At 43.8% G+C, this 144179-nt stretch overlaps 2 protein-coding genes and 1 long non-coding RNA gene across 9 annotated transcripts; 1 reads left to right on the top strand and 2 right to left on the bottom strand.

The window, feature by feature from the left end:
• Positions 1-40303: 40303 nt before the first annotated feature.
• Positions 40304-78354, bottom strand: EMSY (EMSY transcriptional repressor, BRCA2 interacting). Of its 4 annotated transcripts, XM_086481638.1 has the most exons (21): positions 78285-78354; positions 74667-74766; positions 73946-74020; positions 71480-71655; positions 70211-70363; positions 66520-66779; positions 61788-62064; positions 59656-59798; positions 59484-59589; positions 57252-57401; positions 55552-55725; positions 53083-53219; positions 51355-51528; positions 50235-50433; positions 48946-49110; positions 48523-48678; positions 47440-47452; positions 45494-45683; positions 43632-44195; positions 42226-42738; positions 40304-40691 (listed from the first exon to the last, which is right to left on the bottom strand). In XM_086481638.1, the coding sequence occupies exons 1-21, from the start codon at positions 78352-78354 to the stop codon at positions 40497-40499; spliced, it is 3990 nt and encodes a 1329-aa protein (XP_086337764.1). In that variant the 3' UTR covers positions 40304-40496. The 4 variants fall into 4 exon arrangements, with proteins under 4 accessions (XP_086337764.1, XP_086337765.1, XP_086337767.1 ...); XM_086481639.1 differs by lacking the exon at positions 47440-47452 and adding an exon at positions 46693-46752 and having other exon boundaries at positions 42226-42594; positions 45494-45648; positions 48523-48681; ... (1 more) ...; positions 55530-55725; positions 59484-59798; XM_086481641.1 differs by lacking the exon at positions 47440-47452 and adding an exon at positions 46693-46752 and having other exon boundaries at positions 45494-45648; positions 48523-48681; positions 59484-59798.
• Positions 78355-84558: 6204 nt separating this feature from the next.
• Positions 84559-90385, bottom strand: LOC147416167 (uncharacterized). Of its 4 annotated transcripts, XR_015184222.1 has the most exons (4): positions 90330-90385; positions 88956-90238; positions 86383-86497; positions 84559-85558 (listed from the first exon to the last, which is right to left on the bottom strand). It is a non-coding gene; the product is annotated as an uncharacterized LOC147416167 (long non-coding RNA). The 4 variants fall into 4 exon arrangements; XR_015184221.1 differs by having other exon boundaries at positions 88956-90385; XR_015184223.1 differs by having other exon boundaries at positions 84559-85555; positions 88956-90385.
• Positions 90386-90797: 412 nt separating this feature from the next.
• THAP12 (THAP domain containing 12) lies at positions 90798-104035 on the top strand. The gene is made up of 5 exons (XM_086481637.1): positions 90798-90896; positions 97934-98054; positions 99687-99794; positions 100839-100875; positions 101160-104035. The coding sequence occupies exons 1-5, from the start codon at positions 90808-90810 to the stop codon at positions 103106-103108; spliced, it is 2304 nt and encodes a 767-aa protein (XP_086337763.1). The 5' UTR covers positions 90798-90807; the 3' UTR covers positions 103109-104035.
• The last annotated feature ends 40144 nt before the right edge of the window (positions 104036-144179 follow it).

The raw sequence follows: 144179 nt of genomic DNA, 5'->3' as shown, positions 1-144179 counted from the left end.
CTGGAGAGCTGGGAGGACCCAAAGCACTCCTTCAGTAATGTTGGCATGAAGAGCTCATATCTCAGCAAAGAGGACAGGCCAAGGAACATTTTCATCTCTGTGGTAGAGGAGAGAAGTCCCAGACCCAGTTAAGCAGTCTGGCCAAAAGCCTTATGAGATGGGACATAACAGGAAGGAGTTTGGTGCCAGTTTCCCAAGGTTTCATCCCATGCCTTGCTGTCTACAGCTCTATGATACATCTGTGGTGTTCTGCAGGTAATTAGTGCCAATTCTGCAGTAAACTAAAACCAGGGGTGGCTAAACAGTGAGGATTCAGCCAGGAAATGCCTATTCATTGACATTCCAATCCACTTTCAGATTAAAAACTAAAGCAGACAGTGAAACTATTTCTGCTTCAACCCCTCTTACTCTGTGTCACCCCTGGCCATTGCCCTCTTGCTCTAAATTAATAGTAATCTCTGCTACCCAGGACATTTCTGGTTGTTTATGTATTGAAATGTTCTCCCTTTTATCCTTTATGGTGGCTTAATGTCTCATTCCCTCTTGGCTTCACTGCATTTCTGATTCAAACTTTCTTTATATGGGGCCATTCAAATATGAAACAGCTCTGACTGAGGCAGCTGCTGCCTTGTCAGCTTTCATTTCTACAGATGATGACTAACGCTTCAGCTTACGATTTTGGTGAATTTTCGTACTCTGCCCCAGCGCTTGGATCGTTGGTGTGGGATTTGCAGTCTACAAAATTCTCAACATATTGGTCCCATTAGGACTTCATCTGCGAGTGATGCCATCTCTGGAAATGGCTCTCCTCCCAACCACCCAGTTTAATTCGTGTCATTGGCTTCTGTTAACATGCCCTTGGTTTACCCTGAGCAAACGGCTGGGATTGGCATCACACCCTCCAGTCCTTGTGTGGGAACAGGCTACTGTCTGTCCTCTGGGATCTCCCCCAGCCCCACCCTTTCTCCTTTTATATCCTACAGTCATCTCTTGGAGTTGCCAAATGATCATATTTTTCTGTGGTCCAGGAATGTTAGTGACAGCTCCCCAGAAATACTCATCATGGTGTGTGTGAAAGTTGCTGTTAGGAAAAAACCCCTCCTCCTGCCACTGACTTTGCAGACTCTCACACATAGTGAAAGCTTCAAGGCAAGCAAAGACCAAAATTTTCACCCAGAGAGCTCTCAGCGCAAGTATACTCTTTAAAAATCTGAATAGGAGAGATGACGATAATATGGGGGTCACCCAGCCAAGCCCTTCACAAAGCGCCTCTGATTGCTCTGAGAGCTCGCTAAGGGCTTGTGGCACTCACATACAGACTCCTGGCAACATCATCCATTGTATTACCGAGAGATGCAAGGTGGTACTACAGTAGCCTGCTCCAAACACTGAGTAAACATTTGGTAAGAGTTTTCCCTTTCCCAAAATGCATCCCATGCACACCAACTGAAAGGGGGATGTGTCATCACCTCTGCTTTACAGCTGAAGAGCTGAGCAGGTCTAGTGTGGCATAAGGACACCCAAATCCTATAGAAATCAATAAGACCTGAGCAGCTGTGTGCTACTGAGGACTTCAGGCTCTACTTTCAAAACAATTTGGTGACTGTTGTAGAACACGGCTCTTTTTTTCCCCTTGCCACATGATGAAATCCTGAGGTCTGCAGGGTGCAAAGTACCTCCTTCCTAGAGAGACTATAGGCAGAGGAGAGATCTCCAAATGCAGGAGAGCAGAGACCTTCCTCCACTAGGCAGGCTGGAAAAAGGAAACATGTCTTAAGCACATCTAGCCGAGACACGACCCTCCTTCTTCTTCACCGCCAGTCTTTATATCTTTGCTGCTAGATTCAATTCCCCAGTATTTCTGTTCAGAGAACATCTCCCACCTCACGACAGTAAAGAGCTTGGCAGCTTGTGACTTAGGGAAGGGTAATAGAAGCCTTGGATATGTGGAGGACTGAAGTCTCTTCTTCATATCCAGTGGAGCAAAAACGAGATCCTGGGTCACCTACATGAAGAAGGACCTGCGCAAACATGCACACTGTTATCTGTCTCTTATGAAGGATGCATTCAGCTCAGTCTCAGAGCTTCTCTATAGGATCATGTAGCAGAAGGGACCGACCTAAGACTCCTCTTTAGGGCTTTGGCATAAAGCTTAATCAAATCGTTGGCTGCAGAAGATATTAATGTGTTGGTGCCGGCTAGCAGAAATGTAGCATCCTCAGGTCTAGACAGTGGTTGAGTGGCAGTTCTGTCCGCCATGTCCACCATGACAGTGACAGACAATTAGTAATGTATTTAGTCCGGATCTGGCAAAGCATCTTAGGCAAGATCACAAACCACACGGTGGCAGAGCTGGGAACAAAATCTGACCCTTTGAGATTCAGTCCAGTGCTTTAACCGCATGAATACATTCGTTGTGTTACCTGCTCCCCCTTTTCATGAACTGTACTGTACTGTATTTTTCATACCAAATTTGTTCCTGATTACAAGGAAAAAAAAAATACCCCCTTTCAAATGCATATTGCAATGTACAAAAAGCAGATTCATGGTCCTTAAAACCTTTCCTGTTCTAAGACTCTCTAAAATATGTTCTTTGGGTGTTCATTAATTATAAAGATAGTGAGATTGGAATTTTAAGTACAGTAATAAATCCATTCAGTTAAACCATGGTACTGGGGATTTCAACCAAGCAGAGTTTTATGCCATTATATTACAGCAAAAATTTTCTGAGACATAAGGAACAAATCAATACTTCAGGGGCTTCAGCAATAAGGCCATGAATGTGCTGGTCCCTCACACAATGTGTCTCCACTCTCTGCAGAAGAGGTAAGTGGTCCAGAAACACTGCAACCTGGGCACCAACGGATGGCTGCAGAGTTGTTGTTGCTGGCTAGGGACCAACAAATCCCCTAAATTAACCAGGGTTGGCCATGGGAAGTTGACAGGTAGAAAGAAGCTCAAGCAAAACAGGGAGCAACACAGAGATCTGAAGAACCTGAAAGTTATGGCCAGCAAAACTAACATCTCTGTCTTGGTGAGGGTTCAGACACTGGAGTCTGGACTTTACGTGCTGTTCCCTACCCCAAGCCTTTAGGCATTGCACCTTTACAAAGAGCTACAGACTTTGTTACTCAGAATCATAGAATCATTCAGGTTGGAAATGACCTTTGAGATCATCGAGTCCAACCATCAACCCTACTCTACCAAGTACACCCCTAAACCGTATCTCCAAGTGTTTGGTGTTTAATCTAAACTTCTTCTGTCAGTCCTACAGATAGTAACACAACTTTTTGTCACTGCCCTGGTGCCTGCCATCAAGTTCACTGCTGCATTTGCTGCCCCTCCCTGAGCAACAAGCATCATGATAGCCTTTTCTATGACTTCCCACCAGGCCCTCTTCAAATCCCTCCTTCCTCCAAAAGTTAAGCTAACTACAGATAAAGACCAGCAACCAGCAGGCACAGCTGATTCACTTTGTATCTCCCAAGCCTTCACGTCTCTGCAGAAACAGAGACTTTGAAGCACAAAGCGTGCACGCGGCTGCTTCATGCCCTTGCAGGATCTTGTCTTGGGGACTCCCAGCCTACACTGCTACTTGCCCAAACCTATTTGCTGTGGGAACTCAGAGCACCTTTTGCCTTCTCTTGGGAGCAAACCTCCTCACAAGTGCTGTTTCAGATGCTCTCCCTGCTCCCTCTTCTTGCTCTCTGACTCCTGGCATTTTCCGTCTGTGCTATTTCAGCCGCTTTGCTCATGTCTTTCCAGCTGGGTGGGGCTAAGCTATAATAGGGATCTGACTATCTTCCTTCGTCTCTTGGCACACAGCCTTGGGCTATACACAGCTCAGCTAAATCATTCCACGCATTCCTCTCTCTCCCGGGTAAGAGCCTAATTCATTGCAAAGGGTTTTTTTTTTCACCGTGCCCTCCCGAGAGAAAATTCTCTTCTTTGCAGCTGCCTTGACACATAGGTCTTGGGATGAGCTTATCTCAAGCATCTTGTGTGCAGAAAGATTCCATGGCAGCACCAAATAATAAACAGATCTCGAAAGAGTGTGCAATATGAAAGCAGCCAAGAAAATGCTCTGTGTTCCTAGAGAGACATCTCTACCCTGATCTTCCTCCTGCTGTCGTTATCCAGCTGGAAATACATGGTTTGGACCTGCTCAAATAGGGGCATGGGGCACCCTATTTCTGTATTTCTAATGCATAGCTCTTGGCACTATCCATGTGTATTTTGTGCTTGTGTCTTCTCAGACAAAGTGTTTGAATTCACCAGCTTTGCGTTGAGGCCCCAGAATGGTGTTTTACACTGTGGTGGAAAGGGAACCATTCAGGGAGATAAAAGATATGACCGTATTGATAATCCTCCTGTCCTCTGCAGTCAGAGAGAAAGATACGGGACAAGGTAGACTAGAGTTTTGAAAGTGTGTTGATATCCAGTTGTATTCGTGCCAAAAGCCCATCCAAGTCCCTTTTTACTGCCCGTTTTCAACCCCAGGCTGGGTGTCCAACATCCAAGATGACTAAAATTTCCAGGATCCAGCAGCTCACAGCCTGGCTGTTTTGCCCATCTTGGCAAAAGAACCGAGAATAACCCCAATCTGTCTGAGCATTTGGACTGAGAAACGACATCCTTCAGCATCTGGTCTCGCTGTGGGCTTGGGACCCTTCTGAGAGTTACACATCAAGGCCAGGCTGGACGGGGCTTTGGGCAACCTGGTCTAGTGGAAGGTCTCCCCGCCCATGGCAGGGGGGGTTGGAACTAGGCGATCTTTAAGGTCCCTTCCAACCTAAACCATGCTATGATTCTATGATCTCCTTCCTAGAAGATTACTTATTCACTCGCACACCATATTTTTCTTGCGTTCAGAGCGGTAACTGAATGTATTACAGAGCGAACGCACATCATCTCTGTGGTCTACAGAGCCAGCTCACTGGGAATTTAGAAAGGCCAGTACATGTTGTACATGCCTTTATGATCCTCTGTGTTTCAAACTTCAGACCACTGGATAAATATTTGACTTATGCTGTGGGCAGCTTCTGGAATGTGGCTGTGAGCCATGCAAAGACATGAATACTTGCTCAGGGTGAGAGGGCACTGCCTGTCTCCAAAGGGTCTTATAACCGGAGAAATAACTTCTTGAAGAGCCTTGCCGTTGTGCATTGGGTGTGCTGAATGGTCCCCAGAGGATGCCCTGGAGAAAATGGTTTTTCTCTAAAACAGTTATAAATGTGACCGTGCAATCTGGGCTGTGGGTGATGCCCTCGTCAGGAAAACGGCACTGGGCTTTCAAACGAGAAGCTCAAGCCCGGAGGGAATAATTTATATGTTTTCTGATCATCTGCTCTGGGGCTTGTAGAGCACATCCTGTTTGAAGGGTCCATTTTTAGCAAGCAAAGAGCTTGACTTGCATTTGCAGTGCAGGGGATTTAACATGTGCCTCTCTGCTTTGCTAAATCTGAAACACTGAGCACGTCCTCAGTGCTTTGGTGACTTCAGTGAGAAAACACTTCTGGGGGTCTGCTCAAGTGGTGACTAATTAATTACAGACATACCAATCGAGATGCTTATTCCTGTAGTTTGGAGCCAAATATGACTGTCATTTTTCTTGTTGCTGGCTCTATCTCCATTTCTTTTACTAATGGACCAACTGAGAATATCAATTAAGAATTCAAATATTATTGTCTGAGGAACAAGCACAGATTTATCTCACTCTTACATGGAAAACTTAATATTTAATATCATGCAACAAACTTGCTTGCTGATGAAAACAAGGCAGAAAAAAGGGTGAGCTGTTAGGACACTCACCAAGTGCTTGGTTTTCTAGCCATTACTCCAGCAACAGTGTCTGTGTTTGAAAGAACTGGAGCTCCAGGCAGTGCAGGATCTGTATTTATCAGCAGTATTTCTCTTGTCACATCATTTATCACCATCTCATGGTTAAAAATCTTACTTTCATAGGGGCAGAACACTTCAATGAATTAAATAAATTCATCAACGATAGAAAAACACACAGGAATCTGACCACCTAACTAGGCATCAGGTATCATGCCTTAGCACAGAAGCTGTTGACAAATGGGTGATCTGTTATTTGTAGGTCCAGGAGTGAAGTGGCAGCAAAAGAGGAGGTGTTGGCAACTTCTGTCTAATGGCAAAACTTTTTTCTTTGCAACAATTCTGGGGGTTGATACGAGTACTGGAGGAAGCCTGTTACTGGAGTAAAACCTTATACTGCAGCCCTGGCTCAGGGCTGGCATTTATTGTAGTAACAGATCGGAGACCTCCTCATCCAAGCAATACCCAGTACATACACTGAAGTATGGCAGATGGGATGTTTCCAGCTGGTTGCACGTTTTGTGGAGCAGGTCACAGCTCAGACTTTACTTTGCGCTGTCTTTTTTTGATTATGGTTTGTGCCACTGCTGATCTAAGTTGTCAAATAAGTGTATTACTCAGAATATAGGCTGTGGGAATAAACCAAGAAATATTTGTCCCTTTAGTGAACCCAGATTAGTGAAAACATATTGGGAATGGCTGAATAAGCATTCACATGGGACACACATGTTGTTATTTTCCACATATTAGGGTGCTATTTCATCTAGTTAAGGGGCTGAGGGCTCTCTAAGAGGCTACTCATGATGTGTTCTCATATTGCTTACTATAGCCTACAAGAAAGAAGGTAGACGCCTACAACCTGCTGTCGAGGCTGTAGCCTCCTGAGGCAGCAGCATCACAGCAGCAGGAGGAGCAAGAAAATTCATAAACATGGAAGCTGCACTTTGCACCAGCACATCTCCAAAAACCTGACAGAAAAAAAAAAGAAGAAGAAAAAAATCCTTGTCATCCATCCTTTACAGATGTGCCAGCTGAGAACAAACACACAAAGAGATGTCCTGAGGGCACCTAGCTGCACAAAGAGATGTCCTGAGGGCATCTAGCTGCACAGAGCTTGTGCACCCAGCACACGATGGTGAGCACAACCCACGTGGCTACCTTGCTCTGAGGTTCTGCAAACAAATAAGTAAGAACATCCATTTACCCACCAGCCCAGGACTGTGGCCAAAAGGCATAAAATGTTTATATTCCATTAAATGCAAAAGAGATTTTTAAGGCTGGAAGAAGGATGAGGTCAGGATGACCTGAAAGCCTGGAAGATATCAGCATCTTCCCATGGTGTCTTCAGTGTCAAACTTTCTCTGAGTTTTTTTCATTTAGGCTACAGATCATTTTGCACATTCCTTCTGTAAACATGTTCATGCTATGGCCCCCCCTAACCATCCTCAGAGGTACAATGTTCTCAACATCTTGGTGCTTCAGTTATTGCAACTTCCTTTACTCTCATTCTGACAAATACAAAACAAAGATTTCTTGCCACATGTTAAATCATTTTAAATCATCTTAGCCATCTCTCCCAACTCATATACCAACATGGGCTTCTCGTTTTTAGCTCATAATCTGGTTTTCTTTCTTCAGGCCTCTTTTCAAGTTATGCTTGCCCTATCTTTTCTGGTTTGGGTCTAAAAGTTCAGACCCTACCTACAATTGATGTATTTGCTATGTCCTAGACCTCTAAGCAAATCATTATACATGGACCTGGCATTTCCCAAGCCAGAAACAGACGTCGTTCTGTTTCTGGCTACGTCCTTGTTGTGTGTTTTTGCTCTGTACTTCAGTTCCCACACGCTATACAGAAGAATAATCCTTTCTGCTCGCTATTTTTCACCACTTACGTCAGTTATGCCTGTTTAGTCCATGTTTGTAGAGCATCTCACACAGCAAAGCCCCGATCGCAGATGTCTTCAGACACTACCAGGACCTAAACAAAAATGACATTTTGGGGAAAATAAATTCTAGATTATCAAGGAGGAATTCCCAGTGGCATGAGTTATTTGGGTGCAGAAAAGTCTTCAGAAATATTGAAAGTATGTCGGTTACGGTAGATAAACTATAGTAAATAGCGGAGTCCTATTCTTGCTATCATATTGAGCTGGAGCAGAGGACATCAGACTCCTGAAGTCCTTAGCTCTAAATTTTGCTGGAAGAAATCAAGATCAGACAGCAGTCTGGACATGCTGCAGATGTGTAAGTGTTTTTCATACCCTCTTTAACTACGCAACAGGAACAGTTAGTAATTCTGAGCCTGGGGATATTTTGGGAGTATGTGTATTTGTACTTTTTTTTACTTATATAATTTTTTTTTTCCACTCATAATCTGATCATCTTCATGTTCTGGGGGAAAAAAAAAAAAAAGCCCTGGTGCAAACAATTATTGCCCCACACAGTCAAGATTGTTTTCCTTTACTTCATTACAGCACAGACAAGTCGGAAAAGAAGTCTTAGTCATGAATCTAACACTGCATGAAGGGAAATTCCTGGGGAGTGAATGAGCGCAGCAATATCTCAACATCTTTTTTTTTTCTTTTCTGAGCACTGTACAAGTAAACGTCCGCTAAACCTTTCTTAATGATTTGTCATGGCTTTACTCTGAAGTCAGCACTTTACATGCAGCGATTCTCCTCTGCACGGGGTTAGCCTGTTATTGATTTTACCTTTCCACTGTCATGACAAGGTGTATTTTTGCTGGGAGCAGAAAAAGGACAAGATTTCACCACCACCACCACCACCCCACCCTCAGTCAGTATCGGTAGGACACAGTACAAAACCTCCGGATGTAGTGACCACCTTGCAGCCAGACAGGTTCCTGATTCAGGTGGGGGTTGGATTTACCCATGATTAACCCACATTTCTATCAGTTAGCCTGACAGAGAAATTCAGCCAATGTAAGGAGTGTTATCAAGCCTCAACATGTCTTACTCCGTAGGAAGAAAAGCTTTATGTGGTTTAAATAGATCTCAGTAATTTGTCACAGGAAACACGGCAGGAAATATGTTATCAATACTGAACTGCAGATAGTTCAATACCTGATCTTTTGTCTTCATTTTTCTACTTGCAGCTCGACAAATGCAAGGACAGCAAAACAGCTCTTCTGGGGAAACCTGAGGGCATGTTTATTGAAGGCAATATGCAAAATGGGACTTCCTAATTCTCTCTCCATCCCCATTTGAACTGATTGAGGTGGAAACAACAAGGCCAACTACAAGGTTCCGCACCTGGGTCGGGGCAATCCCAAGCACAGATACAGGCTGGGCAATAAGTGGATTGAGCAGCCCTGAGGAGAAGGACTTGGGGGTGTTGGTAGATGAAAAACTGAATATGAGCCAGCAACGTGCACTCACAGCCCAGAAAGCCCATCGCATCCTGGGCTGCCTCCAGAGCAGCCTGGGCAGCAGGTGGAGGGAGGGGATTCGCCCCCTCTGCTCTGCTCTGGTGAGACCCCCCCCCTGCAGGGCTGCATCCAGCTCTGGGGTCCTCAGCACAGGAGAGACATGGACCTGCTCAAGCGGGTCCAGAGGAGGCCACGAAGATGCTCGGGGGGCTGGAGCACCTCCCCTGTGAGGACAGGCTGAGAGTTGGGGGTGTTCACCCTGGAGAAGAGAAGGCTCCGGGGAGACCCTATAGTGGCCTTCCAGTGCTTAAAGGGGGCTTCAGGAGAGGTGGGGAGGGACTCTTGATCAGGGAGTGTGGTGATAGGACGAGGAGTAGGTTTCAAATTGAAAGAGGGGAGATTTAGCTTAGATATTAGGAATAAATTCTTCCCTGTGAGGGTGGTGAGACACTGGCACAGGTTGCCCAGAGCAGCTGTGGCTGCCCCCTCCCTGGCAGTGCTCAAGGCCAGGTTGGATTGGGCTGGGAGCAACCTGGTCTGGTGGGAGGTGTCCCTGCCCATGGTAGGGCGTTTGGGACTAGATGGTCTTTAAGGTCCCTTCCAACCCAAACCACTCTGTGATTCTATGATTCTATGAAATCAGAGTTCAAGTACCACCGGAACCTCTTAGGTGTACGCTACTATGGTTTTGTATTTCACCCTTCTGATTTCTTAAGAACTACCACAAATCAGCTAATAAATAACTCTATCTTACACATTACATACCACTTTCTGAACACTCCAGGGCCTTGATAGTGGAAAAACAGCAGTTGTCACTTGTAAATCATTCCTTGCATTCAAAGAGTGTGGACATCAACCAACTGACCACATTGGCCCGTGGGGGGAAGGTGGACCCATTTTAAAGATGGGAAATAGAGTTATAGGCAAGGCTGGGATCAGCCTGACCAAAAGCATCGTAGGGTTTGAGTCACCCTGGGCTCTCCTTGTCCTTGTAACCAAAGGGGAGACACTCCCGGGGTGCGATTCACCTTCTTGGGAAGCAGATGTCTGAAACAAGTCAAATGAATCGCAGTCTAAAAGTGCCCACTTCTCTCTACTGACTGTAAAGGGAGTCATGAGTGACTCGATCATGTATAGACACCAACACATCATGCATCTAAAGCCATGTGTGAGGAATTACATCTTCTGTGGCTTGCCGAAGACTTGAACAAAAGCCATTTAGCTACGGCAGCAAAGTCTGAAGCTTGTTTCAAAATGAAATTTCTTTAACTAACATAAAACAAAACTAAACTAAACTAAAATAAAATAAAATAAATATGTATATAACTGGTACTCTGGTCTGAGGTCTGACTACTTTATCTGACTCAGACGTGTTATTTGTCATTTTTAAATCTCTGTAGCAACAGGAAGTCAATACATTGTGGACTACAGGATATGTAGCAATTTTCTGCTGCAATAGGATTGCCAGCCACAATGGGGATCTGTGGGGATCAGGCTCATGCTTTGTGTACGAGGCATACAGGCAATGGAAGTGCCTCCACGTTCCACAATATTTTGCACAAAGCATGGAAGCTTGAAACACCACGAGTGGAAAACCTGACCCAAAATATCCTGCAATTTGTCTTTTGTATTACTTTTCCTTCCCACAGTTACTGCTGCACTTCTGAGTTCAAAACAGTGGAGCAGCTGGACTGCTCCTGGCAGGAGAAATGGGAATCTGACAAATCCCTGTGGATTCGAGACTTGGGACAAACAGTATCAACTCCTGAGACTGAACCTAAACCACACCCAGCCCTACCAGTGCTGTGAGCTGTGGGTTTCAGGAGAAAGTCAGTGGTAAGAAAATGACATTGCCATCTGGAGATGGTTCATTGCCCTCCGTTTGGTGGTCTCGGGACTTTTCAACACTGGTCAGGAGCCTACAAGAAAAATTCTGACCCCAGTTGATGCTCATCTGGGGCACCTTGTACTCGCAGAAGACTGCTCAGACCTGTACCAGTTTCCTTAGCTCAGTGACTGCTTTTTCTTTGTCACGGGGATGGCTCCAGCAGACACAGCACGGAGAGCTGCAAGAGATGAGGAAATTCACAGCCTCTCTAGATTGAAATCACCAGGAAGCTTGAAATGGCAGAGTGGTGCCTTCAGCTGAAGAAAGAAAGTGGAAAAGACCCAACAAGGAGATTTTTTTCCTCGCCCTAATATGAGCTCTGCTCTTTGCTGGAGTGGCCCTGTCTGGGTTCACACCAGGATGGGAAGTGATGCTGAAGTCATTTCTTATGCTATGATTTCTGAGGACTTTATACCAAACTCTACATTATGGGCACACAAGAGAGTCAATTAATATAAATCCCTTTCATTACTGTCAGTTACCTTTCCTGGAGGTGTCTTTGCTACAGCTTTCGTGGTCAAATTCCTTGGTAAACCGACATTCCCCTGTAAGGGATCACAACTACCATGCACGTCTTTCACAAGCCTCTGAAGCATTGGCTTTTGCTTCAGTAATTATATACAGTCTTTAGTTCAAAGACTCAGTTTCACTGTGAAATTTTCAGGCAAATGAGTCAAAACTGGGTGCCTACAACCATATTTAGGCTTTCTGAGAAATGTGATCTCATTCAGACATGTGTCAAGAAGTTTTCTGTGTTAATGGAAAGCAGAGGTGCTCAGCAACTTTGAAATATTATCACACTTGAAGCATCTAAATACGGGGTTTAAAGCCTTATTTAAGAACACGTTTTAAAAATGTTGGTTTAGAAAATTCTGTGGTTTAAGTTTTCTTCCCCTTGCATATCTGCAGAATGTAACAGAGCTGGTGCAATGAACTATCAAATACTTGTGATTTTGAGTATTTCATCTACTAAGCAGTTGCATTTCAGTAGGGTTGAGACATTTGTTCAAACTAGGTTTAATGCCATATATATGTTGTCCCATTGCATTTAGGGGATTCTTGTTATAAATTTTTTTTTAAAAAATAACTATTTTAAGTGCCTGAGCAAAGTCCTAGGAATTCCTTCAAGATGCAAAGCATGAAGACCTATGTTTTTACTTTTCTTGTGTAATAAAACTAGAGTAAACAAATATGTACAAATACATACACATCCTTTATGCCAGTTTTCAAAAGCGGAGAACATTATTTTGGTAAGATGTCATTTAACCAAGACATCTGATGAACTTTCACTGAATGACATGAATAGTTTAACATCCTGTCCTGTATTTTTGTTGGGAAATACTCGGAAGAGCAATGGGATCATCCGGGACAAAAAACCCCACACAGAATCTCTCAAACTTTGCCCCTCTCCTAAACATCAACGTATCACACAAGCTTAAGATGCAGGTTTTAAGCTGCAGGCCATGCTTTCTGTATTGGAGAAACAAATTGAGAGAAACATAGCTAACTTACCAGTTTGTTATTGAATTCTCGTTAAAAATGTTTCAGCTGTCATTTATTTCTACCCAATTATTCTCTTATATAGTCTCATTATCAGCAGGAAGTTAGGGAGGAAAAAAGGACTTATCTGATGCATAAATTTAATTATCTCATTTCAGGATCAGCTATACATTTTAACAATCATTTTAAAAAATAACCATGACTTTTATTGCTGGTGTGAGTTTTCAGTGGATACCTGCTGAATTTCTGAGCGTGTGTATTATCTGCAGTAAGATGACATGTTTTCCCAGGCTTAGATATTTTAAGACAAATTAAGACAAGATTTACAATTTACATCACTTTTTCCAAACAACCCGTCCCATGGAAAGTCCCCAGCTGTGAAAGTTTCACAAAAAGAGTGATGAACCGGTATTTGGCAACAAACCCGGCAGACCATTTAACAAAATTAAACTCAAAAGAAAAGAGTGGGGGAGGAATGTGTGGTTTTAAAAAATTAACCAGCTTATATTGTCCCCTCCCTGTAAGCCCACAATCTTGCTGCACAACCAGTTACACATTTAAAAGAAACCTTACTTGGTAACAGAATCGTGTACACAAAAGGATCACACCACACATCAAGGCCATGACGATGCATCCTGGGCCTGATCCAGAGCAGGCTGGAGGTGATGGAAAGACCGTGCTTGCCTTTAAGTCATCCCAAGACACACAGCACGTTGCACAGCATGTCCTCGCTCACAGGGGTTCCCAAGGAGACGGCAGGTCCCGTCTCTACTCTTCTCACCAACATCAAGTTCAGTGACAATTGCTGGTCATCATCTCCAAGGCATCTGGTGGCCTTCCCTGGTGTTATTTGAAAGCTGCTCAGAGCAAACCCAGCCAGAGCTCTGGGGTTGTGCAGCAACCGCAGACATGTGCAGCATGATCTGCTGCGCTTGAATGTGTCATTGGGGCAGATGATGTGTCCTGAGGCTGCCTCCCATCCCTGCCTCTCTAGAAGGACCTGCACCCAGATATTGTCCCAAACCACTGTTGAGCCCGATCCATTGCCAAGAGATGGGAACACGTGGTGTGGCCCCAGTAGGAAGACAGAGTTGGGCTCAAACCAAGTGTTGCACCAATTGTCTTTGCACCAGTAGCTGTACAAATAACATGTTCCTCCAAGGAGTTATAGCAGTGTCAGAACAGCAAGTAACAAAATGAGCTGTAACCAACTGAAACTGAACTATGACAAGAATTCCTAAAAAACAGGAAAAGCAGGCAAAAATCTAGCTGCAAGTTATTTGAGTTTGTGCCACAAATGTGTCTGGCCTGGCTTTGAGCAATCTTTGCCAATTTGAGGTGAAAGTGTGTGTGAGGCAATGGTTTACTTAGGTGACTTGCCCTCTTCTGGCCTCGCAGTGGGAGAGCCGCCCAGGGAAGTGTGGTAAGAAGAAACAATTTTGAGAAAGCAAAGACTTGCACAAGATGATTTCTCTTGGCAGCAACAATTTCTTAGGAAGAAACTACCACTCCCTGCAGACACATCCAGGATGTCCAGCCTCCTCATGGTTTGAAGGGGGATAGCAGAAGACCTCTGCTCAAGGGAGAAGCACACAGCTCAGGACATCACGGTGTCTTCTGTTCAATCTTTTGTAATGCTCTGTAGGCTGCTATGTGTTGTTATTGACCACTGGACAACTCCTAGAGAGCAGCTCTGTTTCTTTATGTTCAGTTTCAGCCAAATTTGGAACAGCAGCTTAAGAAGCTTGACTTCTCAGCAAAACTTGGTGCAAATCCACCCCATGCTGGAGGCTGTAAACATCCTTTAGACGTCTTAAGAGTGAAGAGTTTAAGTGTTCGTTGCCTTCAGACCTGTAACTCTGTGAGCGTCAAAAGCGGTAAATCGGGTGTGATGCTGCAATGTTACACTTTAGCCCTTTTTTTTTTGTGAACAAGGACCCAGCCTCTGCGGGACACAGACGTGAGGCATCTTTAGACCGGTTTGAAAGCGAGCACTGATAAAAGCAATTAAAACGAAAGCTGCTTTGAGGATGCAAATGTCACTAGGTAGGAGTGAAAGCAGAAGACGGCGTCAGGCTAGAGCAGAGGAAATGAAGAAATGGAAGCGTCCTATGCAATGGAGACCTTGCTGCTGGAGGAAACATCTCATCATACCTCCGACTGACATCATTCGTCTCGGAGCAGAGCCGCAGCGGCAGCAGCAGGTCTGGGGGAGTTTTTCCCCTCCAGATCTGCTGACAGGGCGGTCACGCCGACCGAGACCGGCTTAGACTCACACTGAGCGTTACCCGTGCGTGAAGGTGGCAACGGGTTTGCAAGTACGTCTTGCCCTTCTCAGAAACAACTATCACAAATTAGGGGAAGAATGTCTGAAATCCTGTTAAACCTTCTCAGGCCGCAAGTCCCCATAGCTAAATATAGCTGAGATAACTCTGAAGACATCTGGGCTACCAAAAGCCATGTCTGTCACACAATACATGCTGATTTTGCCTCGGAAAATTTGGCCCAACATGAGACTCAGATAACTGAGTTCAGGGGCGATTTGAGCTTCAAAAAACCTCTATCTTGTTTCAATGGCATTGTGCAGAATTTAGTTTAGCAGCTGCCCCAAACAAATCCACAAGAAAAGCAGCTCAGTACGCTTTCATTGTCTTAGAGATAATGACATAAATCCACGGCGTTGATCGCTTTTGCTCATTACAAATCCAGTCTTTGCCAAATCTCTTCTCTGCCGCTCCATCCCTCCTCCCAGGCTACAGGGCAGGGCTGCTCACACACCATACAGCAGCAAACCAGTCCACTGCACTCCAGTGATGGGTGAAGTGACAGTATCGCGTCTTGGGGACAGTGCTTGGCTCAGTTTATGCTCACATTTCTCCATCGCTGCCTGGCTCCATTGACCCACACAAGGAGAGGATGGGAAGGGGCTTGCACCAGCCACAGCCTCGGCTCCCGATGTTGCTGCAACAACCTGTGCAGACCCCAACACCTCTGGACAGGCGCTTCGTGGCCTCAATATGTGCAAGGTGGGGACAACCCCAGGGACTGCCTTGGAGGCTGGTTTTGTGTGCATGCTGATTAACAGCCTGGAAACCACCACAAGGGGCGAAACTACTGAGGAGGTGCTCAGCAGCCTGTCAAGGCAATATCTCAACTGCAGGGCAGCACAAGGGCACCTCGAAACGCTGACAGCAGCTGTGGGGAAAGCTAAGAAATTATGCCAATCCCTTTTGCCCCACAGGACCCAGGCATAGCAGAAACAATGTTGTTTTGGTATGTTTTGGGGCAGAAGATACCAAAATCCAATCCCTGTGGGCCCCCTCAAGCTGACTTCTTGTTCTTACAGACAAATGAACAGAAGCTTATACGGTCAAACCCAAGAATTTACATACAGGCATGGAGCCTGAAGTTACCTTGAGAAAGGAAAAAAAAAAAAAAAAAGGGTTGACCAGCAACGCCTACACATTATTCCCACACACAAGGTAAGATTTGTCTTTCAGATTAAGACTGTGACATTTACAAACCACAATACAGTGTAGGCTTCCTGACAAATAATCATTAAATAGCACTTCCCCAGCTATTCCAGGACAAAAATAAACACTCAAAGAAGAAGAAAAAGAGACTTGTGAGACTTTACAATGGTGACATAGGACTAAAGGGCTGGAGAGAAGAAGCAAATCAATGCACAAGCGTAATTTGGCACACAGACATCTATGTCATTTACTGTGAGATGCATGCAGCATTTATAAGGCAGGAAGCCAATGAAACGGTGCTAGGAAAAGAGACAGGTAGCAACGGTCAAGATTAATCCTTTGAGCAAAGATAATCTATAGCTTTGGTCTGCATTGTGCAATGGGAGGTAATTAGGTATGGCATTGAGCAAATACCCAAAGCCTGGCTTTTAATAGTCACAACGATGCTCTGAGCAGTTCCCAGATAGGCTGGGGTTGCTCTAGGAAGGAAAACTCCAGGGTCACCAAGATTTGGGTAAATTTGTGCTGGGTTCCCGGTGGTGCCAGAGAGGAAGAAATCAATCTGCTTAGTCATTAGTACAGCAGTTCTTTCTATCCACATATCCACGCTGGATCATGGGTGGGAGAGTGTTATATCGACTGCATTTCTTACAGAGTTGATTGGGAGGAGCGATCACCGCACCAATTCTCCTTGATGCTTTGCCACATTTACTCCACAGAAAACTTTCATTCCCATGGAGTGGTACTGGTGTGAATCTGGGGAAAAAGGGAAAGAGCAACCACCAGCCTGGGAACAAAAGCGTAAAGCACCAAGATTGGACATGAACTAATAATATTACATGGTTACTTACCCTTTGAGCAAACTTCACTGGTGTGCAGGGATGGAGGTATGATACATCAGACTGTGTCCTGCTATTGCTTAACAAGAAGCCTGAAACTATTTGTTCCTTATTTATGTCATTGGAGCATAGCCTGGTCTTTCCTGACTGCCCCAATACACTGATTAATGTAATTAACAGTCATATCTTATGATTATTCTAACCCACTTATTCCACTCAGCCTGAGCAAAAGTTCACTTCCCTCTCAGAAAAGGCAAATGATTTTTATTATCATTTTGTCTCAGACTCTAAACGCCCTTCAATTTATATCTGTGAGTCAATCCCCTCCAGCTGTGAACCACTGATTGGCAACTTCCCCGGAAAAGCAGCTTTCATCCTTCTCAGCATTGCTGTGAGAGGGTAAAAACACCGTGCTAAGGGAACGATTCTCTTGCTACTATTTTTCAACACTTTTGTCTTCACTCTGAGTTTTAACGCAGACAAGAGGTACCAGCTCAGGTGTTTTGCCACTAAAGTCCCTGAGCAAGTTCCCTCTGCTGTTGTAAAGCAGGAATGAGCATAAACTTGGTACAAATCCCGTGGAGGTATCATTGCGGGTATTGTGAGTCCTCCTGCGGAATTTATGGGTTTCGGATAAGGAAAAACATTCCCTCTGTCAAGGTGGGATTCAGGAGTGGTGTGAGAGGTGGATGTGGATTAGGCAGAAATGAAAGAATGGGGTTTATAAAATTTAGCCTAGCAGACAGCTAGATTTGGGTCCATATTGACGTTAATCCCGTGAGATATAAATAGTGGAAATCTCACAAGGTCAGAAGTGCAGGCTGCACTCGGTTACATCTGGGCTGGACTGGGAGACAAAGCTCGGGTTTAAGTAAACAGCTTGAATCTATGGAGGGAGTCAGTCAGTGCAACTCTGAGGTCGTTGGTCCTCATCCTGAACTCAGTGACACCCCCTTTTGCTACAAGGACAGATTCAGGGATGCCTTTAGATAGACATTAACTTAGACAGATAGAGGGCTGCCTGCCCATCACAACTCTTATGAAGCCTCAACTACTGGGCTTAGAGCCCCGTATACCTCTTCCTCTACATGTGCAGTTTATGTTAAACCACTGAGCAATTTACAGATGGGCTGAAGTCTCAGGAGGATTTTTTTAAAGCTTTGTTACTTTATTAGTTCTGTTTATCTTTCTGTTCCATGATGACAGCTGAAGTAATCCCAGCCTTTATGAATAAACTCAGAGTTTCACCTGTGTTTAGTTAAAGACCACGAGGTACAATACTTCCCACAAACACAGCCTTGTCAGAGGAGTCATGCATCATGCATTGTGCTGGAAACTATATTATCCAAATTTAGTGTCCGTTTGATGCCCAACGAAGATGGTGGAAACATTAAAAATGCTGGCAGCGACTAAGGAAACAGCTCTTTATTTTTTGTTCTGCCAAGCTCTGAGCTGAAAGTTTGTTAAGAGATCTCCCAGTTCACCTCCTTCCATTATAAAGTATCTGACTCTCAACTTCTTTTTTCTTTTTCTTTTTTCTTTTTTTTTGTTGTTAAAAGAAACTGCAGATGTGACTGGCAAATTTTCTTATGTTTTTGACTGTTTGTTTTTCTTAAGTGTCTGATAATCCATATAAAAGACTGAAACAGAGTGTTACTGGACAAGTTTCAACTTTGCAAAGAGAAGCAATAGCAAAACAAAAAAAAATCTCAATAAATCTCCAGTTAAAATGTTACATCTGAGCAAACTACTGGCATCACTTTCTGCTCCGAGATGAATCTTCATCCATCCCTCAGTAAGCCTTTTAGCCAAAGTCTTTATTGGCCAAGTATAGATTCTCCAGGAAGGTCAAGCCCTTACCCTCCAGTCCTTCTTTTGCTGGCAGCCTGGAGCCTAAATATTTTGGGTCAGATGTTCAGGGCTGTGGATCACTAAGAAATAGGGGATCTGTTTGCCTTTCTCGGAGTTAGTCTGGAAGATATCATTCAAAGCTCTTTTTGCTGCATAATGGATTTTTCATTTTAGTTTTTAACTAAGAGATCTGTTACCTATTTTCTTGCTGCTAGTGAAATAAACCACAAAGAATGTATCTTCCCATAAAAAGAAAAGAGAAAAAAGAAAAGAGAAGAAAAGAGAAGAAAATAAAAGGAAAGAGGAAAGAAAAGAGGAAAGGAAAGGAAAGAGGAAAGAGGAAAGAGGAAAGAGGAAAGGGAAAGGGAAAGGGAAAGGGAAAGGGAAAGGGAAAGGGAAAGGGAAAGGGAAAGGGAAAGGGAAAGGGAAAGGGAAAGGGAAAGGGAAAGGGAAAGGGAAAGGGAAAGGAAAGGAAAAGACTGTAACAGTGGTCCTGCACAGGACTTTTAAGAAAAGAGCACATAAGAACCACAAAATGTCCAAGTCAAGTGAACAACCTTTATCCAGGAGACACTGACAGCAGCAATTTGTGCTCCACAACTTGGGCTTTCATCCAGTTGCTGCTCTATGCAAGTTGTACAGGTGCACCAGGGTAGTATTTCTAATAATCTCCTTGGGGACAAGGATCAGAAGAATTTACATCCTCAATAAAATGGGAAACCAACAGAAGACTGCACTGACTTAATCACCGGGTGCCCAAGCTTGGTCCTCAAAACCATACTTGGAAAACAGTGTGGAAGGAACAGGGATTTTGTCAGAAGGACACTTTCTGTGTGTATCCTGAAATGGCTGGAGTGTGAGATGGGCACCAGGGGAACAGAAAAATGATAGGAACAGGCAGAATTTTTCAGCTCTTCAGGGTGTGCTAGAAAGAGACCCAGCTGCACCCTTCTCCTACTCTTCCCTGTGCTGGTTTCCCCAGGAAGAAAACCTGGGTACATGGATGCGGAGGGAACCAAAGCACAATCCAGCGGGTCTTTTGGTTGAGGTGGTTGGCCTCAAGTTTAGATACTTGGGTAGACAATCAGCTCAGATGAAGTAGGGGATCCTCTGCATTTAATGTAACCTTAGTTCCCTATTAAGTTTCTGAAACAAACTTCAGCTTTTCAAGAACGTCAGAAGAATTTGTCAGAGGTTTTCGTTTTTTCTCCTGAATTTGGGTGCTCAGCTTCCACGTGGGCTGTACGTAACACACCTGAATCTTACTAGGAGCTTTATCTGCTGTTTCTGCTAAGACCAACAGGAACCAGACCCCTGTTCTACCAGAGGGTTACTTGGGTGACACAAGAGGTGCTGTGATATACCCCATTGCATGGCCCTCAGGAAGACAGCTGGGCAGGATCTCGTCATGCCCCGCTGGGCCGTCCATGCGTTGAACCAGCAGGGTGGGAAAGGGCACATACCACTCCCATCCATGCCAGGGCACCTGAGCCAGAAGCAGGAGTTTCCCAAGAGACGGGTGGGCTTACAGCACGTGAGCGCAGACCATGACCTCACCCCACCAAGGCGGGGCCCGAGGCTGCCTGACCACACGCTGCCTTCCTGCCCAAGCACGGCCGCAGGCACCCCTGTGACAGCCTCTCCTCTTGCTGGCCAGACCAAGCACGCAGCACTTACACGTCCTACAACTAACGAGGCCAAAAGGAGAGCTGGGGAAGGGGTCCGAATCCAGTGCTGGGGTAGAAGATTCTGTTGGGAGGAAGAGAAGGAGATCTCCAAGATCCCGGTCCCTCCACACATATTTTGCTGTTTTCTCACTGAAATGGTGTTTCATCTGGATTCCCTTCAGCAGTCCACTACCACGACACAGTTAGACTTTCCCATTTCCCATCCTCCTCACGCGAGAGGCATAGCAAAGCTCTTCAGGCATCGTATGATGAACTTAGGGAAAAAGCATCGGAGGGAGGAATGGTGCTCATCTGCTCTCTGGGGCTCTTCAGCTAGCTTAAACTCACACTTTCCCCAAACGAAAAATAACCTAGGATAAGAAAGGTGACCAGGCAGAGGAATATACATACAAAGCTGTGAAACTTGTAAGAAATCTTAGGCCTTTATCAGTTAGGTTGGATGTCTCTCAAACACAATTATGTGCTATTTACTCATAAAATTGTATTTGAAATCAATATCTGTGTGTTTACTTTGTCTACATAGTAAAAAAAACCTAGAGATGTGAATTTCTTCAGCAAAATTACTACCAATATCACCGTATCTAATTGTGGGTTTTTTTGTTTTGTTTTGTTTTCTATCATTTTGAATGATAATTCTTACATGGCGAGGTTGTAAAACCAAGGTTTTTGCTGTCTCGCGGAGGGAGAGAAACTCTTTCAGGACATGTTTTTGTTAGTAAGGGAACTGTCAACAAGGGCAATTGCCCACTGAGTGCAAAGAAGATACTGAGCAACAAATTAAAATACACTGTGACTTGTTGATGCGATGGTTGATACTGGAAAGAAAAATGGCCTGGTAATACATCAGATCTGGCAAAAGAGGCAAGGAGCCTAAAAAATGGTTGACTATGGGTCCAATTTTTCTTGGCAGAGATGCTACCACTGAAAGTTTGTGGCTTCTGGAGCACCGCACAAGTTTTCCTGTCAGCCTTTTGTTGCTGTTGTTGGCATTGTACATACACACGCAGAGACACCTGCACAAAAAAGCAATGAGACATGTTCTTCACTTTACCCTTGCTAAAAACAGGGTTAATTAGAAACAATCAAAGATGAAAAGCATGTTCTTATGTTCCTACGTGAAAATGTGCCCTGCACCAAAGTTTCTCAAGACTTGGTGCACAAAGACACATCTAGTGATGCATAAAAGATCAGGAATGGTAGCACCTTCATAATATTTTCAGTTTAAAGTCGGATAGAAAGGTGCAGGTTGGTCTTTATGGAGTGTCAAGGGCTTCGAAGGTTTGTGGTCCAAAACAATTGGGACCCTCTTCTCCAGACAATAAGAAATGGGCGAGGACTGTCCAGCTTCTGAAGAAACTATAGAGTATCAAGAAGACTCTAGAAGATAAGCAAATATCTCGTGAAAATTAATATCCAACCCAGCATAGCCTTTCAGGTGTAATCTACTCTAGCAAACTAAACACTGTGAGGGCTCAGCCTCTGTGTATCAGTGTCAGTGCTGCTAAGTTATCCCTGGTACACCTCTGCCCTGGATGAATCAGCTCTCTCCTGAAGTGCCGCCAAGGACAGTCTGGGGGAAAAGCACAAGGTGTTCAGACACCCTGTTTCGGTGACAAATAGCCTTTAGTAGTATGGGCATGGGCTGTCCTGTGCCAGTTGGCCTCGGTGCTGGCGAGCAGTCATGGGCAAGTTCAATTTGCTGTGTAGACATAGCCTTGGAGAATGAATTACTTGGGGCGTGCTCAGGAGACAAAAATAACCGGGGCTGTTGGATGGAACAGTCCTCGTGCAACGTCAACCCAAAAGAAAGGGAGGGTCCAAATTAATTTCCTGAGCCTAACAGAAACAACACTTGTGCCTTCAGGGAAAGGACTCGCAGAAATGCCAACGTGTTTAGCTATCTGGGTTGAATATGGAGGTCATGATCGAAAGATACCGAGTCGTTGCTCGCTGTTTCTTAGATCAAACACAATGGACATGGCAAGGCCTGTCAGCATCCTAATTCTTCCTTCCTTTTGCTGTGCAAACACCCCTTTTTGCCACTTCAGAGATTTGGCCCGGCTGCACAAAGCCAACAAGCGAAGGTGCAGTGCTGACACATCAGATAATTTTGGTTTTGCTGAAAAAACCCTTGCATGAGCACAGAGTGATACAACTCCACATGTCATGAGTGCAACCTGTTCCCAACAAAGCCAGTGAGTCAGTGGTAAAGCCACAAAACAAACTTAAGATTTCAAACCTAACCTGGTGGCCTGGTCTCCAGCAAACAAACAAACGACAAAAAGGCAAAGAACAAACAAACAAACAAACAAAAAAGGAAGGATTCCTGATAACTTCTGCTTGGAAATGTGGCTGCAGTGGCTGTGGATAATTGGTAACAATATAGACACAAAGCAGACACGCTGTCCCAGTATTTGTTGGCAAGAATCGTCCAGCAACTGAATCCAAACTGCTGAAGGGAGGCTGAGATGGGAAGGGAGCCTGAACATGTTGCACAGAGGAATTTCTATCACATGCTACGTTTCACATGTGGTGTTTTTCCCCCCACTTACTCACACAGTAGGTTTGTGACTTTAATCTGTTTATTTTTAGTGGGAAGCATGAGTAGGTAAATATGTGCTCTGAGCTGATATTTTAGGCAGGGAGGTTTAATTACGTGTGTGTGATAATTGCTGTTATGTTTCTGAGTATTATTGATTTTGGACTCGCTCCTGCACACCCCTACAGATCAGAAGAGGAGAATAACTTGTTTGGCTGCTATCACAAACACTCACTGCTACTACTGTACAAACTGATCAGGGTGAAGGTTCCCCCCACACACACACTGGTTCTTTGTTGAAAATGTTGGAGCTGTTGGAACTTGGCGAATAGGTCTTGGGAAAGAAGCCTCTTGTTTGTCTGCAGGATGAGTGGAGGAGAGACTATGGCCATGCACACTGTCCCTGCTCTACACCAGCAAAATGCAGCCACCAGAGACACGGGCTGAGCCACGACTCTTGCTCTGCATTTGCTTCTTTTGCTGCAACAACTTTACGAGGAAACTGGCCACGAGCTTTGCCCACCCTGCTAATTCAGCCTCCAATGAGTCAATGAAGCTGCTCAGGGCTCAGGTCAGTAAGAAACGGAGAATTTCTCCTTCTGCTTAACATGGTAAGTCTGCAATCCTTCGAGTAGTTGTGTGAGCACTTGGCCGTGACCCAGTCACCCCAAATCCCACAAGCAGCATGAGATTCCTCAGTCAGGTGCAGGTATTTCCCAGGACATCCTTGAACAGGAATGTTTGCTGATGAAAACTTTATAACCTGGCAAATTCGTGCTGAACTTGGGAACTTTATGCAGCTCTCTGCTGAATACATATTTCATTCAGATTTCGTGGCTCAAAACCTCTGAGGGTATATACGTAATTTTTTAGAAACAATTCAGTTCAGTTCCAAACTTGATCTACATGGTTTGGGTAACATCATAAAAATAAAGCATAGTGCAAACGATGCTGAAAACCTTAAAGCAGATAGGCAAACAACCCACAAGGTATTGTAAAATGACATGATTTTGATTGAAACCAAGAACAAAAAGGCAGACCAGAGTTTAGTCTGCAAATGACCCAGGCCAATTTGGACCAGCTGAAGACCTGTCTTCAACCAAAGCTTTATCCTGTTCCACTTATTTTCTAGATTGTAAATCAAACTCTAATTAATCACCACTACCCCAAGCAAACAATCTCCTCTAATCACCTTGTCGTGACAATACATCTTTGCAATATTGCAGATGCTCAGGCACATCTTATAAACAGGATGTACGTGAACATCTATTAAAAAATTAACTAGATTACTGCATTTGCTAAATATTATTACAAGTTTCATAACACTATGTGCTTTATGGCCAACATATAAAACAGCAGCTGCTGTTAGAGGAGTTTGTTTTTCCACTCATAATCAAATTTTGGCTTGTGGAAGGGTGTTATTTTTCTACCCTCATTCTTTTTCTGGGAATTGTTGCACCAAGCACAGACAAGGAAAAAAAAATAACCAAAACTGTCTTCCTAACTTTTTTTCATGGGTTTCTTTATTTTTGTCTTTAATCCACCCACCCACTCCCCTGTCGATTGCTGATAGCTCTCCTCTGTTACTTTTGTGCTGCTGGAGGCAGCTCATCGTGGCTGCATTTATATCACTAAACCACGGGGTTTCCCAGACCCTGTGTCCGGGTAGGTGCCACAAACCAATTCCTGACTCTGTACCACGATGTCAATTTTTTTCCTCATGTTCTTGAGCAGATTACAGCAACATAAAGATGGAGTGTGCTTTTTGACACAGATAACTACACCGACAGGTGAGTGCTCCACTTGCCCTGCCAGGAGAAGGGTGTCAACCCACCCTGCATCAGCTATCAAGGAGGAAAATCTAGACCAGAACGTGATTTCCCTGTATCACTGCAGCACCCTGAAGGTCTACTGCTGTATTTCGTCTGTGCTTCTCCTGCCATACAGCCACGACGCTGAACCTTAGCACTGGGCTCCAACCTCTCTTCCCCCTCTAGCCTCACACTACCCATGGGGACCTCCCCCACCAGGACCTGCATTTCAAATGCACTTTTTTAGAAATGAACACATTTTCCTTCCAGATCTCACCTCTCCACCTTCCATTGACTTCCAGACCTTGGACTATTTTTCCTCCTTTCCTGCAGCACATCACTTGCTCTTTTCTTTCGTTCCCAAGTCCACACTTCCCTCTTGGAGACCAAGACCTCACACAGTATGCAATCACACACCTGAAGTTATAAACACAGCTATGCTAACACCTCTCCTTTTCTACCTGCACTGTCCCCCAAACCTTCGTAACGTGAGTTTTTCCTGCCAAGATCAAGATCTAGGCAATTATTTCACAGTGCACTGGCTTATCTCAATCTTCTCATCTCATTTCTTTTTTGTCTCTTCACATTCTTGGCCTTGTGCCTTTGCCCCTTTGCTGTGTTCATCTGTCAAACGTCTTCTTTCCTTCAAAGCGTTGCTTAAAATTCAGCTCTCCAAGCAACACTCCTCTTTTCTAATCACTGGTAACCCCAGATAATCCTTGCAATGAAATATTTTCTCATGTTCTGCCATGTGTTTAACTTGACTACTTTAGATTTCAAAGTCTCCTAGACAGGCAGTATGTCTTATCTGTAATCCATAAAATACTGTTCACATCCATGCTACCCGACAAATTTTATCTAATAAATGGAATTCACTGCAGTGTATTTATGATCAGCTACAAAAGTAAGAGGAGGACCAGCTAAGATGTGAAGTTAACCATTTAAAGCCTAAAACAAAGAACCCAGCAACACGAAGAGATTGATTTTGAAGTGAGGTTTTGCTTTATACTATAAAGAAATTATTATTTGCAGGTACCTTTGAGCAAACAGCTGGGCTTTGCCTCATTATTTCCATCCAGGAGGAATTTACTCTGAAGCACAAGCTCAGGTTGGTGAATAAGCATCACACACATCGCTTTGCACTAATAGCAATTGCTGCGCTAACAGTTAAGGTCTTGACAACCACAGGACCACGCTCGGGACCGTGCTCTGAGCCTGCTTGGTTTATGGGGAGAGTTGTAGCCCATGAAGTCAGGGTACCAGCAGCATGTGTACTGCCCTAAGTCAGGGCAGTAAGGAATGCGATAGAAAAGACAAAAGTAGCTTTTGAAAACTAAGACGGATCCAAGATGACCTTCATCGCTGTTATAGTCACTGAAGTGGTACCTCCTGACCCTCTACGTAGTGGAAGATCGTTTGGGAAGAGAGGGAAAGGCAGCTTATAACAACAGACCCCCATTGAAGCATGCTCCAGCTCTAAAAACCATATCCCTGCAAACATACTCAGCATTTACCCAGCCACCCTCAGCAAAAGGTTTAGCAGAACATGGGGCAGCAGCTGCTGTATCTTGCACACAAAGTCAGCACTTAGATGGTTTTTCCCTGTGAATTTAAGCTACGATGTGCATCTGCGCCCCACATCCCTACATTCCGCCGAGTGATTCTGACTGACCTGCTGCCTTTGCAAGCACAGCCTCGATGCTGAGGCCAGGAGGAAGGAAAATGGATATTATCAGCAGCTAATAAAGCCCAATTGCTGCGAATGCTCCCCAAAGCATCTCAGCATCATCAGTTGCTGAGCCATGCAAACTACAGTGGTTACAGGGGAGAAGCAAGGAGTTGCTGTCATCTGCTTTCAGAAAGCAGCACACTTAACCAACCATTCAAGATAGATACAGATATATATATATATATATGCATTTATATATATAAATATATAAAAGTTGCCAGAAACGCTGCCAACGTGGCTTCTAGCTAATAGAATTGAAAAGTCCATATTCTGTATTTTCCTGCACAATATAATTTAAGGTGAAACAAATAACTTCCTTCTCATCTGAAAAATAAAACTCAGCATGTAATTAAATGGCAACAAGGCTCATGAGAAGTTTTCAACTACTGTAACTCTGCAACCATCAGCGTGGAGTGACTGATGTACACCCTCTTTGAACCCAGCCAAACCCTCTTAACCAAGCCCTGCCAAACACTTTATCTCATATCAGACCTACAAGCACCTTGGACATCATTGCGTAGTAATATTTGTATAGTTGTAGCTATGACTTCTAAGGATTCTTCAGTCTAACTCATCATCTTGGCCTGGAATTAGGTAACAAAGGCTGTACACATAGATAGACAGACAGATAATCTTTATATATGTAAATAAGATATAACATAGCACAATAAGGCTAAAAATGATCACTGTTCATTATCAACAGCACAGGCTTCCTCCAAGAAGCAGACAGCATGGGGAAAGCCCTGCAAAAGGACATCAGTCGTGTTATATTGTTCAGGCATCACCCAGGGACGTTGCAGGAAAGGGTGGAATCGTGCTGGAAGAGGGTGATGATTTGCCAATCCAAAGCTGCCAATTAGGGAGAGAAGTTGCAGGGCCCTGTGGGGAGCTGCTGAGCGAGCACACCAGATGAGCAGAAGCTCAGGATGGCAAACCGGCCTGAGGAAAGACACAGCAGTTGGTTAATTACATGAGGAGGGCTGGAGCCCAGAGGGAAGACTCCAGAAGATGCATTTTTTTTACATTTCTTTTTTATTATTTAGCCTTAAGTTCACACAGTATCCAAGCAACTCCGAATCACAAATGGATTTTACTCTTTACACTACCCTGTGGAGCAGGGAGATGGCCAAACGCTCGGGGAGCCAAAGCGAAGAGCAGAGCAAGTGATTTATTTGCCCGGGGTCGTAGAGATTGTCTAACCCAGATGATGTGATCCCTAGTTCAGCATCTTCACCACAAAGGCATGCTTTCCCCAAAGGAGGGAAGCTGGTCAGCAACCTGCTGGTATTTATTTGAGAAGAAAGGTCTGAGGGTAAGACAAATAATAGAGGCGAGAGCTAAATTTCACACACACACACAAACCGCACGGCTATTAAAATATTCCACTGGAAAAACCACATTATTATATATGCCCACACGCTGGGGCAAAGCTCAGTGCATAGCACCCCTGGGTCAGCTCGTGAATCAGGGTAGAGGGACTGGTCCTGATGAGAGATGAGACATTGATCCACAAAGGCCATCCGTGGGTTTTTCCCATGGGCTGCATGAAAAGGACTTCTGCATCCTTCCTGACCTGGAAACCACAGGTTTCCCAGCTGTGCTTCCCACCATCTAAGCAGCTTGGCGAGGGTAATGCATTTTCCCCAACACAAAAGCCCTCCCTTGTGGTTTTTAGGCTGGCTGCCTAGTACTGACACAAAATTGACCATTGCTAGATGATCTCCTAGTCACTTGGCTCCAGCTTGGTCTTCTTTGCTTCAGCAAAAGGTTTTCATGCTTAGAAGCTCTGCTATGAAAGTCCACCTGAAAAAGTAGAGCATGGGAGATGCATCATCTATGCAAGAGTCAGAATTCATCTTCCTCTGCTGTGGGTGCTCATCTGCGCTTCTCCATAAATAAGAGGATTTAATTTTCCTCTTCCGCCAGCGTTTTACATTACCCTCTGAAATGTAAGCTGGATGCCAACCGTGGAAATTTAATAAGCATCAGGACACGAACCATGTCATCCCCACGACTCACGGCCAGTTTGTGTTGGTTCCCTACAGGACGCCCCATGGTTTTGCTCTGCCCAGGAGTTTTCATTACGGTTTCCACCACCGCTCCTTAGAGACCATTAGGCTATAACAGAAAGTGTATTGGATTAAATATCAGGAAATATTGTCTTTGTTCAGTTCCATTTTTCAAAAAACCCTGTGATGTTCACCAGCAAAGTTAACTTGGTGTATACAGGCAAGAAATTATGATTTCCCTGCTCGTGTTCCCTCCAATCCTCACTTCTCCTATATACACCGCCTTCAGTGGTCAACATAAGCACTTCATTCCATTGCAGGAAATTACCATCTTTCCTCCATCTCATAAGGACAAGTAACTGAGGATTTTCTACAAATATTTTAACCATTAAGCTCAATCCCATCGCAGTTTCTTCAAGCGTGGACTTTGGAGAACAGTCTGTTTAAGATGCTTCTGAGAAGAATAGTAATAGGTTTTCAGTTCCTACGAATATCACTTACAAAAAGTTGCCCTTTAAGAATTCAAAAAAACATATAAAGAATTAAAATGGACTTTTACCAGAACCTTTTTTTTGTTCACTCTTGGACATTACTTCAAATGTCAAGGCACGAACCGCAGAATAAGAAACTAAATGCAGACTGGTAAAAAGCACGATTTCTCCCAGTTGAGTCTGGGAAAGAAGCAAAGAATCTGTATTTATAATGTTATGGTACGTGGTGTGACCAGATTAAAGAATTTGGGGGGTTTCTGGTAGTAATTTGATTTTTTGGAGCTATTTCCTTTGTCAAGTGATCACGAAGGAGGCCAGCCTGCCACCAAGCTCAAACTGCAACATAAAAAAGTGATTAAGTATCATTGTTCTTCACAGGAAACCCTGTTTACAGCGGGATGCGCTTTGTGCTGTTCCCGCTTGGGTTCACTGTGAAACATCTGCATAGGATTGTTTACGCTCCTGCAAAACAAGAGCGAGCTTGCAGCATGGCTGCAGAAGCCTGGCTTCATTCCTAGAGGGCTTCGTGCAGGTGGCATCCGATAAAGACACCTGACCCTTGGGTTTGTCTTTTACGTCAATAAGTGTGTGTTTTTGAGGGGGGAAGGGGTGGAAATCGTATGCTTAATTCAAAACTCACGTACGTTTTCTGCCAGCTCGGTCCTTCAGCATCCACAAAAGAAAAACACAAACATACAACATTATGGGCTCATGTTTCAGCAGTGAAGCATCCAATTAAACATCTTGGTCTTTCTCAAACAGCAGTCTTTCTCCGCTTCCATTATAAATGAGTTCTATTATTCTGACAAAAGAATAATTATTTTTTTTTTAGGAAATAAAAAACTCTCAGTAGCTGAACCTAAAAGCAAATACAAGTTGAAGCTGCGGCACAGAAACTCACAGAAATCCACAGTAGTGCTGGCCTTTAATTTTCTGGTTTAACCCATTCAGGTTACACATGGTCCTGAGCTCCTCGTTGTCCTTGGTGCATCAGAAATCTCAGGGACTCCTTGCCTTTTTATTACCACAAATCACCAGTATCCTACGTAGTTCAGAAGAGACTGGTGCCACCTAAATCGTCGTGGAAAACTAAAATTGGGTGCTAATACAAGACTGTAGGGGAGAGGAAGCAGAGTTTGTTTCACAAGCAGCCTCCATGGTGACTCCTCTCCGGTCAGCAGAAGATGGATCAGCACAAGGCACCAGCATTAAGAGGAAATTTTTAACAAATTGTTCGTGGAAGAACAGGATGAATTCAAAAACACCGTGACAACAAAGCGGGAACAGCCCTACCACAAACTCGGAGGAACAAGACTGTAGCCAAGACACTACGCTCAGCATGGAGTGTGTTGTGACAACACCCAGCTAGGCTGGGTCCCTGCCAAGCCAGCCAGAAGGTATCTACACTAAACTCTCTTCAGTTGGATTATTTATGTTTTGGTATTAAAATCTGACAAATAAACCTAACAATATTTTTGGCAAGACTCCAACAGCAGCAATAGCGAGTGTTGTGTTAACATAAGTTACTGCTTACTACACTGCCACACGCATCACGTCTGGCCAAGGGAAGCAGAAGACAATTCTGCTGGACAAGTCACACCAGACAGCGTGTATTGCAGGAGCGAGACTGCTCCATTTCATTGGGCTTCTCAAAGCGGTTCGGTGGCAACAAGGAGCGCACGCTCTACTACAAAGAGTATGATGAACAGGATGAGTGGAATACAGTAAATGGAGGGCTCAAACCACAAGCACTTGAATTCTGATGAATCAACAAAAGTTAGAGATAGAACAAAGAAATCTTGAGTCTGTAGGAGAAAGAATCACCGTTTTCCACAGGAACAAAATCCAGGCTATGCAGGTGCATCCTGGTGTTCCCACGGCCTGTTACCTTCCGGGGTTCAGGAGTGATCTCAAAAACCAATGAAGGAGCTGTCATTACTTTAAGGGACATCGCCACAGGACGCTGTAGCAAACGGGGTGTCCAGGAGGGATGAATGCTGTTGCAGCTCGGACTCGCTCATTTGCAGAGAACAGTACAGTATCACCAAAGAGCACACAGACAAAAGACCAAGGGGGAGGATGAAGCACATTGCGTTCCTTGCAGGAGACTCCACAGGCCCCTGGGGGTTGGTATCCCTTCTGTCCTCACCAGCGTACCGTAAAATTTTATCACATCCCGGACTCTCTGCACATCCCATGGGATGGCAGTAGCGATTGCACGGTTGATGTCACCACAGCTCTTGACGGCATGATTGACCTGAAGTTTGCAAGCTCATGTGTCCATTTGCCCGCTGAGCTCACCCGTCAGACTACAAAAGAGGTCCTCTTTCTTCCTTCCTGCTTCTCAATGGCGCTATGGGCTTCATCGCCCTGTGGGGAAGCTCGGGCGTCTCTCCAGAGACAAGGCACAGGTGCAACACCCCAACATTTCGCTTTGCGCCACGCACTCAGCGCGACACGTACGCTACTCCCACATGCCCCATCCCACAGCAGGCCTCTCTCGTGTGCGGCAGTCTCCAAGGCATCCAGATCTTCTAGACCTACGGTGAGGAAGCGGCCTTGTGCTTTTCCACAGCTATCCTAACCAACGAAGGAATTTCTGGGTGATTTCCAAGGAGAACTTCACTTAGATTGGACCTGGAAACCTCCATTCATTACGTTACAGCCATCCTGTGAATCTCTATGCTGTAGAGATTACTGTAGCACGACCACAAAGTCCATGAAGAAAAGGACAAAGAAGGGAAAGGAAAACCATGAAGTCCTTTGGCAACCACACAAAGGACATCCTTTCTGCCAGAACCAAGAACAAGGGTGTGATTTGTGATGAAAACAAACCTCGCTCTCATAAGAAGGTTGTCAGCCAGGAAAAGTGATTTTCAGTAGATTTAAGAATGAAGTTGGGGAGTTTCAAATTTATTTTCTAGGGGTGGAAATTGAGGAGGAATGAGGTAATGGGGTGCTTAGTCCACCTCAGCCAGGAACTTGATAACTTTGTTTTGAGCACCTTTGTAAGCTCTGCAAACAAGTGTGCCACCACCAAACCGACTGTCTGGGTGCAAACCAGGGCTAAACACGTCTCACTGAACAGGAGCTGCAGCTCTCAGTATGGGATTTTGGCAGTTCCCCACCAGTTGTCCTGTTGGCATCTGCATGCCATCATTTCCCACATCCCACTCACCTTCTGTAGATACTACACACATCCAAGGCAAGCAAGTTCCCAGATCACTTCTTCTGCTCAGCTCTTGCAAGGGGACTAAAGCTCCAAGGCCAGAGGTGTCCTTGTGCCTTCCTGCACCTTGACTGAGAGAATTTAAATGCTTCAGATTATGTTTACCCTCAAGTTTGCAACCCCCATTTCCCAAACGCAGTTTATTTCAGCTTGAGGTTCCTATTTTATCTCCAAACACGGCCACAATAATCTTCCAAAAAGCACCGGTGCTAACCTTAATCCAACAGTAACTCCGAGCCCCAGGGTACATTGGCTGTGGCTGATCAGACCCGCCAATTCCTCACAGAGTCCATGTGCTACTCTCAGTCTAACTTCACTTGATAAAAAAATATTTGCCATAAAGCCCTACCCTGTGCTCTCTGTACTCAGCCAGCTCTGGTTTGCAGCACCTGTGTTCTTTGTCTCAAGATGCTTTGGCAGACCTTTATCATTATTTTGGCCTCCTCAGTCCCATCTATTGCAGGAGAGCTTGTCCGTCCCTCAGGACAAATTCAGGGGGAGGCGCTGAAGCAGTATCAGCAGCCAAATGAGTGTGTGTGTCCTCAAGGCAAAGCTAGCCAGGCTCCATCCTGGCCAAAATCACTGCTTTACAGGAATGGCAGCCCCCCAGTTCTCAAATTAGTCTTCCTGGGCTTGCGTGTTGCACATTTACATGCTAGATTTGAGCAAAAGCCATAAATTAGAGCTAAAATCTTGCGGTGATCACCCATAGATCTGTCCTATATATTTTCATGCAGAAAGAGGAGTCTGCACAGTGCTCACCGACAGCTATTGCATCCAACCATAGACTGGTGCAGTCGAAAAAAAAACATTTCTGAGCACCTAAATCCTTCTCTAGCCACTTTTTCAATATTAAGAAACACTAGAAAGTGAGACCTTGCTACAGTGCTCTGTCAGTGCCTTGCGTCACCGCCGTCCAAATGCGGCTGCAGGGAGAATGTACGAGTAAGAGTCCGGAGAGGAAAACAAATATCCCTATTTCTGGGAACACTGCTGCTACAAAACTTTGTTCTCACTAAACTTGTGCTACTTCCTACTTCTTGTGGTTTGTTCTCATGCTGTTTTTAACCTCTTCTCAAACTAATATAGTATTTCTATTTCACGTCCAAAACAAACCAAGGAAAAAACAGAAAACACAGCACATACAAAAAACAATTGAACAGAAACCTTTTCATTCCCAAAAGGATTTAAGGACAAAAGGAATTAAGCACAATTTAAGTCAATTCTTTTCTTTTACTTTTTTTTTTTTTCCTAAGGAGTTTACATGTTCCTGTTTTAACTTATTACAAAAAGCAGCGTCGTAGTGCCTCTAAGTAAAGAATATGCTCTATTTTCCTGTTAAATAACAAAACTGTCAAGTCTGGGGAAAAACAAAAAACAAACAGATAAATTTCCAGCTAGACAGTCTGCTTTAAAGGCGATTTTTCTTATCACTACATCCTCATATTAAGAAAAATAGCCAGATGGGATGAGAAATGGATGTGCCCCACATGCTTTGGGAACATGTGAGACCGATTTATGCAGAGAGCAGATATTTTTAAGAGCTATTGAAGCAGCACTTCTTTTTCTCGACCCTTTACCTTGGATTTTTGACTTCAACCGCAGCGGGATCCTGTACCACGTGCGCTCCAAAGACCCTTCACACAGTGTCCTTGCTGGGCTGGCTTGCTCCTTAAGGATGCCCTTTGATTCCTGAGTGCAGACCGCTGGCAGGAGACCGCAGAACTTGCTAAGCATCAGCAGAGAGACAGCAATGTAGGACAGCGCTTCCCACCACCGTGGGCTATTGAAGTAACTTCTGATTATTCCTTATGATAGGACAAGGGGTAATGGCTTTAAACTGAAAGAAGGTAGATTCAGACTAGATATAAGGAAGAAATTCTTCCCTGTGAGGGTGGTGAGACCCTGGCACAGGTTGCCCAGAGCATCTGTGGCTGCCCCCTCCCTGGCAGTGCTCAAGGCCAGGTTGGATGGGGCTGGGAGCAACCTGGTCTGGTGGAAGGTGTCCCTGCCCATGGCAGGGGGTTGGACTGGATGGTCTTTAAGGTGCCTTCCAACCCAAAACCCTTCTGTGATTCTATTCAAATAACCACTGAATAACTTCTACATTTTGATCGAAAAGCAACACAACCAAGTGAAGGTGACCCGGCCACGTTCCCAGCTGCAGCAGTGAGACACGTCCAGTCTTCACTGTGATGACGGAGGGAAACAACTGCAGCTTTTTTTTTTTTTCCCCCAGTGATCACCCTTCTCGGCGGATGCTAACAGGAGAAGTGCTGAAAACTGATGGAAGTAGAAAAGGTCCCCGAGGTGTAACTACAGAGGGAAGAGCATCTTCAACCACCTGTCAGGACAAGGAGAAAGGCGATCACAACTGGAAAAAAAATAAATAAATTAAAAAAATCTCACTTTTGGCTCAGGACCAGTAATGCTTTACGCAGTCCCGGTGTCCAAAAAGATACTCCCCTCCCTCACAGTACCCCAAAAGAGCTGTTTACACTACAGGCTCTGCTTTTACTGCTGATTTCAAAACAAACCTTTGCCATTTCCTGACCAGAAAAGTTGCGCTTTTAATTCTGTGCTAGAGACTTTGAAAGTGCTTTCCACTATAAATAGCTTGCTATGACGTCTCAGTGTGACATTTAGTTCAAACAAAGAAAAAAAATATTGACAGGAAACAAACAAATAAAATAAGATACAAAGAATAAATGAAAATTGAAAAAAAAAAAAACCCACAAGATAATGAGTTCTTGAATCTCTGGGAGAAATTAATTTCTGAATAAATTCATAACTTTGAACAAAGTCCTGTTTTCCAGTCTTTGAGACATGCAGACACCCCATAGAAAGTGCCTGATCGTGACTCTGGAGGAGGCAGCATCTTCTCTGTGTGATACGCAACAGGAAAATCTTATTCCAGCCTCTCTGGGTATAATTTCGAACTATTTCCTGGTATTATTTTCACACTCCCAAAAGCCCACGGCTCTCATCCTTCCAAGCTGCCCTGACAATGGTTATAACTGCATTTATTTCCCAAAGCCCTGAAACCAGGGGATTTTGCATTGCTTGCAGTTGAAACCCTCCCACCGGCGGGGCCTCAAGTCAGAAGCCGAACATCCCGAGACAAGCGTCATGCCTTGGGCCAGGTTATTGCAAACTTAAAGCAGAAGTGATTTCACAAAGCGTTTTGTACCGCTGGTTTTGCAGCCGTTCAGGTTTCTGGGGATAAGGCTGAACAGGGATCTCCTCCAGACGTATAAATACCTAATTGGGGTGTAAAGAAGATGGAGCCAGACTTTTCTCAGTGGTAACCAAGGAAAGGACAAGACGTAATGAACACAAACTCAAAACCAGGAATTACCACTTAAATATTGGGAAAAAGAAAAAAGAACATGCAGGTGGTGGTCAAACATTGGACCATGTTGTTGAGTTCCCACCATGGGAGAACTCCCGAAACCCAACTGGACATGTCCCTGAGCAGCCTTCCCCAGCTGACCCTGCTCTGAGCAGAGGGTTGGACTAGGCAATGCCCTGAGGTTCCTGCCGACCTCACTGACATGCGAGCGCGTGAAGAACCGTTCCCAGCCCTTTCGCTGTCAATCACTAAGTTTCTTGCAAGGAAGGGATGCAAGTGAAAGGGCAACACAAGCACCACCACCGCAACCCACCCGGGATCACCAGTCACCCCCATCTGCCGGTCACAGCTCTAGCTGCCTCAAGGTACCACCAAGTGCTATTTTATCAACAGTTTAAAACCCCAAGATACCAACACAGCTGCCTCGTTTCATTACCTCCATACGAGATACGAGGCCACCGGATTTCAACCTGCAGCCCCTGTGCCTCTTGGAGAGAAAAAGACTCTGAAGGACAGAAAACACCGCACTCCCTGGTAACCCTCATTGATTATCCTTAGCCTTGGTATTGATTTTTTTCAAGTTTCCATTTCTATGCCTCTGTACCAGACTAAAACGCCCCCAATAACAACCTCTTCTTGCACAGGAACCCACAAGTACATCTCAAGGTACCGCTTCCCTAACTTTCTCTTTGATAAGCTATGTTAAGGTCTAAATTTATCATCAGCCACGTGTTGCATTTCTACTGGAGGAAACCAGATCCACAGATTTTCAGGACAGGCTTTGGGTAGGGGAAAAACTCTAAGCCCCAGAGCACGGAAGGAAGCTTTGCACAGGCTGTTAGCAATCATCCTTCGCAGTTTACATCAAACCTAGGGAAAGGAGCAAGTCCTGAGCCCAGCAGAGATACAAAGGCACTAAACATACTATTTTTCCAATTCAGGCAAACCTCTAGTCTGATCTTTCTAGTTCCTTATCTTAAATTATGATCAGAGTCAGTCTCTGGATTGAACATTGCCAAGCTGAAACCACCTGCCTTTGCAGGGTGCCTATGGGGGTGCATAACCACCTTCATCTGTGAAACCCTTAGGACTTCAGGAACTGTTTATACATTAGAGACAAAAACATGTAGCCTTCAGTTTCCCTGACTTTTGGGTTTGTTTTTTTTTTTAAAGGTCTTTGGTGGTTGGGGGTTTTTTTAAGTCTCATGTATTTAGTCATGCATTCTGTTCAGAGGGTCCCCCACGTATAAGATGACACAACTGCAAGTAGCTTCTGTTTTTCTATTTTGCCCTGAAATGTCAAAAGCTCTTTTAGTCAGTGGGAGAAAAGACTGAGGCTGGAAATACTTTTACCTGATGGTTAAATCTATCCAGAAAATGTGTAGTCCTCTGTGATTGCACACATCTTTAAAGCGCACGTAACTCCTCCCTTGTTCCAGTCGTTCCACATTGTTAGCACTCTCTTTTGAAAATCCATGTACTATCGCAGCACCAGAGCACATTTGTCAAAATACTGAATCCAAAGCGGCCCTTCAATGCTGTTACACTTGCTCTCCAGTTCACCCACAGCTTCCTCCCAAGTTTCAAGGCCGTTACTCGCCAATTCCTAGTACCGAAGATCATCATCATCATCACCACCACAGCTCACCTTTCTCTTCCTCCGAGGAGGGACATCAAATTCACTTCAAGAGCAACGATGCAGCTTATTAGGGAGAAGGGATATGCAAATGTTATCTTACACAGTGATGTTTTATTTTTAGCAGCTCAGTGATATTTATAAGGCCGCGAAGAGCAGATACACGGCTGCAGCAGGATGAAGGGAGTACCGCAGGGGCAGGTATGAAAAATCTGCACATCTGCAGAGCAGGACAAAGCAGAGGCAGTGCTGCCTGCGGTCCATGGAAACGGGGAGAAGGCCAAATGTTCCAAGCACGCCTTCTTATGCTTGTTCTCAAAAATCAAGTAACTAGGAAAAAAAAAATAGTACCTTGACCCTAAATTTTAGTTCACCTTGTATATTCCTTATCATTAAAGGGATTTATAGTGTAAAGTGGTGGAACAGACAAATTAAATAGAAGACTCTGAAAAAAATAAGAATTCAGCTCCATTTGGGAAAGCATCGAGAGGAGTTTCAAGAATGAAAGAAGTCCTTTTCCTACATTTCTTACGTGACCCCTAGCCACCCCCACCACGTGTTTCCATTTGCTAATCTCAAAACACGTCCCCCTCATCGCAACGCTAAAAGCCGTCGTGTTCCCGAAAAAGGTTTGCTGTCTTCAAGGAACCGTCAAATAGTTCACTGTGGGTGTTCGTACCTTTGCTGTAAAGTCATCGCTAAAGATGCAAGCAAAAGTCCTACGTGAAATATTGGAATAAATTGGCCCAGAACTCAACAACATACCTCATGCATCGGGAGTGTCAAATTCACCTTATGCCATTTCTTAGTGCCCCTTTTTGGCTGGAGAGCAGACAGTCACCTAACCCTGAAACCATAATTTAAGGCAAAGTTCTTGGGCAAAGCTGCTTAAGAAAAATCTTGCTCTACTTTATATTCTTACAACCTTTCAGCCCTAAATACGCCCAGGACACCCAAAATACTGCAAGACCCCAGGTGACCAAATCCACCCCACGCCAGAAGAACTGCGTGTCACCTGCTCTGGGCCGCCTGTAACCTGTCTGAAGGACAGAAAACACCGCACTCCCTGGTAACCCTCATTGATTATCCTTAGCCTTGGTATTGATTTTTTTCTGTTTGGAAAACCACAGGCTACGCCTTGCGCTGGCACCTGCAAAGCACAACAGACCGTCCAGTCTCACCGGCGGTAAAATCCACATCAAATCACTTTTTCGTCGCTCTGCAGCAACGTGGAACTCTCAGGACTTGGATCCTAACTTGGTCACTCTTGCTGGTCACCTGTATTTCACTAAAGCAAGAGGAAAAGCTCTCAAACAGCTATCAAAACCTGAATGACCTAGCGTGGCACACTAGGGTTATTTATTTTTACTAGAGAAAGAAATATGGTGTGTTTAATTTCAGATATATTATCCTCTTCCATCCTGAGCACTAAGCACAGCAGAAACCAAACCAAAACCTATTCCAACATAAAGGGAACACACAACAATAATTTAGTTTCCTAACTCACTGTTCCAGCACGTTGAATTTATCAGGACAGCTCCTCCGCTGCAATAAACTACATTATTTCGGAACTAATGCTGATGGAAGAGAAAACAGAAGGAAATGAAGTGTATGAAAGTCATAAGGACTTAAATTTACAGTGAGGTTAGATGAAAAGCAGCAGCACCATCTAGGGGTTACTGCGTGTTCTTACATAGGTGGATACTCAGGACAAGATAAATCGGTTTTTAGGTTTTGTATTTTTAGTTCGAGTTACTCTAGTTGGAATTTAATCTTAACTACAATATCAACAGTAAAATCACAGCTTAAAAAAAAGACTGACGCAAAAAGCTGTATTAGACTTTGGATGAAATCTACTTACAGTAGTACTTCAGCACCAAAAAGTGGGCAGTTAGGCTGATAGATGTATATACAATTAAATGATATGTCAAAGTCTTAAAATGCTTAGTTATTTATAATGAAATCTATACAAAACAGTTAAAAACGTGTTTTTATATACATTTGGAAAAAAAAAAAAAAAGTATTGTCTTCATTAGCAGAACGTATTAAAACTGGTTCTCTCATCCCATCTGAACCCAAACCTCTCTGTGGCTTGTAACTATCACAAAACCCCAATGTATTGCTTCAACAAGCCAAGTCGTAAGGCTAATTTCTGAAACCTACCACTGTATACCCACTTAATCTTTTAAACTCCAAAAATGGTCACTTTAAAAACAGCATGTAAGAGTAAAATACAGATTTTTTTTTTTTTTTTTTTAAAAGCCTCAGCTCACTTCTAAATTCGGAGGTCCAACTTTGAAAGATGCTGAACCACTTATCCCCAATTTTGAAAAACTGATTTATAGCAAAATACATCCCCTCCCCCCCCACACCCCGTTTGTATCAGAATTAACACAACTGCCTGTTTCACAGGAATTTTTCAAAGAACTTGGCCTCACTTTGAATCTTATATTTAAATAAATAATCAAAGATTAGGTAGAGTAGATGAGCATTTCACGCGCTTATGGCACAAAGAAACGCCTCGTACACCGTTACCCTACTTCTTGTAAAGCATGAAAACAAAAACCCACTAGCAAATCCACCTTGCTACCAGTCAGTGATGTTGCTTATTTCTAAACATTCACCAACAAGAATTTAAGGAAAAAACAAAACCAAAAACCCCTACATTTTTAGGCTTATGAAAAAGATCTTAATTCTAAGTGAGCACAGGTGCAAGAAAGCTAACCAATTCCAAAATTCCTGGGGCTTTTCCAGCACTGTCAGAGACACTTTTTCTCTCACATGCTATTTAAAAATACAAATATTTATTAAACATTCTCTTTTTTTTTTTTTTTGAATGGTGTTTTGCTCAACAGCTAACAAAAAAGACACAGCAAAATAACGATCCCTTTTCACTGAAAGCTGCTTCAGTATCTGGGCGAGGGCTTCAATAGCACGAGCTGTAGAATTCGCTGCAGATTTGCTTTTTAACAGGAGTACATTCCACTGTCACAGGTTTACTAAATCTCTGTAACTACATCTTTTTTTTTTTTTTTTTCTCTTTTTTTTTTTTTTTGAAACAATTTTTTAAGATGCAGCTTTTGCAATACCGTCTTGTTAAAACACACTGATGCTTCAAGGGTCCAATGAACAACTCTAACAGGCAAAGTGCTCTAAAACATCACAATACAAGGGCATCTTGGATACTCCAAATCCCAAGATATTTTAAAGTGCACTCCAGTGTCCCAGTTCCTTAGGATTGTTCAGCAGAACTTCGAGAGGGGCTGGGCTCGGTGCCATCCTCAGTGCTACTGTCCACATCGTGCTCCATTGCCGTCTCCTCATCGTCGAGGCGCTGACTGGTGAAGTTATTGAGCTCCAGGAGCCCGCTGGGTTCCACTACCACATTGGAGCTGGAGTGACAAGGGATGGAATAGTGAGGGATAGTCTGAAAGAAAGAAGAGATTTAAGTTTTAACAGGCACCGTTGTCACGGGTAAAGGCATCTGCGCAAGCACGGGTACTCGTGGAAAAGGGTTGTTCGGTTTCCCAGAGCAATTTTCCCTACCTAAGGCCCGCCGCGTGTTACATTACATCAGCTAAAGCTTCAAAGCAACCCCCCTTTGCCAGATTAGGTTGAGAAAGACAAAATTTGAATAATCTCGCTCTCAGGGCACCGAGCTTGGCCTTGGTTCTGCCCTAAAGGTCTGTGACAGCATAACCAACCGCTAAACCACCACCGCCCGCCGCCCACCACTCCTCAAACACAAAGCAGAGAGAATATTCTCTTCAGCCTTATCTTGTTATTTCTTTCAGACAAGACATTCAGATACAAGCACTAGGACCAGCTGGGCGTTTTGCACACAATACAAGCTCCAGCCCGGCTCAGAGCTGCAGCAGCACAGAGGCTAAGGGAACAAAACAGATCCAAGCTATTTATTCCTGCTTGTACTTTCGCAGGTTCTAGAAACCAAATCTACAACTTTAGACAAGTGAAATTCTGGGCAGCGTTTTACTTTTGAAACAGCTTGCAGCATGCCACAACGATAACAATACAGATTCTCAAAATAGACACATTCCAAGTAAAATAGAAATCTACCTTTGTCTATTTAGGGAAATGAGGACTAAAAATGAGTACAAAAATGATGATTTCTAGACAAGCGAAGTTGGCTGCAATGAAGATTTTTACAAAGGAGCATGAAAAAATTTGAAAGCTCTGTACACCAATTATTTCCCACGTCAGAAGCATTTTCACTGGAACACAAATTATGATACACAATAAAACCATTTCAATCCACACTATCATTTGTGTGAACATACACCATGCCAACTTGTCTACAGAGATCCGTATTATACCACGGCGAGTCCTTGGAGGACTTAAAATACTTCCTCAGTTGACATTCTGACCATGTATTACATCATAAAACATATTGAAGACAGCAGAATCAATGAAAATATCAATCATCGGTTAGGCAATGACTCAAAGCATTTAGGCTCAAGATCAATAGTCATTTTATCTCTTAAGTGGCAAGACTGGTTATAAGTGAAGTTAACGAACTTTCTTCTGAATCCAGACCTTATTTGCCTAACTTTTCCCGTAAGCAGAACCCCACTACATCATTTTTTGCCCTAATTTTATACTCAGAGGTAACATTAATAGATACTGCAAGATCACAGTTCAACAGTAGGTGTTGAAGGTCGCATTTTTAAGCGTTTCCAATAAAAGTACTTTATAAAATTAGATGAGCTTGGTTTAACAGAAAAAGAAAGGAAGACATCGAGGACACAGTGGATGAGTGATACAGTGCTAGAGAAACTCAGTTTAAGAAGAATTACACGCTTTGTAGTAATCCATTACAAGCACAAGAGCAGAAAAAGTACCGAAAACAAAACTACTCCCAACACTGTTCGGCTGCTACCATCACATTAGACACGAGCTTGCCCTGTGCAACCTCTGCCTTATTTGCTCTGGTCTTCTCTTACCTGGATAACAATTTCTGACGAACTTTCTTCAGCTTTCTTTTGTGATATATTCTGAATGTGTATAAACTGGTTTGTTGTAGGCATTCCTTGTGCATCGAGTTTCCTCTCTGTTAAAGTAGGACCAACAGCAGGAGGACTTGAACCGGATTCTGTACATGTCTGTTGCTGGGGGATGGAAGTTGCCGTCATCCCTACTGCAGTCACCCTCGGCCCCTGGGTACAAGGTGACGACTCTGCTTCGCTAGCGAGTTTACTAGTGGACATGGCCTGGTTGGGGGGATCCACTATCGTCTGTTCTATGTTTGTAACAATCTGAGCTTCCACCATAGACACTCTCAAAGTATCTGCTACCGCTGTCTTCGCGGATGCCTGCATGGGAAATAGGCTGGTAACCGGCAAGGCCAGTTTGGGCACAGAACTGCCACCTGCTACCTTTGAAACAGAAGGAGGCTGACGCCCCTCAAAAGTTATCTTTGTAACAGTGGATCCTTGCGTTATAATTGGATGCTGCACCTGAAAATCAAATTTTTGTTGTGCATGTTACAGCTAGATTATTGTTGGTTTTTTTTTTTTCATTGAAAAGCTAATCAATATTTCCAAGGACAGTATGGCACAAACAACATACTTGCTATTAGGAAGACAGTTGAAACTCAGTGTTTTAACAAAGGAATTAGCAATGATATGGTAACAGTTAATTGAAGCCTGGGGAAAAGCAGCTTTTTAGGCTGCTAGATAAGGGTTGTAGCAGTATAACACCACAGCAGCCCCGTTTTCCTTTGGGATTTACACCCCCATGTGACGTTTGTTAACCCTCTTGTTTTCACATGTATTCCTGAAAGGGCCAAAGAAAAAAAAAAAAAATTTAAAAAATTGTACTTTTCTGGAGTTAAAAATACATATATTTTTTTTTCCATATTCCTCAGTCTTTACATTTTCCCCTCCCAAGGAAAATCAAATTACTCCTGTACATGAAAAGCCATGTAACTTCAGGAAGATGTAAATTACAAAGGAAGACGTGTAATGGAAAGCCTCAGGAGACTGCAGTGTATTCATCTTTATTTCCACAGAAATAAAAAAGTGCTACGGGAACGGAAATTAATAACGTGTCATATCTAAAAATTAAAAGAAAATTATTAGGGACAAATTCCATGCACCAGTGGTGGCAGAAATTCATTAAAACTGTCCAACAAAACACGTTTGTGAGCTCTACGGACTTTTCCCCTATAACATGTGCTTCTCTTTCCTAGTGTCAACCTTCTGATGGGGTAATTAATACCAGCGGAATGAGGAGTTCTCTCTTGCCAGGACAAAACACTGCTACAGCGACAGGGTTGGTGTTTTGATTTTTTTTTTTTTTTTTCCTTGAATAGCGACGTGTATTTTGCATGCTATCAATATTCCGTTACCTGGCTTGCTGGCTGTTTCTCTGAAGAGGCAGGTAGCTGCATTTGACTCTGGGGGGGTTGGGGTTGCACGTAGATTTTTTGTGCCGTTGGTGCCTGTTGCAGTTTGGGCAGCTGCTGCGTGGTTTTTACTGCCAGCACCTGTACTACAGTTTGCTGTGGCTGTGCCACTAAGGTAGGGAGTTGCCTTTCTTTGGCCATCATGTGGTGTGGGGGGTGCTGTGCATCTGGTTTGGTCTGTGCTTGCTCTTGCTGCAGGGGGGTTAGCTTTTGATGCCTTATAGAAAGCTGGGGCATTTGTGGGAGTTTGTGCTGGATTTGATCAGCCTGCAGGTGGATTGTCTGCTTCTGCTTAGTCTGGAAACACTGCAGAGTTTTCACTTGCAGTTGAGTCTGTTCCAGCTGTGGCTGACTCAGTTTTTGCTGTTTTTGTGCCTGCGATTGTGTCAGGGCAGATCTGTAAAACAGGCCGGTCTGAGGATCTAAGGTGTCCATCTCTTCCACTTCTCCTTCCTCGGTTCCAAGTTGTTCACTGTGTTTGGTAAATGCAGTGTGACTGCTCAAGGCCTTAATGAGAAGAAGTTAGAGCAAGTTAGTAAAGAGAAATACGAACTACAGGAATACACAATCTAAAATACTTTTTTACTGCTTCAATCGCACTACTTTAACTTATTTTATCATTACAGACTCACAATTCACGGATGGAAAGAAACCCTTACACGGTGGTTCCACAACACATAAGCAATCAATAGCTGTTTTTATCACATTAAGATGTGGTACGTCTCTATGTGACAACATGAACTGCATAACTAGTCCTCAACGGTGGTTACGTACCCCTCACGTGTGCCAGGCTAAGGTTCAAAGCCCCTGCAGTTGCACGGCAGTTGGATACGAAGCAGCAGGGTTTAGCAGGTGGTTGAACCAGCAGCTCCTCATTAAAGCCAGAGACTCTCTGCACAATAAATTCTTACTCTGCCTCTTGAGAGCCCAGCCATCAGCTCCCCGTATACCTGCAGAGATCCTCTCTGCTCCTTCCTTCCTCAAGGTTTTACTGCGATTTTTGTTGGGCATTGCACTAATATTGTTTGGTTTTCTTGAGGGATTTGACAGAGCAAGAGATCTACGTTACTATGCTTTGTACACCACGGTATAAACACACCAATAAAGCGCCTTAGCAAGATGAAGCAGCCTACTCAAACACCTCTGAAAATACACTCTCTGGAGTGGGTTTATAGCCCTAACACAGTACTGTCCTGGTCCACGGCTGAAGTTCCTAGAAGTTCAGCACCGCAGAGTCGAGCAGGTCTTGAACAAAGGCATCGGAGTGGCTTCAGCAAGATTTCACCACAAGCTACACTGTTTGTTTGGGATCCTCACGGTACCATCTACATAGGGTCTTACTTTTCGATTCAGAGAAGTTTGCCTATCCGCAAACTAAAGCGCCCTCAAATGAAAAAGACCCTGTGTGCTCTGTGTACTGACCAGATTCTGCTTCACCCCCTACTTCCACACCAACATAATCGAAAGAGCACAGGCCCTTGCAGTGCAACATACAGGGAGGAGCAGCTCATTGCTGTTGAACAGATGACACACAGACAGCAAGAACTCATCTAGGAAGCATCATCTTTTTCACAGTGGCTGTTAGTACTTAATAGCCTCCAGTAACCTTGCCAACTGCTTCCCTTTTATCCTGCCACCCTCATCATCAAAACCAGGCAACATTAAAATGAAGTTATTCATTTGCCCTTACACTTAGCATCTTCAGTGGCAGCCACATGACATATTCATTCATAACAAGCCCTGGTCCTACACAATTCATACAACTGCTGCTCTTTACAGACTGTTGGGAAAAGAAAGGGTACAACCTGCTGCATGATATGGGTAATCGCGCCTGTGGAGGATGCGGGGATAGATTTCACCACAACAGAAGTCTGCGTTGCTGTCTGCGACTGAGCCACATGCTGCAGCAGAGTCCTCTGGGGCTGAGATGACTGCTGGTGGGGCTGGGACCGATGACTGACTGAAAGCAAAGAGGTCAGTGGCACTTCTCCAGAACTAACTGCAGTAACCTCAACTATTCTGCTTTGCTTTTAAGCTTCAACTGAAAGCATGTACGAGCAAAATAAAGATCAGAGTATGAACGACATCTTTTACTGTATGCTAGCTTCAACCTTAAAGCGTAGATCTATTCCGAGAAGCCTCTGAAAGCAGCAACTCAGGGGTTCTGCTCTTGTCTCCACTTCCCAAGTCATCACACTTGGTCCAAACCTCCTCCCAGCACACCAACTTTGCCAGCAGAATTTATACTTGATTTTCAGCTGGGTTCTTTATACAGCACCAGCATCACACTGTAGAGCACAAGTTGTTTTGTGGTTTCTGCACTGTTAAAAGAACCTGCACAATTGACTGCAATTAAGAACAGCAAGCCTTGCTCACTGAATTTCTGCCACTGATAAACTTCAAGAAATATTCTCCAGAGCATAAATTTGAAAGATTAGCAATTAGAAAGTGTTTGGGTATTATGAAAGCAAGTGAGGTTGATCAGAATCACAGACCAAAAAAAAAATGGGAGACCTTGTCATGGATTTATGTCACTTCTTAGAACAGATCCAGCATGAGCTATCAAGCTATGGTGATGGCTCTGTACTTAAATAGCAGATTAAGAAATACTCTTCTGCTGAGGAAAAAAAAAAACCCACAAACACAAACCATTCTATATTGCAGTCACTGATAAGACACGAATCTAAATTACTTTATGCCTGTCCATACTAATATGTAAATACTTGCTTTAATTACCTTTTGAGTTACAAAATAATTAATGACTGAAGGAGAACAAGCAAACTTTAAACTCAGTTGTAACATAACTCGAAAAGTTTCTAGTGACCTTCCTGAAAGTTAAAAGAAAGGTCGTATTTTGAATTTCTATGATAATTTTACTGTCCCACTCTAAGAAAGGAGTTGGATTATATCAATACCGGCCCACACGCTGTGCCAGATCCGTCGTGGATATCCCCCAACAGTTCCTGCACAATTGAAAGCTCCATTTAAAAATAAAGTTTCTAACCTATATGGTTGTGTAGATATTCTTCCGAATGTGAACCAATACAGTGTTGTCTTCCTGAGTCTGTAGACAGACAAAAAATGGTGACACTAAGATGTGTGAACCACTCCCTCCACCTCACAAGGAAGGACATGCCGAATCCCAGCTCCCATATAGATTAAAGTGTGCCTGATCCTTTGGTCTAGGCGCATGCAGGGAATTTCACAACAGATTATAGACTGTTTACTGTCTTACTACTGAATTTTTAGCAGAAATATAGCTACATGGATAACTGATGAATGCTGAGAAGCAGAAATTAAAACTAAAAGAAACACTCCATTACCTGCATTCCCTGGCAGTGTTCACAGAAACTGGGGGAAGGGACAAAAGTCTAAGAGCAAAATAACCAGTTTTGGGCTGTAGCAGAAACTGCTGGTAGTCAACCCACAGAGTCTGCATTTCCCTGGCATATTCCTGTATATCAACTCAAGGTTTATAAAAATCCCAGTATTTCAAATAGTAATCGTAGCTCAGGACAATTTTCAACTTTTGTACCTTGTGTGGCTTCTAAGCTGCAGGAAAGGACTTAAGCCTACAAAGAGACAGACTGTAATTTCCCATCCTCCCTACAAAGGGCCCTATTTTACATCAGCTTTTACAGCAAGCCCCAGCAAAAACTGGAACCTTGAATACAAGCTCAGTGCACAGTATCTGTGTCAGTGAAGATAACGGACTGTTAATTGGGGATCACTTTAACACTATTTATTGTACTTTTGAGTTTGTTCTAAAAGAGATCCAAGGGAGCGTGACTCAAACATTCAAAATTGAAACCAGATACAGTAAGTGTTATTTAATAACAACAACATCCCCCTCAGCTCCAATTTCACACAGCTTAAATTTAGACCACACAAGGGATGGAAGCAAGGAGAGGGAGGTACAGAGCAGGCAAATGAAAAATGAAAATATCAGATTAGACGTTTAACACTAAAAACACTGGAATTAGAGATATGTACAATTCAATCTGGTTTTATTCCTCTTTTCCAATGTGGATTTTCAACACGCTTTTGCTTTCATTTCCAAATCAAGTAGGGAGGCCAACAATGCGGACTTAAGAAACCAGAATGGGAACCGGGTGATCTGATCCTCTCCTGTAGGTATGGGAAGTGGCTTACACCTAGTGCTCTGGGGTACTAGGGAACATCAGAGACAAGGGAGTCAAGGACTTACACAAAATGGACAACCAGATAGGAGGAGCTTAGAGTTTAAAAAGTTAAGAGCTAAATCCCAACCACCATTTCAATTTGAATAATTTAATTGTTTAAGAAGTGCAAATTTATGAGTTCAAAGCCTTCTAGCGAATGGAGAAACTGGGATGACATCAGCATGCTAAATGCACACCTGGCTTAAAAAGCCACTTAGTCCTGGTGTGAGCAAGTAACACCTTGAAAATATGGGTTAAACTAACTCAAAGTCTGATTCCTCTCAATATGTACAAAGTATATAGTTCCTCTAACTTCATTTTCTACTTTCTCCTTACTAGACATTTTCCTTAAAGACAAGTGGGACAAGCCTGTCCTCTCCATCAGAGCAGGGAACAGAAAAGCTGTTCCACTAGGATGTCTTGAAGCAATGACCCTTTGTTTCAGTTAGAAACTTTCTCCACTATGCCCCACAGAACCAGATGCAACCTCTGTCCCCCGGCACAGAGTCTCAAGAGTGGAAGACGACACTCATTTCCCCTACAGCAAATTACAGTGAAAACATAAACAAACGAAACCCATTGTAAGAAAACTCCAAAATTAAGTCCCCGGACTTCAACTGCAAACCCACCGCCTCACTACCTTAGTCACTTACCAGTTGTGATATATTCAGCAACTAATTCCGACTCTACTACAGCAATTGAAGGACTTTCTGGAGAATGCCTCTTTTCTTGGGTCATCTGGATTGGGACAGCCATTTGGCTCAAGTCAATGGTAGGCTGCCTTGGCTTCGATTCTAACTTTTCCTTCACTGCTTTAGGAGAAGAGAAAACCATAAAATAAACCTCCAACATATAAACCCCTATAATAACATAAACCTCCAATCTAAATGCAAAAGTTTAATTAAATAGATAGTGAACATGATATAAAAGATTCAAACAAACTGTTACAGGACAAGAAGAAAGGAATCAAACTGATTCAAGATTGGTGCTTTTCAATCACAAAACTTAGTACAAACTGCTGCTTAAGCAATAATAAGCTTTGGAGAGATCCTAAACAACCCCACGTGTATCCACACCTGTTGTCTGCTGAAGTTCCAGCAAAGCTTTTATCGTGGAAGTAGCTGACTGAGATTCACTGGATACATCCTGGTAAATTATTGTAGGGCTTGTGTCCACGGCAATTTCATGTTCTGACCAATCTTGACTTCTTGAAGCAATCACATGGACTACAGGCTGAGAATCTGTTTGCAAAAGAACAAAAGGCACATCAAATCATCACAGAACCATTTTGGGATGGAGGTCTCTTGTCCAAGTTCTTGCTTTAAAGCAGCGGTACAGTTCAAAATTAGACCAGGTCACTCATTATCCATTACCGTTTTGAACACTGACAAGGATGCACACTCTCATTCTGCAACACTTCAGTTTTTATTACAACTAACTCTTGAAGTAGAACACTGCTGATGTTATGAACAGTTTCCAGAAAAAAAAAAAAAAAAAAGAAAAGATCCTGTATCTTAGTTGTTTGTATAAGATTCCGCTGGAACAATCCAAGTTCAGCAGGTTTCTTTGTATGTTGAATTTGCCTTGGATTGAACTCTTTTTCAGAAGGTTTTGGCAGTTCAGGTGATCAATATGTATTCAGCATTCTGAATTAACAGCTCCTAAATTTTGGTAAGTTTGTCGATTTACTTAAATGTCAGTATAGCCCAACAGCTACAGAATTATATAGAAAAGGTGACTGAAAGTCACTTGAGTACATGCGTTTCACTGAGAGACATTGGCTTTTGTCTGATGCAGTGATACACCCTAGGGTCACTCCTGGACAAAGACTGGGTGTTATTTATGCCCTATTATTTATCCTCCTCTATCATACAAAGAGATGCATCTGTATGATAGCTTGAAGCCATGGCAGCATGTCTGACAGGTGTCCTGATGCACATACATGTGCCTATAAAAGGACAAAAATTTGTTGGTCACATAACAGCTTTCAGTCATGTAGTGGAGATGCTTCAACACACTCAGGAAAGAAGGTAGAAGAGGATGGGCTGCCAAAAAAAAAAAACCCAGCAAAAACCTACTGCGCTATCTCTGGCAGACTCCACAAAAAGAGGGAACATGCTGCAGGCCACAGGCAAATCAACAGCGAGTCAGAGCCTAGCAAGAAACCATTATCTCCACTTTTCACATAGGAAATGGGGAGGTATAGCCCATAAAAGGTAAATAAAGGCATAAAGGAAGGGAACAGACACTCACTGCTAACACTGGGTGAAAACCTGTGCTAAAAGGAGATGCAGTGAGTTATATGAAACTAGGTAGCGTAACTGGGAGACAGTCCATTCGTATTTCACGCAACAGCAATACACACCTTGGGAGCTCTGGGAGGACTCTGTAGAAGAAGAGCTGCTATCAGTGTAGGTTTGCGGTTCTTCTTTCACTTCTGGGAGAGAGGAGTTTCCTGTCTCTGCTACCCTTGAGGCCTGCTGTAACGTTTCAGTCACCAACTGCCTGGTTTGTTCACTCACAACTGTTGCTTGAAATGTCACTGGCTTTGGTTTTATGAGAACCTAATTAGAAAGATACATTTTGTGTATAGGAAGAGCACTCAAGAAAACAGATCTGAGAAGCCAGAGTACAGGGTGCCACTCAAACAGATCAATGTACAAGACTTACATGATATTCATAATTTACTGAAAAAGTCTACCTGTAAATTCAGCAGCTCTGATTATTAAACCACAAAGCCCAAGTAAATGGCAATGCACAAGAAAGTACTTCTCACTCAGGAATTTGGAGTACTTAAGACAATAAACCACAAAACAGTCCTTTTTCAGGGCTGGATACAACTATGGTGTGACAAGAGAAAGCTATGCAAGTGAGCTGGGACATGCACTGCACTGATAAGGGCAAGCACCTCTCTGCCGCAGCCCACAATAAATACAGTCTTGAACAATCAAGACATGCAAAATATTCTTGAATATAGAAGTTTAGCTCTTCTAAACACTAAGTGCAACCAGAGAAAAAGCTGAAACTGAAAGCGTCCAGAAATAAGCCAGATTCTCTCTATACGGCCCCACCAACTACACAAGGTTGCAGGGACAACCTGAACATACATCAAGCAGAAAATAACTGCAATAAAACCTCTGATTTCATGGATTAGCTATGCCCAGACTCTGTGACTTTATTTCTCATGATCTAGCCATTAGCTGCAAGACTTAAACAGGCATCTAGAGCCATGACCAGACAGTTTCAGCTATGTAAAAGGCTTCGTAAATCCTTTTAGCTTGCTCTAGGGCCTCGAGAAACATCTAACAAATGCAAACACTGCGCTCAAGAAATCACAATCAAGGCCACCTTATTACACCCCTAAGTCTCACTCCCCACAGACATATATTAATCCTGCAACACATGTGGCAACACAGAGAAAAATTATTTACTTCCCATTAAAATTTAGGGGTACATTTCAAGACAGAAATGGGTCCTCACTGTACCTGCGTTTTCCCTTGCTGACCATAAACAATTTTAGTTGGGATGATTTTGGTGGCTGGCTGGACCGTGGACCCTATTCCTTTTGGCTGTGTAACAATCATTTTTGTGATGGGTCTTGTGGCAGTGATGATAGCAGGTTTTGCTCCTGCTGGCACTGCCTGAATAGTTTTCTCCCCCTGTAGAGAAGTCAAAGTTTACAGGTTAACTTAGTGAAATTCTTCAGAAAGACCCACTTCTCTAAAAAAAAAAAAATAAATAAATAAATACACAGTTACAGGTGAGCGTGTGTACCATGAAATCAACCTGCTGCTGCAACTAGACTTGTGTGACACAAAACCCATTCAAAGACCAAGAATAAAAACGTCTATGGCTTTGAATGGAAAAGCTACCGAAATCCCCTTTTTGCATTACTTCACCTTTCCAGCAGCTCTGAAGGGCTGAACAAAGAGGAGTAACTGAAAGATATTGACAAGTTCTTTAAGTTGCTTCAAAGAATTCACATAAATTCCAACTTTCCTCAAATCCTTTGCAAATGTTTTTTAAAACCTCTTATTTCTATTAACACTAACTTTGGCAAGACACTTGCAAAACTTGAACTGAGATTCTAGAAAGAAATTATCTAAATAGAGATCTTTGTATTACCCTCATGACCAAGACATTAATCACGTATGGATTACTTTAAACTAAAAGTTCACTTAATAAAACACAATAAAATGCAGATTCACAGGAAACATTTGACTTTGGAATAGTGCTGACATATCACTAGGCTCCAGATAGCTTAAGAGCAAAGACATTGAGCTTGCTCTCTTTTAGCTTTGCATAGTAACAAACCAGATGAGGAACACCACCAGTTGCTAGCTCTCCCAGGATTCCTACCAATTCCTATCAAGTGGCTGGAAATCCCAAGAACCGTACTTGTTTCAGAAACACCATCACATTCTGGTGGTTCCTACTGCGTAACACCATGAGATTTCCACTTGTGTGAAAATACAGCTTTAAGTTTTGTAAACCAGGAAAGCTGAAAATCTAAAAAAAAAAAAATAATAATCCTAAAATGTTTACAAAAAACCCTCCCTACTCAGCTCTGCTACTTGTGAAGCCTTTTAACCATTACATGATTAATGCGTTAAATCTCACAGATCTATCTAGGAACATAAAGCACGTTCATTGTTTTTATTCACTAGCACTTATAGGTAAATCCAGCTGAAGCTGGAAACTTGATTTACACCAGGTTATCCAAAAAATAATTCAGCACTATACAATACTCAGGGACAGGATGTCACAGTGTCACACCCCACATAAATTGAGAGGTGGCACCCTTACTGTGAAGGGACAGTTTATTTCTGCCCTTTACATCCAAAAGATAAAGGGTTGGAGATGCGAGTTTGTAACACAGGACCGTGGTTCTCACTAGAGCACAAACAGGGTAAGACTCCAGTAATTTTCTTCTACTTAATCCCTTCAGGATTACAACATCATTCACCATGGAGAAAAGGCAAGCTCAAAAAGTTTTTCTTTAACTTTGAGAACATCCCCAGCTTGTTTAAGCATCTTTCATATCCTGCAAACCAGACTTGCTTTTCAAACATCCCTGACATTAAGGCATGCTGTATCTGTTAAGGAGCTCATGCACAGTTTGCTTTTAACAGGGCCTTTAGCAGAATGAATGCAGCAGCCACCACACAGCCTGTCACTCGGCTACTGATCTGAGCCTTGAAACTCCTACTTACCCCAGCATTCAACAGCGTCGTGACAACATTTTTGCCTGGAAGCCCTTGAATTGTAGTTCCTTTTCCAGTAGTCTTTTGCACAACGATCACATTGGGTTTGGATGTCATTGGAATTGTAGTGATTTTGGTTGTAGTTCCTAAATTTGCGTGGGAGAAGATAGAACGCGCAGTTTACCACAGGTACATTTCCTTCCCCTGTGCAAGTTGGTGAGCTATACAGGAATCACTGTATTTAAATCTGACGGCACAACAACAACAACAAAAAAAAGGCAGCACCTGGCATAGGAATTTATGTCACCCGACTCAACACACAAAGATTAGACGCTCACTCTACAAATCTTTCACCTACAGTAAAAACAGGCACACCCAGGACAGAGTAATTCTCTTCCAGGACAGTCAGCCCCTTCTCACAGATTACAGAGCAGACTAGTAAAGCTTTCTCATATCCAACTTTTCAAAGGCTAGAATTAGGAGGGGGCATAAGCACACTACTAATACTCAACTCAAGGTCCTATTTGCACAGACAAGTATTCTTCTACAGAGAACCCCTGCAGAAGAATCTACGTACCAAGAACGTATCTCCGGTCAAGAGAAATACCAGCTCTTTCTGGCATTGAGCTGTGGTAATACAAGTGATGAGTAGTGGATTGAAAGAAGAAAAGAAAAAAAAAAAAGCTATTGTTTTACAATCAGTTCTTAAAAGTTGAGTTTAGAAGCGTGGGGGTTTGTTGGTTTTCTTGTTTGTTTGTTTGCTTGCTTGTTAGCTGGGGGTTTTTTCCTTGGGTGGTTTTTGCGTGGTGGTTTTTTGGGGTTTTTTTTGAAGAGCTGTGTTGGTCATTTCTGTTCCTTTCCCAGTATTTAATTAGTTTCATCCCCTGTATCAAGTTTTTATTTACTTGCAGTGACAGGTAATTCTGGTCAGTCCTCCAGTCTACAAGAGTACATACACCGATATGCAAGGCATCACTGTTTCCAGACTGCCATTTCAATATCTACCCAGTTTTTATCAACACTTCCACTTTCTCCTTGAAGAAAGTACCACTCAGTCACAGCAGAGCTGCAAACCCAAGGATTCCCCATCGCTACCTTCTACCCATTAGTCACGACTGTAGATATTACACTACCTATTTCAGATTAATAATGCTACTAATTCTGGGAAAGGGAAGACGTGCTGAGACAAGATCATGATTTACTTAATTCTAGTGACTTCAGAGGCATCCCAAGACTGCTCCCTCAGCACAAAAAACAACCAGAAAACCCAAAAACACTACCCCACCAAAAAAAAACCAACCCAAAAAACAAGAACAAAATAAGCAGGCATCCTTTCCAAACTTGTGTTGTTTCACAATAATCCATTATCCTCATCAGGATCAGACAGGGGTTTCCCCATATTAGCTGGTGCTCAGGAGAATAATACTTGCATTTGTGTAGATACTAGTAGATCTAGAAATCTTCTTAACAACTCATCACACCCACAACAGGCTAAAAGTTACTTGTTCCCAAAGAAGCTACCCTATCAGCCCTAAACATCATTTTATAGAAATCAGGATCTGAAAAACTGAGGTACCTCTACCAGACTCCACCCCAGACTGGGCTTCACTGGGTAGCTTGTGCAGCACCTTGCAGTGACAGCAGCTGGCTGGGGCCACGTCAGGTCTTTGCTAAGCACCAACAACGGGACCCCTGAGTTACTTAGAGGTATTACCAGACAGGCTGGAGAGACCCAGCAGATCTTGCTGTACACGTGCACCCAGCTAGGAACCGCAGCAGACCTTCTCTGCGTCCGCACTGTTAAAGGCCAAAACAGACCCTAAGGAACTGTGACTGGTGTGAGCGTGTTTGGTCCTGGTCCTAAAGAGACCCTACGTTTACAGGCTATACCGGCAGGGAGCGTCAAGGCTGGTCAGCAGACTAACACCGATAAGCAGCAGGGTCTGCATGAGGCTGGGAGGAAAAATGGTAGAATACGGGGTAAGGGAAAGACGGGCTGACACTGATAAAAGTACAACAAGATAAGGTGGCGACCGCACAGCTGAATTTAACATCCACAGTTCATTTTTATTCTGGTTCTTTGGACGTGCAAGAGAATAGAAAAGGACAGCATCCAGATTATAAACTGCTTTAAATTGGGGCCAATACAGTTTTCTGACCTTTCTGCCCTCTAACAGAGGACAGTAGAGTAGTTCTCATCCCCAACATTTCTCTTTTCCTCCCAGGCTTCCCTCACATTAGATGTTTCCTTCTCAAACCCAAGAACTACTGCAATCCTTAAGAACACTTTACACCTCCATAACTTCTACTCATTATTTTCTTCTTCATCCTCAGCTATTTTTCTTCTGAACTAGCTTCTCCAATAAAGGTCCTAACAATTATCTGAGCATGGAACCCACAGAAAAGCCCCAACCATTCAGAGCAAGTGTAACGTTACTTTTGAAATAAGTCTTAATATCAGAGTACCCATATGCCTACCAGAAACAATATTACTGCTGATAATCTTCCCTCCCAGAGTAGCCAGTGATTTTGGTACTACGGTGATGATGCTACCACTTGTAGTTTTCACGTAAGTAGCAGCCCCTGGAGTTCCAGCCATCCGAGCCCCTATAGAAGGGCTAACTGTTGGCCGCGTATATGTTGCTTGAGTTCCTGTTTTAAAGAGAGAACAAGAAAGTTCACCGTTAGAACATGATCCTCTAGTAGTATTAGTGGAAAAATAAGTGCATTCAGGAAGAAAAACATTAGCTTTTATTCAAGAGACCCCACACTGCAATTTATTACCACCCTTTACAATTCTCCTAGTCCTTTTTAAACCCACAGAGCAATATTCAAGCATGTACCAACTTTAAATTAACGTAAGAGCCTTCTGAAGTATCTCACCAAATGTTCCATCACTCCCATATTTTAATTCATATCCTTGGGCCTAGATTTTAATTTTCAATAGGGGTTTAGATTCTGCCTGTATGTTTGCCACTTGTTCCCTCAGACACCCACGAGTAAGACAGGTACCTGATGACACTACCAGAACCGATCCCTTCCTCTCCTGAAAGACACCTATACCTTCTCCTGTATGACAAATTGTTTGTAAAGGACACCACCAACGACTGGTCTAAATATCACCCCAAGAGAAAAATATAATTTGCAATGATAATGCAAATTTTATGGATTTAGCATTTGAGACCACAAAAGAAGCCTCCTGACATGGTATAAATGTCAGTCTTTTCAGGCCTACTCCTTCTCAGAATGGAAACAGAACTGAGTTCACAAAAGAAACTTGCTCAAAATAACAATACGAGTCAACAGCTACGTGAACATCATAACTCCATTCTGCTTGTATTGATGCAGATAGTGCCCTACAGACCTTAATTCCTAAGGACCACAGAGCAAAACCGTTTGTTGTCACAAGAAAGCCATGTGTTCAAATCCAAGAGAGCACAATACAAGTTTTACCAATTAAATCAACTGCAAAACTGCTAGATTTTATGTACTTAAAAATGCTTTTGTGAAGTACTTCAAAAGTTAAAAAAAAAGAATATTAACCATTGGTTTATGCTAATATTTCCAACCCATGCTAAAAATTCAGGAAGTTAAAGAGTTTTCTGAAAACTAGGATAAAGCTGCCTTTCAAGTTTTCCTCATGCAAGTTTACAGTCTGAACAGCCTGTATTATTTCTGATCTTTAACCAATAAGAAAACACAAATACAATTAGATCCCCAGAAAAACACGGGGAGTTTAAAATTCAATTTACTGGCCTTTTTACAAATTCACTGCAGGACTATGAGCAAGTCACCTTTAAAAGCCAAATACGTAAAACAGGAATGATGCTGACCCATCTGCTTGAGGTACATAAAAGTTAAATTAACGTAAATTGCCTAATAAAAGGTGCTACGAAAGTGCAAAGTATCAGCAAGAAAACTTCCTTGAAAATAAACCCAGTGGGGAAGGAACAATCATATTTGTGTGTACCAATTCAAAAAGATCATAAGAAGAACAAAAGAGCAATTGGTGCAAAAATCCTAATCGAGAGTAATTATCTGCAGGATTGTGACTGTGCTGTTGTGCTCACTGTTCACAAGAGAGAAGTGCTTTTTTTTTTTTACCCTAATAAACCATGTTTGATCACCTGTATATGTCTGGGTTTACCCTCCCTTCCCTTCTCAGAGCCATAACTTACCAGTGGGAGTAGTGACCAGTTTAGTTGTCATGATAGTCCCATTACTGCTAACCACCATAATAGGTGAATTGCTACTGCTGGGCAAGGTCGCTGTAACTGGTTTGGGAAGGATTTTACTGGGCTGCACCTGTTGAGTGATTATTTTAACACCTAGGAAAGGAGAAAGGTCACTGTTAAAATACAGGCACGAAAAGTTACTTTCTGAAATGTTTTCTCAGACCAAGCCCTAGTGGGCAAGTAGCCTCACAAGGCTTCTACTCTGAGCCCGTGTATTCTTGATCCTGAAAAGAACTTTTTTTTTTCATTTGGGTTGGGTTGGTGGGGTTTTATGTAGATAAGAAGACAGTCATCATCTTTGCCTTTCATGTGCCTGTTTCAATTCCTAGCTACTCCCACTGAGGCATGGGATTCCATTCCGTCATTGATTTGTTGTAGTGATGTTTAACCTTTTCTGGTCCATGATTCAAAAAATAGAATGTTTCCCAGGAACCAACAGGTTGCAACCAATAATGAAAAAAAATGGAACAGTCCTTCATCAATTTAGTCTGTAAATTCTAACGTGTCTTAATTAGCCTGGTTGAATTTCAACCCTCTGAATAAATTAAAAAAAGCTTTCTGCGCAAAGAGCATTAGTGGGTGTGAGGAAACAACTGTGGCTAGGGAAGGTTGCTTTAAGTAAACTGCTCTCTCTCCTCTTGATTTATTGGTTATCTTGAAACCACAAAGGAATTGGAATGAATCGAGCTCCAAGTAGAATCAGCAAGAACAAAGGACCAAAGGATGAGGACACCTTAGTACAGCAAGGATTCTGCTCCCTCTCTCTGGATTTGTGTGGTGGAATGGGACCTCCGAGAGATTCACTTCTCGGCCGCAAACCAGGAGATTCATCTCATCTGTTCAAAAGTATATCCAGGACACTTGCATCTTAGGTTCTGTTCCATGCCAAGGTAAGTTTACTGCATTGTGTTGGTCAAGTGCCATGAAACACCTGGCCTGAATTCATCCCATCGAAATGCAGGTACTTATATCTGTACACAAATATTCCTAGGTGAACAATTTTGATCACTTGGGACATGAAACATCCTCCAGAGATGTTTTCTTCTTTCTACGCTGACTATAAAAGCAGTATGAAGCAAGTGAGCTCCAAACTTAAATAAACAATTAAATTAGGAAAAAGAAACTGAAGCCTTTGCCTCATCCAGACACAAAACTGGATAAAAAAATAAAGCCTCTGAAAATGGATTCACATCTTCCAGAAAGAATAGGTATCAGACGGTATTTCCAAAGAAACTAACTAAAAAAAGCACATTGAGCCTAAACCCACAGTAGAAGGCAAGGACTGAAGCTCTTATTGATGAAATACTGCTCAGTGACTGGAGGATGGAGGCCTCTTATCTGTCTTCATTAGTAGCTATTTTTTCTTAGGCAATGGTCCTATAACCCAAAAGGAAGTTTATCAAACGACAGGAGCAGGGCTGTATTTTTTCATTCTACGGTCTATTTTAATTCTTTGACCTAAAGAGTGGGAATATGAAGTAATGATTTTACTGACATGATTAATATAAAATACGGACATAAAAATACTTTGCACTTTGATAGCACTTCTTCCTTTAGAATTAGGTAACTTTGCAAGCATTACTTCTTACTACATCTTACGGAGCTAAGAAGCGTATTCGATGGCAAAGCCAAGCCAAGACAGAAAGATTAAATGACTTGCCCAAAGTCAACTGAATGAATCAATGTTACAAAAAGAATCCAGTCCAACTTCCAGTCTCAGATCTAATTGTACGTGTTTTACAAGTACCTCAAAAGTAGGTTTTGATTTCTGGATTCAAGAAAAGAATTAAAACATGGATTAACTTCTTTTTCCAGTTGATACAGTTGAACAGCTCTTGGATCTTCAGAAAACTGGTGTCTTCCAGGCTGCCAATCACGTTACTTTTGAAGATATTTACATACCTTTCCATCTCTAAAGATACAACATTAATTCCTAAAGCATGGTCTGTAATACCAGAACCAAACAAGAAGAGTGACAGAATCAAACTCTTCAATTCATGTTAACTGAAAACATTAAGATACCCTTCACCATTTAATGGAAAATCCTGTACTCAAGCAATTAGGCCTTAACGACAGCTCCCCATGCACATTTTGGGACAGAATTCTGCCCTACTTCCTTGAGTTGTGGTTAGATTTCACCCGTCAGCAATACGATCCAAGATTAACTCCAACTACCTGATTCCTGTTTGATCTGAATGGTGGGCTTGATGCCAGGTGGCAACTGAGATTGCTGTGGCTGCTGTTGAGCTACAGAAGACTGCACCAGCTGTTGCTGCTGCTGCTGCTGTTGTTGTTGCGGCTGTTGTTGCTGCTGCTGCTGCTGTTGTTGCGGCTGTTGCTGTTGGGCCTGTTGTATTTGGTGCAGCTGCTGTTTGGGGGACTGCTGATGCTGTTTGGGAAACTGTGCTAAGATCTGAGTTGGATTCCCAACCAAACCTTTCGGGGAAGGTAGTCTGGTAGAGGCAACTTTAATTGCCGATGTAGACACACCTATGAAAGAAGAGTAAATGGTTTAAGACTGAGCAGTGCCACATGAAAGAATAATATTACGATTTCTTAAAATACTTTTGCATTTAAACTGTCTTTCCTACTGAAAAATGCACAGATATACACGAGTAAAAAAAGGTCCCAGATAGCAGAAGTGCTCTGTTCAGAGGCAAGGGAGGTTTATACAGATCTCCAGTGTGGCAGCGGAACAGCAGACAACGGAAAGACCAAAATCCCAGACTACTTCCTGCACCTTTTGTAGTACAAATAATTCACAAATATTTTCAAAGCCCGATCTTTAAGCTTCAAGCAAGCAGAATATTTACAGTGAAAATCATGACTACAGAAATTCAGGGATATAAGAATGACATACATGAAACTCATCGACACTAGAAGGTAGCACGTGTTAGTGAACTCCATGTTACTTTAAAAGAATGAATCAACTAAAGTAATGCAATTTAGAAAACTGTGGAACACAGGTTTTGTGCCGATAGGTGAGGTGATCTTACAAGTAACAAAGTGATTAAACCAAATTTGCAGTAAGATGGAAAGACAAAGTTCCCAAACAAATCTTAATACTCATTTCTGTCATTCCCTTACATAGTTGTCACAATATTTCCAGCAAAATTTGGCTTAATCTATAATTCTAAACTGCACATCCATAAACACCAAAAAAGACAAGCAAAGTCCACGTCACATCAAGGTAGCTCTTAACCAAGTCCCAGCTGTAGCGGAAAACAGAGAGAAAAATCTCCTCTCTTATTTCTCTAGATTTACAGATGGCAGCTATAATGATGGAAATCATAATAAACTACAATTGTGGCAAACTAAATAAGCAACCCTTTCTGCACTGCATCATCTCAGACGGTTTCTCCATTTTCTTGGTCAGCTGTTTTCATTCACAACTTTAACATTCTTCACATTTGGGGCGATGATCAGTTTATGTCACAAGACGTTCCACCAGCATCTTCTCCCATGACACCAATAGTTTTGGAAAAACAAACTGCTGAAGAGATATTCCACCTAATATACTTCAGAATTACAGCCTCTTCCATGACCAAACCCAACTAAAAATCCACAGTTCAAACACTACGAACTTCTCCTGTAGGCCCTTTTGCTCTCTAGATTAGTATCTTCAGGGCCTGATGAACAGAAGCAATATGGAAGGCAAAATACCTCCTCAGCCGTGATTTGGTTGCCCAGCTTTTTGCGGAATGGAACAAGAATGGAAAATACAAACCAGGAGAAATTGCAATGTGACACTTGCCATTGTCAGGCACAGTATTTTTCAAGCCACTGAGGCCCTTTCATTCCTCCACAGCTTCCCCTTCAGATGTTAGCTAGTGGCTGTGGAGCTGAAACAGTCAAGCTAGCATACACAGTTGGAATTAGAAATCAGAAACCTAGGAATTTTAATCCAGGTCTTAAATTTTTAAGGACTTGAAAACTGACATGCTGATAAAATACAAAGATAAAAGGTGTAAACAATTTTTAGCTTTCAGAATTGTCATCAAGATTAGTTACCACAAGAAATATTCTAAAGACCAGGCACGTCAAGCACAAGCTGTATTTATTTGATGCTAACTTTGCACGGGTTTGTAAATCAGGCTTTAAGAAGCAATCACCTTCAAACATTGGAAATATCCATTTTCCGTGCAGCAGATAAGGTTCTTAAAGCCAGTCATCTTGAGGCTATAGCGTTTTAATGCTGCAAGTAAAATCTTTTCAAAATAAAAAAAAGCTATGCCACTCCGTCTCACCAGATTCTCTTTAAAAAGACGATCTGCACATTAATTATTGAAGTAAAGAGGAAGAGAGCTCAACAAGAACTTTTGTGGAATATCCGGGCTCAGTTTCATCAGTGAACTTCTTTCACATTCCCTGGGCTTTACTTGTATGTAAACAGAGAGGGCAACTCCCTTGCGCTATTCACAAAGCAAAATCCAACCCATCAGTGAAGAAGCATCAGTGAAAGAAACATTACGGCCATACCTTGTGCTACGGTTGACATAACCACGGACGGTGTTGATGACACCACAGCAGTCACAGCAATAGTATTTGCAGTACAGGAGGGAGTGGAACAGCTACTGCTGCTGCTGCTGCTGCTGACCAAAGAGGACTGAGAAGCTGTTATAACCACTGGTTGCTTCTGAGTAGTTGAGGCAATGACTGACGTTGGGACAAGTTTCGTAACTGCTGCATAGTTGTGGGACTTTGAAAGGATGTTGGGTACAAAAGTTGAGCTTGGAGAGGTGGTTACTATTATCACCTGAAAGAAGAAAAAGAACAAGAAGAAATTCATTTGTTCTTCGCATTTATTCAAAAGCATAAAATGTCAGTAATATATCTGTCTATGTGTATTTACTTTTAGGGTTACATGTTTACTAAGACCATTTAAGAGTGTCATAATCACATTTGCTGGCAACAAAAAAATTTCAATTAGTTTGAAGAAGTGCCAATAAACATTTCCTTAAAATTAGAAAGGTTTGGGTGGGTTTTTTTTTTTGCCCAAAACGATTACTACCTAATTAAAGTAGAAATATCTCATGTCTGAAGGCAAACAGAGAGGAATGAACTACTTGGCTTCCTTAAACCAGGTCAGGAAACCTGAAGATCATTTTAAACGGAAGTGAAGGGATTTCCAGCAAGTTTTAAACACCATTCTCCCAAACCTTGCACATACATCAAGAAATGGCAATGAGAGAATAGATTTTTTTTTTTCCCCCTCTAACTTAACAAGCAGTTACTGAGTCAGTAATGGGAAATATTTTTGATCCACAAGGCTGTAAACAATCAATATTTCATCAGTGAAAGAAAGGTTTAGGTTCAAAACATTTTCTGCTTTAATTAGTGCTTTCAATAACAAGAAATTCTTCCTTATGTGTCTGAAAACCATTTGTCTGCAGAGAATAAACATTACCCCTAGCATGAGTTACAATTACAATGCCATGAATCTGATCTGACATAGAAAAACATAGAATTCATTATAACACTGGAAGAAGTCTGTTCTTATGCAACTGACCTAGCAAACTAAGCATTTCTTAAGTACTGAATATGGGGACTGTTTACGTAAAGAGATTCCTTTTACTCTGCTTACAGAATGTACTTAAAAACAGTTAAAAGAGAAACACACAGCACAGAAATACAACGTATTTTCATTTACCATGCAAGAATATTGAGAAATCGTTCTAATAACGGAGTTGTCCCAATAAAAATTTCATTTATTAAAACTTTTAAAATTAAAAGTTATTCATGATTTGATGTAACAAAAGTAGATAGGAAAAAAAAAAAAAAGGTATAGAAGGAGCAAAGAAAACCTGGGTCAGCTCAAACCAAAAGTCTTCCACTACTACCCAAGGACTACTGAAACCTTGCCTGATAGGGAAAAGAAATAATATGATAATGGCACCAGAAATAGACTTGAAGGGACAGATCAAGCCGTAAGAGATCAAGTTTATAATTTGGGGTTTTCTTTAAAAAAAAAAAGGCAGCAAATTTCACCACCGTGGCTGCCTCCGCCTCTCCTTTCACCCCAATGCTTAAGTTTTATGATCCCTGCTTCCTAGCTAAGCCTATTTAATACCTTGATCTGAGGAAAACCAAAACCTTACTACTTCCACGAGCTACAGCAGGTTGACCACAACTGACCAATGCCTGAAGGACATGGTTTCCACATCTGCTGCTCTACCACTTTATGGCATTCTCCAGGGAGATCATTTTCTCTGCACCACTCTTATTTTTGCTTTCTGCTTAACCATAATTTAATCAAAACACCCTTCTGCTCCTAGGCTACAAGCATGCAGATGAGCTGAACATGACACAACTTGATTCTAGTACCAGGCTTGCAGGTGGAAAGATCCTGGATGTGCCTCTGGAGTTTTACCGTGTTTCTTAAATGGCCAGTTAACACTAGAAATACTTCCCAAGTGTTTGAATTTTAGGGCTAGCTCCATTCCACCTAGGATAATTCATTTAGGAATACAGTCAAAGGACAACTTGCAGTTCAAAAAGGAAGATTATTCACCCTAAACTTCCTAAATAATCCGTAGTGCAACAGGTCAAGATCAGCATCTCAACTAAGACACGTAGGATGAATCTGGGCATAATCACAACTCCTGAAGACTGCTCTTATTCATTCAAAGACAGAGATAAAACCATTAGTCCAAGATTAAATAAAGTGTTATTAAGTGATAATCACACAAGGAAAAAAGCTTGTAAAGCATTATAGTTCAACAACGATCGCTGTCCTGCAACTATGCACGTCTGGGTCTATTTCTTTTTTCAAAACTAACACAGCAAAACAAAGTATGTACGAAGTATATCCAGAAGACAAAATTGTTGGGTAAAAATTTAGAAGTATTAAAGCTCAAATCACAACTACTATATTCTTGAGGTACTATCTCCTCACGTACACTGAAATGATCAAAAGTAAACTCATCACAGGTACCAAAACTGCATCGCATCTTTTCCAGCAGAAAGGCTGCCCGATTTAAAAAGAACTAGCTGCTTTGTTGTTGTTGTGGATTTTGTTTGTTACCGTAAAAGCTAATTCCTAACATACACTGAAATTAGTGCTGTCAGCTCTGAGAGACATCAAAACCACGTCCCTGAAGAAACAAAGGCATTAACTGCCAGAAGCGTCACTAGCTAGATTCCTTCCGTGTCCTCGACAGAGGACCTTACTATAAGAGAATCCAGAAATTGGAGCTGTGACATTATTACTTGTTACGACAAATCTTCCTCCAACCTACTAAAATGTCAAAACAATTCAGAAAGCTGGCATGCAGAAATGAAGAATTTCATTCATCTCCAACAACTTCACTCATACCCAGCAGCACTTGTTTAAAATAGTACATTTCCAATCTCAGTGTAACAAGTCTGACGTTTAATTTAAAACTAATAAAAGGGATTTCTCCCACCAAAATGATCCAGTGACATATTTTGGCATACCTAAATCCAACGAAAGAGGGCAGTGTGACAAATACAGATACAAATGCTACGATGGCTCCCTCATGAAAGAAGCGATGATATTCCTATCGTTGCAAATTAGCGAGAGTCAAATAATACTACACAAAGCAAGCCCTAAAATTTCCATGTCACAACAAGCACGGGCAGAACTTCAGAAAAGAGTACCAACAGTCCATTCTCTTCCTTTTGGAGATTTAATACACTCCCATCTTTTAACTACCATGATAAATAACACTCTTACTTAACACAACACTACAGACGTTTAAGGTAAAAAAATTCTTCCTGCACAAAAGATGAGCCTAACCAGAGCAACAGGATGGGTGGGTTAAGCTCTACCCTAGCTGTGGATTTGCTGCATTGAATGCAGGACATTTTATTTGACGTTTATGCTCACTCATGAATTTCTATACATGTATTCAGAGATTAAATTTGATTAAGGACACTGTTAAAGAACAGTGAATCAAATGAAAGCATCAAAGAGCTCTGAAGTGGGAAAAGGCCAGAAAGCAAGTTCTTTATTGCACATTACTTCAGTTAATCTTCCTTGGTTTTAAAGTTTCCAAAACTCAGGACATGGGAACTCTGCTGATCCAAAGAGTCATAAAACAATTAAGAAGACTGATAGAACAAATACCGTGTGAAGGTTTGGGCTCAACAGTCAAACTGTCACAGTTGGAAAAAAATGCTTGTTAGTGGCCAGCCTACCATCAGTCTGTTGGTATCAAGGCCAAATTAATTCCACAGACCACACACCCCCTCCCAGCCTGCCTTAATTAATCACCGTACCAAGAATGAACTTGGTCTGAGCCATTAATCTTTTTTTTTAAATCTTAAGAACAAAAAAAGCAGACACATCTGAAACGCTTCCTAAAGCACGGGAAAACAGTCACGCCGTGGACGAGGCACATAAAAATCCGAGTCCGATATAAAAATCTCAACAGGGAAAACCTTTTCCACACGCTGCATTCTGGTGAAAGCTGGGCACGCTCAGCGGAAATAACGCAACTGATTTTGACCACTGCAACACTGTTCATGTGGAATGAGAAACGGCACGCTAGTACTGAAAGGAAAATAAAGCCCCCCAGTCTTTGATCAGCTCCAAGAATAAGCTTTACAGACCCCAAAAACTAGTCTCTAGACAAAAGGCTTGGCAAGGGAAAGCCCACGCCACCTCTCCTGGAATTCTACTACTGCAAAGAATAATTACACATAAGGAAAATAGAAATAAGAAAGATTACCTTTGACCAATAGTTGTTACCATCTGAAGGCTGTTCAGTGGCCTATGTGATCCAGTTCTCAGTGGACTAGTGTCCATATCACAAAACCCAACACCACAAATGGTACTAACTGGCAACCTTGTTGGCAGTCTCACCAGAGAGGCCAAGAATTGAATGAGCATGGAGACTGAATCCCCTCTCATCCCTAGAAGTGGTCCCTTCAGGTCAGGGTTGAGGCACATTGGTGGGGCAGTCTGGGGGAAGCTTGCACTCCCGCTGCCTGTGCTGTACCTGTTCTGTGGATAAAAAGAGGGCTTCAGTCTCCACGGCTGTCAATCCAGGTCCTTTCACACACAGGTGAACTAAATTCATACAAGAGTTTGGTTTTCTCTTTGTTTGTTTTAAATAGGGATTACCTTACCCCAAGTGCAATCCTTACAAAACAGCTAGACAGTTCACAGAAAGGAAGAGTCGAACATCACATCTTATTCATTGATAAAACCAGAATAAAGTAACATTTGGCAGCTTCCCCCACATACCTTCTGTGTTGTCGTGTTTGTTGTCTGTGTTGAGGGCTTAGTGAAGGTTATTTTCACAGGCGACATGTGTGGTGGTAAGGAGTTGGCAATGCTCTGCATTATATTACTCATCTTGGGGCTGCCACTTACAGGCACTGTGATAGTTTTAGTGACAGGAGTCACTGCCTTCGGGACTTCTTTCAGCAGAACAGGGGAAGAACTAGAAGAATTTGTTCGCCGTCTTTTGCGGGGCTTTTCATCATCATCTGAGCAGCTGACACCTGGAAAAGAAGTACTTTTTCTAAATTATATTTTCCCCATCTGTGGCTCTCAGCGCTTTCTAAAACACTACAAACTTGCAGAGTCTTACACCCACTTTCAAGCAAGATAAAAAGAAACAGAGGATAAATTACATCTTACGGTCACAACTAACCTGTATCACACAACAGATGGTCTTAGTCCTTGATATAGACCACACTTACAGTGCCATAAAGCAAAGTAAACCCCCCAAAAACCCAAGCTACTCAGATACTGGGTTATTTCATTCCGCTTAAGAGATTAAAAGAACCTAAGAGTCAGTACAGGGATTTCATTCTGTCTCCACAAGTTTGACTAATGAGACTACACACACCGGGGGTTTGGGATAACATCATGCACATTCCAGTTTAAACCTTTACACTGTTGTTTTTGCTGCTGGTTTTGTTTACAGCAACTGGACCACTGAAGTTTATCCTCCTGAGGACTTCTCTGATTTCAACCTCTGTACATACTTCCACGCCATGCTTATCATTACAGTACCCTTCTCCCTTTCACCTCAACACAGCACCCTGAAATCTTTTTTTTTTTTTCCTTTTTTAAATGACATACTTTAACTGTGAAGGTCAAACCTCACTTTAGGAGCTTCGGCTCTGTTTGGTGCGCTTTGTGCAACAGATATAAAATGGCACCTAACACACCATCGCGAAAAACAACAGAAATCCAGCCTCAAATGTGTACGTTCTCCCTCACAATCAGCTCCTGCACGCATAGAAAAAAAGTATCCCGCAATATTCAGCTAAGCAACGGATAACCCTGTCTGCAGTGTGATCAACAGATCTTAAATCCACGTGAAACTCTCCTAAGTAGGCAAAAGGTTCATAAATTGGTACACATTACAGAAAGACAGTTTAATTACCTTGAAAATCTCTTGCAGCTACTGGGTAGCATCTACATTTACCAAATTAGCCAGTGTTCAACCATTAAAAAAACAGAGATATGCAGAAAACACAGAATCCCCCTACAGAGACCAAGACTGAAGGTGTTGTTCTGTACGCCTGGGGCTCATAGACAAAAAAATGCTGTCACGGTAAAAAGCGGCCTTGCTGGTAACTCAAGAAAACTTGGTTGGCAGTCAACCTCTAATTAGGGTCAAGATCTAATTACGGTCAATCTCTAATTAAAATAACTAAATATTCCGGCATTCGAAAAGCGAAGATGCAGGAATTAACATGGACAAGAAAGTGCCCAGTAGCACAGCGAGGGATTTCTGAAAAAGGGGATTCTCTCTTAGCACAAGTACCAGCTCATTTGCAGGTACACTTCAGAAGGCTGACAGCTGTATCCACACAAAGGATGGGAAACTGAACTAGAGAAGAGCAGCAAAGGCTCTATTTTAAGTTTGCTTTGAACTCCAAAAAACAGTTTCTGTAGCAGTACAGACGAAGCGTGGATCTACGAGTCTGGATTTCAAAGCTCTAATCAACCATTTACTTTACGGCCCTGAACATGCCTACTGGCATGGTGGTTTCCATCTGTAAAGAAGAGATTGGGTGACATGACTTTAAGGTCTGTTGTGAACAGGCTTTTAAGTATTACTGCGAGTGCACTACACAAACTTGTAACTGTGAGGTCACTAATCACATTGAAAATGCGTAGGAATCTCAATCTTTTTGAATCAAAAATCCACATGCAGCTAGGGCGTTAGGACACAGCTGTTATTTTGGTGGGTCACCAAGAAATACTGAAGAAAGGGCTGTATGTTTGCAATCCTCATCCACCAAAAAAAAAAAAATCTCCCGTAACACAGAGGTACAAAAGTAAGATTAAAGTAGCAGAATATTATTTCATGTTAAGTACAGCTCATTTCACCTCCTGATTTCTCTGCTGGGGTTCTTCAAGAACATTATTCCTGTAATTGCGTGTTAGAAACTGCATTGGTACAAGTCTTCCACAGCGTTTAGCTAAAAGGTAATACAGCTCGACTACAACTCACACTTGACAAGCCAGGAAGCAGAGGCACGGAGAGGTTAATGGCTCAATCAGACTGTGACTTGAATGAAGTCACAGAACAGATCAGTGGCGGAGTCACGACTGTAACTCAGGTCTCCCGAGTCTGCTCGTAAGCAGGTTTGTTAAAACTAACGTGACTGATATGACACATTCTGAAAGACACACAATTCCTTAAAAAAAAAAAAAAAAAGGAACAAAATGAAGTACACAAAGTGTGGGAAAAATTAAATCCAGGGATGGATAGAATAAAATTAAAAACCTTTCAACCCTCTATCGTGTGTCTAGACTGGTTTTATACTCATTACCATGTAATAATTTAATAGAGGTCTAAATTAAATTTTTAGGAGGTTAAGAACATTTTCCCCTGAATCTTTAATCTAAAGCTGAGTGATTAGTGCGCTAAATCAGAAAAATGAAAAAAATCTTAACATAATGGGTTCCGTGGGCTGATATAGCCATTTAAAGATGGTGGTTTGCAAGCAACGTTATATTTATGTACAATGTGACATTTCTGACTAGCTAGAAATTTATACAAACATGCACATATAGTATAAACATTAAAATAATTTTTAAAATATTAAAGGTATCCACAGCAAGCATAAAAATAGCATTTATGAACGTCACTATTAATCTTTTTGTCACCTGCATTTTGACAGACACCAAGTAAGGACAGAAGGAAATATTTTTAATTAATAGTTAAATAAAACTACCTTGGATGAGCTGAGCATATGTACGAGGACGTATTCTGCTTTTAGAACAAGCTGATTTACTAGCCAAAGAAAGAAGGGGGGGCTGATGACAAGAAAAAAAGACCGCTTCTAGACGTTATGTCCTGAATTTCCAAATTTAAATACATGAAGGTGGGTATCTGGTTGGATTTCACATGGAGTTTTCACAGTTGCCCAGAAATGCAAGCCTCACTAAGATTCACTTCCATTTTGTGATTTATTTGGCCAGACACAGTTAATGTAAGCACATAAATGCTTGCCAAATTACTGTATTCTAAAAAAGTCTAGGGCAACTGTGAAAGTGGAAAGGACGCGCCTTTTCTAACTCAAGTAAGTAACTGCTAGGAATTATTTAAGCAGAAGGAAGAGGGAAGTCCTCTGCAGAAGCAACCAGAGACACCTTAAAGACAAGTTCTGAACAAGCTGGATTAGAAATCCACTGATATACAGCAACTCCTATATTTTCTTTTCAAAATACTTTTCACTCTCGTTGTCCTTGCCATTACTGCTCCCTGCAGCGTTTTACAAGAAGCGGATTCATCCTGAACACGATTTCTTTGAAAAAGGGAAGCAATAAATTCACTCTTTAGACTAAACAAAGGCATAAAGGCATTAAACGACTTGCCCAAGGTCAGAGTGTTTAACTCGGTCCACGCTTCAGCCACAAGACTGTCCCTTTCTTTCCCTTTTGTTAATCAATTGCTAGTATCACTTACTTTTGACGTAAACAGTACTTCCACTTGGCAAGACGACTACATTGGAGGCTGGACTGGCGGGTCTGGGGGACTTCACTGTTGCTACACTGCCACTTGGAACAGGGGTAGATGTTGGGGTTGAAGTGGTACTTGTGTAGGAATAGCAAACCACCACTGAAGAGGAGAAAAGACACCTTCCGTATAACCGAAGTGCAGAATCCCATTATCCTATCACTATTTTAACAATTGAAATGGAAGCCAAAGACTTATTGGGTCATTATCCACATCTCTGCCTCTGCAATCCAGTTTGACCTAAGCATGGTCATGGAATTAACGGCACAGACACCTAACCTCCCCTCCTCCCGTTCCCAGAAATCTGTGCGGCCGCTTCTAGATTTTTTTAATCTGTATTAATCTAAAGTTTCACTCTACAAGTTGTTATTTTCCATTTTAGCATTAATTCAGTATTTTGATCTCTTTGCTTTTCTGTAAATGACCATATCTAGACTGGTAACTGATAGAAAACAGCTACTGCCTCTCATCAACAGGACACCGGTTGAAGAAACCAAAATATTCCTTCAGTAACAAATAACTGATTTTGCTAATCATCTTTTTCAAAACTTATAAGTAATAGTATAATGATCCAGTATTTGTTATAAAACCAGAATAAAACAGCCTGTTTCAAGAAGTGTTACACATTCTCCAGCTGTATGAAGCATAATTCGAGCCTATTCAGCCAAGCTAGACGGAATGCATACCAGCATTATTTAAAAGGAACTGGGAAAGCAGAAAGCAATCTTTTAACTTGTTAACTTGATATGTTTAATCTGAAGTAAAAAAAAAAAAAAAAAAAGAAAAGAAAAGAAAACCAACAAAATTTTCTTGACTTTCACCAAAACCTACTTACATCTTAAAATAAAGTGTTCTGAAACATCTTTCATCACTTACAGAACTTTACAAAATCTTAAGCCATCGGTCCACGCTTTTATAGTTTAGAGAGCTTAACAAGTTAACCAGTGAATTTCCCCCTCATGTCCTGGCAATTTGTTTTTCATTTCAGTTTGCCTGTGTGCTCAACAACACCAAGCTGTCAGATTTATGCTGCAAAGGCATCTTTAAAAAAAACAAAAAACTCACTTTTTTTTATATTTCTGTGAATACTGTTCAATAAGAAAGATTCAGAGATTTTTAAAAAAAAACCCTAACACTTAAAATCTAAGATAACAACTTATACTGTGACATTATTTTCACATTCTCATAGATCACAGCGGAATCCCGGCTTTCTCTCACCTTCTTTGTTTCCAGTTTCTGCAGGAACTGGAAGAGATGCGTTGTGCTGAACAGCTGCATTGGCGACGGCATTAGCAGTAACAGTAAAAGCTGTTTGTGGAACAAGCCGTGGCATCAGCGGCACCAGGCGACGACCTTCTATAGACCATTCGGAAGAGCTATTTGGTCCAGACATACTGAACAGAAACGCACAGTCTGTAAGTCATCTGACGAGTTCCCAAAATACTCAGTACTCTTATTTAAGTGAAGTTTTTCAACGGCGAAAGTCTAAAAGGCAGTTTCTAAAGACATACTAGAGCAATAATCTTCAACTGTCTTCACTTCATGAAAGCCCTTATATTTTTCCCACCTGATGCAGAAATTCTCCCACGGAAAATTTAAGAGATGCTGCTGCTTTTACTGTTTTGTTTCGCAGAGCCCTTAAAGGGACAGAGGTGTCTGGGTGTCACGCACAAAACCCCCACATCAGATTAGCTACTATTCAGGTAAAGTTGGTACATTCTGCTTCTGGATGAGATAAATACCTAGACATCCAATAGATTTCATAAAAGACTACTGAAATCGACGATGTTACAGAGAAAAACCCTAAGCTTCTAATGCAACCCTGGTTTTACCTGAACAGAAGGGTTTCTCAGACTTACTGAAGTCATTTCAAACAAGGCAACAGAACATTAAATGATTTAAATACACCCTTGAGCATCTTCCTCAGCAGAAACCGGCCTGCTGCTCTAATTTTCTCTTAACCTCAGTACTCGCACACAAACCAGAATGTTTCCAAAAAATGCTGTTCTTATCTAGTAGGAAAAGTGCTTCTGTTTACAACTGTTTTACACGAGTCATTTGTCCAATCAGCAAAACCGAAATGGCAGATTATTTTTCAGTGCTGTTACGTTCTTTAGCAGATCAACCCATTTAATGTTATTAATATATTCTGTAAAACAACTTCTCACGTGAACTACTGCAAGCAAGTTGCAGCAAAAGCTACCACAAATTAGTTTGTAAAATGCAGAGGATCTGCTCTGCTGTTAAATCCTGACACGGTTCAGCGTTCTTCATACATATTCATATCGTGTCAGCAGAGCTACATCAGCTGAGGTAAAAACCACATTTTTTAAATCAAAAATGAAACTAATAATGTTGCATATAGCAAAGCTAGCAAAGTCGGCTTTCCTAATGAGGTAGAGAATTCTCTAAGTCAAATACTCTACTACCAACCATCACTTACAAAGAATTACCAGAGGAAAAATAAAGAGATGCAGCACTTCACAACTGCACCTTGTCTGGATTATAATCTCTCTCTCATCCATTTGAAGTTCAACACCTCAGGACAAACTTTATGCTTGTTCTGTAAAATGCTTGCTTGTTCTGTAAAATGCTAACATCAGAACTAATACTTAAAAAGGAAACTCAATTCAAGAAAAGAATCCTGATTTGACAATTAAATGCTTATTTCTCTTTTGGTTTTTCCCCTTTCTTTAAAGCAGTGTAAGGAAGTTGGTGGTTTTTCTTTGGTAAACAGCGTATTTCTACTAAAATGTTAAATGTCCTTCTGCAGCACTAAAACAGCATGCTAATTCTGGCAAGTCTTGGATCAGACAATTGCTAACCCCCGCTATTTGTATGACTGCCTTTTTTTCTCCCCGTAACACCTAAGCCACAACAGTCAAATTTAAAAACCAAAGGTTGCAACACAGAAAAAGAAAAAAGAAAAAAAAAAAAAGAAACAGACACTTTCAACCCAGCTCCGTTTAAAGCCAGCTCTGAATAGTCAGACTCTAAGTAACTATCAAAGATACACAAGCCCTTGCCCTCTTCCTTCTCTCCACCTCTCAAAATCATGTGGACTTTGCAAAAGCAAACGCAAGGAGGATCCAGCCCAGTTGATGCCAGCAGGGCAGCTGCATCAAGCCGAGAACAGTGGACACTGATGTCATCAGTCAGCTTGCTGCAGGGGTTTTTTTTCCACTCTGACCATTTTTTTTTCTCTCTCTGTGCTGATAACACTGTTTTCCACTAATCTCTGCCACCTCTTTCCCTCTCTTTGTCTTTCTATGTAGTTAAGTCCCTCTTAGAACAACCTTTCCGAAAGGATTTAAATAAAATTAAAGGTAAAACAAAAAACACATTCATCCTGTTTCTGGATTTCTGTATTTTCTTCACCCTTTGTTTCTTCTGGTCTATCTTACAGAAAGCTCTTCATGACAAAAGACTGTTTCTTATATTGTTCTTGTACAGTGAACGGGAGGCCTTCAGATCCAACACGAAACGGTACTAAACAACTGTTTTATTTCCCTGATGTAAATCTGATACGTTAATTCCTTCATCCATACACTGTTTTAGCTACTGTTTTAGCTACTATTCTTTAAACCACCATCAGTCTTCAAAGTTCTGTTGTTCAGTTAAGGCATAACGGATTTTTCCAAAGGGAAGCTGTGGAAACCACGTAGAAAATGCCCTGTAACTTACTTGTGTGCAATAGTCGTTAGCCGTTCATCATTTACTGCTCTCCGAACTTCAGCACGATGTCGCTCCGTTGAAATACTATTAAAAAAACCCAGCAATATGTTTTAGTCAGAGGGAGACAGGAACATTTATCTAAAACTTCTAGGTAAAATTAAACTTATGAATAATCTACTCAAGAGACGAAAGGGAACAGGCATTTACATTTAAGAGATTGTCACTTAACTTTTGCTATCACAGCGAGAAAGAATGAATGTGTTACTGCTCAAAAATATTACTGAAGAATAAAAGGAACACGACTGCTCAGAAGGTAACCCTGCAAAACAGCCAGAATCCAACCTCCGAACGAGAGCAACACATTTAAAGCATGTGGTAGAAAAATTTCCACAGAACATGCAGCGTTCTTTCTTCATGTAACCTGGGCCCAAAAACCTTGAAGTCCTACCTTACCGAATTCTCCAAGCTAGCGCATACTCACGAGCTAGCTGTAATCCTTTAACACCCAGTATTTCACAAAACACCCACAAAACAGTAAAGCTTCAACCACAGAAGCACAGTTGTTTTCCTTATTAAAAACTCAAAGCAGGATAGGAATTAAACCTCCGCAAGATGGAGAATTACTTCTCTAAATTAAGGTTGGCTTTGTGATATTAGCGACAGAAAAAGCGGGCGGTATCTTAAAAGGAAACAGGCCATCGGTTCTTATTTTAAAAAAGGTCAGGGTTACCTAAGCACTTTAGAGAGTTCTCCAAGAAGATCCTTCTTCTCTTTCGTAAGGTCTCCCTGTGCACGTAAGGCACTGATGACACCTGCATATGCCTCCAGTTCTGAAGGATTAGAGCAAACAGTATTTCTATTTAATGCTTACAGCAAAGTGGGAAAAAAAAAAAAGCATGTTATTTTCAGTATTACTGGCAGTATTCTATTAATTTTCAAAATCATTAAGAGGAACATGTCTTTCAATTATTTAGTGCTTTCCAAAAAGAGACTGATGATTTAGAACTCTCTCAGTCAATTACTCTGCAGCGCACAGCTTTTCCATGAAACAATTGTATCATCACAGAGGATTATCTAGTTTATGAACCCAACGGAATATTTCAAGCTCTCTCGGAGCTGACAGTTCAGCCAGAAAGCTTGAAGAAACAGTCCCCAAATTTGGAGAGTAGTTCAGAAATCTCTAGAAGCAGCAGAAGAAAATCTTTAACACGTATCACTATTAAAAGTTCCACGGCAAAGCCTGGCTTGAAAAAGAAATACACTATCAAAAGAACAACTGATTTTTTCATAATGCCTTTCTTTATTAATTAGCACAGAAAACATCAGCCCTAGTTTGTTACATACAATCATCATAATCTTTTACGCCCATTTACTTGATACGGACAACTGCTTGAATCTGAAAAGAAAGCAACACACTGAATTAAACCTGCTCAACACAAAAAAAAACAATCCAGCTATTCCCAAGCGTAGAGCCATCATGAAGACTAACTCACAAAAATATAACTCTGATTTAACGTAAGTCTGTAATCCCAGGTGACCCAGGTAAATGTCATGCCATCGTTAAAAAAATAGTTCAAGGCTACTGAAACTTCTGAATTTTGTCCTACTAAGCAGGGTGAAAATACACCTAATGCAAATAAATAATGGAGACTGCTAATTTGCCAAAGAACAACTTCCTATTCTGAGCTCAGCACAGTTCAAGGAAATGCTACTGAAGCTCCTGCTTTAAACCAGAAATACAAATTCTTTTGACACATACATAGGTGCCTTTCATTCGGTACCCCCACTTCAGCAGCCAACCCGAACCAACCCCACAACAGATCCCAGCTAACCAAAAGCCAGAATAAAAGGGGCAGGCCAAAACCTAACACCTCTGAAGTTTGCTGCAAAAGAAAGACTGATGCTACTCTGAAAAGCTTTCAGTTTAGGATTCCAAAGAGCTAATTTACAAATCAAATCAAGGAATGGTGCTGAAAAGAAGTCCTGCTCTCCTCTCCTGTCCTGATAAAGCAGACAAAACACAAAGAGTGGCTTTGGTTAACTACACAGCCTGCACAGGGATGCTGAGTGACCTACCGAAGCATTTACAGCTTCAGTTGTAAAACATTCGCTAATTAATGCAATGGTTATTACTAATATCAACATTTATTTAGACAACCATGTTACAATATTTAAGATACTAATTATTTTCCTCTGTTAACAACATAAAGTAATTCTTAGATACAACCATATAATTATTTAGCACAGATAGATTTTTTTTTTTCCTTTCTGCATTTGTAATAGAGATCCTCTACACTAAGGCTTTAAAAATGCACACTCTGGCCTTTCAGAAGCTACTAAAGATTACAGAGCAGCTATAACTACTCTCCTCACCCTATTGCCTACGTAGCAATCACTAACTGGTGCACTCGCTTTCCGACACAAAACACACCAAAGGGCCAAAACAGGTTTAACAAATAAATATCATTATTTCCAGGGTAAGATGCTACCATCATCCCCTCATTCCGTTATAAACGACGAACGCTGCAGAACACCGCTAGGTCTTGCACACCTCGGGATGCATTTCACCCACGCCGGTGTATCCCACTATTGATGGCCAACCAAATAAGATGTTAGGCTGAGAGCTGGAGAAGCAGGACTCTACAAAGCAGGTGAATATTGCTGGGTATTATCGTTAGACACTGCCCGTGCTCCTTCACTCTCCAGTCTTGCAGTGCATCTCTTGAAACCGAGACCTTCTCTGCCCTAGAAGAAACACGGCTGCTACAGGCTCGGATCCTCTGTCACGCTGGCAGGGCCCCCTTGTGGGGACACAGCTCATGCCAGCAAAAAAAAAAAAGATTTTATATTTTTTTCTTACATATTTTTTTTTTTCCCCCTGTCAGCCTAGGTTATGTCATTGAAGGAGGTGTAGCTGCAGTTCTGTTTGGCTCAGCTGCACCAGCAAGGTTCTGCCAGCACACCGCCATCAGCTGGGCTGGAAGTTTTTTTTCCACGCTCCTAGCCAGCAGGGTTACGTTAACAAAAATTCAGCAGCACAGATCCGGTACAAATCTTTTGGCATCCGGCACTTTTCTCCTAGTTTTCGTACTTCTGGAGCCTCGCTTAAGACCTAGGGCTGTCACCTTAATGGATGGACAGCTCAGCTGCAATGTTGTGTGCCACATCTGCGTCACTGTTTCAACAGAACGCAAACCCCAGATTTCCAAGAAATGAAATAAAAAGGGCAAAGCGAGGGAAAATAAATTCTCAACTCTCAGAAAATAAAGCGGATGGCTTCATAATGTATGAGAACCTTGGCACAGTTACGAAGTACAGCACATCACCTTTTAACATTCCAGTAAAACGAGAACAAGGAAAGCTGTGACTTGACGGTCACAGGAAGTTAGGAGGGAGTCTCAACTTTCTTCCTGACATCATCTCCTAGATTATGCTCCCCAGAAGAAAATCTGAAAAGAAATCTAAGGGTTGTTTTTTTTTTTCTTCCCTTGTAGTATTACACATCATTTGAACGGCAAAAAAACCCACCCCTTAACTAAATAAAACGAAATTCAGCTCCAAGAACTCAAAAACAACTGCAGAAGGTCGGATCAATGGTCTAACAAAGGATTCTCTCTCCTGTGGTAGCTGGAAGTGAACACATGAGGAAAGAGCAAATATTTTTTATTACCTTCCAAAATACAAAAGCACTTCTCCTTCTACACATGTATTTACAAGGAGAGAGCACCAAAAAAAAACCCAATATGTTGGGGCAGGGGTCTTAGATATTGAACTACATTTGAAACAATACGAAGAGCTCCTGTTGTCGTGACAGTTAAGCGAGACCATTGTTTTCACACCTCCCTGATAGTTTGTGTAACTGCAAATCACAAACCATCACAATTTTTTTCTCCTGTTTCAAGGCTTTAGGATAATACCTTCACTACTTGAACTCAGTCCCACAGTGCCAGTTAAATAAGGGTTCCATGGGGGGGGTTGGTACAAAAAGGTGTCTCATACAGAACTGAAAAACAAACCAAGACCCTCCTCTCAGAGCATCCCACTGCACGTTCATAGTCGTAAAATGAACAGCAATGCAACACTGCAACACCAAAGCAGAGATGGACTAGGACATCCACAAGAGATCTGACCAAAAACCCAAACAATTCTGCTCTGTTCATTTCGCTCAGGCAGAGAGCATCTGCCAAACATCATTTTAAGCCAGGGCTGTCAAGCCAATGACACATGCAAAATGCAGGAAATGACTTGTAAGTTGCCTGTAGACATATTAAAGTATTTCATGGAAGCAGCAGGCAGGCAAATCTTAAAAGGGCAAACATACAGACCCACAAATTGTATCTTACTGTACCCAGTTTGCGAAGGATCCTCTTGCATTCATCTCTGCTGAGATCCAGAAGAGTTGGCCACACCACAGGCATCTTTCCCTTGTGTCTGCGCTCCCACAGAGCTCAGCCTCACTGAAAAAGCAACATAAACGCAGTAAATGCAAGTCCATCATCTATCGATTCCCCAAGCCGATTAATGCAAACTCTCCTCAGCCTGCTCACAACTCCACCAACACATTCGCTCCCATCCCCGCTCCAACCTTTGTAATGGCATGCTTTGCCATGCAGGAATTCAGCAGTTTCATAAGGGCACGGACTTCCTATACGCTCTTGCTCAGATCCATCACCCAAGCCTTTTTACCGAGTTTCCTATCTCCTTCTCCAGCCCTTTTCCATGCTGAAACGCTCTCCGAATTGATGTTCAAGTCTCCTCCCTCTCTTTATGCACAGAGCACCTATTATAAGAACTCTTCCAGCTAACCGCACGCTCCCCCTTCCCCCCGGGGAATGCATTTAGCACCAGCCTATTACATGACAGAATAGCAAAAACACCGTGAAAATTCGCTTTCCGCGTACCAACACCAGTCCCCCAAAACACCCAAACACGGGAACACCCCCTCGCCCGATTGCATCTCGGCGAGATTCCGGGGGTGGCGGGGAAGGAAGGAGCATCTCCTCGTTGCAACAAGGATAATAAAGGAAAAAAGGAAGCCAGAGGCGAGCGGGGCGAGCCGGCTTGGGCCAGCCCGCGGCCGCGCCGCGCTCCCCGGGCAAGGAACGGCACAGCGGGGGGGTGGGCACCGGGAACAAAAGCCCCGGCGCCGTCGCACCTTCCAGCGCGGGGCTGGAGGGGGGGAGGATCTCCTACAAGGGCGCCCGGAGGCAGACGCCACACCGGGACTCCCCGCCCGCCCTTCCCGGAGCCTCCACGGCCCTCGACGTGGGGGACCGGCGGGAGCCAGGCGGCGCAGGGTCCCCGCCGGGCTCGGGGGCGGCCGCCCCCGGGGCCCCCGCCGGCAGGAGGGAGGGAAGGAGGGAGCGGGCGGCGGCCGCTGCTTCCCCGCGACAGGCACAGGAGCGGCGCCGGCGGCCTGCAGGCGGGGGACGGGGCGCTGCCCGCGGGCCCGGGCCCCTGAGGGAGCGGCGGGTCCCCGCCGTCCGGGGAAGGGGAGCTGCCCCTCTCCCCGAGGGGGAGCGCCCCGGGCAAAGCGGGGAGGCGCGGCGGCGCTGCCGGGGAGCGGGACCCACCTGCCCGGCCGTGCCTGGCACATCGAAAGGCTCCTCGGTGGCAGAGCCCCTCCTCCCCCCCGGTGCCGCTCTCGGGTTTGTTTAGTGGCGGCGGCGGCGGCGGCAGCGCTTCCCCGGGCGAAGATGGCGGCGGGACACACTGCTCATGCGCGGGCGCCGCGGGGCACGCCGGGAGTTGTAGTCCTCTCCCCCCCCCCAAGCCGCCACCCTCTGCGAACGAGGAGATGGAAGAAGCGGGCGCCAAGATGGCGCGGGCGGGCGAGCGGCGCATGCGCGGCGGCGCGGAGCACGCCTGGGAGCTGTAGTCCCCTCGGCGTTTGTCGACGCGGTGGGAAGCGGCGCCGGCCGTCCCGCCATGGCCCGGCGGCGGGTACGGGCAGCGGGAGGGGACAAACACATCTCCCCCCCCCTCCCCCCCCCCCCCCGCCTTGTCCGCTGCTGCTGCGTAAGGCCGCTTCATCGCGGCGTCGCTTCCACGCAACCCCCGCGTACCCCTAAACTTTAGGCATTAACGGCTGGCGGCTGCTTCTGCAAAGAAATCGGGCATCAGCCCTGACGTCACTTGGCCCTTTCCAGCTTTCTGACTCCCAACCGGCACCGGTTACGCGGGGCGGAGGGCTGTAGTCAGCCGCGCTTCTGGGCAAACAATGCGGCCACAAACCCACGCCCTAAAGCCGCCCTCACAACCGCTTCGGGGTGTTTCTGCTCCCCGCTGTAATTCGTCAACCACGAGCGCCGATTTCGGAGCCCTGGGCCTGGCAGCTATTTTGTATTTCACAGCGTTTATAACTTTTTTTTTTTTTTTTTTTCCCCCTGCAGATTTCCGAGAAAAGCGGTCGATTATATCTCTTTAAAGTCCTGAGATCAGGTTGGAAAAAGAAAATAAAATCTATCTGGGCTGCAGCTGAAGCTTAAGAGCAAAGGATCTGATTGTGGCTGCGTGTTGCAGCGAGAAAGTTTAAAAAAAAAAAAAAAAAATCCAATCTGTAAAACCGATCGCTGGAAAATCACAGCAAAGTCCCTTCAGGAGGAGGTTTTGCTCCCGGGTCTCCATCTCGCAGGGCTTCATTTTTGCTGCAGGCACTTGTTTTCCACGCTTCATCTTGCACGCTTTCTGATTTTGCAAAGCGAACAGGCGCCCTGGGGATGGGCAGTTTGATGAAGAGGAGGGAAGGGCTCCTCCTTGTTCTGCTCTCTTCCGGAAAATCGTATTTTATAGTTGGCTTTCAGGATGCCAGAAGCAGCTGGACGTTTGCTGAGGTGAGGACAAGGAGGACGGACGGTGTGCGTGAATCGCAACACCTATTTCCAGATCAGCAAGTGCTGTTATTTCCACCTAAGTATAGCTAAAAATGTTTCTTCCCTGTGATCATTGATGAACATTGTCTCACTTGTGATTTCCCATCGTTCTTCACAGCGGTATAAATCTCAAGCACTTGAAAACGATTATACCAAACAGTAAAAGAGAGCTAGAACAATTTTCCTACTTTTGTGATGCCTTCCTGAACAAGAACCAGCTGAAGACAAGCAGCAGCATCTCTGCATGATATTACCTAATGAAAATAAAAGTCCTCAGCTTTGCACAAAACTGAGGAAGATGCAGACCAGGTTAGCGCCAGAAGTTGAAGTTTCCCTTTGCAGATGGGAGACTCCACTGCAAACTTGTTGACGTTCTAGCCAAACTCCCGGAATACAGAAGTGAAACTACGTTTGGGAAGGAGACATGGCTTTATTTGATAGCGTGCAGAATTGGACACTCGGGGAAAGTTCCCAAATCGAGTGCAAAGCTGAACAGAAAAGGCATATTTACGTACTAGAACCTGATTATCTCGATTACGTGCCACACACATTGTTACTTTTCATACTCAACTCCACCTTTCTACCCAATTTGTCTATTGCTGGCGTTGCAAGACTACACTCTGCACACGCAGGGGCCTCGGGTGGTGGTCGGTGGTCGTTTGGGTGAGCACCCCATGGTCATTCCGAGACAAAGTTCACTTCAGGGAGCAGCTGGAGTTGTTATCCTTGCAGAAACGCTTTGCCAGCCTTCAGCCACCCTTGGCTGCTCGGTTAGCTCAAGGCGTTGAAGCTGTTATCTGCAGGTAAGAAGCATTCTGTGCATCCTCCACTGCAAGTCCTGGGAGTTGTTGCTTTGTTTTTACCCAAAGTTTTCCCATGTACGGTATACAATGCTAAAAAGGACAAAGGCATTACTAGAAAATATTTACAAAAGGCAATGGCCAAACACTGTCAGTGCCAAACTCATCTGGAAATGTCTTTTAGTCGAATTACTCCGGTCAATAGGAAGAGGCAGGACAGCCTTGCCGCTTACCAGAATAAAACACATTTTTTGAGGTTTATTCATCAGTCATAACTGTTGATGATCTAGCAGAGCGTCGTTTTTATTGCATCTGAGGTGTTAACAGATCATTCCATGAGCAAGAAACCACCAAAACCTCTTTTTCAAAGAAAATTTATCTACTAAGGTGTAGGTTTTAACTGAATGTTTTGTTCAAGTTTGCGTGTTTATTAATTTACTCTATTCTCAGTGAAACCTCTGTTAACAACACAGCTCAGAGAGAGCACAAATACATTTTCTCAGCGCTGCTCAGCAGCTGTATTTGTTAAACTTCTTGAGATGAATTCGGTATTTTTTTCAGATCTCTAAATTTTTTTTTTTTCAAATGTGGATGAAACTGGCCAACAGGATCAGGAGTTATTACGTGGATCAGAAGTTATTATGGGCAAGGTGGACAGACACACACTGACACTCACGTACGTATGTATGCACTCAAGGAAATGGCATACGCTTCCTTTCCTTCGGCACGCAGAACAGAAAGAAGATGGAAAAAATGAGCCAGTTATGTACGAAGTGTCTGAAGCTGCGCTATTGCTGCATTTCCACAGATGTCGTAAAATGATTTCCAAGAATACTTTTTATTTTTATTAGGGATGAAGACCCAGACTTAGAAAGATGTGAGAGCAGTCCAGAAGTCTGAAGGCCAAATTCTGCTTGTAGTTACGGCAGCAAAATTGCCATTTACTTCAGGTTAACCTACAATCAATTCTCCATTACCCATAAAAATGGGAGCACTGAGATACTATGGACAAGGGAAAAATAAAACAAAACACATAAATAATGAGTCCTGGAAAGCACAAGTAACTTGAACCAAGGCCAGAGCTCTGCAGTGGTTGATCAATTGGGATGGATCTACCAAGGTTGTCCCAGCAGAGAAGCAGAGATGAGTCCCAGCAGATGCACCAGAGATACCCCCGAGCCCAGCAGGCTCCGGTCAGGAGGGTCTTCTTGAGTCAAGAAGCCCTAAGCAGTCCCAGGAGCTGCACAGATATTTCCATAAGACTAAATTAAGGTTATCTGGACTCAGAATGACTGCATGCAGCCAGCTTGGATCCTCTAGTCTAATCCAGGGAGATCACCCGGAGACTGAGACTTGACTTTCTTCATGTCTAATAAACAAAATGACAAGTGTTCCAGTTACAGACTAAAAAACAATTAAAATGAAGACAATATGGTTTAGGCTTAATTCATTAATACAGAAACATGGCTAAATGTCCTGCAGGTGAATTTTTCTCAGTGAATTCATATAAAATAAATGGATTCATTTTGGGTAAAGGAACTGAGGTGGGTTGACCCTGGCCAGATGCCAGGTGCCCAGCAAAGCCACTCTTATCACTCCCCCTCCTCAACTGGGCAGGGGAGAGGGAAAAAAAACCCAAAACAACAGGCTTGTGGGGTTGAGACAAGGACAGGGAGATCACTCAACGTTTACCGTCACGGGCAAAACAGACTCAACTTCAGAAAAATGTGATTTATTACCAATTAACTCAGAGAGGAGTAATGAGAAATAAACCCAAATCTTAAAACACGTTCCCCCCACCCCTCCCTCCTTTCCTGGGCTTAACCTTGTTCCCGATTTCTCTCCCTCCTCCCCACGCCCCAAGCGGCGCAGGGGGGGCAACAGGGAATGGAGTTGTGGTCAGTTCATCACTGTTGTTCCTGCCGCTCCTTCCTCCTCAGGGAGAGGATTCCTCACACGTTTCCCCTGCTCCAATGTGGGGGACCTCTCACGGGAGACAGTCCTCCGTGACTTCTCCAGCGTGAGTCTTCCCACGGGTTCAGTCCTTCATGAACTGCTCCAGCGTGGGTCTCCTCCATGGGGTGCCGTCCTTCAGGAACCGACTGCTCCAGCGTGAGCCCCCTCACGGGGTCACCAGCAGCAAACCTGCTCCAGCGGGGGCTGCTCTCTCTCCACGGGCCACAGGTCCTGCCAGGAGCCTGCTCCGGTGCAGGCTTCCCACGGGGTCACAGCTTCCTTCAGGCACCCACCTCCTCCGGCGTGGGGTCCTCCCCGGGGTGCAGGCAGTCATCTGCTCCCCCGCCCACGGGCTGCAGGGGCACAGCCTGCCTCACCGTGGTCTTCCCCACAGGCCGCAGGGGAATCGCTGCTCAGGCGCCTGGAGCATCTCCTGCCCCTCCTTCTGCACTGACCTGGGTGTCTGCAGGATGTTTCTCTCCCATATTCTCACTCCTCTCCCTTGCTGCAATTCCTGCTGCTCAACAACTTTTTTCACTCTCTTAAATACATTATCCCAGAGGCAAAACCACCGTCGCTGATGGGCTCGGCCTCGGCCAGCAGCGGGTCTGTCTCAAAAGCCGGCTGGCGTTGGCTGTGTCTGACATAGGGGAAACTTGTAGCAGCTTCGTACAGAAGCCACCCCTGTAACCCCCCTGCTACCAAAACCTTGCCATGCAGGGCCGTTACAGGAATAAAATGCAGAATGTCAAAACGCCAGTGTTTTTTCTAGCCTTAGTTGCCTCCCAGTTTAATGTTAATCACTTTCTTAGTTCTCTTTACCTACATCTTCAGTCTCCGACTGAGTTACCATTCCAGGAGGCCCAAAACTACAGAGCACTTTCTGACTGTTCAGAAAGTGAAACAACAGACAAACTTGTCGAGGGCAGCAACGCTTCGTCTTCTTTCCTAAGGAGGCAAGGCTCAACAACGTAAAAAGCCCACAAGATAAAGGTAGTTTGTAATAATCCATTTTATTAGGCAGTCGAGGCGAGCTGAGAACTCAAATCACTAAAACAGCTTCAGGCAATAAATCACTGAGTTTTTGTAGCTTAGGCTGGTACCTTAGCTCTAAATGCGTTAACAGCAGCCCACCGTTAGCTTTGCTGTTACAGCCAGCAGAGGTGAAACTGGGGCTCATCAGGACCTGCAGCGTTCTTCATCGGATGGTGACCTAGAGAGCAACCCTGTACAAGTTGTGTCACCCCTCTTGTGCCTCTGTTTCCCACTTTTAGAAAGCATTTTAAAAACGAATTCTATTTGGTGGTACACAAAAGCCACACATTGTTATTTATAACAGCACCCTGCTGGGTATTCTTTGTAAAAATTTGCTCAATTATATGCATTTAAGCAAAATTTGTTCCTCCTCCCAGTAAGGGAAAGAAATAATAGTGCCCATCCAGCACTCCTGACATCCTCAAATCCCCATCAGCTTAAGTAATACGATTCTCATCAATTACAGCCACTGATCTAATTAATTAAACTTTCTGGGTGCTAACAGAATAATCTATGTCTCACCATACTTCCTTCTATCCCTTAAGACGATGGAAGGGGGAAGACAATGAGCTGGAGCTTGGAAGCCTCAGCGGTGAGATGGCCCAAGGGGAAAGCAGCGATTTTCACGTGGAGAAAGTGATTTGTATGCAGCCCGGGTCACCAGGACAAAGCTGCACTTCTCAGCTCTTCGGGGGCTTGTAGGAAACGAGCACAGCAGCCTCGCTGCGGTTCCTCCTGGATTCTTAACTGCATCTCCACTTGCATCGCTGCAACCTCATTGACACAGGCTCCGAAATAATCCTTTTTCTTCAGAGCAAGGATTCAAACAATCCTTTTCCTTCTACTTTCCCGGGTGGAAGAGAGGCACATCAGCTTGGTGCTAGATGAGAACCACGCACAGCCACTGCAGCTGCTGCTTTTCTGCCAGCAACGGTGAATTTTCAGCTCCCAAGAGTCTTCTGGTGGTAATTTCCAAAGTTAAATTAAGGAAAAAAAAAAATACCATTTGTATCAGCCTGTCAGCAATTGAGAAAAGAAGAAAGAAACCCTCCATGCTTTTATACCAAGATGAATGCAACATTGTAGGTAATTTGAGGTTTTAAGGAATCTAAAGACCATTTAAAGTATCTCCTATGCTTGCACAAGAGAGAAATAGCCTGGATTCTAACAAATGTTAAATTATTTCTTGTTCTGCTTTTGTTTCCGAGTTAAATGGCCTAACTAATGGAGTTTCCACTTCTCTTAAGAGGTTATTCAGCGACTTGATACACTTTTCTGACACAAGCATCTCCGTTTTGATTTCATTCTATCACCCTCAAACCACTCCTAAACTCTCTCTTCCTCCTCAAACCCTTTCCCATCACATTTTTTTTCAACCTGGCTCACATATGAACTGAAGCCTCAGCAACATTTAGGCGCTGGCAGCTTTCCAGCAGAGCCTTTTATATACAGCCTTGTCAGATACAGGGATTGTCACCCAGGAGTATTTGTTTTTAAATCCACAAAGATATTTCAGCTACTTTCACTGAAGATAGCTTTGTGTTGCCAGTTAATAGCTTTTTTTTTCCCCCTCTTATAAGCAATATACACTATATTCAACATATGTATTTATTTTACAAATAGTAAGAGCTTCAGTGCGGAAAGAACCTAAATTCAGCAAGGCTTAAATCCATCAAAATGCCACCGTGCATCAAGTTGAGCGCATATTTGCACATTTTGCTACACTGAGGCAAAAACTTGATTATATAACCTCAGATAATGAAAAAAAAAAAAAACAACCCACTTCATTGTGTCATTCTGCGGCACATCAAGGAGCAAATTAAAGTCGGTGCCCTCTGCAGATGCAAACCTCCGTCCTCTCTGTAGCGTGCTGTATTGGTGGGGAACGCAGAAACTTGCTGGGAAGAAAGCAAAGGCGCTTCTCAGAATAGAAAGCGTGGGAATAAGGCAAAGTACCACAGTTATCGCTCCACGGCACAACTGGTGTCCTTATCTATGGTCACACACGCGTGTTACAATCCAGGGGCAACTCCAGCACACGGCTGTGGTTCAAGGGAACATATCCCAGATTAGCATTTAGCAGAACTCAGCCACACTAGGACCTGATTTTTTTTGGGGGGGGGAGCTTGCACGTTCTCCCTCGAGCTGCACTTTTAACCCACCTACAGGCCGTATTGCTTCGAAGTTCGAGACAACTCATCAGGGAGTTATTTGCTCCTGATTTTGACTGAATAATTTGCTCCTGATTTTGACTGCATATTTTTAGATGGGCTACATAAATGCTGGGGAAGCAAGTCAACGTATTAACGGTAAAGAATGTGTTTGCTCACTCTGTGGAGACTGGGTAACAAAGGCAGCTCCATAGACAACAGGATAAACAGTTAACGATTGTAATTACCTAATGGCTGATGAAAGCCGGCATTTGCTTATCTGGACAATGACCGACCTCGTTTTTCCTAGCAATATGATCATTTATATACTCTTTATGCCCAATTGTTTTTGAAGGATGCCATTCATCTGCTGTGCCCTGATTTCAAGGAATTATATTAATCCCAGAACACCTTACAAAAAAAAGGGAAAGTTTACTTAAACGTGTAGTATCATTGCAGGGTGAAAACAGCAATGGAAAAGGAAAGCAAGCTGGCGCTGAAGTTTGCAAACCAGAGAGAGGAACATTTTTGTCACTGTGCAGCCTTCACTAAAACTTTCGGAGGAGTTCATGTACTTTTTGAGAGGTTGGTGTCAACACCAGGGGTTAGCAAGGCTTGGGCAGAGAAATAAAGACCACCTGTCACTCCTGGGCTGGGGCAAGCAACTAGGGAAAACAAAAGATGGCTCAGGTTCCCTCACTTTAACGCCTTCATGGTGATATAAAGACCTGTCTCTCCGTTAGCATGTGTTGCCCGCAGAGCAGCACACTAGGCTGGAATCCCCCGCTTGGGCTGGCTGGACGCTTCAGAAACTGCAGCAGCGCCGGTGGAAGGTGGGATTTGGCTCAGAGCAGTTGCTTGTCATTAAGAAGGTCATTTGGAAAGCTATGCCTGTGCACAAAATCATGTAATTTGGGCAGAACCCTGACACAAACGACACCCTCACATGAAAATACGGCGCTGCAAAGCCAACAGCCCTCAGGATTTCCTCATACTGAAGACCTGATACAAAACTTGGGAAGATCAGCATTCTTTCAAACAGAATCATTAAAAAAAAACCAAAGACCCCAGTGAAATAGGGAAAATGCAATGGGAATTGGGTTGGATAACCTTTAAATATCATCACAGACATTGCTACATTTCATTTGCAAAAAAACTATCCGTGAGGGAGAAGCCAGGGCGCTGCATCACTCCAGCTCAGAGGTCCTCTCCCGCACAGTGTGCAAGACCCAAGTTACTCCCCACCTTTGCCTTCCCGTTCTCCAGAACTGTAGGCAAACCCTGGACGTAAGTCACTTGTTTTTCATCCTGTCACTGTGAATTTCTGGATACAGATCTACCAAAACACCTCTACGGGATTAACCTGATGTCCTTTGCGTTCTTATAGACGGGTTATCCCAACAACTCTGCAGCTGTAAGGCTTGCAAGAGAATATAATAGTAATAAGAGTCATGAAAGCATTGCAGGCTTCAAATATGCTCCTGCAAATGAACTTTGAATAGCAGGAAACCTATGTGCAGGAGTACACAGTCGCACTTAAACAGGACAATCAGAAAACACAGACATAGCCTTCAGCCTGGGAAAGAGACATTCAGTTCATTTCCAGAAGTGCATTAAAGAGGTTATTTTACAACCACTATTATGTGCCAGAGAATCCTGGATTTAAGATACAGCTGACCTTAAAGATACAGCGGGGAAATAAAGCGAATAAAAAATCCACGCAAACACACAGAATTCCTTTAAGAATCATTTATCCAGGGAACACAGATTATATGGACCACACTACTAATACAGTCCATAATCTCCATTCCTTGTCAGCAATGGGCAGGCACTTGGAAATATACAGCGAACAATAATCTGGAGGATTATTTAAGACATAAAATCACCAACCTACAAATTATATATGTACACATTAAAGGCTACTCTGCAGGAAAAAAGAGGTTTTGGTGATTTCTCTACAACAGAAGCTAATTTTTGGAATCTTCAAGGAAGTAGTAATGTAAACGAATTGTCTTTAAAAATAATGGGCTTCTAGTAACATTGTTGGGCTTTCAAAATAAAGTTCATTATCTTTTAATCCCATAGGAACCACTTAAAAATTACTCGCCCCACAAAAAACACCATCCAGCAGACCTCAGCAGATTAACTTTACGCACAAGTCACCGCATGCCCTTCATTAGGAAAGGTCACATGCAAATATATTCACCTTTAGAAGACAGCAGCCACAACGTGCTTGTATAGCGATTCAAATGACACAGATCACCAGAATCTTCAGTCAGAAATAGGTGCTGATTAATTTCTTTTTAATACTGCCATTATGATGTTCTGGTTTGGCTTGTTCAGAACCCTAAGTAGGAGTTTCAGCACGCACGTGCTTGTGCTTGGTGAATCAATTTGGAGGAGAAAAGGCCCTTCAGTCGCGGGCAAAAGATAATAATTATATAAGGGTGAAAAAGTTTTTTTTTTTCTACTGAAACAGGTTCTAAGTGTTTAAATTTCACACTAAGATTATGCAATTACACTTCTAAATTATTACGGCACTTGAAAATGATCCTGCTCTCCTTTTGATGTCCTCTCGTGTCAGCGTGAACATTTAGGCAACTGCACATCAAATCAGATGGCAGTTACCCAAATTAAATCTAACCTAAAGATAAATGAATTAAAAATGTATCTAAAAAAAGGTTACCTATCTGATTAACTCCCTTATACAGTTCATTGATACAAACGTTAGCAATTGCCCAGTAAAGTGAAAGCAGTCAGGGGCAGCTAAACTTATCTTTAGCATTGACTTAAATGACTACTCAAAAAGAATGAACGCAGCTACATGCCTGAGTCAAGAGGTCTGGCAAAGAATTCACACCAAATAAATGGATGTTATTGAAACCAGCCCAATGAAGCACGCTTTGAGACTCCTAGCTTGAAGGGTAACGTGATGACAAGGCTGCCTCAGAGAAAAAGACAGCTTTCGTCCTACTCATACTGAACAGAAAAAGCTTGCAAGTTTTGAAGCCAGCCAAAAGGAATCAGACAAGTAATTTTTTTTGCTGTTTTTCCTTTATGCACTTTTTTTAAAAGACATACTTCGGCTGTTTCGTACCTTTGGATTACGCTTCCTAAAGCCCAACAAATCTCCATGTCGGGATGCTTTTTATGTGCCTTTAAAGATACACGAAAGATGTATCACAGCTGAATTCTTACGCCATAGCACTATTATACCTGAAACAACTATCATTTGCCATCAGCACTGACAGATTTCACAGCTGCTGTATCTACTCCCTCATACTGGCAGGCCACATTGGATGAACGAGCCTTTTTCTTCTTTCGACTACGCGGTTTTCTGCTTCCTGTTTCTTTTTTTTCTAAGCGTTGTTTCATTTTCACCCATGAAAGACACGACAAGGTCTTCACACTAGGTATACTCCCTGCTTTATTACTCAAAACACTCGTTCCTCTCGTCATCCATCCGGGCTGTGGAGTCACAAAATCTTCCTAAAGAGCGAAACAGAAGAAAAGAGACAAGAGAAGAAGATTATGACCTCGTTGTACAGCCACAGTTCATCTTTAAGGCAAATATACTCACCCTACAACACACAGACACGCTGCTCGCCACCCCGCAGCGACCCGGCGGAAGACAGGCCGGCCCCGCCGGGCACCCGCGCCTTTACGCATGCGCCACGCGCCCCCCCCTCCCGCGCCCCCCCGGCGGCTGCTCCTCCTGCGCAGGCGCGCGCGCGCCTCCGGCACGGCAAGGCGCCACCGCGCCGCCGACGCATGCGCACCGCTCATCCGGGCCCCACGGTTGAAGGCGCCGCGCATGGGCACTCTGCCGCGGGCGGCCAGGCGCGGGGCGTTGTGGGAAGGAGGCGGCTCTTGTCCCGGCGGAGGGTGGCGGTGAATCCTCCCGGCCGCTCACAGCAGTGTAGAGCCGCTTCCCCCCCCTACCCCCCTCCTCCCTCCCTCCCCCCTGTCCTCCTCCTCCACCCCACATACACACCCCCCCCCCCCTCCTCCCTCCGGCCCGCGGATTTAAAGGGGCAGCGGCGCCAATTCGGGGGACCATGCCGAACTTCTGTGCGGCTCCCAACTGCACCCGCAAGAGCACCCAGTCCGACCTGGCCTTCTTCCGCTTCCCCCGGGACCCGGTCAGGTAAGACCCCAGCCGGGCACCGCCGGCGCCGCCTCAGGAAGGCAGCCCGCGCTGCAGCGGTGCGGTTGGGGGCGGAGGGGTGGGGGACGGCGGCGCGTTCGCCCGCCTCTCCCCTCAGGCCTCCGACGGCCCGCAGCCGTCCGCGCTCCGCCTGAGGAGACACCGCGGCGGGGAGGCGCCTCCCTCCCTCCCTCCCTCCCCCATCCCCCGCAACCCCTCTCCGCGCCTCCTCACCTAGGCGGCGCGCCGCCGCGGTACGGGACCGGGAGGGTCGGCGGCCGGCGGGGGCGGGGGGGGTGGGGGGTGGGGGGGGAGGCCGGCGGCCGCCCGGAGCTGCCGGCGCTGCTGGCGGAGGCCGCGCGCGCTGTGGCGCCGGGGGGGCGGGGCTCCGCGGGACCCTCCGGCCCGCGGCGGGGAGGCGGGTGAGAAGCTGCGCATGCGCCGGGGCGACTGTCGCTTCCCGCCACCCTCCCTCGGGGGGGGGGGTGGGGGGGGTGGGGGTGTCGTGGGAGTGATGAGAGACAGCGGTGCCGCTCCGGGGGTGATGGGGGATCTGAGGGGCTGCCTGTCCGTGAGGGGAGCGGGGGATCTGAGGGGCTGCCTGGCTGTGAGGGGAGCGGGGGATCTGAGGGGCTTCCTGTTCGTGAGGGGAGCGGGGGATTTGAGGGGGTGAGGGGCTGTGAGGGGAGCGGGGGCTGTCTGATTGGGAGGCGAGTGGGAGACTGAGGGAGTGAGGGGCTGCCTGGCTGTGAGGGGAGCGGGAGATCTGAGGGGCTTCCTGTTCGTGAGGGGCTGTGAGGGGAGCGGAGGGCGTGAGGGACTGTGAGGGGAGCGGGGGATCTGAGGGGCTGCCTGGCTGTGAGGGGGTGCCTGACTGAGAGGCAAGTGGGGAGCTGAGGGTTTGAGGGGCTGCCTGGCTGCGAGGGGAGGGTGTGAAGGACTGTCTGGCTGTGGGGGGACTGAGGGGGGGGGGAGCGCTGAGGAGCTGCTTGTGAGGGATGTGGAAGGGTTTGAGGGGGTGCCCATCTCTTAAGGATATGGGGCAGCAATAGGATGTATGGGTGTTAGAGGTGTGAGGCAGGTGGAGGGGTGTAGGAGCAATGGGGTGACGCAGGGGAGCCCGCTCAAAGCCAGCACTGCTTCAGGTGGTGGAAGTCTGTCAGTCCTACTGCGTGCTGAGGTGATGTGGCTCTGGATGATGAGGTGTGCGCGTGACAAATAGGACACCGGTGTGACAGGCAGCTGTCACTAGATTGCAAGGATGATGACTGGTGATGAAGTGTCATGAGAACAGCAGAAGTGATAGGATATTCAGGTTCCCAATGGGTAAAAAGCAGGGGTGGTGCACTGGTGGAGCAAGAAGTGTGTGAGTGAGAAGCCACGGAAAACACCATGGAAAATTAATCATGTGCTTAGGCGTAGAAACCCACATGTAGAAGATCACATTTAAATCTAGATAATGCTCTTAAAACCGTTTCTTGCTTCTCACAATCTGGAAGGTGCATAGGTGCTAGAGCAATACCAGTTATCTGTCTCCTAACAGTAATTAATGAAGGTTGACAATTTAGACATAATACTCGCTTGCTTCCTTCCTTGAAGCTGCTTGACCTGATTTTTGGGAAATTTCAAAACCCATGGGAATTGTTGGTACGTAGTTTTTTCTAAGAAAACAGTCTCCTGTAAGTGATCTAAAAAGAATATACAAAAAGCTTGTAGAGGTCGTACCTGTTGCTTAAAGCTGTGTTTTTCGGGTACGTCATCAAACTTTCCTGGGTGAACGCAATGCTTTGTGTTAAAGCTCAGATAACCAGACCTCTCTCTGATGCCCCTACATGCAAGGTTTTGTCGTACAATCCTTATTAGGTATGTTTATGCTTTCAATGAAAACCGAAATTGGAATGGTTGGTTGCCTGCTCCTAACCTTTCACTTGTACGGTTCGCTCTTGGCGTTGTCGCTTTCCACCCTCCGTCCTGCGAGAGCTGCAGGTTCTTACACCGTCACAGGAATGACCGCGGTTTGTGCAGGATTGAAGAGATTTGGTGCTGTCTGACCTTCAGTCTTGATTTGTGAGGAGTCCGTGCTGTAAAATCTCAGTCATGTCAGGTTGTGCGAAATTGGTCAATACATGACAGTTTATTTTATGAAGAAAAAACCCCTTCAGTTTTAATTTCTCTATTTAAAGACATTTTGAATGAATGTTTTCTGTGGTAGCAATACAGAGATACATTAAAAAGTGTGCAGTTATTGAAACTAAGTGTGCAGTTAATGAAACGATGCTCTCATTTTGATTATTTTTTTTTTAAAAAACCCTCTGTATCTGAGAATTAAAATACTACTACTTTTAGCCACCATTTGTGGAAGTTTAGAAATAAAAACCTTTTGAAAAAACCAATGCATGTCAGCTACAACAACTTGGAGCAATATAGATTTATGGGTGTTTCTTTTGCAAACATTTGAGTGGATCACCGACTTGGTTTTAGGAAGCATGTACAGGCTTACTTTTCTACAGTGGTGAGTAAGCATGCTCTCTGAGGGTGTGACACTTCATAATCCCCTTCAAGTAGTTCAGGCTTATACAGTCAATGTTCCTGGAACAGAATAGTGGAAAATATGGTTAAAATTGACCCTGAAGGATTGTTTAGACCTTTCTACTGTCCAAAGAAAGGATAAACTATAGCTAGACTGTTCCTAGCATCTTTGTCGTGCGCTTAAAAACATGCAGTGACAAAGATGACGCTCTGAAGTTCCTACAAGCTTTCCCCCACCCAATATCCTACACCTTTCTCATTTAAACCTATGTTAAAATGTCCAAAGTTGATCATATATTCTATTTTCACAACAGCATTTAAAGATTGATAAATCCGTGCAACGTTCTGGCTTTGTGGACTGGAAGATGTTAGTGGTTTATCCTCCGGTTTGGATTGCAGCAGTCATCTGCGGTCGTAAATGAAACCTCGTACCGTTACAGGTCAAACTGGTCTGGTGAGCAAAGCGCTTTATGCCAAAAATGTGCTGTTTGCACTTGGCAGCTTACAGTGAGAAAGTTGAGTGTAACGGCATCTTTAAAAATATCTTTTAATTAAAAAAAAAAATCATTGATGAGAAATACATAGTTGCAGGTAAATTTTCTCTACTACCTTACTGCTTTCAGTTTCCACAATAACTGAATAATTGCCTTTATGTTTTCCCAGTACAGTGCTAAGCAGTTCCAGTTAGACCTCCCAAGTCTGATCTTTCGAGCGTTAGCAAGTCCGTGAGACCTAACCAGTTATTTAAGACTCTCTTCATTTATTGTGGCTGCCTGAGAAAACCAGAAGGGATGCACAGATTAGGCTTTGACAAAGAACCACCTGCCTTTAATGGATGGTACGTAGTCTTTTCATATCAAACATTGATGCAAATAGGCTCTGTTACCCCGATAAGGAGGTGTATTTTATAGTTTTATACAGCCTAGGCCGTGATCCCGTCAGTAAGATCGGTCTGTTTAACCCCCGTCCGCATTTCTGACTCTGTTCGTCATCGTGGTTTGAGTTAAGGTGGAGTATTTAGAACAAAACACTTCTTAAGCAAAGAGATGCTGTTCTGCTGCAGTTGACCAATACTGAGGTAACATAAAGAGGTGACACTATTCACACCTCAATAAAATGCCATTTGAACTTCCATGAGATGTCAGCGGATCTCTGAAAATGCGGGTTGTGACTGAAGAAAACCTTCCTGGAAGCTAATGAGGGATACCTAAGCAGTGGCGTAGTATGTTGCATTGAAATGGCTTTTAATTTGTGCCAAATATTTTGCAACTTGTGCTACAGTGTGTGCTAGTTGAACACTAAAAACCTGGAGATATTTTTATAGACAGTTTTATTCTAAAATTTTTTTGATTGCTGCTTGGATAATACCATGCAGAGCTATGGTGGGTGATTTCAGGGGTCTGACCTCCTTTTTCTTTGCTCTTCCATTCCTCGTTCCTTGGAGAGCATTCGATTTGAAGCCAAACTCGTAGCAAGACCGAAGGGCCGAATTCAGCCTCCGATGGAGTTTGCATGTTTGAGGCCAGTCGCATAACCTCCACCATCTCCCTCTAGTCCTGCAGCTACCCGAGAACACGTCACCGCTCCAGCTTTTGCCGGTAGAGTCTCCTCGATGTCTAGAGCTCCTGTTACTGAGCTGCTGCTCCAGCGGGGTGAGGAGCATGGCGCCTGTGTCTGATCAGGATCCGCAAACTGGAGCTCTGCACGCCGAGGGTGGCTTTTGGATCGTGTGCTCACACAGCGTTGACTTCAGCACAAAAGGCAGTGGCCAGAGCCACTGTGATGTAACTGTAGAAGAAGAGAAGGGAGAGGAATATTGGGTGGTTAATTTAATCTTTGTGAGACTTATTTCCTGAGTAAGACCCCTCTGAAGAGCTCACGGTATCTTTTGCCATCGCTCGTTAGTCAGATCTGGTCTGTAGCTATTACTAGTATCTAATTAACTTGCTCTGTGGTTGGCTGCAGTGTCAGCGGTGAAGGGATCCAGGCTGATTTTTTTTTTTTCTGTCCTTGACAACTCTGTGCCACCGGTTTGTCCCTGTGTGGTTCCCAGGAGGGGATTCGGAGAAGTCGTCCTAACGTGAGGAGCTCTGACTTTGCTCCCTGGCGGTCTTCCTCAGCTTCCCCGAGTCACGGAGAGGCGCAAGCAAGACTACGGGGCTCAGGCTCTTCCTCTGGATACTGCTCTGGACTGAAACCCTCTCCGCTGACAACAGGGAGGCTCATCAGCCTTTGTGACAGCCCGGTGCGATCGTGTTTAATGCTGTTTAGTAATCAGCACCCACTCAGAAAGGACGAGAGCCAGATTCGGTATAGTTTATAGTTTATAAAGGTGTCCTGTGTGAAAAGACTGTATTTATTGAATGAAGAATGTTCTCCTGTTCCTTTGTGGGGGGGATTGCGCTCTCCAGGCAAGAGTTCAAGATCTGTGGTGCCAAAAGCCTGATTTTAAAAAAATTATTTTTCTTTCCTTAAGTCATTATTAAGGATGCTATGTGTAGATCTGTGAGAGCAGTATTAGAAATTATTCCCGTTTTAGGGCACTTGTTGCCACTGTTACTTTGATGTTTTGCATGAACGAAAAATTAAGACGCGCAAACGGTTCAGCCAGCAGAGATCAGAATCCAGGATTCCCCCCTTTCATCTTCACGGCTGCCCTTTATCGCACTCTGTTGAAGTAGAGGTGACGGTGGATCCACTCAGAGCTGTGGATTTCCTCGTTTGGCCTGCCCACCAAAACATCTGACCAGACAGCCTTCGTTCCTAAATTGTTGAATAATCACTAATTATTTTTCTCCATTTTTGCTCCTATGAGCAATAATTCCGTGTTTCCAGTCAAGAATAGTAGTAGAATTGCTTTCTCCTAACTTTTTGCTGTTTCTTGGGTTGCAACCTCTCTTCTCTTTAATTTAGGAATGAAGAAGACTGTTTAAAGACTTGGTTTTAAGTGGACTGAGTAACTTTTTCACTTCTGTGAATTTCAGCAATGACTGGGTTGTGGGAGATCTTGCCCACTTTGCCCCACTGAAATAGTAGACTTTTCATGTAACTTCCCTCTGTAGGTTCCTGGAACTTTGTGGATGTTGCCCACATGTACCAATTAAAAAGAAAAGCCAAAGAACGCTTTAAAATATGAGTCCATGTTGAAAAGTCTGTAGCAAAGTGATGGACTGTGAAGTAAAATAAGTCACTGAGACTGTAGTCAAAGTTCCTTCTCCTTTTTGCTGTAGAATTATTGCGATACTACTGTAATTCTTACAAGGTCGTTGTCTCTGGTGTTCTTGAGTTTGTCTGGGGAAGAATTTACCCTAGGAGGAATGGGGGCTTGTGTAACGGTGCTGTACAGTTAGGGCAGTGAACAAATCCTCCGCTGTGTTCATGTGAAGGTGTTGAGCCATCTGAGTGGTGCGTTTTCAACTCTGTTTACTTACATGCCGTTGTAAATTGGTAGCTCTGTGATGCCACTACTTGTAAGCACATGCATTAAAATAATGCTGCTTTAGAGGACTATTTTTCAGGAAGGAAATTACTTTTTTTAAAAAAAACGTTTTAAATACAGAGATACCAGTAGCTGCTGGAGTCTTGTTAATTTTTATATATAAGTTTTTATGCACAGATGAAGTAGCAGATGAGTTTCACTGGAGTAGCTGCGCAGAATCAGTCTGTGCACGTTGTCGCTCCAAAATCCATAGCAAGAAAGTGATTTCACAGACCCCGTTGGGGGAAATATGAGCTGATGAATGAATTTGCATCAATTACTGGAAGCGGTTTACTCACCAGAGGAAACAGTATCTTGCATATCTAAAAGGAGCCCTGTTAGTAGGGGAAGTGTTTCTTTAGCTTTGTGTTATATCTGAGAGAACTGATCCGAAGCAGAAGTGAATGTAAAAATATGCATCTAACAAAAGCTTGCTTAAGGGGTGTGAGTGCTGTCTGTAGAGCGATTACTTTTTTGGTTTTAATATTGCACTTCTCAAAAATCTACTCCAAGCTCCCCAATGACCACAATAAATAAGAAAAATGCTGTATTGTGGAAGGAGGTGGAGAAGACAACTATTTTAACAGCTGCCTTTAAAAACTTTATTACTTTAGTCTACAAGCACATCTTTTTTTTTTTTTTTTTTTTTTTTAATTTTAAGATTAAATCCTTAAGGATTAAATGGTCGGATTTCATGAGCAACTGCGTTACAATCTGTTGTGTGCGTGAGACAAAGGCAAAAATATATAAAACACAGGAAAAGATTCCTGAATTTGCTGGGGCGGTGCTAAGCAAGAATATATAAATTAAGGGAAAAACATTCCTGAGTTTGCTGGGGCGGTGCTAAGTGGTGAACAAAAGGAGAAAAAAAGGTCTTTAAAAAGATTTGACGGCACATTTACAGCGGAAGGTGTACAGAATGTTCCTTAGCCTTGCATAAAGGACAGGGCTCCCTGCACTCCTCGCTGTTGGAAGTTGTAGAGGATTTTGTTTTATCCTAAAACTAGCTGATTCTTTTGCTTCTGTGCAGATGTCAGAGATGGGTAGAGAACTGTCGAAGGGCAGATTTAGAAGATAAAACTCCAGATCAACTCAACAAGCATTACCGACTGTGCGCTAAACACTTTGAGACTTCTATGATATGTAGAAGCGTAAGTAAAACCAAGGGTTTGTTTCCTGCATCTTGCAAAATGGGACTAACGTTTTTCGTCAGAATGCTGCGTTTTAATCTTTGATCTCCTGGGTAGCTGGTCCCTGGGAAAACTAATCTCTTAGTTTTAATTGAGGTCATTGTCATGGTCCAGGGCACCGCGCGGGCACAAAGGATGAGGTGGAAATGAGCAGCTGGGAAGAGAAAAGCCGAGCTGCTCCTGCTGGTTTAATGTGTTCGTGGAGCGCTGGGCTTCACTGCAGTTCTTTCCTCATGCAAAGCAAAGCTCATTTTGTTTATTGTCACTAGATGTTACAACTTTATATAAATTTATGGGGTGTAAGTATGTAAGTTTGCTCACCTCTAGTTATTTAAAGTCGTTAATGTGCTGTTACTGAAGCATGGACATGGTGTGATTCGGTTAAATTACGCTCCGTTGTGGCCAAGAGATTTAAACATTTTTTGCATCCGTCAAGCTTTTGCTTCCTGTTATATTTTATCCGGCTAAATTCATGGCATGGTTTCCTGTTAATGAAATAATAGCTTTCAATTCTTGTTAACAAGATAATGTTGATTTTAACAGCTCACGTAACAGTAGGAAACGGTGGACGTGGGGCTTTGTAGCAAGTTTTAATTTCCAGGCTGAATCTCAGTCTGTTACATTAGGCAAAAATCAGTCCTTTACTTACAAGGATAATTCCAATACTCAGATCAGACTCAGCTCCTGGTGGTATTACACACGACGGCATCTCTGGTTAGCCAGCATCCCAGAAACAAACAGAGGAATATTGGAAGTAATTCGGAATCTGAAATGAAACCTTACGAATCTCGGTTTGTTTAAAATATACTCAATCTAACGACAGGTATAAACAGTATCAGTTAAAATTTTGTTCTTACTGGAAATTAGTTGGTTTAGACAATGTAAGTTTGCAGTATATCCAAATATAAAAACATTAAATAAAATTTCATTATAAATAAATATTAAATAAAATTTAAAATTAATAATTTTTTTTACATAAAATATTTGTATTTAACTATGAGGAGCATTTACATGACCATCTAGAAGTCTTTTCCTGTTCATAGGACAGATAAATTTTTCCTTCAATATGATATTTCACAGTAGTTTTTTGTGGAATTCATCAGTCTACATAAAGAAGCAGTTAAACTTTTTCATCGTGAATATGTGCACATGATTTTTTTTTTTTTTTCTAAATTATGAAATAAGTGATAAAAACCAAAGCACAACAGTAACAAATTTTTCCTTTCTGATGCATAAATGTCTTCTCTCCGGAATGTTTGTTTTTAAAAAGTCATAATATTGCGGTAAATTAAAATGATTGCATCTGGGGTCTTTGGTGTGAAGGTGATGGGGAGGAAGAAGTGTTTGTGATTTGGGTTAGGATTTTCTTTAGTATCTGTCTTGTTTTCAGTGTTGTCTTGATATCCCAAAACGTGAATTGCAGAGCATAGCTTTCTGTTCGTTTTGAAACATCAGAAAGTCAAAATACTTAAAAAAAACCAACCAAACAAAGAAAAAAGGACATGGCATCTGAAATTCTGGGGGTGGGGGTTGTGTGCATACAGTGAGAATTTCCGAAAGAAATCCCTCATCTAGACATCTGTCTTCTTACAGAGCCCTTACAGAACGGTTCTACGGGATAATGCCGTGCCAACTATATTTGATCTTACAAGTCACTTGAACAATCCCCACAGCAGACATAGGAAAAGGATAAAAGAGCTGGTAAGTTTTTCATGTAAGTTGGTTTTGTTGGTTTTTTTTTTTAATATTTAAAGGCAAGTAAGTTCGTGTGAAACTTTGGTGTAAAAGTATCAGGTAATAATATTTAACACTTGAGTGTTTGCGTTTTCTGTGCTGCCTATTCTAGTATCATTTCGTTGATCATAAGTTAAATGCCCAGATGTTTTGCCAATATAACTTTTATCTACTAAGGAAGGTTTAATGAAATAATCTGGAAAATAAAACATGTCGATCCAGAGCTGATTCTGCCTTCCAGAGAAAGTGCTTGGCTTCATTTTGCTTGTTATTCCAGTGCAACGGGGTACAACTTGGACATGGTACCTCAAATTCTCACTACATACTGGTTGTGATCTGCAGTTCACCTGTTTAACTTTTGAAGCCTGCACCAATTCAGACGTGTTTGGTTTAGCTTATTGTTCTGAAAAGGTGACCCACAAATAAAACAAAGATCAAGAAGTTTTTCGGAACTGTGTCTTGTTGACTTTTTTTGTGTCGTTTATAGAAAAATAATTTTTTTGGTGTCATTTATAGAAAAAGCATCTCTAGGTCTCTGGGGTTATAAGTATACTGACAATTAAGGGAATTCAACTCCTAAACTCCACTTATATGTTGGAAAATTACAATTTCTAAATATTTCTTCATGAGTTTGAGTCTGTTTATTGACTGAACACGGAAGTAAAGACAGTTCTGCCTACTGACAGTGCACGTTCATATTGAAACAGAATTCCTTCATGGAATATATTTACTAATAATTATAAAATACATATTGAACAAATTCCTGATGTAAGTATGGAAACTTTAGCAGTGGTAGCAAACTTTTAGTTAGTTGATAAGTGTCGTGGCAGCAATAAACTGCCTGAAGAAATGTCCTTCTCTTGGACCTTCTAGTGCTTTTTGGTAAATATTAACGCTCTTAAAATGGTCTCATCTACAATATTTGTGTCTGATCCTGATGTGGTTTAATGTTGTAAGGTCATGTGCTAGATGTTACCATCAATAAAGTTATTTTTTTCTTTTTTTTTAAAGAGTGAAGATGAAATAAGAACCCTGAAGCAACAAAAGAGTAAGTAGGCAAAATAATCGTGTTCGTAAAAACATTAATTGCTAGGGCTGACAAGGTAATGCAGGACATGTAACTGTAAATTTATATGTATCAGGAGGGTAATTGTGTTCCTGCTTGATTCAAACAGGCAGTTTAAACTCTTTCCCCAGTACTAGTTCCCCTTTAAACTGGGAACATTCTTCTCTGGACTCTAGTAACTTAAAGGTAATGGGGATAGTAAGGGAAAGCAAATGTTAAGTTTTATTCATGTTATCTTGACACTTACAGTATTTTACATTTTGTAGTTGATGAAGCTTTTGAACGGGAACAGGCAACACAAGAACTGAACGAAAGCAATGAACAAAATACTGTGTCAGAGGAAGGAGGGGAAGAACAAGAGGAAGAAGCTGTCCCCTTAACACTGGAAGAAAGAGAAAACAAAGATTACCTTAAATCTTTGTTTGAAATTTTGATCCTAATGGGTAAACAAAATATTCCTTTGGATGGCCATAATGTTGATGAGCTTCCAGAAGGTATTTTTACTTCAGGTAACTTTCAGGCTCTACTGGAATATCGAATCAATGCTGGAGATGAAGTTCTGAGGAAGCGATTTGAGATGACAGCAGTCAATCTTGAGTATTGTTCGAAAACTCAGCAGAAACAAATGCTTGAGATCTGTGAAAGCTGTGTTAGAGAAGAGACACTGAGGGAAGTAAGAGACTCGCACTTCTTTTCTATTGTCACCGATGAAGTAGTGGACATAGCGGGAGAGGAACATTTGCCGGTGCTGGTGAGGTTTGTTGATGATTCTCATAATCTAAGAGAAGAATTCATAGGGTTTTTACCATATGAGGCTGATCCTGAAATTTTAGCTGTTAAGTTCCACGCAACTATTACTGAAAAGTGGGGTCTGAACATGGAGTACTGTCGAGGTCAAGCCTACATCGTCTCCAGTGGCTTTGCTTCTAAAATGAAGGTGGTGGCTACAAGACTGTTGGAAAAGTATCCCCAAGCTGTGTATACGCTGTGTTCCTCTTGTGCCTTAAATGTTTGGCTGGCAAAATCCGTTCCTGTTGTTGGTGTTTCCATCGCGTTAGGAACAATCGAAGAAGTTTGCTGTTTTTTTCATCAGTCTCCGCAGTTACTAGTAGAACTGGACAACACAATTTCTGTTCTTTTTCAGAACAACGAGGGGAAGGGCAACGAGCTGAAGGAGATCTGCCGTTCTCAGTGGACAGGCAGGCATGATACTTTCGAGGTTTTGGTGGACCTCATGCAAGCGCTGGTGCTGTGCTTGGATGCGGTAAGCAGCGACTCGTCTGTCAGGTGGAACAACTTTATTGCCGGTCGAGCATTTGTCCTTTCAAGTGCATTGACAGATTTTGACTTCATTGTCACTATCGTAATTCTGAAAAACGTTCTGTCTTTCACAAGAGCTTTCGGGAAAAATCTCCAAGGGCAAACATCAGACGTGTTCTTCGCAGCTAGCAGCTTAACAGCAGTGTTGCATTCTTTGAATGAAGTGATGGAGAATATTGAAGTTTACCATGAGTTTTGGTTTGAGGAAGCCACGAATTTGGCTACGAAACTGGATGTACAAATTAAACTCCCAGGAAAATTTCGCAGGGCGCAGCAGGGGAACTTGGGCTCTGAGGTAACATCAGAAAACTACTACAAAGACATCCTTAGTGTCCCCGCGGTGGAGCATATTATTCAAGAATTAAAAGACATATTCTCGGAACAACATTTAAAAGCTCTGAAGTGTTTGTCATTGGTGCCTTCAGTCATGGGGCAGCTCAAATTCAACACGTCAGAGGAGCATCACGCTGACATGTACAAAAACGACTTGCCTAATCCAGACACGCTTTCTGCTGAGCTTCATTGTTGGAGAATCAAGTGGAAGCACAGAGGAAAAGACATTGAACTTCCAGCTACTATTTATGAAGCACTTCACTTGCCTGACATAAAGTTTTTCCCTAATGTTTACGCATTGCTAAAAGTCTTGTGCATACTTCCAGTGATGAAGGTGGAGAATGAAAAATACGAAATAGGACGAAAACGCTTAAAGGCTTACCTGAAAAACACCTTGACAGAGCAAAGGTCAAGCAACCTAGCTTTGCTGAACATAAACTTTGATATCAAACACGACTTAGATTTAATGGTGGACACCTACATTAAACTCTATGCAGACAAAGTGGAATTTCAAGAAGACTTTATTCCCTCAAACAACTCTGAAGTAACAGAAAATGCTTAATTTTTTAAGCTCTAACCAATCTGTTGAAACTGCTTTTTCTTAGCTAAGTTTCAACGCTGAGAAAAAACAAAACAAAATGGTGAAATCTAGAAATTCACTGTAATTGTATATCCATTGTCGGTCTTGGGCTGCAGCAGCTGTGGTCAGTGACCCAAATTGTTTTGTTAGTCTGCATTAAATGTGTTATGCGAACAAAACCGAGCCTGACAATAAGCCCATGCTCTTGGCAGAGGTGCTTTCTCCCTCTGATTGACTGAACTAGGTGCTCGTTTCCTTTATTGCATCTTGGGAAAAGTACATTGTGATTGTAGATCCGATGGGGCTGTTACATATTCGCTCATGAATTAGTATAAGAATAAACACCTCAATGTTAAAAAGAGTATAATCCATTTCAGTTCTGTTACATAGGATTTTATTGGTTTTGAAAACTTTAAAAAAAAAAAAAAGTCTTTGATGTGTATTTAACTGGTCTTTTGGAGAGTGGATTCAGCTATTGCACGATCCCGTGCTGTGGGCTGTTCTCGGTGTAAAGTGAATGTTAGTGCTATAGAGGTACGTTTACGGTTTCGTTGGAAGAGTGCACCTCTTTAATCTCTTGATGACTGTTTACATTCCTTTGTGTGAGACACAAAACTTCTTTTTCTTTAGGCTTTTAACAGGCATGGCAGGATTATTGAAATTCCTAAAAGACACTAAAAACCTAAAATTTATTCCACAAACATTTAAATCTGTTCGTTCTATCCTGACTGACACAAACCCATGCATCTAATCATCTGTTTATTTTGTAAACTCACCCAGGAAAGATTAAAATAAGAGTTCGTTGTTTGTCTAGAAGTAAGATTGAAAATATTGCTGTTATTTTTGGCAAGAATGAAACATTTTTGTACAGTTTATTGCAATTTAAAATAAAATGTGAATTGCTTTTTACATAGTATTGAATTTCTTAGTAAAGCTGTGCCTCTTTGCGAACATGTATTGTTTTGTGAGGTACCTTTCAGTTTTGGCAATTTTTTCTCCATTGTTTCCGCAATTCTAGTGAGTGGCGTTGTCTTAAGATACAGGAGACTTTGTGTAATAGCACTTCTGATCTGTACGTTTAGCTGAAGGGGGTTTTTTTAAAGTCTCTTGAATAGCACTGAATGCAGTGCTTTTAGTTGTGGACATTCTGTCTAACCGAAACAGGCGGAAATAAATTCAATTTGAAATGGTTGAAAAGTTAAGTTTTGCAGTATCCTGATGCATGCCCGTTTTACGACTTACAGTTGTCCTTTTATGTACTTTCCAGTTGCAGTGGGGAAGGCCCTCAGCAACAGAAAACTGAATGATTGTAGAGACTATGACAAATACAGTTCTTAATATTTTAATGCAGTCAAACAATAAGAAGAAATTTGAAAAAAAAAACCACAAAAACCCCGCTTACTAAGTAAGCTTAGGTATTAAAGTGGCTATGTACATCTTAATAAATGTTTTCACGGGCTTTTATTTACATTGGAGTAGTAAAGATTTCTCTTAAAAAGTATTATCTTTTCTTTCCACTGCTGTTTGTGTATGCTTTCTGGCAAACTTTCATGTTCATGCGGTTGTTGTCTCAATCAGTAGAAAGTGGTTTAGCTAACAGCTTGCTCTGTTCTTCTGGATATATGAAAATAGCCCAAATCTCTGTTAATGCTGTAAAACCCCCAGGAATTTGAAATGAGAAGTCTTCTGGAAAATGGTCTTTTTTTAAAGACGATCCCAATTACAATTTTAATTAAATAAATTAAAAAAAAAAATCTTCCCCATCCTGGGAATGTCTGTGAGTTCCCCCTGGTGACCACAGCAGCGTGAGGTGGTCGTGACCTCGGAGATCGTGAGCACCGTATCAGCAAAGTCGAGTTGGACGAGCCCAGGCTTACAGATGTCCTCGGAGAAGGAAAACTGATACCCAGCGCCATGTAATTGCCCAGAAGAGCTGAAGATTACTTTCCCACTGTATAAATAAGATCATTTCAACCCACGTGCTGAGAGAAAAGGAAGAAGGGAAATGCAGTGAAACACTTGGTTAGCTGCTGAAGTGTCGTCTGAAGCTCCGCTGAGACCTACAGGCGTGACTTAGAGTTGCTCATTAGCTGGCCCCAAGAGCCTGGATCGCTTGGCGTGCTCCATCGTTGCCCTGCCCTTCACAGAGGTGCTTAGAGTGCCTGTAATCCATCCGCAGCTCCTTATTTGGCCGATTGGAGTTGTCCTGGTGGTGAGGAATGCCTCATTTTTAGGCACATCAGTCCATCACTTGGGAAACTGCGGCAGGTAGTCGGAACGGTTGGTGGCTTGGGGGGGTGCAGAGGAGCAAAGGAACAGCAGGCTGCAGCGGGAGGTACCCCTTTCACTTAGGAGAGTTGTGTGGAGGAAAACTTTCCTGAAGCTATAGTGGCCCCCATCTTATTTCTGGGGGTGCAGAGAAAGGATGCAACAACAGTGGAATTCGGCGATATAATCTTGGAGCAGTATTGCTGGAGCAGGTCAGAGACTGGCAGAGAAGTGTCTGAAAATAGGACAAATAATCACAGAAGCTAAACTTTGATTCAATTTTTTTTTTAACATGTTCTTGAGACAGAGGGAGTTATCTTAAATATCCTACCCATCCAGGGCAGTATGTATTTTGAAGGTATATCTGAGGTATTTACCTTGCTTTGACCTGGCTTGCTGGCGCACTCTGGGTAAGGAAGCGATATGTCTATTTAATTGAAGTATCACTGCTCAGATATAAATAATTTTAGTGAAAGTGGATTTTTCGTAGCTGCTCAGCTGATTGTGTTTTGCGAAAACAATGTCTGTGTCAATACACAAGCTCTTATTTCCTTTTCCCATGCGCAGAGTTCCTGTTAGAAATCGCTCCCTTTTTCAAAAAGTAGCGTGCAGCTTTTGCTCTCCTGTCACGTCATTTCTGTCACCGGCTGCAGGAATCCTGTAACTGCTTGTTTGGCTGCCGAGGTTCTGCTGGAAAGCCGCAGAGGACCAGGAGCACTTAATGATTCTGGGTGCAGCTATCCTCTTCCCCCCACGCTCTCTTTCTGTGCAACACTTCAAATCTCAGAGTTGCCAGAAACGTCCCAGTTACTCTAAGATGAGGAAAAAAAAACTCTCCTGGATCTGTTTCAAGAAGCAGTTGCTAACCTAGAATAACAATAGGTGTTATCCCAAAGTAGGCTTAACATCCAATAATTTCCAGACCTCTAATGCTCCCTACTTTCCCTAAGGAAAACAGTTCTTACAAAGAATAGCAGTTTCCCCAACGTTTTGCCTAGTAGTGACGCGTCGGCAAAAGAAAAAGTGGGAGTTGGCAGTTTAGACAGATCTGCAGTTTTACAATACGTGCGTGCTCGCTATAAATTGTCCTTACTTTGCAAAATAACACTGTTAATCGAGTAGAATTCAATGGGCATGTTCCATAATGCAATAATTGTTCATTTTATTGTTCCCATAGTTGTCCATGAAAAGAGAACATCTGTTTATTATAAGAGAAAAAGAGAAATGTCTATTTGTTTATTTTCATGTAGCAAACTTGGTGGTTTTTTTTTTTCTTAAAACCATGCCTGTATTTCTTCTGGTTTAGCTGGCCACAGTTATCCCTGGAAGTGGCCTTGAAGGCAAGGCAGGTGCTAGTAAAGTTTGTTCAGTCAGACTGGGGAGCAGCAGCGCAGCGTTGACGGAAGAGCTGCCCCTCTAGTCCCCCGTTCCTCCCTTCCGTAGCGTCCCAAACTTAAATATGTCAGTGAGTAACTGTCTGTGCGGCTGCCCGTGGGGTCTGACCAGGGATGATGCTCTTGTGTTGCAGTGACTGCTGCGTAAGTGCTTTGCAGAAGGTTCCCCCTCTGCACGGTCATGGACATCAACACTCTTTAGGAATAAATTTCGCTTCCAAGTTGTAGAGCTGGGGGTACGGACTAAAGGATGACTTTTACCATCCCCCGAAGCCCCCCGTGCTACCTGCAGCCCTCCCGCAAGCCCTTACCCATTCGTGACCACGTGCTCCGTCGGCAGCAACGCTATAACGAAACATTTGTGTGGGCGGCGAAGGATCCTTCTCGCTGAGCAGCCAGGCCGTGAGCCTGCCGTCACACCGCCTGGAGTCCAGACTGGAGCACAGGCTTCCCTCGCGGCAGCTGGAGCGGGGCCTGTGACACCTCTGCCTCTCCTGAAAGATGCTGAGTGACGCTGATGTATATTTAGAAACTGGGGTCCCTGGGAAAGCCAGGGCTGGAGGCAGGTCAGGACATCTACCAATGGTTGCAGGTGTCTCCTGGCATCTTTCGCTTAGAGGTGACTACTGAGTCCCTGATTATCTGTGGCGGTCTGTAGTTAGAGCTGGGACTACACACGCGACTGCTGGAGCCTGAAAATTCGGCTTCTGTCACCTCTTCATCCAGCAAATGTCTGAGGATCTGGGGAAAGGCCTGTCTTTCCTTGCTCCTGGAAGAACCTCTAGAAGGTCGAGTCAGCCAGACACCACCTCTGGCGTGGCCCAAAAGCCTCCGTGGGGTTTTCTAACAGGTAGATTCTGGCAACCACGAGATTTCAGCGTGTGCTGTCAACAGGACATGGCATTTGAGGGCAAGACCTGAATCACCAGCACCTTGCTTTTTTGTCCTTTCTTACTCCCAGAGCAGAACTTCTTCAAGCTTCATGGCTGTTCCCTGGTGAAGCAGCAGGACACTTGCTAACTTGGTGGAGGAAAGATGTTTAGATGTTTATGAGCTATTGGGAAGAAGGGGCCATGGGTTTGGGTCATGAAGGAAGCAGGAGAGGGGTGGGGAGATACATGAGAGAGCTGGTCAAGGGCACTGGTTCATCCATAGCGTGATGCTCCAAACCTGTGTACTGTATAAACCCAGATGGGGGTCCTGGTCTTCTCCTCCATCTGCCAGCCTGTGGTGGTGTCGAGCTGGGCGGACACGGGCTGGAGGGCTTTGTGCTGCTGCCAGGAGGGGTACCTCGCACAAAGCGGAGGGGAGAGGCGGCTGCAGGGGGAGCTGACAGCGCTGGGGACGTTGGCCCCGCGTCCGACCCCACAGGCTCACCATCACGCAGGCAGCCGACTGAACACTGGACCTCCTTCCTAAGCTGGGGGACTTACCAAGTTGAAGGTGAATCATCTCTTTTATTAAAGCAGAGGCCACTTCAAGGACTGCAGCCCAATTATGCTGCATGTTGTACATATCCCGAAAAGGGTATTTGTGGAGAAATAGGATCCATATGGGCAGATCCTTCCTGGTGAGCACGTCCCGCTGAAGAGCAGCCTTGGGTATCTGCCTGCAGAGATCAGGCTTAGCAGGGTTCAGGCCTTAACTCTTAATTTATGATGTGGAAGAGCTCTCAAGAAGAGGGAGGGAGCTGTAGGAGGTACAGTATAAAGTGGACAGTGCTGTGACATGCATTTCCCCCCCTGCAAGGAGTGAGACTTACTGCCTTCACCTTGGTGTGAGGCTCTGTGCTCCAGGAATAAGCAGGAATGTCACGGTCTGGCCTGAATTCCTCCCTGGAGGAAAGAGATGATGTCATTGTTGGAGTTGACCGGACATCATAAAGGTACTTACTGAAAAATATGGGTTTAATTATTTTTTTAATAATAAAAAAAGTAACGGAAAGCTAGGAGTGCCAGGAACCTCACCAAGAAGAGTCTTTGCACCCTGGAAAGCTTCTCTTTGCCTAATGAATAAGCACTTCAAAGTCACTTTTCAGTTCATTTTCTGTGTATATGTGTGTGTATAAAGTATGCAAAGCCAGATGAAGTTGCTTGTTTGTCTTGCAGATGTCAACTTTGCTGTGCAATGCTTTGATTAAGCAGAAGCACGCCCACAGTGAAAGCCACATGGCTTATTCCTGGGAGACTTTGTCCACACCGTTCACAGCTCCTCCTGAACCCTGTACCCTAAGATCCAAGCACACCACTGTCAAATCAGGAAAAGACATGAGCCTAAACACATGCTGATTATTAGATGGTTTCCGCTCCACCCTGAAAAGATTAAGCACGCAACTGAGCGTGGACTTCAAGACTTTTCAAGGTCACCATACAAAATCACACCTTCCGACCCAATGTCGTGCATAAGGCAGGGTGCCCTGCCCGGTGTCCCCAGAGATGGCAGGAAGCTTGAAGGAGTCACTGCTTGGCCGGTGAGCAGAGCTCTCTCCCTTTAGCTGTTACGAACTTCAATCCCATAAGCGTCTCACTGTTGCAGAAGATGTGTTGGAGAAACCTGCGGCTTCGGGGTGGATCTTGGCATACGTAAAGGCACCCTTCTGCGTTATTATAAAAGCTGGATTTGGAAAGTACTCGTAATACATACAATTTGACATCAGACATTCCTCTCTTTTCCAGACTATTTCGCATTCTTACTCTAACAATGGGGATGACGTAACAGGTTCACAACTCTTAATCCTGATTCTTTCCACCTTTCAGGCAGGACAATACACCGAGAGCCTGGATGCAATTTCCCATCTGAGAGCGCGCCATTGCTCCTGGAAACTCTTCAAAGGAAACAAACAAACAAAAATGCTGAAAATGCCGACACAGCTGTTTTCTGTGCTGTTTGCTTCTCCAAGGTATGCTAAAGGTACTGCGCACCTTGCTGTTACAAGTGCTGCTCCTTCAGGTCTCGCCACCTTTCTCTTCTCCCAGCATGGACATGGAAAGAGCTACAAGGAGGATGGGTCTTTCCAGGGCTGGGTGCTGGTTTTCTGCCTCGTTGCTGGTTTTCTGCCCTGTGTGCCCTATAGTTTTTCGCTTAAACTGCTGTCCTCTCAGGTCATGCTTTTCAAAGGTCGGTGTTCTTGGCTGCCTGTATTTTACATTTCTCAACTGGAGATGCGTTGGAAGGCTGTGAGCTTTAGAAAGTGTTTAGAGTTACCCCTCTTGGTGGGAAGAGCCTTTAAAATGGTGTCAAGCACAGTTAAAGGCAGGAAAAAGCACAGATCTTGAAAATCTTCATTGAGGAACAAAATTCAGCACCTGAGTAGAGCACTGGGGCTGTATTGGTTTGGCTACCTTGGTGTTGCATTCCTCAGGTGGCTTTCGGTAGATACCGTGACAACAGTCATCTGTGACAACAAAATCTTTCTAAACAATTTAAAATTTTGTCTTTTTTGATACATCCCCTCATTTTAATTATGGTTTGGAAACTGGAAAACCCCACTGTATTCCTACTAAATATTACATGTACTCTATTTTTTCCTGCTCCACCCCTCAGGCCAACAGTCCTCCATTTTTTTTTTGTCTACAGAGTTGCATTCTTTCCCCAATTCCAGTTCACAGGTGAGTTATTGGTTCTGATCTTTACCAGACTCTTGTATTCTGACCAGGACACATTGGCAAGCTGTATCAGGTTAGGTTTACTGTTTAAACAAACCAACCCACTCATTTTCTCACCTAGCCTCCTGTTTCTCCCCCCATCCTGTTTCTCCCCCCATCCTAAAATGCGGCTTTTAGGGATCACAGCTGTAGAAAAGCAGCAAGTTCCTCTTCGCTTTTCTTCAACTATTAAATAAAGATTTGTGCTTTCCTTCTGTAACCTTGGCTATGCAGGAACCCCAGCCAAGGGAACTACCCTTACAGTCTTCAGGGAAAAGGTGACCTCGAAATAATAGCTTGAACTGGTGAAAAAAGTTTCTAGGCTTTATGCTGGAGTGTCCCCTCAGGACACAGCCCTTACTACAGTATTGTGTGTTAATCAGTAATCTACCATCCTAAATAGCATAACCCCCAAGGGATGATTTACCCACTGTAGCGATTGGTACAGTCAGGATCCAGTTGGAACAGCTACTCGTTCTGCTTACTCTTTCTTGGGTTGACCAGCTTGTTGTTAGTACAGTCATTACCGGTTGTTAAAATTAAATACGTAACAAGCCGTCACAGATGGCCAAAATGTTGTGGTGTTTCTACTGTTTCTTTCCTCACAGATTGAGAATGCTATGAGATGTGGTGGTCACGCAGTCAGTCGACTGCTGAGCCTGCTTAGCTGAAGATGTTCTAGCAATGAGGATTCGGGTTAGACACCAGATTGTGTGGATCCACGCTTTGCTGTTGGATCAGGTTGTATGGATCCACACACTTTGCTGTTTGCACTTCTTTATCTTCTCTGCACTGACTCTCAGCTTTTAAAATGCTGGTTTGTGTCGTCGTGTTCCACTCCCTCCTACTCTGCATGATAAAATCTCGCTGATTCGGCCTGCGCTCTTGTGCAGCTGTCTGCTCTTCGCATGCAAACTTCACCCCGTGCTCTGCCCATGCTCCAAAAGCAGGCTGTGAACCAGGAACCTGCGGTTGAAAGCAGGACCAATGCACCCTCCTGCAGATGAGGAGATGGCTCCAGGATTCCTGGTTGGCTAGGGACACGGGTGAATTCACTTGCGTTTGTGTGCAAAAGGATGTGTAGGTGTAATAATGAATATTCATATGACCCCCATTTCTGCAATATTTTCCATTTCATAAATCTGTTTATTTTAATCATAAAATCTTTGGAATATGAGGCCAAATTATCAGATATCTGGAGTGACGATGGCGTCCGTCTGGTCTCATGAAACATTTGCAGTGAATCAGGACACTTTATCAAGGCCTCTCGATGTCCTGCCTAGTGGTGTAAAACAATGTCTCAGCCTGGGAGACTTACAGATATGACGTGATGAGAGACATGATGAGAAGCAAGACAAACGATACTTAAAGGGAAGGTGGAGAGAGAGAGCAAAGTTAATCCCAAAGTCCAAGTCACGTACACCATGTAGGTGCATGCCTGGAAGCATGAAACTCAGCATTGGGCGAGGTGGCAAGCCCTGGGCGAGGGTGGCAATCATCACTAGATCAAGATCTGGTGTTATCTGGATGCCTGGAGGAGTGGGAGACGAGGCCTTGTGGTCCCAGTCCCCCGTTCTCTTTGCCCTAAACCAAAGGAGCCACTACCTCCACCCATGCAGGTATAAATGAACGGACTTTGTGGCATTAACATAAGCCATTAAGATTGTCTATAGTCATCCCCACCCGCACCTATACCCCGGTGATGTAATGTAAAATTTCAAGTATAAATACCACCCCAATTTCGGCCCAAAAATCGGGATAGGATCAACTCGGAACCATACCGACGACCGGACGGATTGACGAGTTCACTCCTTCTCCATCCCCCTGACTCGGGACGCCGTGTGGGTGAGATTATTTACCTCAGCTAACGCTGAGAGGTAGACTTTTCCTCCCCGGGTGTATTTCCCATTTTCTCCTCAGGTGCATTTCTGTGCTTCCCTGAGTGTATCCTTGGTTCCTGTTTGTCACGACTTTACTGTCTCCTGTCCCACTCTATCCCTGTTACACAGGCTTGTCTATTTGCCAGGCGGCCGGGGCTACAGCGGGCAAGTTGTTACTGTTGTTGGGGTGTACGTGTGCGTATGGTGTGCGTTGTTGTATTAGTGATAAACCTTTAGCTATACCTGCAGATTTTAATTTATCACCGGCAATCCAAAAGAACCTGTAAATGTTGCTGTAAATAAACGATTACTATTTGTCTCCCGATTTGTGTCTGTCGTATATTCGATGCTGGCCGCACAAGACCAGATTGACTTCTCCATTTTCGCAACAAAAGGATTAGCAGGGGTGAGTTAGTTTGGGGTAAATGAACGTGCAGTCCATGGTGTTCACAAAAGCTAAGACGACAGCCCCTCCTAACATCAGTATCGATCCGCATTCACAGTCTGTCAGCAGTGGACAAGGAGGAATTGCCGACAAAGGAAGAATCTTAGAAACTCATTCCATGTGATTTTGGTTATTTAGGCATCTTCTCCCATAACACCACCATCTCCTCTTGCAGTGACAGCTGTTTATGAACGGTTCCACTTCACGTGTCCCTCTTCACGCCAACACTTGCACCCTGAGACTGAGAATCCTTGCAGAAAAGAAAGTGGGAACAGGTTGGAGAGAGTGTTGCAGAAATCACCAGCTTTAGGATTTTAGGGTACTGCTTGGAAATCCTCTCACTTTTCCCATTTTAATTTGAATATCAAGAATTCTAATTAGTGGATATTAGTAGGAGAAACTAATGGTTATTTTGGGAAAATAAGTCTCAAATAGAATAAATGATCAAATATAAAATAAAATCTGTATTGCCAATGCTGCTGGCACACCCCTGTAAAGTCCCAGACCTAAGGTGTTTCTTAACCAGTAACTGTTAATGATTAGAAACAAGGATAATGTGTTATTGTCCAAAATGTCTGCTAGACAGGATTTATGATGGTACCCGCTGTGTATAATCTTTGAATCGTGACCAAAGCAGGTACGAGCCAAGAGCCTGCGAGCCAAGGACGTGTTCCTTGACCAAACATGGTCAATTCAAGGAGTGGTTGAGACCTCTGACTCACGGACCACCCACCCAAATTACACCCCCTACTCACAAGGGACCAACAGAAGACGACGACGGAGGCTGCGCGCTCATTTGCATCAGAAGCGAGAAGAGAAGAACCAATCACCGAGAGGATGAAATTAAATATGTATTGTATAAATTAACCATCTATGAATTTAATGTATAAATATCTGCTGATGGCAATGTGCAGGGGACATCTTGGGGAAGGATCCCACGTCCCCGGTGCGCACCGTTAATAAAGGACGTCTCTGCTGATCTAACTTTGTGTAGAGAAGTTTTTCTTACCCACTGCAGATTTGCAACAGGAGCGTGAGTGTAGGGAAGGAGCATGGGTGGGTAACATCCATTTGAAATATTAAATCTCCACAGCTGACTCAGAAACCTACCTCCCGTGTTTATCTAATTACAAAAAAGTAATATAGTGATTTCTTCGTTTCCAGCAAGTCAGTATTTCCTGAAGTATTGTGATACTTTCCCTGAGCCGAGCAGAGCTCCTCTAGGATTTTCATTTACAGACAATTTGGTAATATCTTATTACATGTAAGACTTGTGCTAGGTCGGATGAAAATGTGTCTTGCATTCCTTGCTTGTCCCAGAGCTGCTGCACAGTAGATGTTTCAATGTGCTAAAGGCATAAAGAGTTATGAGTATGCAGTTTTAGAGGGTTTTTTTAGGGATATTTGAATATATCATAGCCTTTGCAGAGTAACCACTTCTCCTGGGCTGGGAAAGAATTTGGGAACAGAGCTATAAAATAATTGGTATTTTTGATTCAACAATAGTCTGAGTAATTAAAAAAGGTATCTTTTAGATAAACAGTCATAATCTGGTGTGAAATGCAATTTTTATAAATTTTTAATCCTCTCAAGATTAAATTGAGGACAAATTAAGACCAGCTTGTGAGGTTAGCTATCATAAAAATAAAATATTTAATCTTAAAAACAGAGTTTCAGCCATCCTGAATGAACCATGCAGGAAACCAAGCAACTCACAGTTTACAGAAAGTTTCAGTTGAAAAACTTGGATGGACACTGTATGAAATTTTATATCTGTACCACCCCAGTCCAACTCATTTTTGTAACAGATAAAGACAAATTAAATCTTCATTTTGTTTTGTTTTGCTTTTGGATTTACTACATTGCTCGTCTATTTAGAGTGAGTGCACAGCTGAGCAGTGAGCAAATCTTTTGTCTAGGGTTGGGGTTTTCTGCTTACTTTTGTAGAGAAGCAACAAGTGTTACCGTGGCAGGGTAAGGGAAGAACATTTCTGGTATTCAAACAACTTGGCATTCCTTTCCCATGTGGAATAAAAATGTCTTTTATTACAGAGCAGGCACCTTAGCCCTGACATTCTTACATTTCCTTCCTGTAATAAAAAGAAGCAAAGAACAAGAAGCAAAACTGTATACTAGAAGAAAAGATGGCAGCAGCAATTTCTCACGAGCAATGCAAAATGGGCAAATAAACTTTGACTTCCACACAGGTGAGATCCGAGGTAAATGCCAAGTGATTGTGTATGTGCAAATTTCCTGGAATCCTTGAGATCAGTGGGTTTCAGAACAGACTTTCCAGATGCTGCAGTTAAATCTTGAAAAGTTGTTCTGGAAAGTTATCCCATGTTTATGGTTCAGTACAAGCTCAGCAGAACTAAGTGGGAAATTGTGGCTTTTTCTGTGCTCTCAGCACTTCACTATACTTGTGTCTAATACGTAAAAATTATACTCATATGTTCGTTGTGTGATATTACTTCGTTGCCACTTTTTCTTAATACAGGATTCAACTCAAGCATTTGGCCAACCGTTCCCGAGCATTCAAACTCACGTTGCGCTGTAGGGAACTATTAAAATGAAACCTCCACTGTGTAGCGAAGGACATTTTAGTGCTCAAGAACAGCTGCCCCTACAAGCGTTTGGAAAGGACACCTATCCTGCAGCAATGTCTGGAGTCCACCGGACACTGCACAAGTGTGGTACCTGGAGGCCGAAGACAGCAGTGCTGTGTTTGATGGCTCTAGCTCTTTCTTGGTTTTATTTGCTTTTACTTTTAAGAATAAACTATGCCCGTATCACATTATGGATGAAAAATTACTGGTGGAGCAGGCTGCCCAGAGAGGTTGTGGAGTCTCCTTCCCTGGAGACATTCAAAACCCGCCTGGACGCGTTCCTGTGTGACCTACTCTGGGTGGCCCTGCTCTGGCAGGGGGATTGGACCTCTTTCGAGGTCCCTTCCAACGCCTGACATTCTGTGATTCTGTGTGATTCTGTGATTCCCTTTGTTCTCTCTGTTGCTGTCATCACACAGGATCGGGGTAGGAAATGGACACGGAGATGGGGACTGCTGATGTGACCTTGGCTGCTCCCTAGAGAACTGCCGTTAACTTGCAGGGCTTGGCTCCCCCTCCCTGTGCAAGCAGAGATGGGGCATGGTCTGCACAACTATTCCCACATTCTCCACCTCTGCATGGCGCCGGCGAAGGAGGAGAGGTTTACCAAGAGAGTACCAGCTCCCTTGCGTGGCTGTGGAGACATCTCCCATCCTCCTTGGCTCTCTGTCCTTAGTGGGAGGTCCTCCAGGTCCCACAAACGAGTGAAACCCCTGCCTCTAGCTGCACATCCAGCCACCTCATGAACATATGACATCCTGCGATGGATAGGGCAAGGACTGGTATGCTCAGGCCTGTGCAAAGCATGAGTGACCGCTGCTAAGCTGCCACCGAAGATGTCTTCTGGAAGAGGTTTCCCCCAGCCAGGCAGGATGTCATCACCTGCCTGCACCGTCTCAGCGTGGGAGAGCAGACCCAGTGCTGTGCCGCTGGTGCAGGAGAGGATGCACCACAGCACGAGGACGCGGAACGACCAAAGGAGCGAACGTCACGTGGTTTGTGCTATCCCTTCCAGGTTTTTTCCCCATTGCCTCCTCAACAGCAGTTAGGTGTATAAGTGCAGGATTTTGTTGCAGTAGGAATGGTCACAGGGAACTTCAGCAGAGCCTTCCCCTATTTTTTGGTCTCCTAGACTTCCAGGTTCCCAATTTAACTGTGACTTTTTCCACAATGCACTCCAGCAGAGTTACTTTGGTCTTGCCCAGTGGAAGGATGGTCCACAGACCTCAAAATCTGTTTGCTCAGGTGTGTGTCCCTCTTTTTTTTTTTTTTTTCTTCCCACAAAACCCTTCATTTCCCAGTCTATTTTTTTAAGGAGAATGATTAGTCAAGTGAATTTCCACAACAGGTTTTATTTGGCTCCAACTTCAACTTTATTGTGGTGCTGCTGATGATCCCTTTATTTTCCTTTTACAGGGTGGTTGTGACAGGTTGGAGCACCTAATTTGTGCAAGCAGACAGCCCAGAAAATAAGGAAAATGCAACAGCTGGAGAAATCCAACTCCAAAGGCTGGAAGGGTTTTCTCGTGCAGATCTCTCCAAATCACAGCTAAGAAAGGGGCACGGCTCGCTGAGAAAATGTGTACCCTGTAAAATAAAAGGATTAGGAAACCACTTTATAGCTTGTGAGATTTATGGTTTCAGAACAAATGGCTGTAGTTCACTTGGCCTGCAGCTCTAAAGCAGGCCAAAGCAAACTGCTTTAAAGCTTTGGTTCAAAAGGAAGGCTCAGATCCCTCCGTACGTGGGTCTTTGTAAATGATGGGAGTACTGGAAAGAGCCTTGTGTGTCCTGCAGCACCTCTAAGCTACCACTTTATGTTGCCTGAATGTGGTAATATTGAAAGGTAAATTTGTTCCAAATGTCCCAACGCAGTGGAAATGTCAACCTGGAAACACAGTGATGGAGCAGAGATTTTTTAAAAAATGTGTTACGGGGGGGATTGCAGAGGAAACGTGTGACGTGACCTTTCTTCTGTCTCTCAGAGAAATACAAGCACAAGGCGTGGCATCGCCTCGCGCTGTTGAAGAGAAGAACTGGAGTTGTTTGGGGTTTAGCAGAGCCAAGGAAGCTTCATTTCATCTCGATTTGTGTCTCCAAGGGGAGCTTGCCTGTGTGGGTTCACTGGTGTCTGATAAAGGGTGAGCCCAACTCTTTCCTGTAGCGAGAGGATCTTAGGGGTCTCTGTCTCTTGTAGTTCTGCAGGACCTGTCTTCCTTCCCCATATTTGTATGAACCTGGTCAGTTGGTTCAGAGGTACTAGTGGAAGGCTTGATAAGCTCCCACAAATACCCCAGCACAATTACAAGGTTTTTTAAAATTCTTTTTCTTTCAGAAACTGGGCTAAAGATATCAAGTCAAAGAACAGCATATATCAGAGCACACAGAATTGTTAACGCTGTTCTGTCTGGCAACTTAGTATATTCTAGCAGACCAACGGGGTAATTAATTTACTTTTTTGTATTGAAAAACTTTTTTGTATTGGAGAGTCAAGGTATATTAGCATTTTTGTTATTAAATGTGATACATTACAATAGAACTGGATAACGTACTGAAGTCTAGATGAGTGAACTTGATTATTCCCAATAAGCAGCTCAAATTGAATTTATTCTGAAGGATTCAGTCTTCCAGCCCAGTCACATAAGGACCCGCTCTGGCGTGACCAGAGCGATTCTGGCATAGGGGTGTTTGTCCCTGTCTGATTGCTTCAGATTCGTTCTTGATGCTGGGAGCCCAAAAGGACTCCCAGGCTGCTGACAACATTTATCAAGCCCAGCTGCCAAGGAAGGATGCTGATTGTAGGCAGCCCGTAGTATGTCATGGAGAAAACATTTCCTTCTTCTATGCTTTCCAAGTCGCTGAGGTCCTTCTGAGCAAACAGAGACAACGCTAAATTCCTGCTTGGCAGCCTTCAGCGTGGCCCTGTGGGGTCGTCTGCCTACCACAGAGAGCCACCTGCATTTAAATATATTCACCTTCTTTGCATTAATCTACATGTGCTCAGGAGCAGTAGGGATGTGCAAGGCAAGCCAGGAAAGGGAGCATCTGTCACTGGCAAATGCATCCAGCTTTTCTAATGAGACTGGTGATCATGGATGCCTCAGGTTTTAGCTGGTTAATTTGCAGCTCCTGCCCAAAAGGTTTTCCAGCTTTATGGTCATGGCCGGTGCCTTTGAAATCAGGTGCCGTTAAAATGTCTTCTTTCCATATAATTTCAGATTTCTGAGTCCGTCAGCCATTCTGAGAAATCGTGGCACTGAGACGCCATCAAAGGGTCTTAAAGGCTGTAATAATTGGGTTTGCTGGACTAGAAATCAGAATAAAATTCTTGCTTACTATCCTTTGAGTAAGTGATTGTGTGCCTTGGTGCTTCTATCTAAATATTAGACAAATAGCTTGATTTTGTAGGTTCAGATTGTCTTGAATCTCACGCACAGATAGCCTGGCTATTTTGACTGACTTTTCATGTTATTTAAACAGTGAAAATCAATAATTTGGGAGCTGGAATTGATGCCAAGGAACCTTGTAAAACCTATGAGTCTTCCACTCTCTGGCCAAGAAAGTTTCCCTCCACCTCGTGGGCTGACACTGCGAAAGCAAGTCCAATAATGATGAGAGAAAAGAAGGAAGAGGTTTCTGGGAACAGCAGCCAAGTCTGTCCTGAGGAAGTATTTAGAGCTCAATCTGTTGTGGATTTGAACTCTTCAGGCTTGCACTGAAACGTAGTATCAAGTGACAAGAGCCACGTTCACTGGTTCCTACAGCAATAGTACAGAGAAAAAGAGATCTTCGCAGTTCTGTGAGCTAAATAATTACTTTTAGTTTATACCTTCCCTGTTCCCAAAAGAGAAGACCCACTGGATAAATCCTCCATTGTGTTTTTTTCCTTCTGGGAAACGGTGGACATCCTTGGTTCACAGCATCACCGAAATCGCAATTCTCTCCAAAACTGCAGCTCAGTGTCTTGCTGCAGATGCTGGCCTGACCCAGCACCACAGGAAAAACTGCAAAACCCTCTTTAGGATGTATTATAAGGTGTGATGCCTAAAGCAAAAGCTTTCTCCTGGCCCCTTCCTTCTCCCTGGTAGCTTGAGGTCCAACCACACACTAAGCCATAGGTATCTACAGCCTTCCTTAAGCTTAACATTACTGTTTACAGCCCTGGATAGTGTTTTTATCCTTATACAGCTAATCTTTCCTTTGAAGGGTGCTGGAACTAACCAAGACCAAGGGATGGATCCATCTACTGTTCTGAAATAGTCCAGGTTGTGTAGCTGTGCCTCTTCCCCGGTGTGGTGTTGGCCACGCTCTCCAACAATTTCCAGGGAGAGCACAGCACTGGAGTCGCTCTCAGCAGGCAGCATGGTGGAGGCTACTGTGATTTGGTGAGTATTTGGGTGCAGGGATATGGGCTGTGCTGTGAAAATGGTCTTCCAGGCCAGAAAACAGTCCCTGAAATAGCTTGTCTACTAGAAGGGACGTAGCCACTAACGCTAATGTGGCTCTGAACTGCAGAGACACTGCTTGTCCTCTTGTTCTTGAGTTACTGCCTGCCTACAGAGAAGGACTGGTTGAATTAGTAGGCTTGGAGACAACGACTTGATAGGGAAGGCAGCAAGGTGCAGGATGGAAGAAGGTTGTTTTCAGCAGGGTGAGTAATTAGCACTAGAGCAGGTCACTAGAAGGCAGGGTGGATTCTTCATCATGTGAAGGTTTCAGAGTTAAGTTAGATGTTTTTCTGGAGACACGGGGGGCTGTAGCTCCCTCCAGGAGTGGTCCTGCCTCATGGGTGCGAGCCTGCGGACCGCAGAAGCGTGGATGCTGTTTGCTGCTCTGTGTGCAGGGACCTCGTGGTCTGCTGCACAGGAGGTCAGGAGAGAGGACAACAGCAGCCCCTTCCAGAGGTGAACATCCTCCCCAGATTCATTTTGGGTGGCAAAGTGATACCCACTGTTCCCTCTGAGATAAGTGGTCCTCTCTCGTCAGTACAGCCAATGCTTGGCAAACTTCTTCAGTTGTGCTTGGAGATGGGAGACTTTCTCTACTGGATGAGACAAGTCAAAAGGAGAGGGGGAGGAAGGACAATGAGGGAACCAAGGTATTCAACAGAGTACCTACGAGCACAGCTGACAGGTTGCAAGTGATTTAAAAACCATCTTAATCATTTGCTTAATGGGTTTGATGTGAACATTACTGGTAAAAAGCGGTGCTTTTCTTTGCGATTTAAAGTGTGTCAGGAATCACTGCCAAAAGAAACATCACTACAAAAAAGAAATCACTACCAGAAAGTCACTACCAAAGTTGAAAGCGCAAGTCAAAAAAACCCCTTGTGTTGCCTTCATTTCCCCCCTGAATCTTCGAAACCTTTTAATGTTTTGCAGCTGGTATTGAATCGCATAAATTGTCTGATCCGAACTGCTTCAGAGATCCCTAATTGTCTCTTTGGCCCAACCAGCAAGTGATTAGGCGTTTCAGTGGTTTACTTTGCAATGCCTACATGACTTCAGAGCCTAAATTTGGTTATCCAAACTGATTTAGTCATGCAAGAGCCTGCAGCTTACTGGCTGTCGATAAGCTAAAATATTTAATGCTGCAAGCGGGTCAGGGTAGGACCACACACGTAGTTGGGTGCCACGGCCCAGGTGATGAACAGAGACTAGCTAAGTGGGCTTCTAGGTCACTTGCTTTAGCTCTTGATTGCTTACAATCACGTCCTCACGCTCCGATGTTCCTGTAAGTCCTTTAGGTGTTGCAGTACTGAATATTGCTAAATACCCGTAAAATCTGTGCCAGTCTTCTCTTGCTTGAGCAACTGTCTTGCAGCAATGATCTCCTGCTGTGGGCCAAATGTCTTTCATGACATGTACATGGATAAAGTCGTTATAAAAGTCAAAATTTCTGCCTAGACTGGCAGTTCTATTTGCATCATTATATTTTAATCCGTTGTCTGTGACTGTAGAATAAATCCAGAGTAAGGACTACAGGCTTTAACGAAGATAAGCCGGATTTTCACTGCAGGTAAATTGGCAGTATTACCTGCTCCACTAAGAAACTGAATTTTGCCATTGCTTTGTTACACTCTTAAAGGTTTTTTTTTTTTTTTAAACAGCTGCCAAAGCTGAATAGTGGCTGGTTTTTGTCCAGTGAAGAACAGACTTGATGGACTAAATGGAACAGCTGCAAAAAGATGTTCAACATAATAGGTAATGCGAGTCTTTAAACAAAACCCAGTGCCATCAAAGCCAAAATCCGAAAAGCTCTTAACAAAAAACATATTTGTAAAGAACAGATGGGGAAAAAATGGTTCTGAGCTGTATAACAGGATCACATCAATCAGCCCAGAAGCAATAGTATGCAGAAACCTTCACACATGACCAAAAAACATAACCAGAACCAGACACGGTACCATTATCTCCAACTCCTCCAAAAGCAAGAGTGAGTCAGGGTGAGCAACATCCTGGTAGGCTGAGGACAGGCAAGGAAGCACAGTAGTTATAGAGGTGTTTTATCTCCATAAAGCTGGCGTTTGGGAGATTTAGGAAAGCATCATTCCAATACATTTTTCAACAGATCAGTGAAAAATACAGCTTTGAGCTCTCAACCAGTCCTTTTTATGTGTAGTAGAAAGCCAGTGATAATCGAGCTGCCGAACGATGAAGCAAAGGGCTCCAGTCTATTCCCCTGCGTATTTTAGTGTTATTTTTGCCACTAGATGTCTCTGCTGACTTCACAGTCTGCTGGATGAGCCGTTTTCCTTGGTGAACAGGAGAGACCAAAGTGGAAATCAAGCTGTGACAAAACCTGCTTGTGACTTTAGTTCTTAGGGTTTTGTTTCTGATTAGTTATATCTTGTGTTTAACACAGAAGTAAGAGTCTGTGAGAGCTTTCTCAGCTATCTCCCTTTTTTCAAGTGTCAGAATGGGAATACGACACTTGCTGCCATCCCTCACGGCTCCTACTTCAGAGCACTTGTTGCCTACTCGGACATTTTGATTCTCATCCCCTTCCTGTCTCCCTGATGGTCCCTTTGCTTGTTTCCAGGGAGTTTGTTCTCCTTGGAACTCATACACACCTACTGCGGACTAAGAGCAGCAACGCCTTGGAAGCACCCTATGGCTAGCATGATGGGCTGTGGGACGTCGTATAGAGCTCAGAGTGTCTGAGCAAGGCACCCTTTTGATAGATGTTAACGACAGACATGAGAACGAAGGGACGGAAGTCGTAGGGACAACCTGTGTCATCAGGTGCAGATGTTGACTCCAAGTTCCTGTACTCCAAGATTTGAGGTGGCTCGACGTTGGAAACCATGTCAGATGGTGCCTAAACTGCGCAGTCCAGGAGCGAGGGTGGGATAAAATGACTACAGCGGTGCCTGTGTGTCCTCTGGAAGAGAGCTGGTTGCCTTCTGCTGGCTCACAGCGAGGTGGACAGGCCTAGCGCATCCTGTGGCTGCACGATTGCCCCCAGTGACTGACAGCTTATACTGAGAGTTGGGGAACAGTCACGAAATGGAGGTGCTGGAGACTGTAGCGACTTTGATACTATAACTCTTAGTATGTAAAGGGTACCCAACTTAGAGGTTAAGTAATGTGTGCCTGAGGCAGAAGCTACGGCCCCAGCAGGTTGACCTTCGTGCTACAGCAACGCTCTGCTGGAGGTTTCTGATAGCCCAAGCGAGGGCAAGCCTGGTGTTTATGGTGGTGTTTTGCCCTTGTGACTTTAGCAATCCCAGGGCTGTAGTGGGATCCCAGTGCCATTTGCCTGAGATTTGAAACCTGGTCCAAAATGGCTTTTCGCCATCGGTGTCACTACAGAGACTAGTCCCTGCCCTAAGATACCTTTTTGCCCCTTGGACAGGCCTGAGCACATAGGCTTTGTGGGGGACCGTGAAGCCTCAGGGTTATGATCTTTTCACCGTTACAATGAACAGACAAACTCAGCAAGACTTCAAAAAATCTTCATCGGTTTTCCTTTTTGCAGCTCACCACTCTGTGTTTCCACTCTTTCCTGACAAAACTGAGAAGCTTTCAACACCAAATGACACCTTCGCAATTTCACCGCGTTCCCACGGCAGTTCAGGGCAGTGTCCGAGCGCGAGGAAATTCCAGGGATGCTCAGAGGCGTATCTCAGGGGAGGAGCTTGGAAGAAAGTATCATAGAGTTCATGTTTTAACAGGCTGCCCTCGAGATAATGGTGAGAATTAAAGAGTTTTCTCCCCTTTCCATTATTTAGCTCTCTATCTCGGTAGCAATTATCAGAAAGGAAGTGCTGCATGGGATAGGTGGGGCTTTGACAAACAACCATACGATATAAATTCTGGGATTGGCAAATATGGTCAACATATCTTCTGAACTCACATGACAGCGCGCTCAGTCTGAGTTTAAAACCAGTAACTGCAGGAAGAGAAGGCGGGATCCAGAGCTCAGGCTGGTCCCTGGGTCTGGTATGGCATCTCCAAGTAACAGACCTGAGAATAGAGGGATATTTGGCTCTCTCCTCTTTTTACCTGCTCCCACTAATGGAAAATCTGTGCCTAAAACCTGTGTGGCTTGAGTGCAAATCCCTTTTTTCCTTTCCTCATTTATTCTGTTTGCTTTCGTTGTTATGATTCAGGCCAGCAGTAAACCTGGCACACTACTCTTCCGAATTGCAAAGGGATGCTTTCCCACTCTGCGGGTAAGGTAACGTGCTTGACACCTCCGTTCCTCAGTTTGACAATCTTACAGCGGAGAATAGCAATGTTGACCAAAAGAGGTTGTGACATTTAAATGCTTGACAAGTCCTGGGGGACAGAGATGGCAGCGAACCGTGTGAGCTCCTGTGGCACGCTGGAGAGGAGAACTAGTAAGGTTGTACGTGCCAATCGTGCTCAGGCGTGGAGACTACTCCCAGGAATCGAATACTCAAATACCTTACAAAAAAAGGTGCCTTAAACTTGTTGCATCCACTGAAATTAATAGCATTATCTGTGATTTGTCCCAGAGAACTGATAATGACCTTAGCACTTGAAAGGAGTTACGTGGGGACTTCTTCCTCTATTTGAAGTCCGGATGATTCTAGCTTAATTGTCGAGTTTGATCTAGTTCATCATCTGGCTCATTGCCTTCTGTTCAGTGGTTCTTACAACATGCTCCAAAACCGGTGGTGCCTGGACTACTTTGAACATAGGTGGGGACAGGATGTTACAGACACAGGTACGAAGAAGCCAGATTGGCTCATTACTTCATTAAATTAGGGCAGAGAGAAGAGCTGGAACCCAAACAGGGATGTGACATACTCTTTTTCTAGTCCCTATCAGCTCATCCATCCAGTAGCTGCAGTCTCTCCCGCTGACTCCAGACAGATGTTGAACAGGCTTTGTGCAGGGCAGTGGAATGCCTGGCTTATGGACAGTGCCAGACGCAGAGAAAAGGCCATAAAAACAATGGAAAGGGAAAAAGAGGTGGGAATTAGTTTTTTGGGTTTGATTTTTTTTTTAACACCTTCCTTCTCCTCCTCATAAATAATATAGCTGATTAGGTTTTCATTTCAGTCTTGGTCTCTATTTGCTTCCAGGCAACTTCTTGAGCTGAATCTGAACCCTTGATCCTCACTCGTGGGGTGAGGTCAGACCTCACTTGGCCAGTGTTCCCTGACGAGGCTGTGGCATCATTGCTCTTCCAAGCAAACAAAACTTTCTGAATACACCCATACTAATAACCAGCACAGGTCTCAGCTGACCATGCAGCTAAATGTTATGCATGGTCCCTGGACAGTTTGGGGCGATCCCAAACAGTCTTGTAACTGCACAGGCCAAATAGCCTTCCTGGTGACAAGGATGGATGTGACGAACCTGTTCTGGAGAGCAATAGAGATTAATGATAAAGGCACAGACCCTTCCATCTCGTCTGGCCATTGGGCCAGGGAACAGGCCTTGGCAATGCTCGTTTTGGTGGCATAAAGACAATGGAGATACTTAAGCGCCTGCTCTAGAAGATGTTCTGGTTAAGATGAGCTGCGTAGGTCACGGTGTTTCAGCTTTTCATGGGTTTGTTCAGTTCTGTCCCTTCCTGCATATGAAGTGCATTCGGGAGCTTGATCCTAAAGCTAGCAGGGGAAGAGATGGGAAGGAACTGGAACGGGTTTTATTGGGTCACTTACTTGGGGCTGATGTCTCCAGCTTTCCAAGGACACCTTGCATTTCACTGCTTTGCTTGGAGCATGAAGTCAAGGAGTTTGGCAGCAGTTGAGCAATCAGACACTCCTCTCTGCTTTAAACCTTTCCCTAATTCTTTATTCCAGTGAGAGCAACTGAATTCAAAGTGGGAGATTATGTCCAGGGTGGCTGCTGAAGGCAAGGATGCAGAAAAGGTTTTGAGTAAAATTTACAAGCAGCTGCTCAAAGCTGCTTGAAATAAGTTCCCTTGGCTGTATTTCAGTTGTTTCCCCAACTCATCCCTCCTTTGCCTTGTGAACTGTTTGTACAGAGGGACAAATACATCTATACTTGGTAAGTATTTTTTTTCTGGTTCTGTATCACATTTTGGGTCAAACCAGAGATGAGATTTCCAAAATGCAAGTAATACATCTTTAAATAGATTGGCCTGATATGAAGAACTTCTTACCTGGTGATTTCCTGGGACAGCATTTCCAAACAAAGCAAATAAAACCGCTTTCCCTAAGCCTCTTTCTGTAAGAGCAGCCTTCACCCCCAGGCGGCTGTTACACCACATCAGAGACCAGCGTTTGTTCGGCTGCCACTGAACAGCAGTGCTCATTGAAAGCAGGTCAGTACCAGGAGAAAAATGGGTAAAGAGGACGGGGAAGAGGAGGCAGAACAATAATCAGAATGGCTCTAAGCCCATGGCTGCAAGTTGCATCTTCTCCCAAAACCTGCCTTTTATGAACAGATGCTGGGGGAGGGACGTTTGAAAGATAATAGCTGTATCTAGATTTAGAATACATCAGATCTCCGGAGTATTTCTTATTCTGCTTGCACTTTACAGGCGTTTTACAGTGCCAGGAACTACCCATGCCAAGAGTCAGTGGTACGTGGACACACAGTCTGTGTGACACTGTCATAAATGAACAGTGATCTTTATTGCTATCTCGCTGCAGACAAGGACTGCTGCTGGATCAACGAGGAAAAGGGAAGACATCCATGGAAATGCAATCTGCACGGCTGAACATGGATAAGGAGGAGACAACAGGAGTGCTGGACAGGATTGACTGTGCACCATGAATTAGATAGGAGGGGAAGAAGCCAGTCGGATTTTCAGACAATCTCTCCTTGGGCAGTTACGATGGGGTTAAGCTCAAGGACTCAGCAGTGCATTTGGTTGCAGCAGGAGCGGGAAGATGAAGGGGAGCAGAAAAGGGTGGAGGTGCTCATCGCTGAGGGCAGTAGGAGGCAAACATGTACCTTGGGATTTAGGTCAACTTTAGCCATCTAAGGGCTTCAAATACTTGACTGGATCCTCACTGTGTCCCACAGGAAAAAGCGAGGCGTTTCCAGTGGGTGGTTTTAGGACTATGTTAGCCAACTTGTGGTGGGCTTGCTTGACCCTGATGATACCCTGCTCTCCCTTCTCACTGTGGGAGAGCACTAGGTGACTATCTTGTACTGGACTCAAGTTGATGAAAACTGCCCCCAACCTCTTCTGGAGGGATAAAAATCAGGAAAATCCAGGTGTGAATGCCCAAGTGACAGCTTGTAAGAGAGACAGCCAACTATCAGCTGCAAGTGTGAGAAGGGTGAGAACAGGAGGCTAAAAGAAGGACTGACTGGGGTGCCAAGCGGGAAAGATTATTTTGAGTGGATCAAAGGAAAGGGAAGCAGGACATGATAATCTGGGTCAGCCCTTCTCCGGAATGGGATCTACTGCGCTACAAGCTCACGTCTGCAGGGAAGCAGCAGGAGCAACAGGGACAGGATGAAGCAGGACTGGATGAAGAAGCAATGCGTGTGCTCTGAGGAGCAGTCCCAGAGCAGGCAGGGGACATCTGTATCAAAAGACATATCCAGATCTTTTTTCGTCATCGTTTTTGAAGGAATAGTAGTTCATTTGGAGACTATTGGGACTGTTGTCAAAGTAAGGCAGTTATCCATGGAGCAGATCCCCACCTGGCCTCACTGAAGGAGGTGACTTCACGACAGTGAGCAAAGCTGCTGCAGCATTTCTCAGAGGAGGCTGTGAAGGTGCTTTTCAGTGGACGCCAGGCATGCCATGCAGCCGACTCCCACTTCTGAACTCTTTGGCTCTGGGGACCATGAGGTGGCGCAGTTACCCTGGATATCAAACCACAGCTGGCTGCACACCGGCCAGGTATCTTCCCAAAAATACTTGTCCGCTCCCCAGCTGCATAACTACAACCATGTGTGAAGGAGCTGCTGCTCTATACACTGGATAGCTACACCATCTAACCCCCCTTTTTTTTTACTTTTTTGCCTTCCCAGGGAGTCAGTGAGGTACTGCAGGGCAAGAAAGAGCAATCAAGTGTATTGCACTCTCCTGTTAGCAAGTGTGCCCCTCGCAGGGATCCCTTTCCTCTCCTTTTCTTAAATAGGGCTTTAAAAAAATAAACTCACGGCAAATGCATTTTATGTTTCCCCCCCTGGAAAGCACTACACAACCATTGCTTATTTTATTAGAGGGGCAGCAGGATGCAAAATAACAGACACAGACCACATGGCAGAAGGTGTTGGTGGTGGCTACCCTCCCTCCACATGCCACATCTCCAGGAGTGGGAGAAAAGGTCTGAGAGCTGTGTCCTGCTTGCAGGTACTGTCCGTTGCTGTCTTTGGGTCCCTTTTGGGCTTGCGAAGGGGTTATAGCTCCAGTGCCCTGACTGATTTCCAGGGAGAAGGGCTGCGTTGAATCTCCCTCAGGTTCCGCATCGGCTTGAACTGGATCTGGGGTTTTTTCCTGCTTTCCCAACCTGCAAGGGTTGTCTTGCCATGTGCTCAGATTGCCCCAGAGGTGGTGTGTTTCAGTGGAAAAGTCTGCATCTGCTCCTGAACTGGGACACTCAGCCCCATGCAGAGAGGACAACCTGAATCCCGTGTTTCACACGAGCTCCATCCTGGGAATAAAAATGCTTTGGGATACAAAGAGCGTTTCCTCCCTGGGATGCTGTATTTGCTTATGCAATGGCTGCAGCTTCACTCCACCTAGAGTTTGCCTTCAAAAGCTACGGTGAAGCTGAGGCAGATAGATGTTCTTCAGCTCCTGTCAGCATGGCTATAACACACATGGTGTTAACACACAGAGTGCAGTATGGTGCTGCATGAGCACCCATATGGGAAACACACCCTGTCAGCAGGTTTTGGTATTCCTTCCCTAAAGCACCACTGATCCTGAGCGTGATACATTTCGAACTCACCCTCTTGCTCCACAGGCACATTTTGCTATGTCTGGAAAAGCCCTCCCAGCACATCAGGCCCTGATTCTTATCATCTGTACACTTGAGAGATCAAAACAGCTGTAGAAAGGCTTCTCCAGCCTCTGCTGTGAGCACCCCCGGCACCCGCCTGCCCCCGGACACATTCCAGCGCAGGAGAAGAGCTCCACGCTGTCCTGTGCAAGCACCACACTGACACTGTCTCCTCCCTTGGCCAAAAGAAGAGATCTCTGGCATTTGAGGCAGACCACTGCTGGCCAGAAGGTCCAGCAGGTGCAGATGCTGCCTTTGTCTTCAAGGAGAGAGGGGACAAACATCCCATGTAAAGCAAGGAGCAGAGGGGGCACTTGTTTGGGCATGCCCACCTCTTCTGAAATGCTTTTGCAATTGCCTTGCAAGCTCAATACAGTGTCTACCATATCCTGCCTCAAGAAGGACCAGTGTTTTGGCAAGGGTTGGCATGGAAAAGCCCTTTCATGGCACGGCTTCACTCTAAAAGCACTGCACTGACATGGCCAAGCCATGAGCCTGGCTTTCCTCTGGGCACCTCAGAAGCCTGACTAAACCCCTGCGAGATCTCAACGTCCCTTCAGCAGTGCCCTCCTCCACCCATTGGATGCCCGGGGCTCCTGAATGAACACCCTTCAGGGTGAAACTAATGATGTCTAACATTTTCTTCACCTTCCAAAATTGCCTCCCACCTTCCCTCAGCACCGTTTGTGTGATACTGGTTCCCAGAACACCTTTACCCAAAACCTGCTGGGTCTCCCATGTGGGTGGTCTGAGATGTGGAGATGTGATGCCTCCAGTCCCCCATTTCATCTCTGCCTTTGGAGCAGGGCATTGGGTTCAAGGACGGGGGAAACTGCTACAGCAGGGACCTGGCCACCCTTGACATCTCCAGTTGGGTTGTACTCGAGCTTTCCCTCATGCTCCTCTGATGCCTGACCCAGGCACAGCGTCCACTTTTGCTATCACCTCCTGTTGTGAGCCGAACCCTGCAAACCTACACATTCCTCCTTGCTTACACACTGCAAGCTTTATTTGCTTTAATCAAAGGGGCCTCTGATAATTATTAACATATTTAATTATTTTTACTCTGAGTCACTCGGCTCGGGCGTGGAGTGATCACAAGGATTGCTTTACCACAAAGACCCAGCCCTGGAGCACTTGCACCACCAAGTAATCACCCTTCGCAGATGGAGCTCCCATTGATGCTTGCCTCGCAGCCTGCCTTTCCTCCCAGTTTGAGCTGCTTTTTCCTTCACTGGGCAGTGCCAGCCTCAAAAGGAGCAAAATTGGGCACATCCAGACAACCTGTAGGGCTGAGGCTTTGCACGCCAAGGTTGCTAACGCCGGGACAGAGCTGGCAGAGAATGACATTCACCTGAGCTGTGCTCCAGCCCTGCACCTCATGGGGGATGTTAGTCCATCTGCCCCCCACAAAAATTGCACTAACCCATCCGGCCCAGCCCCCTCCCAGGCTCGCCAGTGAGTTACATGGCCTCGCACCAGCAATCAGAGCACACTGCAATTAGCTGTGTTTGTCTGAGGAAACTCATAACTCTGCACTTCCACATGATTTATGAGGTTCCCCAGTCTGGGCTGGCCTGCGAGCAGCGATCGTTCCCAGCCCCGGTGGTTCACGGTGAGGCTACCCAGGGCGGTCCGGGTGGTTTTTCCTCTCCCAGTGTCCATCAGGGTTTTGCAGGGAAGGGCTGCCCTTGGGGAATGCCCCCCCTGTCTGTTCCCAAGGTCCAGGGGGTTTTGACTGGGGACCAGACCCGTGTGTCCAGGGTGCATTTGCATTGGGGTGCTTCCACACCATCCTGAGAATGGTTCCTGCTCCCTTCTCTGTGCCCTAGGACTTTCTCCCCAAAATAAGACAGGACCCTGTGACGGCAGATCCCACAGGACTGCCTTGGTCCTACTCATCCAACACCCAAGAGAATCCATGTGTCTGGCAAGCAAGAATTACTTTGGTTCTCTGTCCCAGGATTGCATTAGCCAAATCTGTAGATATAAGAAAATTGAGGGAGGGACTCTAGGATGCACAAAAAGGAGGCCTTGGCAGGGCTGGGAATTGAGCAAAAATCTTCAGACACCTTAAAGAGGATGTTGGCCCTTGTTGAAATGCATATTTAAGAATAAGTTTTTGGTTAAAGACGTATATAAATATTTATACCAAGAGAGAGAGGAAGAGGTGGAAAGAAGTAAGTTTCACAAATGAAAAAACTGCACAATTTTAAACAAATCAAATCTTTTAATAAAAACCAGAACACCGATGCTACTTTAAAAGGATATAAGATAAGGGCCAGTCTCTGCTTTCCCTTGAGGGAAAAGATTGGAAAATAGTGATCAGGCTGTTCCTACTAAGGTTGGGCTCTTGCTCAGAAAGCTTTTTTTTTTTTTGGTCTGAAGTGTTTTATCAGCATTTTTGTTACCTCTAATAATAGCAACACTTCTTCTGTCTTGGCTGTTTTCACCAAAGACTCCAGGGAGCAGAGCTGGTGTCTTGGCGTATAAAGGCTTGTCCCCACCAAAGCCCGTTTCTAGTCTTAATCAGGAAGAAAACGTTACAAAGTCCTTGTATTATTGGTGTTGTCTTGTTGCTGCAAAGTCTCTGTGCGTGTCTCCAAGCAGCTCCCAAAAGCCACATGGTGGCAAGCTGCCTGCGAGACCCTGTAGGCAGGACGTGCATGGGGAGGGCTCAGAAAAAGATGTGTTTGGATTTGATTTTTGCTCCTGCTCCTTAAGCACAGCCTGGACGCTCTGATGGCCATCCAGCACCTCTCACCGAACACCATCCCAGCCTCACATCCACTTCCCTGGGGATGTTTAGCAGCTACAGTCCTGCTTTCTTTGAAGGCAGCGGAGAAAAAGCAAATGCGTAAGTGTGGGGTGAATTCCCAAGCTCAGCTCCATCTTTACCCAGTACAGGAAAGAATTGAGCTTGTGAACATAACATAATTGCAAAATAAGAGGGAATCCTCTTGTTTAGAGATGCTGCAAGCTGAGGTGAGTGATAAATGGGAGAGTGGTGCCCAACTCCAGCTGTGAATCCTGCCACTGAGGAAAAGGACTTCTCCGAAGTGGCAGCTGGCAGCAGCTGGAAAGTGCCATGGGAGGCTGGAGAGAAGCATGGGGAGAATGGGGAGACCCAGAGGTCCCAAAAGTGCAGGAGGTGGGAAGAAACATCATGAAGAGCCATCTCTCCTGTTTACTCCAGTTGCAGAAGCTGAGCGTCTTCTCAGGACATGTCAGGATCTCAAAATCTCTGCATTACTTGACCCTGTGTTATTTTTGATCCAGATGGGCTCCCTGAGCTGATTCCCAGCTTGCACAAGCGACAATCCTGGCAAAATGGAATGAAAGACCACGAGTGGTGACTCATTGCTGCTGCTGCTGCTGAGAACAGGCCGGTGCCATCGCAGCGTCCTCCACTCCCCACCACTCCCCATCCCCTCTGCAAACCACCAGACAATGCTTCTTTATTGCCAGGCCAGAGCAGGGAGGGGAAGAAACAGAGCCATTAAAACTGAGACTATATTAAGCCACAGAAAACCACAAAAATAAGTGCCTGCGCTCCCAGGAGTGCTAAACCTGTCCTCTGACTTCCCCTCCAAAACCAATCTCGACCTGACCCGGGTGGGAAAACGCCTGTAGTCGTAACCACCCCGTCATGAAAACACAAAGCGAGGGATTTATCTGAGCGTTTGATTGCACAGCCCGGTGCTGTGATTTGCTCTGCTCCGCAAAATAACAAAGCCAAGACGCTGCAGGTAACAGTCAAGCCAAGAAGTCTGTGAGTTTCATTCCCTACAAGTGAGTTTTGGCACAGTAGCTACTTCACACCCAATTAATTACTTCAGCACCAGATTATACTTGCAGGCTCCAATAGAAGTGATAATAGGAACCAATTAAATTAATTTATATTTACTTTGTAAGCATATTTTCCTTTGGTAAATCTTTGCTTTAATTTGACAGATTGGACCGCAGCATTTTGTTTTTGTTAGGAGATATGGCCCTAAATCCAGAGGAACAAATCCAAACCTGTAAAACCAAGAAGTCCTTCCCTTTCAGGTTCAAAAACATGTAGGATATGGAGTTTAAAAAAAAAAAAAAAAAAAAAGGAAGAAAGTACGCACGTGCCCGGACTAATAAAAACATACCATGAAATGTGCAGGGAGGTGCCAGCACAGCTTTCTGGAAGACCATGAGCCTGAGCTGGGTTGGAGGCAGTGGTTGGTGAGATATCCATGCCAGAGCTCAAAACAGATAAGCTTTCGTGTTGCAGTGGGCAGGCTCGCAAAACCGCTTGCATGGGGGAGCGCCACGTTCTGCTGTCACCTGTTGTAGGGGAACTGCCTTGCTAAGTGCAGCTGGTTAAAATGGGATGATCCCAGTTTATGTCATTATATTTTGACACAAACCTTAAATTGTTATATGCTTTTGTGTTGTAGTAGCATAGGTATGTCTGCTCCTTTTGCGCCCGGTTTGGGTGCCTCTACAGCACATACTTTTGGGAATAGCTGCAGGCCTCTGTGCCTTTCGTGAACTCCATACAGGATGACTCAGAAGTGAAGGGTTTAGAAACCATCGCAATATCTCATCCACATCTCAGGGAACAACCCTAACAAAGTATATTATCAGTCAGCTAAAGAGTGGCCTGCCAGAGACAGAAAAAGCCACAAAACCAGACCTGTTCCCCAGCGTGTGATGCTGTAGGTTTATATCCCCGTTAGCCTTCCCTTTCCCACTGGCAGCCCTTCCTTTCTCCACTTTCCCCTTCCAACCCTATCCTCACCAGCCTCTGAGGGTTCATGAAGCGAAGACCTTCTTGTCATCCCAGTGAAACCATTCCTGAAGTGTTTAAGGCACTTTCTATCCTTTCTTCTCTTCTGTTCTCTCTTGAGCATCGCTCACAGGTTAGTGCAACTCTAGCAAAACCATCCTTAGCAAACCAGACCTGGGGACCTACCAGAGCCCTCCGCTGCTGCAGGACAGGCTGATCTGGTGTTTTCCCACAAGCCTCAAGCAACAGACTGGGAGTTGCGGTGTGAACCATGTTGTCGCTTGTTAAAATCCTCCATCGAAGTTGGTAGAACCTTTATGGTGGCTTCCACCGATGGCATCAAACCATGGACCACGTCAAAGGTAGCAGGGCTAGGGACACCCAAGATGGCAGTGTGGCCCTGTGACTAAGAGATCAGGAGAGAAATTTCTCTGCGCTGATGATGGTGGGCTGGACACGTGCAGGATGGGAGCAAATACTTATCCTCATGGACCCGCGCTTTGTCTACATGGAGACCAGCTGGGCTGAAGCCTCTGCCTTCCTCTGTGCTGGCAGAAATGGGGACACAATGGGGAAAACCTGCCCCTTTCTTTCCCTGAGGGATGAAAGTCAGACGGCTCACCAAAGTTGCCAAAAAGGCTCTGGGGACACTTCAATGCCTTTGGAAAGCCATTGAGCTCCTTTTGGGCTCTGGAAATTTGCTACTTCCAATGTTGCTGTTTTCTCAGCCTAGCATAACGTGCGGATTTTACAGCCGTAGAGTTACTACTCATTTTTCACCCTCTGGATGGTGATTTATGGCTTCTGGAACAAAGGTTAAACCCTCTTCCTCTCCTTGTTAGAGCTGTTTCACATGCTTCACGCAGATCAGTGCCGTCTCACTCAGAAGAGTTTGTTGGCCAAGGTCCCGTAAAATCCAATTTTCTCTTCATTTTTGATCTCCCATGCTTTAAGTCTGGGAGATGGGTGGGTATCTCATCTCAGCAGGCCTAGAAACAGTAAGTCTTCAGTGCAATGCAGTGGAGAAGGATCCAAAAAAAAAGCATCTGCAGGACAACACAAGTATTCCCGTCTCCTCTGGCGCATACCAGTGAGGCAGTAACATCAGGCTGCCGCAAAGCACTGGCATTCGGCAGGCCAGCAGCCTTGTTAGCTCCCCTCCAACTCTTCTTAAAAAAAAATCAAAGAAATAAAAACATTGTGTTATGTGAAGGACGTGCTGCATCCTTGCAGTCTAGACTTCCCAAAATCTATTTTAGCTCATTTCCCTTTTCTGAGTCATCATTTTCCCTTTTAAGGCTCAGCTTGCTTTCTACTGGTGACTGTGACGGAGAACTGCACGTGGACTGTCTCTGCGGCATCAGCTGTTGCGTCCCAAAGGTGCTGGTTTGTAGATGGGGTCATTGCTGAAAGCCAGAGGTTGGTCCTGAGCTGAAGGCACCAATATTGATTCGTGCATCCCATGACCCACCTGCTGGTGACCCGTGATGGATGAAGATGTTGCGGGTGGTCAGTGTCCTGAACCTAGAGGAAAGCTCCAATATGCATTTCTCGTCCACAGTGAGACATTTAACTGCTTTACCACCACACCCCATGAGCCATTGTTATACTTGGCTTATTCTTCCACCAGATGCAGGTTTTCTGTTCTAAAGCAGAATTTAAAAATGAGAACTATGCAAGGAGAGATTTACAGCCTGTGTTACCACTGGGCCGGGCAGTGAGGGCCTTAAGAGCTGAGATCAGTCTGCACAAATATTCGAGATCTGCTTTTCACCCTCGGTGAACACCATCAGAATGATTGAGAACAGCCTCTGTGCTCGCCAGCCTGCTACAGTTAATTTGGACACCCTTTAGAGCAAGAGATGAGACCTAGCCAGGCTGTGCCAGAAGAACCCCAGAAGGGAAACTGTATAAGCCACCATTTCTGGGACATGCTCGGCAAGCCATAAGGATATCACATTATCATTTCTGTGCTTTCTCCAGCCCTTCTCCATCCTTAGTGGAAGCCTCTCGCGAGCCCTGAATGTGTCCCTGCTTCTTCCTCTGGCTCCCTTTGAAAAGCTAGTTTCTGCCTTAATAATTTGAGGAGAGATGATGATGTTATCAAACAGGATGAACATTTTAATACTGTCAAAGGCCCACATCAGACTGAGAAACGAGACTCTTGGGTTGTTTGAATTCTTACCTCTTCACCCCTCACCCTTCTCCCTGCTTCGGTCCCTCATGTGCCTTGACTACATCAATAAAAATCTAGTTTGTAAGTTGTCCAAGCTATTCCTATGTCAACCTATTTTGAAAGACCCCCCCCCCAAAAAAAGTGAAAAGTCACAAAAAGTTTCAAAAGCGTAGGAAAAACAAGTCTCATGCTAGATCTCCACCTGCTTCACTTATTGAGGGAAGGTCAAGAGGAGGCTCAAGAAGGGTAGAAGTTCATCCTCAGGAGAAAACACCCAAAGGCAACAGAGCCTTGTAGTCTACCAGAGGTCCAAGGCCAGAACAGGAAAGCAGACATATTTCATTTCAAAATGAGGCCCGGTGCTTTAACGGTGGGAATGATTAAGTGTTGAGACAAAATACCAATGAAAGTAGTAGATTCTTCCTCTTCAGATACTTTCAAATTGTGAGCAGATGCCTGCTGGAACAAAGGTTTTAGCCAAGCACAAGTTATTGGGTTCCTTATTGGAGTATGCAATTTTATGGTCCATATTATATGGAGCTCAGAATAGATGATCTTATGGCCCACTGTGACTTTAAAATCTAAGAAATAGGTAGTTCTGAATAGAAAGGAGCCAGGTTTCCTCTGGATTTGTGTCTTGAGGCTGACTGACTCTGCTGCCTAAGAAGACACAAAATCCGATTGAAGCTTTTCTCACTTAACAGCCGTGCTGCTAAAAACACAGACTCGGTTTCCAAGTTGAGTTTGTCTGGCTTTGGTGTGGTTATGGGTCTGCCTCTCTCTGCTTGACGGGCTAGAAAGCCTTGCTCTCAGAGGAGTACTCAGCAAAGCCCCTTTGGCCTCTAATCTCCTTCAAGTGTGGTTGAGCTTGGCCAACAGAGTCGAATGGTGTTACAATGGGAACGGGCAGACAGGAGCACGCGCACACGCTCACCGCCTGACAGAGAAAAGATTGCAATAGCTTCATTTCTCCATGCTAAAAATAGACAATAACGAAGGTTAACATTAAATTGAAGGAAAATATGTCTCTTCAGATGGAGGTTGATACGTTTGAGAACATCCTTTGTCAAAGTGTTTGCCTCTGATAGCAGAGTCAGATGACCTTGAAGATTTTGTCATATCTTTTGGGCATACAGACTAAATATTTGTGTCAGCCTGACTTTATTTATTCTTGGATTTGTAAAATGTGAGAGTCATTCAGTGCAGAAATCTCGTCCCTACTCAGTTTTCATGAGAGGTTGGCAGCTCACCCTCTAAAAATAAAAGCAGAAGTGGTATTCACTGTCCACATTATCTGATCCAGTTAGGATTCAATTAAGAGCATTTGTGGGCTGTATTTTAGGAGTTAGTGTCTGTCAAGCTTTTACCTTGGGGTTCTTGGGTTAAACCTTCCTGTCTCAGTGTCGTGCTGTGTGGAATAGCTTTGCTCTTTGAAGGAATCCATCTTCCCTGTCTTTCCCCTCCCCATACCCTCCCACAGACACGAGGGTGAGCGGATTTTTGGTATGTAGTAATAACAATTTGTCAGGATGCCAAGTTCAAAGCCTCTAACCTACTGCCAATGCGAAGCCCAAGAGTGAGGTCACGACTAATCTCAGACTTCTGACCTCCCAGTCACATCCACCATTACTGGATCAGAGCAGAGAAGTGGAAGGGCATATTTTGAAAGGTTTTAGATTTCAGGTGAGGTCAACAAAAGATTTGCCCAGATGGAAGAAATCAAGAGGATAATATGGAGCATATTAGGGAAGATGAAAGGCGTCATGTAAAGCAATCTCCTCCTTAGCCTAGAAAGGAAAGTCTAACTACCAGGGTAACCTTCCAGTAATAGCAAATAAGCCCAAGCCATCAGAAAATGTAGCAGAAACCAGGCATTGTCCTGGAGAAAGCAATGCAAGCTTAGAGATTCAGAGTGACACTGCTGGTATTTTCAAAAGCTCCTAAACAGAGTAGGCTTCAACCTCTTAAACCAGTGGGATTTAGGTGCCTGGACACTTTCAGAAATCCCATGAAGCATCTTTTTTCATTTTGAAGAACGTGCATAGCTCGGTAACCCCAACGTGGGGGCTCCATTCACTGCAGCTCTGTATCCAAATATTTTGAAAAATACGGGCCACGTGGAAATTAAAAATATTTGGGGACTTCAGCTAGAAGAATCAGGGCATTCATGCAGCATCCAGCACACTTCCAGGTCATTAGCCACCGAACAGACCTTGTATCACCAGGTCATTCTGCAGAGATGTGTTCCCAGCCATACTGGGAGCTCATAACAGAGTTGGGAAGTAAAAACAGATTTCCTGACCGCCAGCTCTGAGCCATCGATAGAATGGAAAAAGGACCAACAAAACAGATTTCCATTTCTGGAACCACCTTTTGGACCAATGACAGGATTTCTGGTGAACTAAATTTTTCTTTAGAGGGAGGTAGGGAAACCCCCTAGAGATATGGCTGAGGTCCTGGGGCATGGGCAGAGTCCTCCCTTCTCCCAGGTTTCTCCCTGCTGTGCTACTTTTTGCCCCCATATGCTTTCTTTTGTCTTCTGTTCCACCTGGATTTGCCCCAGTCCTGATGTCCTGGAGGAGATGGAGCACTAATCAGTCCATTGCTGGGGATTCACCACTTGGGCTGAAAGTGGGTTCTGTTGGTGTTCAAGTCTGTATTTCATCTGCTAACAAGATTACATCAATAGAAGGCTGTGTCCTGGGCTAAAAGGATAAATTACACAGAAAAGAAGCCAATACTCTCATCACAAGAATGACAGAAGTTTCGTTAATCCGAGGGAAAGGAGATGTGAGCATTGGTGGACACGCAGATCTTGGGGCTGCTTGGAAGGAGATCCAGCACCAAAGGGCATTTGTTGCTCTATTCGACGCACTCTGAAAGGATTAGTACAAGAGATCCCATTTTCCATTCCTTGGACACTTTTGTTAGTGTTTTAAACACAGATAAGTAAGGAGAGATGACGCTGCCAGCCTCTGTGCACATGGTCTTATCTGGGGGTAGCTGGACCATTTTCAGCTCGGAGCGGATAACTGCACTTTATGGGATTACCATATATGTGCTGCATTTATTAGTATAAACACAAATGTTGTTACAGGCACAAGTCAAATGAAAGTTTAGGCTTTTCCATATAAGTTCAATTATGTATCATAGCCAGCATCATAGTTAATTCGATTGTTTCCTGGAGTTTTTGCAGGCCCAGGCTAGAAAATAAATCAAATCCCAGCTCATACCCATGAAATCTGCTTTTAGCTCCTCTTCCCGTGACTTCTTGTGGAGCAGCCTCCAGGCAGGGGAAGGGTGTGATGCCTCTTGCATGAAAATAATCATCCACTGGCGAGGAGCACTGCAGGTGGTTTGTGTACAACTCCTGCACTGACCAAAGTGCTCTGCTGGATAGATGAGCCTACCACGTCTCAGGCAGATGACCGCTGGACCTACACCATCACAATAAGCAACATGCTTTCTGTTGCAATCCAAAGAACCTTCAGCCTGCTGTAGAAATGAGACTATAAATTATAGTGGAAACATGTCTTAGCAGGAAATGTGGGTTGCTGTGTCCAAAAATAACAGCAATAGCACTGTGAAAACAGAGCCGTTGATAGGACAGAAGTACTACTTGAGATATGGATTTTTGACTCCCGTTTTACTTATTGGATTTCAGTGGGAATATTGGCAGGATGCGGAATGGTTAGTCATCGGGAGCAGCCTGGAGTCCTGAATCATCAGGGGACAGATGCGTGCCCCATCGAGGCGTCGCTCATTGGGCTCGTCGAAGAAATGAACGCTAAATCTTTGGGGACAATTCATCCTTTATGTACCCCGCAGGTATTTTTTTTGTTTGTTTCACCTTTCAACCTATTGTATTTCACTCCATTTCACTCCAAATGCATGGGGATCCATTTTCTGTCGCTTGTTTTGCCTGGTTGTTCATCTCAAAGCTTTTCCCAGTGGTGGCACACAGTTGTCTTTCTTATAGATCTGGTATTAGCTACAGAAACGGCACATATTTTTATAAGGTAAAGTTCTAGTGAATTATCTAAACCCATCTTTTAGGAAGAAAGGCACTTACGTGGAGTACAGTAAAAGGACAGTCCCTTCCATCGCTGACTTGTGGCATCCTATTGCATTCAAATTCACATCACCATTAAATAACAGCAAGTGGTCTTTACTCTCATCCTGTTGCCAACTTGTTGTTTGCCAAAATATTGTCTGCCTTTGAAATTATAGTCATAACATAATCATGGGAGAGATGGGAGAGAAATGCAATTAAATGTAATTAGTATGAGGACATACTCTAACAAAAATCCTCACCCAGGGGAAAAGCAGTAGGCGATGTTCCCCTGAAGCTATGACCCAAATCTTCAGTCTTCAGTTGCCCTTCTCCTTTCCCACCTGCTTTGATCACTGAAACCATTTACAATATTAATATTTTATTTATAATTTTCCTTCATATCTGCTTAGACGAAGATGAAGAGGTATGACCTCCTCCATTACAACTGTGTATTCCTGGATTGATTTTTCTCAGAATATAATTTGAAGTGTTTTTAGAAAGGCAAGCAGAGAGGGATTTAGATTTCCGCATTAAGAAACGTAAATTACTGAGTTGTAATAAATTAGCCTAATTTGATTTAAGCAGAACAGAACGGAAATTAGGACCTGTCAATTTTCTTCTTCCTCAGATGTAATGGAAGATGGAAATGTCAAAATAAATGTAAAAAAGATCTATATGATACAACAGAGATGCTGACAGAATTAATCTCCAGTTGTCATTATTATAGGTGGCTTTAACACTGTGGAAAAAAAATACTCTTACTTGTTTTACTAATTTTTCAGGTTCCAAAATGTTAAGAAAAACACCACGACTGCCTTTTTTCAACCAGTTTTTTTTTCCACGTGAAACCCTGAGCACTTCAATCAACTTCCTTGAGTACCGGTTTTTGAATCTGCAAAATCCCATTTCTCCACCGCAGAGCAGAGAGCTGACTTAAGAAAGGCCATGTCCCCCAGCTCCGAAAAGCTCAGTTCGGGGATTTTTTTTTTTTTTTGAAATGGAGGTCAATGTTTAAAAATGAAAGTTCTTTGAGCAATATTTCTAAACCCAGGTTGCTCCAGAGACATCAGAGTTGGAAGGACTGGGAGAAGCGTGCGCAATTCCGTGTTACCGTCTGCCTACCCCCAGTGACGGCTCAATTTATAAAGGCAAAATTACTCATCCCATAGCAATATGTTTGGCACGAGCGAGAGGAACTCAGGCTTCTGTAACCAAATGCCCTGGCGAGCAGCAGAGGCATTGGGAAGGCTCGGCTGAGTGATTTTTGCTTGGCTTCACTTTGGCACCCATCTCCAGCTCCTGCTGAGCCCACATTAAATGGAGCAAAAAATCAAACTGTTTCATACTCGTTTCAAAGGAGGCGAGTTTTCACAGTCCCCAGGTCATTTCTAACAAGCTGTGCCTACAGCTAGGTCCCTTCTGGTTCTGGCACAACTGCCTGTCAGCTCTTCTACCGAAAACCAGTAGCCCATGACTGATGGTGTATAAAATGAAAGGTTGCTCGCTCTTTTTCTTGGTTTTCCTTGCTGAATGCAAAGCCTGCTGTAGGTCCCTTTGTTCTTGGCAAGAATGGAGATTAGTTATTTTTAAAATGAAAGGCAGGATTTGAAAGACCCTCACCCTTTGAAATGAGCTGGATTGCAGAGTGGGCTTGCAGGAGCGGTGGGCAAGAGGTCTGATATTTTTCTCCTGGCTATTTGCTTTTATTGTATGAAGGAGGCACTTGGGACTGTGCACGGTGAATCTCAGCCAGGCTGAAAGTAGCGTTTTCACCAACTGAATATCAAGTCGCCTGTGCTGAGGATCAGCATTCAGCGCTGCCACCGTGCAATTCTCAGCACATAAATTAATCTGGAGATGCAATCAATACACCTCGTGATGCTGACGGTACTGCGATAGCATGTTCTGGCCATCTGAACCTGAACTCACCAGAATGAGTTAAGCAACGCATCAGCTCACGGCGTCATTTCAAGCTTTCCAGCAAGTGTTTGCGCTCCATAGATGCAACAGTTTGACACCTGAGTCATGTGTAACTCAAGCAACTTCTTCATAGAAAACATCTAGGTCAAGGGAGGAGTATTTTTAGGTGTAAATTAGAATAAGAAAAGCCCAGAGGCCACAGTGGCTTTCCCCTGATGGGCTGGTTGAATGCAATCTAACGTTTCATGCCGATGTACCCAGGACCCAGACCTCCTGCACCACTGATGGTTTTGAAAATGTCACGTTGATAATGCAGGTCCTGGTGGAGCTTGTCATGACCGACACACCTCCAAGGAACCTCAAGAGGTTCACAGCCCCTGCTAGGCTTCTCGCTGTTGTCTGGTTGACCTTAGCTGCAACCCATGGGCAGAGCATCTGGCACCAGCTTGTCCCTGAGTAGTTGAAGGTCCTTACTGTGCATCTGCATCAGTTAGGGTCAATGCCACCAGATCCAATCCTTCCTTTCTTTTCGCATTTTCCCTACAAGGAGTGGATAGACTGATGTAGATGACCTGTTTGGTGATGATACGAATCACGGTCTTGTTATTTCTTAGCCTGGAATTTACAGAAGGAAAAAGCTTTGATTCTCCTCCTGCTCATCTTTGGGATTTTTCATACAATGCCAAGCTCTGTCCCCTGTTGGGATGAGAGCAGTCCGTGGGAAGTTTTGGACCTCAACCCAAAGAGTGATTCAGCCTTTCCAGTCCCAGACCAAGCAGCTGCAGCCTTCCGTGCCAGCAGCGTTAGCTCCCCGAAACCAACCTCCCACCCTAACAACCAGCAGCACAAAGCAAAGGAAGTCCTCAGTGAAAACCTAGTGTTAAAAAAAAACCCTCCCAGAACTACAAAGCCCTGCATTATCATCCTTCAAAAACAGGGATAGGAGTTACAAACTCGTTAAACACTTTCCCATACACAAAGCTTAAAATCTTTACAGCCTACAGCTACTTTGAAAGCCAAATACTGGGAAGCTGTGCAAGTGGTGCCATTTAATCATAGACTTTTCCAGCCCTCAGTATTGCAGTGATGATACCAAGGTAGCCAGGTTGGCCAGATGGCCTTGCTTTTGAGGTTTGTCTCAAACATGGGTGTTATGGTCATGGAGAGTTCAGAGGTTAACGGGGCAGATACAGGGCACAGGCTTACGTGGGAATACAATGAAATCTGAAAACTGTTACACATATTTAGGCTCCACATCTTGCCTAGCCACACACAGGCCTATTTAATGCCTTGACGGACCACAGTCTGCTGCGAGACACTGGCGTCACTCAAGGTTTGCAGTTGGGTGATCGAGATCCAAGCCTGGAGGCAGTGATCTAACCTTTCACATTTTGGGTGTCAATGAACTTGAGAAATGTGAAGTAACAGCGGATAGCAGCCATTGGAGGTTTTTATGTTAACACATGGAAAATAAAAACGACACAGGAGCAGGAAAATTATTGCTCCAAAATGGACTACCTCCTTTAAGGTGCTGGCTGATCGCATACATCCATACTCTGCAGTGCCAAGTCCTTCCCTTCATGCAGTTATATTTCCCTTTGGCTTTGTTCCCCAGTGTAAATCAGCCAGAGTCTGGCTCGGCGCTGGTGTCAGGTATCAACCTGGTGCTTGGTTTCAGCCGAGCTCCTCCAAGTTCACCATAAATAAAGACAGAGTGGTGCAGGGAAGCAGCAGGTGGACAGCATTTCTTCCCCAGACCCTTGGCAGCTAGCTGGGACTCTTGTGAGAGGGTCTTCAAATACTGTTGGAAAAAACCCCACTACCTTTTGACTAAAACAGTTCTAATGAAGTAAATAACTCGGAGAATATCAGAAGACACACAGGTGAGATAGGGATGCTTAATTTAAAACCCAATTAAAAGGCACTAGAGTTCCTGTGCTTTGGCTGTTGTTTTGTTCTGCACCAGTTCGAGATTGAGGTTTCTTTCATAGAGGAAACTCAGTGTATGACTCAGGTCTGGGAGGGCAGAAGGCATTTGATGAGTTTCTCTTTTTTGATTTCTCTCCCTTCTTCACAATGATTTTTTCACTAAGAAATAGAAGTGCCTGAGGAACCACAACTCTCTCCCTTCCCTATAAAACCATCACACTCTCCATGGACCACAGGTGATAAACTCCCTCTTTTTCCTACGGGAAATAATCTTTTTTCCCACCCTCTTCCTTTAATCACTGAGCAGCTTGCATTTAACTTTTTAATTTTTCTTTGAGTAAATTAACATATCGTGTTCAACTCCAAGCACTTGCTAGCAAAGTGTAACCACAATGGAATTTTGTTGCTTCTCTTTCAGGCCTGAAGAAGGCCTGGTGTGACGGAAGCCTTGTCTACCAGTCGGTAGCATATTGGTGTAATAAGAAATGTTCTCCCTACCACCAACCTTGCCTAGCAGGAGACATCCTTACAGCAGAGCTGGGTGTGAAGATTTCTGTCCTG

The sequence above is a fragment of the Leptosomus discolor genome, chromosome 1, assembly GCF_034619465.1.
Source record: "Leptosomus discolor isolate bLepDis1 chromosome 1, bLepDis1.hap2, whole genome shotgun sequence".
NCBI lineage: Eukaryota > Metazoa > Chordata > Aves > Leptosomiformes > Leptosomidae > Leptosomus > Leptosomus discolor.
This window is presented reverse-complemented; position numbering and strand designations above follow the sequence as displayed.

Bases quoted from the DNA above. Each gene is read 5' to 3' on its own strand.
- EMSY (XM_086481641.1), bottom strand. From the start codon at position 78,354: ATGCCTGTGGTGTGGCCAACTCTTCTGGATCTCAGCAGAGATGAATGC. The intron at 74,021-74,666 runs GTAACCCTGACC...TTTTTTTAATAG, and splicing joins GAACTCTCTAAAGTGCTTAG to TATTTCAACGGAGCGACATC. The intron at 44,196-45,493 runs GTTGTACCCTTT...CTTCTCATTAAG, and splicing joins TTACCCATATCATGCAGCAG to GCCTTGAGCAGTCACACTGC.
- THAP12 (XM_086481637.1), top strand. From the start codon at position 90,808: ATGCCGAACTTCTGTGCGGCTCCCAACTGCACCCGCAAGAGCACCCAG. The intron at 90,897-97,933 runs GTAAGACCCCAG...GCTTCTGTGCAG, and splicing joins TTCCCCCGGGACCCGGTCAG to ATGTCAGAGATGGGTAGAGA. The intron at 98,055-99,686 runs GTAAGTAAAACC...GTCTTCTTACAG, and splicing joins CTTCTATGATATGTAGAAGC to AGCCCTTACAGAACGGTTCT.